The sequence below is a fragment of the Marmota flaviventris genome, chromosome 3 (assembly GCF_047511675.1).
Source record: "Marmota flaviventris isolate mMarFla1 chromosome 3, mMarFla1.hap1, whole genome shotgun sequence".
Taxonomy (NCBI): Eukaryota; Metazoa; Chordata; class Mammalia; order Rodentia; family Sciuridae; genus Marmota; species Marmota flaviventris.
The window spans coordinates 89,064,276-89,208,454 of record NC_092500.1 but is presented as its reverse complement, the minus strand read 5'-3'; the positions used below and the strand labels follow the sequence as shown (position 1 = coordinate 89,208,454).

The 144,179-nt window shown below is 34.9% G+C and overlaps 4 protein-coding genes, 2 non-coding genes and 1 pseudogene across 8 annotated transcripts; 5 read left to right on the top strand and 2 right to left on the bottom strand.

Moving 5' to 3' along the window:
* The first annotated feature begins 5,808 nt into the window (after window positions 1-5,808).
* Iapp (islet amyloid polypeptide) lies at window positions 5,809-11,126 on the top strand. The gene is made up of 2 exons (XM_027934074.1): window positions 5,809-5,888; window positions 10,928-11,126. Exons 1-2 carry the CDS (start codon window positions 5,809-5,811, stop codon window positions 11,124-11,126), a joined length of 279 nt encoding a protein of 92 aa, XP_027789875.1.
* Window positions 11,127-59,656: 48,530 nt separating this feature from the next.
* Window positions 59,657-89,754, top strand: Pyroxd1 (pyridine nucleotide-disulphide oxidoreductase domain 1). Of its 3 annotated transcripts, none has more exons than XM_071610104.1 (12): window positions 59,657-59,768; window positions 61,888-61,968; window positions 71,575-71,694; window positions 74,516-74,644; window positions 76,670-76,743; window positions 79,419-79,579; window positions 80,418-80,518; window positions 82,805-82,940; window positions 84,127-84,239; window positions 84,838-84,960; window positions 88,541-88,678; window positions 89,495-89,754. In XM_071610104.1, exons 1-12 carry the CDS (start codon window positions 59,748-59,750, stop codon window positions 89,741-89,743), a joined length of 1,446 nt encoding a protein of 481 aa, XP_071466205.1. In that variant the 5' UTR covers window positions 59,657-59,747; the 3' UTR covers window positions 89,744-89,754. The 3 variants fall into 3 exon arrangements, with proteins under 3 accessions (XP_071466205.1, XP_027789965.1, XP_071466206.1); XM_027934164.2 differs by having other exon boundaries at window positions 59,657-59,831; XM_071610105.1 differs by having other exon boundaries at window positions 59,681-59,782.
* Window positions 89,755-89,986: 232 nt separating this feature from the next.
* On the bottom strand, window positions 89,987-125,779 carry Recql (RecQ like helicase). The gene is made up of 15 exons (XM_027934154.2): window positions 125,692-125,779; window positions 123,630-123,677; window positions 112,144-112,341; window positions 110,860-111,039; window positions 108,905-109,011; window positions 104,422-104,620; window positions 97,880-98,046; window positions 97,091-97,172; window positions 95,895-96,043; window positions 95,696-95,813; window positions 95,099-95,237; window positions 93,377-93,468; window positions 92,036-92,255; window positions 91,555-91,684; window positions 89,987-90,966 (listed from the first exon to the last, which is right to left on the bottom strand). Exons 1-15 carry the CDS (start codon window positions 125,762-125,764, stop codon window positions 90,817-90,819), a joined length of 2,052 nt encoding a protein of 683 aa, XP_027789955.2. The 5' UTR covers window positions 125,765-125,779; the 3' UTR covers window positions 89,987-90,816.
* Window positions 93,541-93,638, top strand: LOC114091768 (small nucleolar RNA U13). The gene has a single exon (XR_003582549.1). It is a non-coding gene; the product is annotated as a small nucleolar RNA U13 (small nucleolar RNA).
* On the top strand, window positions 99,834-100,567 carry LOC114091749 (CMP-sialic acid transporter pseudogene; annotated as a pseudogene).
* Window positions 107,031-107,194, bottom strand: LOC114091765 (U1 spliceosomal RNA). The gene has a single exon (XR_003582546.1). It is a non-coding gene; the product is annotated as a U1 spliceosomal RNA (small nuclear RNA).
* A 128-nt stretch (window positions 125,780-125,907) lies between the features above and the next one.
* Golt1b (golgi transport 1B) lies at window positions 125,908-140,508 on the top strand. Its single transcript, XM_027934253.2, has 5 exons — window positions 125,908-126,054; window positions 131,176-131,267; window positions 132,592-132,770; window positions 135,231-135,312; window positions 137,976-140,508. Exons 1-5 carry the CDS (start codon window positions 126,030-126,032, stop codon window positions 138,012-138,014), a joined length of 417 nt encoding a protein of 138 aa, XP_027790054.1. The 5' UTR covers window positions 125,908-126,029; the 3' UTR covers window positions 138,015-140,508.
* Window positions 140,509-144,179: the final 3,671 nt, after the last annotated feature.

Below are 144,179 nucleotides of genomic sequence, written 5' to 3'. Positions count from 1 at the left end.
CTGCAAATTCTTTAAACTTTTGTTTATCGTGGAAGGTTTTAATTTCATCTTCCATCCTGAAGCTTAATTTCGCTGGATACACAATTCTTGGTTGGAACCCATTTTCTTTCAGTGTTTGAAATATGTTATTCCAGGATCTTCTAGTTTTCAGAGTCTGTGTTGAAAGATCAGCTGTTATCCTGATTGGCTTACCCCTAAATGTAATCTGCTTCCTTTCTCTTGTAGCTTTTAAAATTCTCTCCTTATTCTGTATGTTGGGCATCTTCATTATAATGTGTCTAGGTGTGGATCTCTTATGATTTTGCATATTTGGCGTCCTGTAAGCTTCTAGGATTTGGGATTCTGTCTCATTCTTCAAGTCTGGGAAGTTTTCTTGTATTATTTCATTGAATAGACTGCTCATTCCTTTGGTTTGGAGCTCTTTACCTTCCCGTATCCCAATGACTCTTAAGTTTGGTCTCTTAATGTTATCCCATATTTCTTGGATGTTCTGCTCATGGTTTCTTAACAGTCTTGCTGAGCTGTCTATGTTCTTTTCCAGTTGAAATACTTTGTCTTCATTGTCTGATGTTCTATCTTCTAAGTGTTCTACTCTGCTGGTAGTATTCTCTATTGAGTTTTTAAGTTGGTTTATTGCTTCCTGCATTTCTAGGATTTCTGATTGTTTGTTTTTTATAACCTCTATCTCCCTGTATAGTTGATCCTTTGCTTCCTGGATTTGTTTGCGTAATTCATTGTTGAGGTGATCTTTCATTGTCTGATTTTGCTGTTTAATGTCTTCCTTGATACTCCAGATCATCTGAAGCATGTATATCCTGAATTCTTTATCTGACATTCCATCTGCTGCAGCTGTTACCTCTTCTAAAGTTGCGTTGACCTGCATTGCTTGTGGTCCTTTCTTTCCTTGTCTTTTCATACTGCTTGCGTATCTTTCCTGCAGGTGCGGGCAGCGGCTCTGCTCTCTCCTTATTCCAATTGGGGTGTCGTGGCTACCACGCCGGCAGGTCACTGGGCCTGTTCTGGGAGCTGGTGGCGGCTCTGTTCTGCCCCTTCTCCAATTGGGGTGACGAGTGTACCACACCGGCAGGCCACCGGGCCTGATCCGCAGGTCGGTTGCAGGTTTGCCTACCCTGCAGGCGCGGGCGGCGGCTCTACTCTGCCCCTACTCCAAATGGGGTGACGTGTCTGTCGTACCGGCAGGCCACTGAGCCTGTCCCGCTGGTCGGTCGCAGATCTGCCCACCTTTCGGGCACGGGTAGCGGTTCCGCTCCGCCCCCACTCCAATTGGGGTCACGTGACCACCACACCGGCAGGGCCTGATCCAGGCGTGGGAGAAGGATCTGCTCTGCCCCTACTCCAGTTGGGGTGACGTGTGTACCACACTGGCAGGCCACTGGGCCTGACCCGCTAGGCTGTCACAGGTCTGTTTACCTTGCAAGCGCGAAGGGCGGCTCTGCCCTGCCCCTCCTACCACGCCCATGTACCACTGGGTCGCGGGTCTGCCCACCTTACGGGTGCGGGTGGTGGCTCCGCTCCGCCCCCTCTCCAATTGGGGTCACACGGTTACCACACTGGCGAGCCGCTGGGCCTGCTCCGGGCGCTGGCGGCGGCCCGGCTCCTCCCCTCTGGCTCGACGACAAATTGAGGAGACTCGGGTGACTGTGCCTCACCCCCCCTACCAGGAGACCAACTGCTTATGTCACTGCTGGTATTGATAAAGTTCTCTCCTCCGCCGCTTTCTGCTGACATCAGATCTCTGCCATGTTAATATCCTATGCGAATGGCAGCATTTTGTTCCCCTTGCCGGGCAACCAAAGCAACGGGTGAGTCCTGACCGGCCCTCAGCAGGACCCGGACCGAGAAGCAGTTTCCGCGGGCTCCTAGCCCCGGGCCAGGGAAGTTCCGGGAGCCGGAACTCGGCCACTCCATGCTCGGTGTAAGCTCCTATAAGTGTAAGCTCCAAGAAGCAGTCCCCGCTGGCTCAGTTCCGGGAGCCGGAATTCGGTTGCTTAGTGCTTGGTGTATGCTCTGATAGGAGCAGGGTCCAAGAAGCAGCCTCCGCAGGCTCAGCAGCCCTGGGCCAGGGCGGTTCCGGGACAGTTCCGGGAGCCGGAACTCGGCCACCCTGCGCTCGGTGTTCACTCCGATAAGATCAGGTTCTAAGAAGCACCCAGGCGCTGAACCCTAGCAATCTGTCTGCAAGCCGCAGGTGAATTGCAGCCTGAAATTACCTGTTCTATGGCTGAATGAGCTGCGGTCAGTCGAAAACAGGGGTGGTGACGTCAGTTTACCAACATGGTGGCTGCTGGCCTCCTCTGTGGTCTGACCGGTGTGGAGAACCGAGATGGACCGCTTCCTTCCCCTGTCTCGAACCCAGAATTCAGCCCTGAGTACGGTGCTTGCGCGGCTGGCAGAAACTGCAGCGCTGTAACCCTGCGTCTCTATCCCAGCGCGCGCTGCAGACTCTAGCCGCGGGGCGATTTGCTGAATAAGCAGTTTTACCCTCCGTGTGACAAACCTCTCGCGTTTGAGTCCCCGTAGCTGATCCTCGTGCGATGGAAATCCTTCCTCCAGGTTCCGGAGCACCCCACTATTGCTGGAAATTCCTAACAAGATATCCTTTAGCCGTCCTGACTTGTCATACTCCCACACAGTGAAGCAGCACACGGGGGCAATGCACTCCCCTTGCCGCCATCTTCCTTCCTTAAGGCCTTACACATGTTCTTTGCTGGTTCTGAACAATTTCCATTACTCTTTCTTTGATTGCTCTTTTGCTTTGAGAATTCAACTTAAATTCCACCATTTTTTTTCTCACACCACTATATTATTTCTTTTCATAGCACTTACATTTTAGTTGCATATCTACCTGTTCACTTGCTTACTCTATTTCTTCCACAGACTCTAAGCTACAAGAGCAGAAATTTGCTTGATTAACTGTCATATCTTTGTTACTTATAATAATCCCTGCCACAGAGTTAGTCCTCAACAAACATTTATTGAATCAATGTAATATATTACAGGACAGTTTTTCTCAATCTTAGTGTATATACTAAGGAAAGATGCACATTCTGATTCAGTGGGTCTGAGATGGGTCCTGAGTTTTGCATTTTTAAGAAGCTCCCATGGGAGGACAAAGCTGCCAAAACCTTTTCACACTCTAACTAGTAGACACAAGATGAGCAATGATGGTATTTGTTCTGTAGGAAGGAGCTCCTGATCCAGAAATGGAGATGCCAGGTTAAGAGGATTTAAATGACCACATAAACTAACTTCACTTCCATTAATATAGGAAGTATGTAAAAACTGGAAGCAATTTGATATTAGGATAGGCATTGATCTTCCTAAAAATTATACAAGATCAGCATAAGGCCACATCTGGCTATAACCAAATCACTCAAGGTGTTGTAATAAGATACCTAATTTAGAGAAAGCAATTGGCAATTCAGTATATGGGAATAGAGATCCTTTTTAACAAAGAGATAAACATCCTGGCATAGGTGATGAGAATTTGAACTTCACTCTGACCCTTCAGTAGCTGTGTAACCTTAAGCAAACCAATTATATTCTCTAATTTTCAGTTTTACTAGCTATAAATTGGAGCAAATTTTGCCTACCTTAGAGGTGTGAAGATGAAGGAGGTATCACATATCAATTAAATAACTATGCCTGACACATAGTAAAAATATCAGGTCCTTTGTAAAAATTTTTCTTATAATATTAACTTCCTAGGGAGTGAGGGAGAATTCATTTTTTAACATAACATTTGGCACTCTTAACATCTCAGAGTGAAAAAGGGCTATGAAAGTAAAATAAATAAATAGGTAGATTAGAGGCAGGGATCTAGGACTAAATGAATGCTCAACCATGAGAAAGAAAATCTGAGAATTGGTTCAGGATGTAGCATTAATTGGTTGTCTGACATTGGACAATATTTAATATGTCTAGGCCTCTATATCATTTCTAAACTACTATATATAACTGTTATATACATTATAAGAAATGATTTACATTCCAAAACCTTTATTTCATTTTCTTCCCTTTTGGAATATCAGTAAACTTCACAGAAATATTAAAATTGCAGAATCATCAAATATTAAAACAAGTATTAGAAACAAGTTACTCTCTTTCTCTTGAAATTTCTTCTAACACCCTCAAATGGTGTTACTAAGCTTTAAAGAAGTACATGAAATCAATAAGCTTACTATTTTTTTTTAACTTGGAGAACTTCCATCATTTTTAGATAACACAAACATACACCGTTTCACTGACAGTTTGAGTTTCCTTTAGTTGCCGTACATGGTAGACAGTAGAATGAATTGGACATAACTTTTCTATGTTCATATATGAATACACGACCAGTAAACTCCACATCATGTACAACTACAAAAATGGGAAGTTATACTCCATGTATATTAGATATGTCAAAATATATTCCACTGTCCTGTAAAATTAAAAAGAATCAAAAAAATTTTAAAAAGAAACACAAGAAAAAGGGAAGCACATTTGGTGAAAATAAAAAGAACAAATTATTTCAAAAGGCAAACTAGAGATATTCTGCTGAATCAAGTCATTCATAATTTTCTTAAGAAGGTAAAAGGGAAAAAATATCTTCCTTCAAAATAACTGTGATATTTCTGTATACTAACTAATGGGAAAAGTCCCTGAAAACTGAGAGAGAGAGAGAGAGAGAGAATGTGTGTGTATTTGTATATGTATATATTTGTGTGTGTATATATATATATATGTTTTTATGTATATGTATGTGTATATATATATGTGCATCTCTATTTAAATATTGACATATGAATTTGTAGATATAAAATCATTGTTTTATGCCTTAAATCTCCCCCACCTCACTGTAAATGACTTTTGTTTTTATATAATTTTTAAACAAAATAAACCTCACCCTTCTATTCAATATGTTTCTGAATGTCATGGGATTAAGCCACAGGGGTCATCTGGATTTAGTTATATCTCCTCATTGTCTCTGACTCTCCTCTGCATAAAAGCACATTTACTGTTATTCTTAATTATTTCTTTTTTTAAGTTCTTACTATGACATACATGTAATTCTTGAAAATCTGCTTACATTTTACAAAGATGACAAATTGAAACTTCTGCTGTATATTACACATCATTAACTGCACAGAGACACTCTGTATCTGCTGTGTTAATATTTACTGATGTATTAATGTAATAATACCCATCTGCTTCTGCTGTCTATGAGGAACTTTCTATGTAGGGATGGAAATTGATGACAAAGTCTCTCTGAGCTGCCTGATGTCAGAGCTGAGAAAGGTGTGAAGGGTATATAAGAGTTGGATTATTGATAAGCAAGTAGGGGGCAAATACTCTAGTGAATGCAAGTTTGGACTTGTTTTCATGCAGCTTTCTTGCTATCAAAGGCATTTTCTGATATTGCTGACACTGAAGCATTAAAAGGTAAGGAATTTCTTATTTCTGGGAAGTATTATTTAGTAAAGAAGATTTGAAGTTAAATATATGGTTTATTTCAAAGGAAAGCTAAAATTTGATTATTAAAATATAAATTATTAGATTGTTTAGAGAAGAAAATTGGGAAAATGAACATTTAAAAAATATTGGAAAACTGAAGAGTATTAAAGGATTTTACCAATAAGAATTATTAAGTTTTAAAATATTTTTATGTTTTAAATTATTTTTTTAAAATTATGTTTTAAAATATTTAATTTTAAAATTAGGCTATGATTTAAAATTACATCAATCTCAACTGTAAGAAATTTCCTGATTTCACTGCTAGATTATTCTTTTCAGAAAATTCAAGAAGCCATGTGTGTCCTAAAGCTACCAGTAGTGATCCTTGTGCTCTTTGTGGCATTAAACCATCTGAAAGCTACCCCCATTGAAAGGTTAGTAACTAACTTTAAAATCCTGTTTCTTTTGTAAAGTGTGGGAAAATTAGTATTTAACACTGCTATATAACTAACAGCCCTTGTGCCATCAGATTTCTGGTGAAATTATGCTACAAGAAGTACTTAAAGCCGTTCAGTTGTTCCTTGAATTCTGTGTTCTTTAAAGAATATTGTCAGTGACTGATAAATCTCTCTGCTGGAACTTCTAACAGACAGGAATGGATAGTTCCAGTTTTATCAAGAAATATGCTGTTGGAACTTAGAGGGGCAAAGCCAGAACATGAAGCAGGAAAAACTAAAAGGTAGTCATTTCTACTCTATTAATCTGATATTGAAACAAACTAGACATTAAGTAAAGCATGTATTTTATATCAAGTAGAATGTTGTGTATATTTACATAGACTTTTTTTCCTTAAAGGGCTTTGGAAATATCCGAACTTTTACATTTGCTTCTGGAAATTAAAGTGTATATAAATAATCAGGGGGCAAATTCAAGTTTTTCAGAAGTTAAACTTAAGAGGAATTAGTTAAAAAGCCATTTGCTATTTGGAGATTCATTCTATACTGCTGGCTATTCTGTTAATAAAACAATTATAAAATGTTAATCTTCTTGAGATTACTTCTAAGCTGCTATAAAGGTAGATTAATAATTCTTGAAATATTTTCATTATATAGCCTGTGCATCAAGATTTCCTAGGAAGGCTTACTATTTAAAGGTGTTATATCATCTAAAGGGTAGTTTTAAGGAAGTGTAAAAACTACATCAGGTGAAAAGATTAGCAGTAATTATAAGTTATGAATGGAAAACCCTTAAAACTTAGGTTTTCTTCCTTATATAAAAGATTCTGGAGTCCAAATTCATACATCTGACATAAATAATGTCATGAGGATTTGTTTGTGCCTAAATCAGTTTTGCCCATATAGTCTTGTAAGAATGAACATATACACACTTCAAGACCAAGGAGAATTCAAACTGTCTTTAAAAAGAATGTGCTTTAGTCATATTTGAACTTTTCTCATTAGAAACATTATCATCTTGTCTTTATTTTCTTTGAGATGTTTTCTGTTGGGTGGTGGTTCACTGCAATGTATAAAGGTTTCTACTGTACCTACTTATAATAAATAGTAGGAATCATCAAAGGATTTTCTTTGTCATTTCAGGGCTTATTTAGTTTACAGGATGTTCTCAGAACTGACTGTAATTTTCAAGGTTTTTCATGGATAAAAATTCAAGGTTTTTCACGGATAAAAATAACTTTAAAACTGACATGAAGTTTCTGATAATCAGAACAATTGAATGATGACAGGAAAATTAACAGTATTACTTAGTATTTGTGTTAATATCTTGATCTTTTCTTTCATTAGATACAGACATTTCCTAAGTACCTTTACAAATATGCCTTTATGAATATGTGCTTATTATGAGGTGAATTTCATTCAGAATTAGAATAATTCATAACATTACTTATTATCAAATTAAATCATGCTGGTCTCACAGTCTTTTACTTTGAATTAGGTATACTTATAAAGCATTCTTCAAATTGCTTTTTAATGTGTTTCCTGAAATCAGTATATTTGGTCATTTTTTAAAGGACGAATGATTAGTCATCCTGAGTAATATATAGCATCCTATAAATCTCATAAAAAGCTAAGAAAACCTTTGTAGAAATATCTCAAATTTTAAACTCCTTTTAAAAATGAAGCTAATATATATTTATTATTCACTGTAATTTGCTTCATCAAATTCAATCATCTCATTTGAGACTTTTGCAACATTTGTACAGGTATGAGATAGGATTAAGAAGCAATAAACTGACTTTACAAACCAGAAAATGGTTACTTTTATTTTTTGTACCAGGGATTGAACCCAGGGGTACTCAACCACTGAGCCATATCCTCAACCTTTTTGTTTTTTCATTTTGAGACAGAATCTCACTAAATTGTTTAGGGGCTCACTAAATTGCTAAGACTGGCTTTGAACTTGAGATCCTCCTGTCTCAGCCACCTGAGTTGCTTAGATTACAGGTGTGTGCCACAATGCCTGGCATTTCTTTACTTCTTACTCATGACTAAGGCAAAGGATCACACACTTTCCCTTTACATGTTATTGTAAGTATCTATCTGGCAAATAATCAGAGGGTAGTCAAAAATATAATTTCCCAGTGCTAAGCTATAGTCACTAGACTCTCCCAATAGAATCTCACAGATCCCCACAGATAAATGTTAATTTAAAAAAAAAACCTGAAACTGAAATGTCTTTAAACATACACAATTTAAGAGCTGTAGTTTAGCTTATTGCCATTGCTGTTTAAATTCTCTTGTGGTCAAGAATTTCTTGGTGTGTATGTGCCTATAAGTGGTCTGTAGTTTTAGTGTTTCAATAATTAGGTAGACAGACAAGTCATGTTTTCCCAAGTAGTCAATGAGAAAAAAATGCCTGAATGTGGAGGTGCAATGCCTTTTACTAACCATTTCAGCCATAATTTTCCAACCAAATGACTGTTTTGGGTAGAGTTTTGTTCATGCTGAACAGGATATTTGGAAAAAAAATTCACAGTTCTGAAGCAAACAAACATGAAAGTTCTTACTATTTGTTTTATGGAGAACAGTGGTCCTTCTAGGTAATTCAAATAAGATAACATTTTTCCTAGAATAATTTTAAATTCTACTACTGACCTTCCAACTGATTATCAAAGCCCAGCTCAGCATTTAGTGAACAGTATTTCATACTCCAAGCACTGGCTAAACACATCTTGGGATAGATAGCCCCTTTGAATTTCCTAATGTGACTGATAATTTCCCCTACAGCTTTACATCTATTAGTTGGAGGTATTAGGGCCAAATTCCAATTCCTGTTGTTTTTCAAGAAAAAAAAATCATTTAGAACTTAATGTCCAATGTATGAAAATAGCATTATAACTTTTTATAGCATTAAGCTATCCTTTTGAAATGCACATTGTTCAAAGTTATACCTTCAAAAAAATATTAGAATAGTGTGAATAAGATATAGACCAAAAAAACAGATCCCAGCCTGGATTTCCTTTGCCTGAATAATTGCTTTGTCTGCACACACTTAGAGTCAATAAATATTTAGTTCACCTGATTCTGTCTGAAGAATTTTCTACATTTGGAAAATAATAAGGTGGTAAAAAAATTTTAAATTCTTTTTTCACATGAAACTTTAAAAAATTTACACTTAAGCTATCTCCAGAGAGAGATAATGAAATATTCTCCCTCACAAAGTAAACACACTGAGATAAATCCACTGTATTTAACCCAAAATATGTATATTTATTCACATCTGAACATTGAGCTTTTGGCCTCGTAACTATTACTTATATATAAATTTTTAGCAACACTTTGGTTTCTATGGAGTTAAAAACTAAAATATTTCTATAATTTTCCTAAAGATTCCCAAATGAGTAAAGCAATCTTATTGTTCTGTATCCATTTAAAATTCCAATTTGAAACACTGGGATAAAGCTCAACATGTGCAAGTCCCTGGGTTCAATCTTCAGTACTACAATAAGTCAGTAAGTAAAATACCACTTTGAAAGCACACTGGTATATGGTCTGTATCTGGAACGTACCACCAAAGGCTCAAGTATAAAGACTTGGTCCTCAAGCCACAGTGCTATCATGAAGTGGCAGGCTCTTTTAAGAGGTTGGGCCAGGTAGGATTTTGTTTTTAACATTTACCATAGCCCTTTCATTAAAATCATTGAAAGCATAAAATCTAAGTGACCAGAAGATAGAAATGTTCAAGTATTTGTGCTAAGAATAGAACTCCCACAATGCAAAGAGTGCCTGAACAGGTGACCAATTGATTTCCCTTTATAACACGTAACTTTATAGTATCTGAAATTCTCCATTTTATTTTACTGTGGTAAAGACACTTAAATTTTTTAGTGGATAATGCATTATCTTTGACTGTAGACACACTGCTCTACAGCTTATTCATTTTTAAAAATATTTTTTAGTTGTGGATAGACTTTTATTTTATTTATTTATATGCCATGCTGAGAATCAAACCCAGTGCCTCACACGTCAGGCAAGTGTTCTACCGCTGAGCCACAGTCTCAGCCCCAGCTTAGTCCTCTTAATAGAGACTTCATGTCCATTGATTAGCAAAACTCTCTATTTCCCCATCCCGCAGTCTCTGGTAAACACAATTCCATTGTTTAAGTCTCAAATTTGAGTATTTTATTCTTTTTACTTGTTCTTTTTATTTATACATGACAGTAGTATATATTTTGATATGTTATTCATACATGGAGTACAACTTCCCATTCTGTCGAATTTGAGTATTTTAGATAGCTCATATATGTGCAATCATGCAGTATTTGTTTTTCTGTGACTGGTTTATTTCGCTTTAGCATAATATCATTAAAACTTATCCATCTTGTATATTGCAGAATTTCATTCTGATATTTTTTCTTGACATTCCTGATTCATTATTTCAAGGAACTTAACAAAAATTAGCTAATATTGCTTACTTCTTGTTGGAAAGATCTGAGAAATTAAAATTATACATATACAAAAATTATATAAATATAAAATGATATATATGTGTAAATATACACATATTTATTTTCATATATTTCAATTTTTATATATTCTGGGTTAGATATAAATTTTACATTATGAATACTTTTTATATGTCAGAAAATAAGTTTATCAACAAGATTTAGAAGAATATAATAGAAAGACTATTATTATTATCATTATTATCATCACTATATCATCATCATCATCATCATTCATCAGAAATGTATTCTGAATTTCCAAAGGAAGAATTATCCTGGAAAATGAAACATTGTCTACAGTGAAAGAGGCTGTATTATTTCCTAGTCAAAAATTGATTCTGTTGCATCTTCAAGGTATCAAAAGGATCTGTCATCCAGATGTTTGCAAACCAAAACACTGAGCTACTTCTGTGAAAATATTTCTTTTTCTTTTCATCTGTATGAGTATTTGGGGTCACATGGCTGTATCCAATCCCAATTCTAAGCCTCTAACCTTTCATATTTGTTCAGCATTACCAATCACCAGATGGACAAACGGAAATGCAACACTGCCACATGTGCAACACAACGCCTGGCAAATTTTTTAGTTCGTTCCAGCCACAACCTTGGTGCCATTCTCTCAACTACCAATGTGGGATCCAATACATATGGCAAGAGGAATGCAGCTGAGGTTTTAAACAGAGAACCATTGAATTACTTACGCCTTTAGAGGTCAGTGTACCTCAATGGTTCTCAATGTTTTATGTATAAACATTCTAGTGATTTCCTATAATAATTAAGAGTGCCTTTTTCATTTCTAGAGTGAACGTATGATTGTGCCCCTTGTTTGTTAGCAGTACAAGAAAACTGTTAAGAATTATCTTAAATTTACTACCAATTAAGTTTCCAGAATAAAAAGATGATGTCTTTAAAACTAGTACATTCTTGCTATACAGCTTTAGTTTTTAAAAGTCGTTTTAAAACAAAATTTTAAAGATCTGAGTTTAAGAACAAAGGAGAAAATGGTATTTTGAAACTTGGTAAATGGTAAACAGCTAGTAGTCAAGTTTTGATTATGAGCATTAGAATAACAGCCCGTTATAGGTATCCTTGTTAAGCAATCCCTTTTTGTACTAGATTTCTGAAATAAGATGCAGTTTTAAAAATAAGTGCAAAAGTACTGCTCCTGACTCAAAATATTTTTGAAAATTCTACAATCTGTTGTCCTTGGTAATACTAAAGGTTATTTTAAAGTATAAAAGCAATCTGTGTCCATGAAGGCTTTATTGTGTGTTATCAGGAGTAAGCTTTTATTAAATGTATATGTCCTTTGTTCTGTTTAAGTGGCTTTCAGCAAACTTCAGTCATATTTTTTATACCTTTATTTTATTTGTTTATTGTATGTGGTGCCAGGATTCGAACCCAGTGCCTCACACATACTAGGCAAGTGCTCTACCACTGAGCCACAGCTCCAGCCCCATTCAGTCATATTTTATGCAGGGTATTTCAAAAGCAAATTGTGTTCCATTAGTCATGTCTTCAATTAAAAGATCAGAGACTTCTGGAAACTATGTGTTGTATAGCAACTTATTTTGGGGGGTAATTGGATGCTTCTAGCAGGGTTTTAAGCATGTGATATACTTTTTTTTTGGTGGGAAATGCAGTATTGGACATGAATGAAATGCTTTGCTGTAAGTCAGATTCATACAGGCTGTCTGCTTTTCCCAGACTGTGAGTCAGGTATCTTTGGAAGAAATATTAATTCATATAAACTACTACCATACTGAATTATGCCATTTCTAAATGCACTTAGCTTATAGTTTTTAAAAAATATAAAAAATAGCATCTCAATCTTAGAATCTGACTTGTTAACTTGATTTCTATGTTAAAATTTTCCCTTATGAAGAAGTGTGCCTTAGATTACAAAATTATAGGTTTTTGTTGGTTTTTTCTAGCGAGTGTGTAGAAATAGGAAAAGATATTTATAGTGAATTTTATGTCATGAATTGCATATTGAAACAAATAAATGGGCATATAAATTCTTATTGTGATGTTCAACTGTTGGCTCTTCTTTCAAAGTGGACTCATGCTCAACATTTCAAATTAAATAAGGTTCAACTAAGTTATAATTTCTTAATTTTAATAAAGATTTTCCTATAATAGTATAAATAAAATCGTATTACTTATCACATCTCTACAAGGAATATTATCTATAATAAATACTTAGGCTTATGAATAATATATATTTATATGTTGTCATTTAGTTTTATATTTCAACACCCTAGTCATCTTTCAGGTTCAAGGACACTGCATATGGTAGTGCATGATTTCCAGTAATTAAAAACAAAGAATTTATACATAGCAACCTAACAACCTCATGTGCTAGAGATTAGAACATAGGAGTGACTGTATAACTTTTGATTCCAACTGAAACACTTTTGAGAAGATGACATTACATTGATATGGTAGATATTAATAGTAAATTGTTTCTAACATTTATTCATTCAGTTTCTTATCAAAGTAAACATTTAAAAGTGTTTAGCATTATTTCTCTAGTTAGATTGGTATTTGCAAATCAGCCAACAATCTAACAACACTGAGAATACTTTACTGCTATGGAGCTCAATGAATATTTCCCTGATTTTCCACAATTACTTTGTAAAAATGATGAGTATAACTTGATTGTCTTTGGAGGTACCAATGGTAAGATTTTGGTGACTAAATTTATTCCAAACTTTCTCATCATGAAATCACAGACTCCTGATTAACAGTGAGTTACACTTTCAAGTACTTTTACACAATTATATTTTTAAACACTTAGAAATACAAATAGTTTCTCTATGTTCCATGTTGCAATAGAATCAGAATAAAGAATTTGATAATACCACATATAAAACTTCTAAAATGTCACATGAGTGTTATAAGAGTACATTATGTTGTGAGCCTCTTGCAGCCCATATATCATCATCAGAAAAATTATACTCAGAGTATAATATTTAAGAGTAGAAAAGCCTAGTGAGTCCACAGTTCCTTTGGTTAATATGTCTCAGTGAAGAATGGGGAGTTTCACATAAAGTTAAGACAAAGCATTTTCCTCTTGCCCTTTAATTCTCCCTTTCATACATACACACACTACTCAGAGCTAAGGAAAGATTGATCCTACAGTCAATGCATCTATAAGGGGCATTATTATTGCTCACCAATATCCTATAAGAGATCATAATTCTCAGCCCCTTTGCACTCACATGGGGCTAAAGGCCAATGGATATGAACAGGAGTGATGTGTGTCACTTCTGGTCTGATTCAATTGGTAAAATGCCTATATATTTTTCAATCTTACTCTTTCCTCTGCTGCAGTAGTTCTGATGAGAAAGCTGGGTCCCCTGTGAGTAACTTCGTGGAGAGTATTCCTATTCATCTGTTTAAACATACAGTATGACTAAAAAATAAATCTTCATGGTTTCAATCTATAGCCCTACCCATAATATAAAAACCAAAATCAAACTTCTCACCTTGCCTTCCATACTTGCTTCTCCTGCCAACTATTCATTACATTTAAAAATAGTACAACCAGCCAGGCATGGTGGCTCACACCTGTAATCCTAGCAACTTGGGAGAATAAAACTTCTAAAATGTCACATGAGTGTTATAAGGAGGATCACAAATTCCAGGCTAGCCTCAACAACTTGGTGAGATCCTGTTTCAAGATAAACAATAATCAAAAGGCTGGGAATGTAGTTCAGTGATAAAGTGCCCGTAGGATCAAAACCCAGTTCAAACAAACATACAAACAAAAATAGCACAACCATTCTTCCTCTATACTGCAACCTTGAAATCTAGGAAATATCTCCAGTTGCTCTAATTCCTTGTTCCATGCATTCAAATCAAAACAACTTTAGCCCTCTTTACTGAACGCCAGGACCAATGAAATACCCTGTCAATCATTCTCTTACCTCCAGTTTTTTCTACAATATTTTACACAAATAGTGGGAAAAGTATCCAAATACACATTTCTCACTGTGTCAGTTTTCAACACAAAAGTTTCCAGAGGCTTATTCTTACCTATTGCAATTTGTGAGATTGTTTAGCTTGACATTAAAATCCCTCCAAAAATTAACTCAAGTCCTCTTTTCCAGCTTTATCTCACATCATTTTACTTCATATATTTATGAGAGTATTACATTGTTACTATTTAAAAATGCTATATATAATGTCATCCTATTGCTGTATTCTTGGTGTATTTGATGCACCATTCTTCAACATTGCTAGGTACCTAAAGCAGAGACTAGAACTTAATTATTTCTCCATTCTACAATTTTCCTGTAGTACAATCAAGAAATTTAATCTATGTACACATTCTGGAGGTTACTTGAGAAGTTTGCATCTTCAGTCCTGGATATTGTACTGGCATAGAGCTTAGTTATCTTCTGAAAATGACTAGACATTTATCACCAGCATGTTTTAGTTGACAGTGGATTAAGCAATTGTTCCATCTAAATACATTGCATTATGGAAGAAGCTAGCACCTAACATTTTATGGCAGATATTGTTTTCCATATAACCAAACATAATAGCTGAACTACAGAATCGATATATCTATATATTCTATATATACATAAAATGTATCATTATCTCAGAGCATATTAATTATGTTTTTTACATTGATTTGAATTACTAAACCCTTTATGGAATAAATCTCATCTCCCAATGAAATAAACATAGCATTACAAACTAAATATTTAAATTCCATAAATAATTATTGAAATAAAAACCTTACATTTCTATAAAAAGTATAATTAAATAAATTTCACTAAAAATGGGCTTTCTGGTGGAGTCGGGCAGGAGAAAATGGTCATGTTTCTCAATTTATTTGAGGAAAAAAAAATGTCCTTTCTTTTGAAGAATGATAATATAACTTAATAGACTTCCCTTTATTCTTATTATTGATTTATAATATACATTGAATTTATAAGTTTCACACGTAAAACTTAAATCTTTGCTTATTGCTTAAACTGTGAAACTGTTTAATTTTGTATCACTTTGGTGAAACTATACCTAGTTTACAAAAGTCATTCTTTTTCATGCAGTTCTTTGACTTGTGTTATTTGGAAATATGTATACTGATTGAAATGTCTTTGCTTTGAAACATTTATTAACAGAGTAATGAAATATTAAAAAGTATAGTGAGTCATAGTTCTGTGGCATTCTAACAGGAAAAACAAAAACACAAAAAAACTAGAAATTTATCCATGATACTCAGACATGACTTTGACAAACTGAATACTCCTGTCAATCATGAGAGAAATGGTTCCATAAACTTGTTAAAACCCAAATTTTAAGATGAAATTTTTACACAGATACAGCTAAATAACTTTTCAGTGGAGCTGGGATGTGGCTCAAGCGGTAATGCGCTCGCCTGGCATGCGTGGGGCTCTGGGTTCTATCTTCAGCACCACATAAAAATTTAAAAAAATTAAAATGTTGTGTCCACTGAAAAACTGAAAAATAAATATTAAAAAATTCTCTCTCTTCTCTCTTTCTCTCTCTAAAAAGAAAAAAGAAAAAAATAACTGTGCTGTGACAGTTACTCATATAGCAACTCATATTTTTCCTCTGTGAACTGAGAGAGATTTTCTGCATACTGATTGCTGTGCTCCACTATCCAAACACTTTCCATTAAAGTTCTGTAACAAGACCAAGTAATAACAAGAATACAAATATGCATTTTACAATTTACAAGTTAGATCACGAGATCTTTGTGATGGGCAGGACCGGATATCATTCTTCAGTTGAATAATGAAAAAAACATCTAAAAGTATAAGTTTAATAGTGAAAAGTCACAATACAGTTTTGGGGCAACACCAATATTTGGACATTTGACAAATGCTTCTGCTTAACTGATAATTATTTAATGAGGGTCTTTCATTATACATATGGAGGAAGCCTTTATAATGCAAGCCCCTTGGGCATCTACTAATAACAAGAAATACACTTATCTGGGTAGAAATCAAGTTACTATGAACCTCCTGTTTTCCCAGATGTGGCATGAAAAAAATAATAAATTACTGAGAGTTACTATGAAGCTTAAATGAGATCATCTCTGTGATGAAAATAGCTGGGATTCTGGCTGCAAATCTTCCCTGAAATAAATTCTGGTTCCTTCCCCTTTTCCTTGTGCAGGGTAAGGTTCCCTTTGTGTGCCTTACAAGGACCATCTTGCCACAGTAGAATGGCTTTGGGCCACACCTTTCTCGGAGGGGACCCATCCACTGCAGAGTTTATGAAGGTGATAAGGGAGAACAAAGTATTTTTTAATGAGAGAGACTCTATTCTATTCCTGAATGTCCCAACACAGCTCATACTTGGTACAATTGGTACCCATCACTCTCCTACTTACAGCTATATTTATGCTATGCTTATGTATATTTTGCAGAAGCTGTTCTAAATTCATCCACATGTACTCCTTAACTTAATCCTCATAAGTCTATGAAATAAGTATTATCCCTATTTGTAGAGATAATAAAGAATCTGAGGCAGAAGACAAAGTGATATGTACAAAGTCAAATGGCTAGCATGCAGTAGAGTCAACGTATTAACCCAAATATGCATTATTCCATGTTTGCTGAGCCAGATAGTATTTAAGTGCTTGAGATACATCAGTATACCAGATAGACAAAATCCCTCATTCTCATGGAAGCTATGTTCTAGCATTGGGTAAAGGTGGGTACCAGAGATATACTCTTAGTCTCTGTGTTTAACCATTTCCTCCAACCTAAGATATAATAAGGTGTGTGTGTGTGTGTGTAAAACTCTTGTCTTCTTCCTTCTTAGCTGAATAAACTAAATCACAAATATTTTAGCAAAACAAGAAATCATAACAATTAGAAGAAAATAGTTGCTATCTTCTAAGTACCATTTATATGAACTTTATATATATGTATATAAATATATATAATTGTTAGTGCTTACAATACCCTATCATACAATGAGCTGGACCATTCAGCTCATTTTTAGTCCTTAGTTTCTACCAGTAAATGTTACACAGTAAATAAGGATAGATCCAGGATTGAAACCCAGGTTTACCAGACGCTGGAGTCCAGACCATTTCTCTACATCATGTTCAAACAAAAGCATTTTTCTTCTACTTCCACAGTTCATTGTGGTTTATCCTATGTGGGGCCATGCCAAATCAGTTTGTCTTGGAACTGGACAAATAGGTCAGACAAAAGAATAATGGAACTAAAATATTTATTCAAAATGTGAAAAACTGTTTTAAATTGAGAATAACAACCATTTGGGGGAAGGAAGGGTACTGGCTTTGAATGTGCAAATCTCTTGCCTCAGCCTCCCAAGCCACCGGGATTATAGGCATGCACCACAGAGTCTGACAAAGAATAACAATCTTTACTTTACCCAGTATGAAAACAGTTTTACTTTGCTTTATTTTTTTTTTAAGTTTCAACTGGAGAAAGTTGGAGGAAGAAAAAATCTAACACACTTATTAAAATTTCCAGCACTGAAAGACTGCTGGTAATGCACTTTTTCCCTTTCAAAACCAAGTGGGATTTTTACATTCAGTTTGCTATTGAGACTTTGTTTTCTATTGATTCCTCTGTTCTGTTATACAACTAGGAAAACTTCAATGGAAACTGCTGAGTGGATCAGCCCACATCTTATACGCAGTCCCTCAAGGTCCTCCCATAGGTCTTCAATCTACATTTCCATCTGTCTCACTATTGATTCCCTTGTTTGTTAAACTATCAATTTCATACTCACATTTAATTACCTTCATGCCCTGGCTCATACAATTCGCTCATTTGAAAGATACTTTCCCAGGGGCTGGGTTTGTGGTTCAGTGATAGAGTGCTCACCTGGCATGTGTAAGGTTGGATACTCAGCACCACATAAAAATAAATACATAAAATAAAGGTATTGTGTCCATCTACAACTTAAAAATAAATAAAAATAAAAAATACAAATAGGGCTGAGTTCAATACCCAGTACCCCCCCAAAAAAGAAAAGAAAGATCTTTTCCCAGTGTAGTTTTACTCTGGTCAGAATAGCAATTATCAAGAATACAAGTAACAATAAATGTTGGCAAGGATGTTGGGGGAAAGATATACTCATACATTGCTGTTGGGAATGCAAATTGATTCAACCACTCTGGAAAACAGTATGGATATTCCTCAGAAAATTTGGAATGGAATCACATTTTTACTCAGTTATCCCACTCCTTTGTGGGACACCCAATGTACTTAAAATACTACAGCGATGCAACCACATCAATGTTTATAGCAGGTCAATTCATAATAGCTAAGGTATGTAATCAACCTAGGCACCCCTCAACAGATAAATTGATGAAGAAAATGTGGTACATATACATAATGGAATATTACTCAGCCATAAAGAAGAATGAAATGCTGGCATTTGCAGGTAAATGGATGAAACTGGAGACTATTATGCTAAATGAAATAAACCAAACAAAAAAAAACAAAGGTTGAATGTTCTCTTTGATATGTAGATGCTAACACACAACATTGGGATGGGGGAAGAATAGAAGTTCATTGGATTAGACAAAGAGGAATGAAGGGAAGGGAGAGGAGATGGGAATAGGAAAGACGGTAGAACGAATCAGACATAACTTTCCTATGTTCATACATGAATATACCACCAGTGAAACTCCACATCACATACGACCACAAGAACGGAATCCTAATTAGAATAAGTTATACTCTATGTATGTATAATATGTCAAAATATATTCTACTGAAATGTGTATTTAAAAAGAACAAATTTAAAAATTTTTTAAAAAGAAAAATCCTTTCCCCATCTCTGGGATCTATACCCCGTTTCCTCTCAAATGCTACATTCTCTGTGGAATGCATTCTGATCTGTTCAGCTCTCCTCTGAATTTATATGGACTTTTATCTGCATAACTGTTCTAATATCGTTTTTCTTCAAGCATTCACTCAGTCACTGATCAAATATCTATTTATCTTATTTTTTATATAATGTTAGTTTATCAGTTGCATTTTGAAGACTACCTCAGAGAAATTCATAGTTTCACCTTCTATTTTGGTTTTGTATGCCCAGATGTTATTTCCTCATCTGACCTGTAAACTACCCAAAATCAAGAATGTATGTGTTGTCTCTGTAATTCCCACAGCACTTAAGTTCATTATTTGCATATAATGTGTTTTCAGTACATATTGGTTGAATAAATGTATTCCATGAATATTGAACAAATAAATGAATAAGTGGACTTTAGTATAACTTAGTAATTTAATATAGTGCAATGAGGTTGATAGAGTATGGCACCTTGTGCTTTTTGTTACACAGGGATGGTAGAGTTTTATTAAAGAATAGAAATAAAATATGCAAAATGCCTGCCATACTTTTAGTGTTCCACCAGTGATAGAAATCTTAGCCATGATAACTACAACTTCATGAACAAAGGAATGGTGTGGTATTACTATGGGTCCTTTGTTATTAAATGGGAAGATTTACAAAGGGAGGAGGATAAAGGTAGGTAACATAAGTGCATACAAAATGTGAAGAAGTATTCAAAAATAAACAAATACAGAAATAGAATAATGACAGTAATCTACCCACATCCTAAATAGGATTTGTTCCCTGCTCCAATAACCAAATGATGCAAAGTCACTTGGACTGCACAATGGCATATAGAATTACAAAATTTTGACAGAACCATACAAGATACAGCCTCTAAAAATCCACCCTCTTCCCTGTGAAAACATTATTTTTGTTCTTTGGAACAAAGGTTGTGATCAGTAAGAGGCACACAAATCCTTAAAAGGAAATAGCAGACAAAACAGAAACAGCACATCTAGTTGAGTTTACCTGGCTTGTAAGTAGATTAAGAGAGTAGGAGGAAATTCTAAAATTCTAAAAGGATAGAATTTAAGTTGCCAGAAATCTTACCACACATATAACAAACAAAATATTAATCAACACTTTTAGAGTCGAAATCATGAACAGGCTTTACGAAAAGGAAAACTAAATCCATCAGAATTGTGAACACTTAGATTCAGAAACACTATTTATTCATCTTTATGGGCACAATTCCCTGATTATCCTATAAATACATGGATATGGGATTTCTGGAACTGACATACTGATTAATTAGTAGGAGATTGCCTGAAGAGTAAAAGCCTGGTCAGGACAGCTATAACCGTGACAAAATTGTGCTCTTATTTGTGATAATTAACTTCATTCTATTAAAAATGTGCCACTGGTTTTATAAATATAAATAATGTGATCAAGCAACAGGTCTTGAGCAGAAATCCTGTCCAGAATCGACTCCCACAACACTCCAGCATTTGAAATTCATTCTGGTGCATCATAAGGGCTTTTTAGTTTCAAGAGTCTCTAGCCAAAAGACAAATCTCTCTTGAGGGAGAAATTTTTATCAACTAATATTGAAGTCAGTTAACATCTATCTAAGAGCAAAGCTCTAAGGGAATGGGATAGGCACCTGGTAAAAGAAAAATGGTGGAAGAAAAGTAGAGGTGAGCTGTAAGGAAAAGCAAAGGGAAGGAGGAGAAGATAAATGCATAAAAGAGTCTTTTACCTTACAAGCCCTCTGGTCAGATTTTGGGCCCCACACATTTGCAATCAGTTTTTCAGATGACTAAGTATGATTGGGACTTAAAGGCCCTTTCCTATTCTGGTCATGAAGATCCTAAAATGTTAACCTGGGGATTGGGGAAGAGAAAGCTGAGGGTACAATACAGGGAAAGAAGCAAGACAATAGAAGCAAATTTGTTTCTCTGAAGCTTCCTCAGGCTTCCTCAGACTGATTCTGGGGAAATGCTTAGGAACCCTCTTTTTTTTTTTCCAGAACCCCTCCTCAAGAAATGCCACTGCAAAGTGAAAAAGGTTAGGAAACAGAAGCACACCCTTCGAGTCCTGGAAATCCAACCTAAGTTTTTAGAGCTTCATCTGATTTTGACTTTATAATTTGTATTTGTCTATACACAGATTGACTATCTAAATGTATTCAACTTGCATGATATTAAAGTAAAATCAGGATTTCCTGTCAAGATGTTGAAGAATAAACACTCAACAGGACACTGAAAAGTACTGTAAGTAAGGCCAGTGATACAGTGAGAAAAGACAGTGCTTTGGGAATCAGGTGGAACGTTTTAGGATCCTGACTATTGGCAAAACTTGGTATATATTTCTTAACTTCTCTTAGTTTCAATTCCCAAATTTACATATGGAAAAATATGTGACTTACAGAGATATAATGATAAGAAACAATGCAGGAAAAAGCACTAAGTATGTAAAAAAAACTGGCAATAAAACACTTTGTAAATTTTAGCTCTGATTATGATGAACTGAAATTCTAGGGTATTGTGGCATTGACCAAAACAATAAAATGATTAAAAAAAGAAAGAAAGTACGCACTCAACAACTTTTTCATTTGGCCCCACCTTGATTCTCATACTGCTCAGTAACAAATAAGAAAAAAGTAAACCCATGGGTCAAGGAGTGTGGGAGATTCCAATAGCTACAACTGGTGAAATGCTGCAGGACTAGGATTCTTCTTCTAGAGTACATTGAAATATGGACAAGACCCTCTTGTGCCTTCTCATTGTAAGCACCATAATACAACAATCCAATAAATGCTTAAAAATGGCTGTTCTAAGACATAATGTGCTGAGGCTCTTTAATATCTCACACATCTCTAGTACATGTTGCCCTTTCAGCAGATTTGAGTTTAGGAGCTGAATTGCTTCAAATGGATAATGTACTGCTCTACCACCAAAAATGAGTTTGGTCACTGTGACCAGTGATCTGAGATAAATGGTTTTTCTATCTGTAATACAGGAAGGTATCAGGAAGTAATGTTTACTAATCTAAAAAATAGTCATAATCATTATGGTTACATTTCACCATATGTTTTTATTTGAAATATCACCTCAGAAAAGTTCGGTATGATTATGACCTAAATAGTTTTTTTCTTTCTAGCCCTTTCTAGAAATACATCTTAAAACTTAAGGTAGCCTCTATAAACAACCACAAATGTCACCATAATTTTATGCAGGTAAGACTTATTAACAAGCTAGCATCCAAATTGGCTTAGAGATTAGCAAGTGATCAGTGTCCCACCAGGAGCACAGAAACTCAGAGACCAGTCTGACCTCTGAGCTCTTCCTGTTGTATATCAACAATTGATTCTTCACATAAATATAACAAAAGATATTATACCAAAATCAAAGATATGTTTATGAAAATATGTATTTCTGAAATTGTAGTTCACAGTGAAGTTAATATTATCTATCCATAACAATTAGCTTCATTTAGCATGAGTTTTAAATACCAAGATTTATAGTAAAAAGAATAGAAGCACATAAATCAGAAATGACATAAGTGCCACTAGAAATTATACACACACACACATACAGATGGAGATAAAAGAAAGAAAATGGATGGAACAAGAAGGAATCTGCTTTCTTCTTTAAAATCTCGATTGTATTTATGTTTCTTTGTTCAATTTTAAGTTCATTTAAATTTTTTTTAATTTTCAAAAAATTTTTATTTGTTCTTTTTAGTTATGCATGACAGTAAAATGTATTTTGACTATCATACATATATGGAACACAATTTCCCATTTTTGTGGTTGTACATGATATGGAGTTACACTAGTCATGTATTCATATATGAACATAGAAAAGTTATGTCCAATTCATTCTACTGTATTTCCTATTCCTATCCCCCCTTCCCTTCATTCCCTTTTGTCTAATCCAGTGAACTATTCTCCCAAATCCCACCCCCTTTTAGAGTTAGCATCCACATATCAGAGAAACCATTTGGCCCTTGGTTTTTTTGTTTGTTTGTTTTTCCAATTGTCTTATTTCACTTAGCATGATAGTCTCCAGTTCCATCAATTTATAGGCAAATGCCATAATTTCATTCTTCTGTATGGCTGAGTAATATTCCATTGCATATATGTACCATACTTTTTTTATCCATTCATCTGTTGAAGGGCACCTAAGTTGGTTGCATAGCTTAGCTATTGTAAATTGACCTGCTATAAACATTGATGTGGTCACATCACTATAGTATGCCGATTTTAGGTCCTTTGGGTATATACAGAGGAGTGGGAAAACTAGGTAAAATGGTGGTTCCATTCCACGTTTTCTGAGGAATCTCCACACTGCTTTCCAGAATGATTGCACCAATTTTCAGTCCCACCAGCAATGTATGGGTGTACCTTTTTCCCCACATCCTCACCATTTATTGTTACTTATATTCTTGATAAATGCCATTCTGACTAGAGTAAGATGAAATCTTGGTGTACTTTTAATTTGCATTTCTCTAATTGCTGGGGGTGTTGAATATTTTTTCATATATTTGTTGATCAATCTTATTTCTTCTGTGAAGGACCTGTTCAGTTCCTTTGTCCCAAATGAGGTCTTTCTATGGGTTTTTCATAGCATTTCTTCATACGCTATTTTTTCCATTTTAAAACACAAGTAAAACTTATCCTGTTGCAAATTGGATGCAACAGGATTATCATATTATATTCTTTAAAAAGTGGGTGAAATCACAGGCTGTTACTATAAAAAAAATTGTATAATGTGCAAGATGAAAAATATTGGTGAACTATGTGTAATATCAATGAATATTGGTGCACATATTACCAAACAATGTGTAATTAGAGTTTTATAAAAAAAATTTTTTTGAGAATTTTTAACTTTTATTTTTTAGTTTTCGGCAGACATAACATCTTTGTTTGTATGTGGTGCTGAGGATCGAGCCCGGGCCGTGCGCATGCCAGGCAAGCGCACTACCACTTGAGCCAAATCCCCAGCCCTTTATAGAAATTTTTAATCATGTAAAGAAATGTACAATATCAAGGGGCATGAAAAATTGACACAACATATGCCCAAATAACCTAAATATCCCTAATGCTTTAGGGATTGCTGAAAGAATTATCTAGGTAGATCTCCTTAGGTTCCTAGAACTGACCCAAACAAGAGGTATCTAAATCTCTTGTCAAATCTCCAAATTATTAAGTATTCAGGTGACAAGTAATTTTAAAAATTAGATAAATGATGTCAAGTGCTCCTCAGAGAATCTGGAATATTATAAGTTTTAATAATTGGCAGCTCCTTCTGCGAGGCAAAATAACTGAAAATTTTGTCAACTTGAGCTCTGTCTTGTCTTTGCTCTTTCTCTAAGTAGCTATAATAAGAAGTCCCAAAGACATTTTCCACTTTCTATCCTAATTTCAAATGTAGGACATATAATCCCATGTATTACCTGTATTACAATAAATAAATGACTTTTGAAAGATTTTGAGTATCATTATTATAAACAATAAGTTCTACTTTAAAAATATATAGTAGCCCAAATTTGACTCAAATGTTTTGCCTGTCCTTACCCATGGCTCTGAAACCAAGTCTATTCCCATGCTTCATTAAAAAGCCTTTAGGTGGAACTGCAAAATATTTACTTATAAGCTAGAAAACCAGAAATGGGATGCTGAAGTGAAGGGAGAATTGCAGGAAGGAAAAAACATAATCTCTAAAAGAGATGTGTTATTTAAAAATACTTTAAAGTTGAAATAATCCACTTTTGTGCTCCAAGCAGTATTTACGTTAGAAATGGATTGCAAATGCAACCACCTTGAACAAATGGGATTTATGTGGTGATATTAGAAAATAGCCTTATTCTTCTCCCCCCACTGCATATCAAATTCATTTTATAGGGCCAGTTCTTTTTCTAAAATGAAATAGAATCTCAGACATGCCACACTACTTTATGTTGACTTTCAAGAGAAAACAGCCCTGTGGTCACTTTCAGTACTCCAAAATTAGGCTCAATTCTGGATTAATGTATCTAGTTTACTTTGCACTTTATTGAAATTAAAGCTCCTTCTCTCTCCCTACAGTAGCTCCAAAGACTGCACTTGGCAACGAGGGTCAAGGTTGTTTCTTTATTCTCCATCCGATTTTTCTCATTTTTCGTCATGAGTTCCTCCCCCACACGGGAACAAAGCTGTTCTATCTCCTCCAGAGTTGCAACTTATGGGGGAGGGTTTAATGAAGCAGGAAATGTCATCATTGCCTAACTCAGCCAGGGAAGATTATTTAAATCAATCTCCTCTCTCTCTCTCTCTCTCTCTCTCTCTCTCTCTGTGTGTGTGTGTGTGCGTGTATGTGTGTGTCTTTCTCTTGTGGCTACTTGGGTGGATTCTTTGGAGATCTCACCCCTCATTCATCATCTGTCACCTGAAGAATCATGGATAATGCATCTCCTGACTGGTCCTATACAATTTCTCCCTGCAACTTTAGCTATGCAACATATACCTTTACACTCTTTTTACTAAGGTCTTATCACTGCTCCATATGGCCCACTGAGATCTAAGAAAATATTAAATTATTGCTGGTTAACCCAGCGTTCACTGAATATAGCTCCTTCTTAAAATATAGTCCTCCTTGGTTCACCTGACAGATGGAGTCAGCTAGTTTTGTTTATATTTCTTAAGCATGAATCAGACATTAGTCCCCTGTGTCCCTCAATCTGTGGAGGACAAATATAAAGCACTCAAAACAAACTACTTAAAGTCATGCTCATTAAGCTCAAGGTCAGGAGAAAATCCCCTACCTCTCCCTCATGGAGATGGAGTGGGACTCACAACACATCTCTCTCCAAAGATATTTCCCTTTTATTTCCAGAGGATCTCTCTACCAGTACAACTTATTAGACATGCTAACAATGAACATTTTCATAAAACTTGTTTTTACCCATCTTTTTTGCAAGTTCATGGTCTAGAACAGTGTTCTCCAAACCAAGGTAAGGAAATATTTTGGATGCATAAAATTTCCCAGTGAGTACATGGGCATGAATAAGATAATCTATTTTCTATTCTTTGTCACCCACATAGACTCTTGTAAAACTAATCTACCTGAAAATATATCTGCAGTTTAGGCATCATGCTAGTCTTTCTTTCCAACCACCTCTTGTATAATTTCCTTTTCTAACATTATATAAGAAAGGCTTACCTTTCACCTATCCTAAATGTCACTATTGTACATTTCATTCTCCCCTATTATCAAAGAATTTATTCTTTAGGAGAAGAATCTCAGGAGATCAGGCTTTCCATAATTTTCCTATGCACTAGTAGCCAAGTGCATACACGTGAAGAACAGAAAAATTCCAAAAGACAGTCTTAAAAAACAAGTTTCCTTTATTTAGAATAAATTGCTCCTATTCAGAGGATGATAGACTCATAAATTCTATTAAATGCATAATTAGAAACACAACCATTTTTAACCACAAGAAATTTCTATTGAATCTACATATAACATTTTCAAAAAGCTATTTTTCTGTCCACCTGTCAAGATCTTTTAAACCTTTTAGAGATCAGCCAAATTAAAAAATTAAAATTTAGCAAAAGATAATACATCTTTGTTCAGTTTATAGAAACAAGTCCTGTAACAGAAGATGTCCAGTTCAATGCTGTGTTTTATAGCTAGTGTCATCTAAGTGTAACCTCAAAAATGAGGTGTCAATAAGTAAAAGAGAAATAGGTATGATGTAATTCTTTTATAAGTCTATACAAAATTGATAGGGATTTTTTAGAAATTCACAAAGTGAATGATTCTAGTGACTAACAAATTCTGTAAGAATTTTGATGACTTTCAATGAACTTGAATGGAAAGCAAGTTGTAATAAACAGTAATTTTTGATTATTGTTGATTTTTCATTTGATTTTGATTATTATTTGATTTTTGACATACAACTAGGAAGAGTTCAAATAACCAAATAACATTACTATAATAAAACTCCTTCCCTCTACTACCTCTTCATGGTAACAGTATTTCTTAGTGCTTACATCTTTAAAATAAAAGTAACTGGGGCTGGGGTTGTGGCTCAGTGGTAGAGCACTCACCTAGCACCTGTGAGGCCCTGGGTTTGATCCTCAGCACTACATAAAAAAAATAAAATAAAATAAAGGTATTTTGTCCAACTATAACTATAACCAATTTATAACTATAAATTAAAAAGTTGAATTTAAAATAATAGTAACTGATAATGAAACTCATATCTATGAAGCAATAAATAGAACACAGCCATAGCTCAATAGTTGCTCTGTGATCATAGAAAAAGACAAATCTAGGGTTTCTATACGTGGGAGCCTCTCTCCAGATCAGTTGCTAGTCCATTTCAAGGGAGAAGCAGAGACTTCTGCATAAAACAATGCTTCAAAACTCAGTGAAGCAATCCTCAGGAGCTTGTGAAGCACTTCTGAGTGAGTCTACAGGAATTTTCCTTCCCTTTTTGATTAGTTTGTCTTAGTGGCTCAGTAAAAACACAAATAATTGTGACCTTCCTTCAGGGAGACAATCTACAACTATAGCAAGCTGTCCCTGAACACCTGAACACGGTGCTTTGGATACCTCTATAAGTTCAATTCTGAACAAAGGATAAAAAGTGCTTAGAACACTGTTCCTGGGGAACATTAAATTGTCCCAGCAAGAGGCATGTATAACACAATGTTTTTTTCTTAAGATATTTAGATATTTCTAATATCTGAAAGTGAGATATACATTCAAGCTCCTGATATTTACTGGCTGAGATTATTGGTTCACATCAAATAACAATTCCTCTACTAATATTCTAGAAATTACTCCCATCTTGGGAGGAAGATGATGGTGGTAACATAGCAGGGAATTTACTAAGCACCATAAATGTCCTGTGAAATAAGTAATCCAGTCCCATTAAAAACAGGAGCAAATAAAGGTTTGCCTGCCAATATAATTATTATGTAACACTGTTTTGGTATTTTCAGCTAATTTTAGGACAGGAAAATAAAAGAAATATGCATTATAAATTAAAAAACAAAATTTCTCTAAATGCAGATGATTACTCATATTTCAAAACACAAAACTATTTGTATATTATAGTTCAGAAAAGGATTTAACACAATGGCATGACACAAAATAAATATACAAAACTAAAGGTAGTATCATAAGGAAATTAAAATAAAATCCCATTCACAATAATCAAACTATAAAACATCTTGGAAAACTGAAAAAAAAGTACAATGATTATATAAAAAAGAATACAAAATTTTATATTGATGAACACTCTGAAAAAATTTTACATTTCCATGCTTAGGGTACCAAAAAAATACTAAAATCTTTATCTTTCTTAAATAAATATAAATAATGAGTATAATTTTAATGATAATTGGCTTTAATGTGGTGTTTCCTTTAAAATTAAATATCATTTTAAATTTTATATTAAAGAATGAATATGTAAATTTTTTAAAAACAATATGTAAAATTTTTACAAACATACTAAATTACCTAAAAAACTGAAAAAGATGTTAGGTACTACATACATAAAAGATATTAAAATTTCTGTGACACTAATCTAAATAAAACAAACAGCATGTTATGAGCACAAACAGACAAACAAGTTGTTGACACAAAACTAAGTCCATAACTGGGATCACTATAAATGAAAATATAATATATGATAAATAATAATAGTTCAGTAGGAAAAGTACAGCTTATTCAATAAATGATTTTAATATCATAACTTGATCTCCATCTAGCAAGGGAAAAAAATAGTGATATTCCTTCCTGGCACCATATTCAAAAACAGAAAGGGTAAGGGATTGAAGACTTTAATTTAAAGAATCTAAAAATATTTTTTAAAAATTAGAAAAATGGCACAATGAGTCTTTCAAAAGACTAAAACAGAAAAAAGAAAGTACAACCAATAAACTTGGTTTAGAGTCTACTGTATAGTAATATATGATACATAAAGGCAAAAAAACATAAATAGAATTTTACAAAGTCATGGAAAAATGCTTTCAATATATACGTTAAGACAATGTTTATAATTCTAATGTGAAAAGGCCTTAAAAATTGAAAAGCAAAAAAAAAAAAAAAACAACAACAAATATGACTAACATGTGGGCTTTGTAAAGGGGAAAAATGCAAATGAATGAAAATATTTTTATAAAAGATGTTAAATCTTATTAGTTGCCAAGCAAATGTAATTTTGAATTATCAAAATAACAGTGGAATCATGAATTGCAGCAGATAATGCTTCTGTGATTCTCCTTTTAGAAATATATTCTGCAGAAATGGGTGTTTTTCTCTAAGGACAAATTGACCAGGGATGATTTAGGTATACATATTGACCTAAAGAGATTTCCATAGGACAGAATTAAGTGAATGTAGCAACAAGACATGTAAATAATGATGATCCTATGACTGTGAATAAAAGTAGAGAAGAACATATGTGTACAACTACATATATTTGTTTCATATGTGTTTTGAAGGAGTATAGAAAAAAATATAAAAAGATATGCACCACATTTTTATGCCTTCATATTATCGGTTTTTTTAAAAAATAACTACGTTCTCATTTTTTAATTTTGAATGAAAACTCCAATGAAACGTGTATAAACATACAGAATAGATATTTAATGCATTAGGATTTCAAAGGGGAATGACAGGTGTGTGAAGAAAGTGCACTTGATCAGAGTTTGAAAGATAAATGAAGAAGTAAGGAACAAACAAAGGGGGTCTTTTAAAGCCAGTGACAAAGAAGGAAGACAACAATGTTATCCAGAATCATTTAGGCTCACTTCTAATACTCCAAACCAATTGTAACTACATATTTAAAAACTAAAAGTATCTATCTTTATATTTCTGTACTGACATTATTATTGTTATTATTGCATGAAGTAAATTCTGGATTAAATAGAGTTGCCATTGCTATCAGGAAAATATAGACAATATAATCAGAAAACCCAAAGAATCTTCAATTTTTAGCTATATATTAATCTACCTTACTTTTTCTAAGCAAAAGTGACAGGATTGCAACCCACAACAACCCAAGTAAATGAACAACTTTTACCTTAACATGCACCAGTACCTTCACTCACTGTTGCTTCTATTTTGTAAGGTCAGCAAATTCTTAAAAAATTACAGTGTAATCAGTACAAATAAAGCACTGCAAATATGTAAGCTGGAGCTTCTTGGTCTTGAGAGAAGCAGAAGCAGAGTTGTAAATAAAGGGATCTTTGTTTACATAAGTTTTAATCCTTTGGTAAAGTTTCTTTGGCTCCAAGAGTTGCGTAAAGCAGGTTATAATCTTGGAAACTGGTCCCAAGATCAGTCACTTGGAGCCAGAGGCTCCTCCTTACTGTTTCCTTTTTTTTGTTTTGTTTTTAAGTTAACTCTTATGTGGATTTTGTTCCAACTATTACTTGTTGAAAGCCTACTTAACTTTGCTGACTTCATTTTTTTAAATTTTGTGATTAAGAAGACTTTGACAACTCTCTTGAATTAAAAAAATGACTCTTTTAGCAAATTAAGATATGTGTATATTGAGAGAGATTGTTCAGTGTAGCTGAATAACCAGGAATGATAATATCAAAACAGGAATAAATACGGAAGCACAGAGTTGATATAGGCAGAACTCTTCATTTCCACAGGATAATATTGACATTTTTAAACAGTAGAATGATATGAGGAAAAAAAAAACAGTATTTACAGATTATTCCATCACCAATTTGCTAGCTGGATTTGGATGAGTGAAAGACTAGGGATGGTGTCAAGTAATGAGCTATTCATATCTGGGAGGAATTTAGGGTGCAATGAAAGTGACAGTTGGATTGATATCTTCAAAGGGAAATGTAATATGATGTTATGGGATATTTAAAAGCACTGGTTGAACCCAGCTCCAGCAGTGACTACTTGTGATCTTGGACAAGATAATTAGTCTCCGTTTTTAAATTTATACCAGGGGATATTTGTGACTCCTACCTGGAAGGTTTGGTAAGATTATTCATTCAACAAACACCAGTTGAGTGCCTATTCTGTGCCAAATACTTTTCTAGGTACTAGAGATATTATAATAACTAAAACAGTCTAGATTCCTTCTTATGAATTTTTTCTGTTCTGATTGAAGAAAGAAAGAAAATAAACAAGTCAACAAAAAAAATAATAAGATGTAATTATTTTACTTTGCTACATCTATTTAATGAATTCATTCAGATGCTATGGGAGTGGGGTATGTGTGTCTATTAATCAAATCAGAACATTTTCTACAGTCCTGTTTATTATTCCTCAGATGTTACTTCTTATCATCCCTAAAGAAAAAGGGACAGTAAAACACCATGTTCCTGAATGCCTCCTTTTCATTCCCAAAAACGTAGCCAAGTTAAGGGAACAACGTCCAGATACTTATTATCTTGAAGGACACCGGCTTTCTCTTTTTGCACACTGGGAACTAGGATAAACTAGTGTTATCTATGGAAAGCTATTTTCTTGCATACATTAAGAAAGTTGCTTCTCAGGATGCCGATCATGCAAGAAAACAAAGAAAGCTCATTCTAATGACATCACTGCTTTTGAAGTCTACCATATAAAACCCCTTCCTCGGAGGTGATAGAGGCGGATCTGTGGGCACTGTGTGGAAAGGACATGTTACTCATCCCGCCAGCTGCCACTGGATAAAACACGGTGAGGAGAGGAGGCGCTACTTGGCAAAAAACAGTGAGGGATGTCAGTGCTATCGGCCCATTGTCACTGATCTCTTCTTGAAGCAGTCACCGATTCTTGCAAGCTTTCCCCAATAAATCATATGTGTCACGTGCCGTCCCTGGATACTTTATTTTATTTTATTTATTTATTTTGCTTTTCTGTAACCTATACTACTGCCCTGGCACAATTGAGCAGTGGACATGACATACTTGCACCACTCCTCAGCAACTGCTGGTGAGGTTCTTTCATTGTTTCCAGAAGAAGAAACACAAAAATGACTGTCCATCATGAAGCTTTGTGAATAAAATTGGGAAATTGCTTCAAAAGTCCTTGATCCCTCCTATCACCTCATCCAGAGAAGAAATAGAAATTCCAACCTCCCACTTCTCTTAAGAGAAACTAAGGGTTAGCATTGCTTTCTATGCTCTGGTAATAATAGATATATGTGTTTGTCAGCTTTTCATTACTGTGACAAAAATACCTAAAGAGAACACCTTAAAGGAAGAAAAGTTTATTTGGGCTCAATTTCAGTGGTGTCAGTCCATGGTTGTCCAACTCCATCACTCAGGCCTGAGGTGAGGCAGGATGCTGTGGTAGAAGAAGGCAGCAGAGAAAACTGCTGTGCTGATGGTGGTTGGGAAAGTGGGGAGGGGTTGGATATAATACAAGACCCACTCTCTCAGCCACATCTACATGCCTACAGTTACCATTCAGTAGTCCATTCAAATTATTAAATCAACAAATGGATTAATCTACTAATAAAGTCAGAGCCCTAATCACTGTCTCAAAGCCCCACCTCTAATTTTGATGCATTGGAGATCATACCTTCTAAACAGGAGCTTTTAGGAGAAATTCCTAGATCTAAAGCATAATAGAAGATATTCATAAGTATTTTTTATGTGCCACAGGCCAATCCAGTAGCACAGGTATATTAACTACATATTTTCATTCCCCCCAAAATTTACAAATAGATGGCTACTTTTAATTATCCCACTTTTACAAATGAAGATACAGAAATACAGAGAGGTTTTAACAGCCCTAAGATCACATAGCTGGTAAGCAGAAGAGTAGGGGTTCAGTCCACCTTCATAACATTTGACTAAGGTAACTCTTTGTAGTTGACATTTAATCAGCAAACAAGTGGGAGTCTTAAAATAATTTAACAGAGAATTGTATGCCTCTTCCTTCCTTTTGTTGTAATTTTTATAAATTCTTAGAATATTCAAAGCCTTGGAGAACCACAGTCCTTTAAAAATATGGTATTAGATTATATAGCCCATCTTTTTATAAAATAAGACATATCACATTGTCTCTGTCCAGAAGTACCCCTGCCCCACACCTGACATCTCCATTGCTGCCTATCCCTTTCCCCATTTTACCTTCCCTCAGGGTCATTCAATTTAACAAAAATAACTTCAAGAAGGCAAAAGTACCCTAAAGAAAACCAAATGGAGTGATGGGAATCAAAGCAGCCAAGGGTCTATGTTTTGGGGAATGGTCTTGACAAGCTCTGAGGAGATAATGCTCAAATGGAAACTCAAAGTGTAACAAGGAGAAACTGTGTAAGTATCTAGAGACAAAGCCACCCAAGTTTAGAGAACAGCAAGTACAAAATCCCCAGGGCAGAAGAAAACTGGCATTACATATTTGTTAGTGTAGGTGCAGAAGGGTGAGCTCTACTCACTGAGGGGAAAGGGAACAAGTTGGAGCACTGAGCAGAGCCAGATACAACACAAAACTTAATCCAGTAAGGAGTTTAGACTGTTCTCTTATGGAAATGAGAAGCCCACAGACAGTGTGAAGCAGGAAAATGACTTGACCAAATTTGTTTGTACATGGTGCCAGGTAGAGAAAGGGCAGGTTAACAGAAGGAAGTATAAAGCCATAAAGCTACTGGAAAGGTCCAGGAAAGAAATTGTCAATGGCTTGGAAAAGGGTTGCGGCACTGGTGACAAAGAGATCTGCATGCATTCAGAATATATTTGGAAGATACCTCAAGGATTTATTGACAGAACTTTTTCAGAAGGCTTTCTGTTAGGGAAATGACTAGAAAATTCTGTGACAACTCCAAGGGTTCCCAGTAGTTAGGGCCCCAGATTATTTTTTCTAGTGCCTCAGTCATTCTGACAAGTATTTTCCCCTGACTACAATGGGCTTACCCAAAATGCACTGAAAACAACTTTTATTGTATAACAAATGGATTTAATAACCATCTTGAAATCATTTTAAAAACACTGACAATTGTCCATTGGTTATAAAAATGAGTTCTCCTGTTGCTTAGTTTCTATCAGCTACCACTTTTTTTTCTTAATCAGAAACAATGCTTCCTCTTTGAATAAATGTCTACCCAAGGTCATCATCCCTTCCTCAGGACAGTGTAACAAAGAATCCTTTAACATGTCACTGTTGACTCTTGCTCTGTTCCCAATATTTAATGTGATTTCTTACAATACTATCTTACCACATACAATGGCACACCCAAAGATGTGTGTATACATCTCTGTCAGTATCATATATGCATGTGAACCAAGGGAGCAGGCTACGAAGACTATTAGGCTACCCTTTAAAGAACATGTGCAGTCGTGTGTGTTTGTGTGTGTGCATGTGCGTGAGTGTGTATACACACGCATGCAAGTGTTTTTATAAACCAGAGTACAGTCACTGCAAAAGTGGGCTTGTTATTCATCCTAAAAAACAGAGTGAAGAAAGTCATGCTCAAAGACCACCAAAGGCCTCCAAAACTTACCTAAAAGAACTTCTGAGTGAATAACAGGTAAAATAAAGGCTATTACTGTTTTAAAACTGGTTAAAACTTATAGATACAAAAGCAGTGAAAATGTACACAGACAGGGTCTGTACACCACACTCAGAAATGTACCCTAGGTTCTAAAAGCACTCTTAAATCCCACTTCTCAAAGAAAACTGAGTCTCTTTCTTTCAAATCTTTTTATTGTTTATTTTCCCTCAAATCCTTATCTCAAATTTGCTCACAAGGAAGATAATATCACTTGATGATAATTCCATTGTGTGGATCACGGGGCTCTGTTTCTCACATTATTAGAAGATGGGACCACTTCTAAACCCCAGGGTTATGTGCTGAGGACCCTCGCACTATGCTGGCAAGTATGTTGTATTCTCGTCCTCCCAGTATAAGGTATAGAGAACAACTGTGGATGAATAGAATAAAACAGGAATCATGTCAATCGATGGATGGATAGTATAAAATAGAGCCAAATCTGGCCTGGCACCTGTTTTTGCAGTTAAAAGTTTTATTGAAACACAGCCACATTCAACCATTTAAATTTTGTTTATGGCTATTTCACAACTATACACAGAGTCGAACAGTTGGAAGAAGAAGGAGATCTGGGGCGGGGGGAGGAGGGAAAGGAGAAGTACTGGAGAATGAAATTGATCAAATTATGTTGCATGAATCCCGTTATATGCACCAATAAAAACTTCCTTAAAAAAGATTAAAATATTTACTATGTAGCCCTTTTCAGAAGAGTGTTTGCTGACCCCTGCTGTAGAACAATGCTTCTGGTAGCAGTAGTGGCCACTTGTGGTAGAATCTTAGAGGCTATATTAAAAACTGGGACTTATAAGTAAAAGATGAGCACCAATGTGAAGTACTGGCCTGAATTCATGTGTGGATCATGATACTATTACAGGTCTCATCCTTACAAACAACTTCTGAGATCACTACCACATCTGTGAGTTGTACAGTACACAAGCTTCCTTCAGAACCTGCACATACTGCTTATATCGCTGTAAACATCAAACACATTGTGTGTGTTCTCTTCATCCCATTACACAAGTTCTTTCCTCCTATTGAACACTGACTAGTCAGGTGAGGTCTCAAAATTTTTTTCATGTTCTATTTTTAAAATGTGGAAGATAATAGTTTTAGGAAATCCTCATTTGGAGAAGATATTATTTTGTGGATTTCAGGAACATAGAATTGGATTAATCATAATCCTTGGATCACAATTTGTACTCATTATAGTTCATGCATGGTATTTTATTTATAAGATTTAGAACTTGGTCAATAAATTACATCTAACCATTTGGTTTGTCCATCCTCTGTCTCCTCTAGTCAAGTAACCACCCACCTAATCTGTTTTCATCAGGTAACTTTAGGTCATCATTCCCTTTATTCCAGTTTTACATAGTTTGGGTTTGTATTTATGTACACTCAGAAAGAATGTAAGTGCATATATGAGTATATTTAACTGCTTTAAATTTTATAGAGTTCCAGGCTGTATATATTTGAGGAAACTTTAATTTTTTAAAATTTATTGCTATAATTGATCCACTTTACCACGTATCTTTATTATTAATTTGCTTATTAGTGCTATATAAAATTCCACTGGCTGAGTTGAGTCACCACAGTTTAATCATCCACTCTCTTTGATGAGCATTCAGGTTGTTTTGTTCAAGTGCAAACAACAAAACAAAAAAAAACTTTATTTGGGGAATAGACTTATACATGAATGATATATCAGAGAGTATGTAAAAGTTCAACTTGGGGATGTAAATCCAAACTGTTTTCTAGTAGCTAAACCAATTAGTAGCTAAACTCTCAGCAGCAATGCATAGAGGGTTTTTTTTTAATGCAATGGTATCTTCAGACTTTTTCTCAAAAATATGGACATAAAACAAAGTCACAATGTTTTAACTGTATTTCTGACTACAAAAGAGATTGCAATTTTCCTATGTTTATTTCATATATGTATTTGTTCTTTAGTATGTCTGCTCATTCCTCTTATCTATTTTTCTATTGGGTTACTTGTCTTCCTCTCATGAAAGGGATATTATTTTATATAATATTATTGATTATGTTGTGGATATTATAAATATTTTCTCCAACTTTGTTATTTGTCATTTGATTCTTCAGGTTGGCTTTTAATATAGCCCAAAGTGTTTCCTTTTACTATAGCAAAATTTTCAAGTTTTATAGCCAAAGCTTATCTGTGACTTGTTTAAGAAATTATACCTACTCAAAGACTTTTTAAAATAAAACCTCCATTTTATAAAAGATATTTTAAAATTTTGTTTGGATATGTAAATCTTTAATTCATCATTATTACTTCTTTCCACATGGAGATGCATTTTTTTCCATCTCCATTTATTGGACAATCTCTCTTTACCCCACTGCTATCTCACACCACCACAACTGTATACCAAAATCCCAATTCCATCATTCAGTTTATCTATCCTGCTCTTTTATCACACTGTGTTCATTATGTGTCACAATTAAAGCAGTATTGAAAAGTGACGTACCATAGATGTATAAACATGGGTACAACAAACACAGTAAATCATCTCCTCCCCAAAAATATTGTTTCAATTCACATTTCCATTATTTGTTCCCTCGGTAGAAATCATATTGGGATAGATACTTTTTTAGATTATAATTCCCCAAACCTGAGAACAGAGCCAGCTTCATGGGTATGCAACCTATGCAGTCACCAGCACCGTGGGTTCAGCAAGGTCCTCATGATTAGAAGGACCCTGTGCTTTTGTTTAATAGTATGCTATTCCTATCCAAAATTTGAACAAGGGATCCCACATTTTCAATATGCACTGGAAAGATTCATCACAGATATGAAAGAATAAACCAAAAAAATATGTCATTGGATTTGAGAAATAAGAGATCCAAATTGAGTGAAACTGTATAAATATCAAATACTGATTTAATCAAAATTATACTAGACATCATTGGAATACATCAAAAGAAGTTTCAAGTTTTTATGTGTACATGAAAATATGCAGAATGGACTATTTTAGAAAGTCACATCTTCCATAGAAGGAAGGAAATAAAAAAAAGAAGGCCATCTAATTTTGGAGGGTCTTTTTTTTGTTGTTGTTATATCAGCAGAAATTGTGAAAAATGTTGAAATAGTTGACTCATATGAAGAGGAATTTGGAAAGTGGAAACAGTGTTATTTTGGTTGTAAGTCTTATAAAATTATTTGATTATTTGTATGTGTATGATTTATAAAAAGTAAATTTAAAACAACAGAATAAATTAAAAAACCATATGGCATTAATATACTCAATGACAAAAAATATGTGGAAGAAGGATTCAGAGGATATCAAAAAGATAAATTATGCTACATTTCTTAAACTCTTTGAAAAGATGATGGAAACACTGACAAATTGTAGGCATTATTAGAAAAGTAGAATGAATATATGTATTAAAATATAAGGGTAATCAATCAACTTATAGAAGTAGAACACTGACCTTTTCTTCCAGCATTAGATCAGAGGAAAGCATGGTGAGAGCCTCTCCCACTAAAGAACACAGAGTTTCTGGAAAGAAAAAAAATGTTTTTAAGTTTGAGTCCATCCCATTTACTGATTCTTGGTTTTAATTCTTGTGCTATAGGAGTCTTACTAAGGAAGTTGGGGCCTAATCCCACATGATGAAGATTAGGGCCTATTTTTTCTTCTATTAGATGCGGAGTCTCTGGTTTAATTCCTAGGAAGAGAAATGCAAATCAAAACTACTCTAAATTATCATCTCACTCCAGTCAGAATGGCAGCTATTATGAAGTCAAACAAGAATAAGTGTTGGCGAGGATGTGGGGGAAAAGGTACACTAATGCATTGATGGTGGGACTGCAAATTTGTTGCAGCCAATATGGAAAGCAGTATGAAAATTCCTTGGAAAACTGGGAATGGAACTACCATTTGACCCAGCTTTCCCTCTCTTCGGCCTATACCCAATTAAAAACAGCATACTATAGGGACACAGCCACATCAATGTTTATAGCAGCACAATTCACAATAGCTAAACTGTGGAACCAACCTAGATGCCCTTCAATAGAGGAATGGATAAAAAATGTGGCATATATACACAATGAAATGTTACTCAGCAATAAAAGCAATAAATAAATGGAGTTGGGGAAGATAATGCTAAGTGAAGTTAGCCAATCCCAAAAAGATAAATGCAGAATGTTTTCTCTGATATAAGGTGTCTGACTCATAGTGGGGTAGGGAGGGGGAGCATGGGAGAAACAGATGAACTCTAGACAGGGCAGAGGGGTGGGAGGGGAAGAGACGGGGCAGGGGGTTAGCAATGATGGTGGAATGTGGTGGACATCATTATCCAAAATACATGTATGCAGTCTTGAATTAGTGTGAACATACTTTATATGCAAACAGAAATAGGAAAAATTGTGCTCTATATGTGTTATAAGAATTGTGATGCATTCCACTGTCATGTATTTAAAAAATAAAATCAATTTTAAAAAAAAGAAAAAAAATGTTTTTGAAACACAGCATGAGTCTCCACAGAGGGAGGGGATGTCTACAACTTGATGTTCCATTCCCATGCCCACACTGCACCTGGATTGCTTAAAAGATAAAATGAGAAATATTAGTATGTAGACACTATACCTTAAGCCAGAAACAGCAGAGGGAAGCTTACCTGAGACTTACATAGAGCCAAAACTTTAGAGGAAGTTTCCAAGTCAGTGGCCCTGAGTATCAACAGAAGCAGAAGGAATTCTTACCTGGAGAAAAATGTTCCTCAGTTCAGGTACATGATTAAGATAAGATGATTGGGGCTGGGGTTGTGGCTCAGCAGTAGAGTGCTCATCTAGCACATGCAAGATTCGATCCTCAGCACCACATAAAAATAAATAAAAGTATTGTGTCAAATTACAACGAAGAAATAGATATTTTAAAAAAATATCAAATGATTGGCTCCATGAACAATGGAAAGACAAATCCTTTGAGTGGGAATCAGAAAAAAATAACAAGCAGAAGCAGACTACTGAGAACTGTACATACTGGAAAATTAATACAAGGAACATACAACAGTCATGTATAAAAATCTGAAGAGATAAAAGGGTTTACACTACTATAATGATGATCTAGAGTAGGAAATTAGTAAAGTGTAGCCTGTGGGCCAAATTTGGCTCATGACCTGTTTTTGTGTGGCTTGTAAGCCAAGAGTATTTTTTTTTTATTTTTAAATGACTGGAAAAAATGTTTTAAGAATAATATTCAGTAGCACATAAAAATCACAGGAGATTTGATATGCTAAAGCTCTAGGAATTTAAGTAGATATACTTTTCCCAGTTCTTCCTATTAAGCATAACTAATAACCCAAGATATATAACAACAAAAAATACTGGAAGGTGGAGAAAAGAAAGTAGGCCAGCTATGGACTTTTGGACCCTAGCAATGACATGGTGGTTAATTTTCTAGTTTTCTTAGTTTTGTTTATTTGTCTTATATATCCAAGACTTTATGCGTACAAAGTCAGCAAATCAGAAGCAACAATGCGCACAGAACAGAGAGGGGCAGGATTGGGAGAGAGAGAGAACACCTTTGTTCTCTTTAGCTGAAGGATCCAGAAAGGGGCAGCCTAGCCAAACAGGAAACTTTTAGATAGTAACTGCTCTACTCCAGATAAATTCCAGAGAAAAAATTGTGGTCCTATACCCATTCATGCCAATAAAGGTAGAGTAAGGACCTAGACTTACACCATTGAGAGGCTATAATAAGGTGCCCCAACATCCTCACTGGGGTGATATCAAAGAGGATAAAGTTGGAACCAGGACTTTCAACCTTGCAAGCTTGTATGAACCCCCATGCAACCACCACGATATCAGTAGTGTCAGTAGATATTACATGGAAAATCTAAACATACTCCCAAACCAAGAATAATGAGGTGCCTCTTCCTTTCCCTACTAAGTAGTATCAAAAGAAACAGTCGAGAATCAGGACTTTCACCATCTCTCAGGAGTACGGAAACAATCTCCACTGAGGAAGCCATTTGGGGAACCAGAACACTCATCCTCTCCCAACAGTAAAGAGGAGTCCCCAGTTTCATTCCAGCTACCAGTGAAGGCCATGTGGTAAGCCTGGACTTCCACCTTCACCTGGCAGGCAAGATGTGGCACTATCTTTTCTTTTTCTGAAGAGACATCAAAGAAAACTGGCTAAAACAGGTTTAACAATCAATGCTCAATTGAATCTCCAGATCATATGCCAACTGAAAAGTTCAACTCCAAAAGGTTACTTGTTGTCTGATTACATTTATATAACATTCTTTAAAGGACAGAGTTACAGAAATGGAGAACAGATTAGTAGTTACCAGGGAGATTAGGAGGGGACAGGAGTGGGAAAGAAGTGGGTGTAGCTATAAAACAGAAACATGAGGAGTTCCTTATGATGGTTAAAATGTTCTGCACCTTGCAAGTAAGATGTCAATATTTTTTTGTGATATTTCACTGCAGTTTTTCAAGATGTTATCACGGAGGAAAACTGGGTAAATACTACATGGATTTTTCTATATTATTTCTTATAAATTCATGGGAATTTTTTTAATCATCTCAATATAGAAAGCTTAAAATCCAAAAAGCATGAAACAGTTATGTGAAATTCAAATTTCAAAATCCACAATAAAATTATTTCAGAACACAGCCATGCTAATTCATTTACTTATTGTCCATGGCTACTTTCATGCTTCAATGACAGAGTTGGATAATTATGAGAATTACAATATAGTCTTCAAAATAAAAAATATTTACTTTTAGGGTCTTAATAAGAAAAGTTTGCTTACCCTGAACTAGATAAAATAAGACCAAAATTCACACTTCAAGTGTAAAAAACACTAATCCACACAAAAGCATACACACTTACATATATACATACGTACACATATATTTAAGCATGAGCAATTTACTGCCTAAAATCCATCAGAAAACAAAGGAAATATAATTCTAGCATTCATTGTTTGTTTTTTGTCCAGAAGACACTTTCTAGGATAAACAATCACAAACCTGATTCATTTCTGTATATTGTAGATACAAAATCCTGACTAGAGTGAATTCAAGAAAAAAGAAGAAACATTTCTATAAAAGGGAACAAAATGTACTTTTAAAGGCCACTAGTGACTAGGGTGACCTTTTGTTGAGTTTTGCCCAGGATAGTTATGGCTTATGCCTATTGTCCTGACATCATATTTAATACCTCTATTTCTGTTTCAAAAAGGTCAAGAGTAGAAGATAAGTTAAATGGTCAACCTGGCAATGACTTCTCCATTACTAAATCCAGTAGACATGTCTCAGTTTTATCCTATTAGACTTATCAAGAGCATTTGACAGTCTATCATTCCCTTCCACTAGAAATTCTTCAATGCTGGGATTCCAAGATGTTGTATTCTCTTGTTTCTCTCCTACCTTACTGGTCACGTTTTTCAGAATCTTTTGGTAAACTCTTCTCTTTCACATGATTTTTTAACACTGGAAAACTGGTTTACTTCTTAGCCCTCTTCTCTACTCCATCTAAACTTACTGTCTTGGTGATTTCATTCAGTCTAATGATTTTTAAATAGCACCTATAGGTGGACGATACCCAAATAGATATATCAAGCCCAGACATTACTACTGAACTTCCGATATACACCTACTCAACACTTGCAATGGATCTCTAATGGACATATGAAACTTAACATAAAAAACAGAACTGATATCCCCCTTCTTTCATCTCCAAAGGAAGGAAAAGAGTAAGGAAGGAAGAAGGGAAAAAGGAGGGAGGGAGTAAGCAAGGGAAAAATGACAATAGGCCCTGTTACATCTTTAGGTTTCTCCATGTCAGTGAAAAGAATGGCATTCTTCTGGTTACACAAGCCAAAAACTTTGGAGCAATATTTCCTTTTGCTCTTGACATTTCTCTCTCATCATGCAATGCTGCTTTTGCCCAGAGGACATTTTTACCAAAGGTAAACAATTATAAGACATATCCATTTCCATGGCTTGTGGGGGAAAAGCCTGAATGGAATGGATTTAAGAGTATAGGAAAGTAAAAATTGTTATCCAAAAGGGAAAAAGACTCTTTTCAAGGTCACAAATGAATATTATCTTATGTACCATTTTTTTCCAGAATAGTTTTGGTTTATTTTGGCATAAGCTTGCCTTTTCAGTTTTAGAATTATCTAGTAAATAATAATTATATTGCCAGTCTCTTCAAATCCTATTGATTCTTCCTCCAAAACAGATTCAGAATTTAAATATTTGTCACTGGTGCAAGCCAACACGTCTTATCTGCTGCATTTTATCTCTGTTGACCTTGCCTTCAGAACATGTCTTTCTGCTCACAGCCCTCCAAAGACTCTGTTTTCACTAAATAAACGCCAAAGCTCTTACACAGTTTGAAAAGCTCTAGTTAATCTGTGCACCCTTCCCTGATCCTCTTTCACCTCTTATGGTACTTTGTTCCCCCTCATGTAGTCTGTTCCAACCAGACTGGCTTCCTCCATGCCACATGGTTTTTGGGCCTTCGCATTTTTGCCCATCAATCTGCTCAAGACCCACAGTCCATAAAGCTCTTATGGTTGAGATGTGAAATGAATCCCAAAAGCGCACATATGAGACAGCGCAGAAATATTCATAAGTCAAATGATCAGATTATGAGTGGTATAACCTGATCAGTGAATAATTTGAAAGTACTACTGTACTACTGGGTGGTAACTACTGGCAGGTGGAATATGTCTAGAGGAAATAGGTCACTGAGGGCATGCCTTTGGGATTTATAATTTGTCCCTAATGCCTCGATCTCTCTGTCTCTCTGCTTTCTGGCTGCCATGAGATGAACAGCATTCTCCACCACACCTTTTCACCATGATATTCTGTCTCACCTCAGGCCCACAGCAATAGAATTAGCTGATCATGGACTAAACCTCTGAAATTGTGAGCACAAAATACACTTTTCCTCCTCTAGGTTGTTCTGGTGGAGTGTTTTGGTCACAGAGATGAAAAGCGAACATAAAAACTCTGTATATATGTATGTATGTATTCTTTCCCTGCAACAGCAGAAATATCTGTTTTTTTCACAGCTATATCCCAAGTGGCCAGACCAATTTCTAGTGTATAACAAGTGCATATATTTGTTAAATGGATAAATAATAAAAGATAACAATTTAAAGACTTTCAAATGACTTTAGAATGATTATATTGACTTGCATTTGCATAACCCAAATATATTTATCTTAATTCATTCTATTCAATGTTTTCTTTACAGAAATAATATGTGCTTAATGAGCATATTTGCTTAATTTTGGTTAATACAAATTCCTAGGAAACTGAAGAAATATATCCAGACTAGGAAGTTTACCATATTAAACTTTAAATAGAAATCCATGCAATTGGTAATAAAACAATGCCATTGCCTTGGAAACTGTTACACTTACATAACTACTTGATATCTCAATCAGATATATACATCTAGATATAGATACACGTATAGATATACACAGGTATTAATTATAAGTTAGTCTGCACAGTGGCAGACTTCATGCTCACTATTAAAATTCTTAATACAGGAATGGTGGCAAATCTATGTCTAACAGAATATGTCATATTCTTCCACAATGCAAGCACACAAAAAGATTAATATGGACTGGATTTGTAGGAGCAATTAACATGAATTGATAGAAGCATGATCAGGTAATGGTGTAAGGAAATCAAATTGTCACCAAGGTTGCCAAACAGTAAATTGCATCATACTTACAGCAAAATTTGCAGATAAATCATACTGAAAATAGAAGAATAAATCATTAAACTCTTTTGAACTAAAAAAGCATTTTTTGGCTTTGCAAATAATGCAAATGTTATCTTCATTTTTTATATACTTTAAAATAGTACATGAAAGGAAAATCTGAGAGGAGCAATAGGAATAAATATGGCTTAATCAAATGAATATGTCCTTAGGGATGCTGTGTTAGTCAGCTTTTCATTGCTGTGACCAAAATATCCAACAATAAAAGGGACACTGTGTTAGTCAACTTTTTATTGCTGTGACCAAAATACCTGACAAGAACAACTTAGAGTAGGAAAAGTTTATTTTGGACTCATGGTTTCAGAGGTGTAGTCCATGGTTTGCCCACTCCATTGCTCTGAACTTGAGGTAAGGGCACAGCAGAGGAAATTTCCTCTTCTTGTAGTGTCTGTGAAGCAGAGAGAAGGGGCCATGGACAGATAAGGTTCAGGCCACATCTCCAGTGACCTAATTTCTCCATCCATGCCCCACCTGCCTACAGTTACCACACAGTAGTCCATTCAAATTAATCCACTAATGAGTTTACAGTTCTCATAATCTAACCATTTTATTGCTGAACATGCCTGCATTTCCTAACACGTGAGTTTGTCAGGGGACATTGCAGAACCAAACCATAACAGACACTACCTTATGTCCAGTGATAAGCAACAGAGAACTAATAGGGACTTAAAAACATACAAGATTCAATCCCTGGTACAAAAAAAAAAAAATTGTTTCAGGCAATGAGAGGTCTGACGGTAGTTAATTCAATGTTTTAAAAGTGGTTTAATTAAGCCTTTAGAAAAAGATCTTTCCATTCATCCCTTCCACATCATTATTATATGAGGCTTCATCTACCTACTTGTGATCTCAGATACACACACACACACACACACACACACAAGTATTAATTGTAAGTCATTCTACGCAGTGACACACTTCTTGCTCACTGCTGAGCAATCTCAATATAGAAATAGTGACAAATTGGAATCTATTTCTAACAAGATGCAAGATGTCTGCTCTACCCTAATCTCATATCCACATCCAGACAGGAAGAATGAAGAAGAAAAAAGATAAAGGTACTAGCAGTAACCATATCAAGAGATCAAAGACTCCCCAAATCCCTGGCTGACACCCACTAAACTCATTGAATGGAACTGTTTCACATGAACACCTCATCAAAAAAAAAAAAAAAAAAAAGTCTTGGCAGACAAGTGTTCTTAGGTGACACTTTGTCAAAGAAACTTGGGGTTCTATTGGTAAGGAAGTAGGTAAAACACATATTTAATAGGCAACTAAGAGCAGATATGCTGATGAAGTATAGAAAGAGAAGAGAAATTGGTAGAAAATAGAGCTTTGAGAAACAACAGCCTAGTCCCAGATAAGAAAGCTGCTGAGTGGTAGCTTCAACTATCACAAGATGTTTATCAGATCACACCTTGTTCCTGGAACCCAAGCTGACTGGATATAAAGAAGATGGATGCAAAATGAAGGCAGAGATGCTAAGTTTTTAATCTTGCTTTTAGCTACCCATGAGACATATGTTGGCAAAAGTGAAGAATATTAACTCCTTGTTACAATTCCCCCATCTTTTGTCCATTCCTCAATCTTGAGGGAACTAGCCTGTCAGCCAATCTGGCTCCGCAAATTTCTTGGTCCAGTAATAACTAGTCTTTGAGCAATCACTGAATATATATACAAAAAGAGACAGATTATTAAGCATAAAAGTAGAAATACCATCATAAATTATAAAGAAGAATATGAAAGTCAAAGTCTGAAGATATCCAACTAAATAAACTCTGTACAGGGTTGTCTCTCCTTCTAAATAGTTCTGTGAGTATATAATACTGAAAACTTGTATTTTGGGTCTGAAAAAATAGTTATTTCCTTGTTTTTATCTAAATAGAGGGTCCTTATCTAAGCTATGAATTCAATATTCTGTGTGGAGGTGCCTGGCCAAAGGGCTTTGGTATTAGCCAATCACACAAAAAGAACCTCTTCTCCATAGTTTTTGGGCTTTACTTACTTTTGATAGCACTGACACAAATGCACATTTCAAGTGATATTTGAAAGGGCCACTATCTTTCCCTTTAAATTGTCCATGCATGATTGCTCTTTGACTTTTCTTTTACTCTCATATTAGTACATTTGTCTTTGGTCATATTTCCCTGTTGGGTATTCAAGACCAATTAGGTAACATCTATGTTGGTCAAAATTAATCTCTTTATCCTACTGCTAAAATCAGTTGAGACTCCTCAGGGGTTATTTTGGAGAACTTGTGAGAAGCCACTGGCTCTTCAGTCTTTTTCTCTACTAGTTATGCCAGCTTCCAGATAGGCCAGGGTCTTGTTGGCCACAGGTGGCTTTCCTTAGCAATGTTAGGGACATTTGTCTCTTCAATGACCTCCTCTTTGCAGAATGTATACTGGTTGGACTTCCTATCTCTTGGGTTCTCACAATCTCCCAGAATTAGGAAGTCAGGTGACTCACTGGAGTTGCAGGGCCCTTACAGGGGTCACATAATTCCCTGGGGCCTGGCTGACCTTGAAAGGCAAGGGCAAAAATATTGGCTACTTTTTTAAGCTTTTTTATTTTCCTTGACCTTAGTTTCCAAATCTTGGAGAGCAAATTAGGAAGCCAATTCTACCAGTCTTGAAGTGAGAGTAATTAATTTTAATTTTTTACAACTATAGTTTTATAGGTACCCCTTCCATTTAACTGGAGTCAGTGTTAGTACTGGCAGTCAGTATCATATCCTATTTGTCCTAAAAGTGATAGTTTATTGCCCAAAATTAACTTAGGTTATTTTGTAAGAAATTGTACTTCTGCAAAACATGAAGAGGCAACAGTTATGAAGTTTAACAAGAAATATACAAAAAGAAATCTTACATTCAATTCATATAATAGCTCTGAACCATGAAACACAATTTTATAATAACACTATTGTATCTTTGATATCTACTTAGCTACTACAAAACCTATAATATATCAACTCAAACAAATTATAGGTTCTATTTTTTAAAGACCTTTTTACAATCTTTAAATACCTCTTATAAGTTACCCAAACCCTTACTTATTTTTGTATCATATTTCTTTCTATTTTTGGATCACAGTCATCTTTACAAAAAAAAAAAAAAAAAAAACTTTGTCCTTTTGAGCAGAACATTAAATGAGCTTAACTTTAGCTTACTTTGGGGCCATCCTAAAATGGAGCAGGGCAAAAAGGCAAAGCCTTACTCCATAAGTGTGGCTGGCCTTTTGACATTTGAAGCTAATCTTTGCTCCCTTTTAAAATAGTCTACGTACTAGTATAAGAAAAGAAAGTTCACACATTGTTTTCTGATTCTGTCTGAATATCAGTTAACATAATAGTACCACATCTGAAATGCGAATCAAACAGAAAGCCTAAGAGAGCTCTTAATTTCTTTCCCTATGGAAAAAGCTATAAAAGGTTTCCAAGTTCCACAATGCCAACCTTTAAAACAAATCAGGTTCTCCTTATTAAATTTCCAAAATTACAATTAAATTTCCACTCCAACATAAAGAGTAATATAATTCTTCATATGTAAATTATTGATAACAGGCTACTTTCATCCGGTTATGAAACATTAAGTAACATAAATAAATGCCCATCTAAATTTGATATTTTTATATAAGCCTGAAAAAGGCTACCACTACTAACAAATTTTAGTTTGGAGGACACCAGTTTGATAAAATACTCTCACAAACTTTACATTTTTAAAATGGTTGTACATTTGGAGAACATGAATATTTTAGCATACAAAGAAGCCAGTGATAATTAGCATCACAGTTACACAGATGTCCTTAGATTAACACAGCTCCAACTTTGAAAGTAAATTTCAGAATTCACGATTCCAAAAGATAACTGTAATGACTGGTTCACACAGTTAAAAGCAGTGATGAAAATAAAGATAGGCTTAGACCTCTTATACGTATTACTGTATGTTCAAGTGCATCTCATGTATAAAATAACAAATGTTTATTTAATCAAGGTAAATAGATGTAAATGCCAAAAGTTTCACTGACTATTTTATATGTTAAGGGTCCAGATAGACACATACCTTGTATAGAAGAGAGCATTCATTGATTGCCTTGCCCATATTAAACCTACAGAGGTTTAATTTTACAAACTTTTACATAACATTTAGACCAGACTCAGAAAAACGTATTTAGCCCACATAGGTAAACATATCTCTAGTCACATATATTTGGTGTGTCAAATATACTACCATAACCTAAAAATAACAATTTTTATTTAACCAGACATATAAAGCAATCATTTAAAAGACTTTCAGGCAGGTACTTAAATCAAAAATCTTTGAAGGCTTAGTTTCCTAAATAATGATCATCTAATTAGACACAAAACATTATCTTGATGAAACACAAAATTTTTATTTTTGTTCATTGTAAATGTTATAAGAGCGGATGAGTTTTTAAGAAAACTTTATGGTTTTAGGTACAAAGAAACAGATTTTGGTCTTATATCAGTACATTAACTTATTTATTTATTTATTTATTTATTTATGACAGCAGACTGCATTACATTTTTTTTTTTTTTTGGAGGAGGAGGAAAAGTTTATTTCAGGCTCATATTTTCAGAGGTCTCAGTTGATAGAAGGCCAACTTTGTTACTATGGGCCCAAGGTGAGACAACACATCATGGAGGAAGGACCAACAAAGCAAAGATGCTCTTGACTGGTCCAGGAAGCAGGGCTGAAGGCACATAGAAGATGCACCCTTCCAGGACATGCCCCCATTGCCCACCATCTCCAGCCAAGACACACCTACATACAGTTTCTACCCAATCATTCAAACTAGGGTGAACTGATTAGGTTACAGCTCTCACAAGCCAAACACTTTACCTCTGAACACTCCTTCATTAACACAAGAGCTTTGGGGGAAAAGCTCATATACTAACCAAAACACAAAGCAGGTGATAGAGGATGACCAGAAAAAATTCCTCATCTCTTCTTATCACGATGAGAACTAGAAGTGTGCAAAGATTCCCATCAATAGAAGAGGCATGTGTAAAGGCCCTGTGGCATGAAGGAAGTAGCCATTCTTTTGTGTTGATGTTTAAAGAATAGAAAGAAAGCCAATGCAGTTAGAGGGTAAACAAAGAGGAATGGTCAAGAAAGGTACAACTGCCAAATGCAGTGGTACATGCCTGTAATCCCAGCAGTTTGGGAGTCTAAGTGTGAGGATGGCCTTAGGCCTGAGCCTAAGCAACTCCATTTTAAAAACTCCAGTTTGAAACCTGCAGTCTCACCAGGTACACCCACAGAGCCCTCCAGTATGGCCTCAAACAAGATACTTGCCCTCACCCTGATAAACAGAGTGAAGCCCCTGGCAAACTGTCCTCACCTGATAAGAGGGAAAGGCCAGAAGATCAGGGTGGAGACCACCAGACCAGATGTTTCTGACCCCAGGGTAAATGATGTCACTGGGAAATCTGGTGGTAGCTGATAAAGATTGAAAGGGGGGCCAAAAGCCCCAAATTTTAGTATAAATAATACAGCAAATGAACAGGGATTCAGCCAGCATAAACAAGGATGCACTCGAGCTGGAGAGCCTGATGAGGAACTGACATCCCATCACTTTTCATTGTTCCTGATTCTCTGCATGATCCTCACCACTCTCAAACTCTACCGCCTTGTCTGGACCCTTGTGAGAGCCGCAACTTTCTCCCTACGACCCTCTCCTCAACTGGTCATCCACTCCATGCCAGGAAAAGCCTGCCTTGGTTCCGGACCTGATCACCAGGTCTGATTGAGTGTGCATCTGCTGGACATAAAGCCTAAGACTTTTGATCTGACATTTGAACTTAACATGCAAAGGAATGTCTGTTATTAGCCTGTCATAATTAAGTGTGTTTTTCAGTGCTTAGAATTAATCTAGTATTGTTTGCTGTGAGTTGATTATGTCTATTGCAGTGCCTACCATTAAGGATTGTCGTTTTCTTGATTAAGAACCTATAGAGTGAAACTGTATTGAGTAATTTGAGTGAATAAAGCATTGAAAGGGGCAGAAGCATGTGGACATTCTTTATTTCTCCCCTCGAATGCATATGTTGCAATTTTGCTCCCTCGTGACACTAAGTCAGGAGGATCATGAGTTCAAAGCCAGCCTCAACAACTCCCCAAGGCCCAAGGCAACTTAGCAAGACCCTGTTTCAAAATTAAAAATAAAAATGGCTAAGCAGTTAAGCACCCCTGGGCAAAATCCCTGGGTTAAATCTCATGCAAGTCATCCACACATGTGGTACAACTCTGTGGGCTCCCCTGGGTCTCCTGTCTCTTCCCAACATTCATTCAGTGAAGCCTTCCACAAACACCATCCACTCAGGAGATATTCTGGGACTTGTACCAGTTCATTATTTCAATCAGATACAATAATAAACTGGGTTGAAGTCTTTCTCTAAGTACCAGAGCTGAGATTTAAACAATAAAACTAATTCCTGACTCTCTAGAAATGACCATCATGTACAGGATTATTAGTAACAATTATAATAATCCTCAAAAATGAAACAAAACACACTGCTAGCAAAACATGTCATAGAGGAGTACTGAAGCCTCAAGAAGGGAACAGAAAGTGTGGAGAGCAGGCTGTGCCCTGCTCTGAGTGACTCCATGCTGCATGCAAGAGCAGTCCTCAGGCTGCCCAAACCTGGTCTACTCATCTTGTAAAGCAGGAGTTTGCCATAAGCTACTCCATTTTGGGTTTGACTATACACCTGGAGGTGGAATGACTCTATGCCTTGTTTGCACAATTAACAACCCCCAGCACAACCGTGAGGTACATACTGGTAAGTACATTAATCATGTCATTAAAAATGACCACCTGAGAACTTACTTACTCAGAAGCACATGGATGCATGAGCTTATTAGCCAGGGTTCTCTAGAGAAACAGAAGCAACAGGAAGTATAAGTATAAAAGGGGGACTTATTAGGTTGGTTTATGAGACCAGAAGCTGAATAGTTCACAATGGCCACCTGCAGGCTGGAGAGCTGAAAGAATCAGTAGCTCCACAATCCAAGAGGCTGAATTCCCTTCTGAGACTGAAGGCTTCTGGAGAATTTGCTTTGGAAGAGTGAAGAAGCAAGAGTACAATCTCCTCAGATAATTGCTTAGCAATCAGGAACCCATTCAAGAAGAACTGAGCTTGCATCTGCTGCTGCTTCCTTGTTCTTCCAATTTTTATTCCATCCAAGCCATTAGTCTATTGAGCAGTGCTGCCCATGCTTAGGGAGCATCTCCATTTCAGTTGGCTATCCCACATGCCAATCATTCCTAGACAAGGCTCATGGACATACCCATAATCCTCTCTTGGCATCTCTTAATTCAATCAAGTTGACATTCAAATTAAGGATTACAATGAGCATATCAAACTCAGAAAGACCAGGCCCACGAGCTGATCCAACACTCCAGACCCAACTGACACAGTGCATCCTGACTCCATCACATGGTGACACCTCAGAGCCTTGCTCAGGGAAATCAACACAATGATGAGTTCTTGAATCTCTGTCCTTGGGCTTTAATATTCAGGGTTATTATTGAGACATGATTTGTATTCCCAGCCATTTTTGTTTATTTTTGGTATTTAATGTGACTTGGTTTCTCCTTTGATTAGATTCTCCCTCTGCTGACTTTCATCATTGTTTTTCATTTCCTCCTCTTGGAATATTTTGCTGAGGATGTAAGCCTGTAGTACAGGTTTTCTAGTTGTAAATTCTTTTAACTTTTGTTTATCATGGAAAGTTTTTATTTCATCATCAAATCTAAAGTTTAGTTTTGCTGGATATAAGATTCTTGGTTGGCATCCATTTACTTTCAGAGCTTGGTATATGTTGTTCCATGATCTCCTGGCTTTGAGGGTCTGGGTTGAAAAATCTGCTGAGATATGAATTGGTCTCCCTTGATATGTGATCTGATTCCTCTCTCTTGCAGCTTTAAGCTTCTATCCTTATTCTGTATGATAGGCATTTTTATTATAACGTGCCTTGGTGTAGATCTGTTGTAATTTTGTACTATAAGCCTCTTGTATTTGGTTTTCCAATTTGTTCTTCATGCTTGGAAAATTTTCTGATATTATCTCATTGAAGAAATTGTGCATTCCTTTGGTTCAAAACTCTGTGCCTTCCTCTATCCCAATAACACTTATATTTGGTCTTTTGATGCTGTCCCATAATTCATGGTTTCTAACTATCTTTACTGTGTGATCGACTTTATTTTCCAGGTTGTATACTTTGTCTTCATTATCTGATGTTCTTTCTTCCAAGTGATATAGTCTGTTGGTTATGCTTTCTATTGAGTTTTTTAATTTGATTTATTATATCCTTCATTTCAAGGATTTTGACTGTTTTTTTTTTTTTTTTCAGAGTTTCTCTCTCTCTCTTGAAGTAATCTTTTGCTACTTGTATTTGCTCTCTTATCTCATTGTTGGAGTGATCAATTTTTACCTGTATTTGCTCATTTAGGTCACTCTTTAATTCACAGATCATTTTAATTATGAACCTTCTGAACTCCTTCTCTGACATTTCATCAATTTCACTATCCATGGGGTTCCGTTATTATAGTGTTTTGGTTTGTTTGGGGCACTTTCCTCCCTTATTTTTTCATGTTGTCTGTGTGTCTTCCTTTCTTGCAGTGTGGATCTGAGATTTTACAGTTTCTTCCCTATATTCTTGTAGTACCTGTGCAGATTGTCTGTACCTCACCTTGATGTTGGGCTTCCAGACCCTGCTGGTGTCCCTCAATGAATGCTACTGCATCCTGGATCTGGGTCCTGCGCAAGTTGGTGTGGGTGAATCTGGGCCACTGGGCTTGACCTCCCACTGGGCTTGACATCCTGCAGTAGTCTGCTGGTCAGAAGGAGCAATCCTGCACCAGAGGCTAGGCTCTGGCGGTTGTCTGCCCTGCCAGAGAAGAGGGGGCCTGGGTCTGTTGTGGGCCTGGGGCCTGCACAGGCCGGTGTGGGTAGATCTCAGTACATTAACTTTTGACCTTAGAAAAATCCTTAGCTAACCTTAACTATGTTAATTATAATCAACTTAATTTTATGTATAAATTTCCTAAGATTTATATTTCACAAACCCTCTGCAACTTACTTAGACACTGAACAACCTGTTTCCATTCTAGATTTGTTCTGTCTCTCCTTTTTTCATCTTGGACTTTAGGACAAGTATCCTTTTTGATTCCAAAAACATTTTCTTTCACTTTCCTTACAAAAATATATCTCCATACCTATAACTTTTTATAGCTATTTTTCCTACTTGCTGGTTTTTCTCCCTTAACCTTTTGAAACAATCTTTACAAAATTCCTTCTTTTCTCCCCAATAAGATGAAATACATTATTCTAACTATATTTTTAATTAAAATTCCATTAAATGTTCTGTATTTTTGCATATAGAATTTTATCTGTTAATTAGAATTTTAGCTCTTAGTAATCTTGCTTTTTAGTGAAGACCCACAAAAATCAAAGTTTTTTTTCCATATGCCGACAATTTATAAAAATCTATTTTTTTAATTACTCCAATCTATATTTTTTTCTTATAGAATTTTAAAGGCCAAGAGTACTGGTATTTACATTTAGCAATTGATTTTTCAGTATTTTAACTTAAAAATGATACAGATGTGTTCTTCTAACACATATGTAAATGTTTATTCCATTTATATCAAATATAATTTATCCTTTTTTAACAACTACTTTTAGGTTACCCACAAACACCAAGATATCAGACAAGCATAGCTAATATTTTAAGCCATTTTTTCCTGCTCAAAAGCAATAAACATTTTACTATAAACATCTTAACAGAGACAAATTCAATCCCAATTACCTAGTAACCTAGGCCAAAATTGTGTTAATAATTTTAAAGGTATCTTTACTTTTGTCTTACTAACAAATTTAAATTAGCTCAATTAGTGAAAATTTATTCAAATCACATGAACTAAGTTGTGTATTTATATCCTTTAAGTATCTGAGTGTTCATTTATTTATTAGCCAATTTAAATCATGTGGAGAGAACACACAATATACACATATATACAAACATACATAAAATAGAAAACAAAGATTTTATCAACATACTCTAAAAACAAAACTAACAGACAAAAGAACACATGAAACAATCACATTAAATCAGACTGTACTTTCATGTAAAAAGGGCATGGTATAGGGCTGGGTATAGGGCTCAGTAATGGTAGGCCAACTCCATTACTCCAGGCCTGAGGTGAGGCAGGTGAATGTGCAAGGTGGAAGAAAGCTGCTCAGCTCACAGCATCCATTAAGCAGAGGGTGGGGTAAGGGTACCAGGGAACAATATAGTTCCCAAGGGCACACCCCCAAAGGAGTCACTTCATTCAAATTGGCCCTGCTTCCTACCATGGCCACCGCCTCTCCATACTCCAATTAGCTATGAGTCCATCAATGGGTCAACTCTCTGGTGATGTCAGAGCTGTCATGATCCAATCACTTCCCCAACGCTCCTCTGAACCTTTCTACCCTGTGTCCCCCAGGAATCTTTGGGGGACATTCCAAATCCAAACTTTAGTGATTAATCCCTGAACCCCACATTGTAGTGTGGGAGCATATTCAGGATTCCAAAAGTAGTCAGCTTTGAAGTGCCAGGTTGATACTAAAAATATTTGGTGGGAAAAAAAATTGATGAATAGAACAAAAAGGGTAAAAGAATACAGACAGGTGGAAGAAAGATGTAAGAATGATGGGGAAAAGGAAAGAAGTGTAAAGTAAGCTGCATCTGTATACACATATGGTTGAAACTGGAGTTAGATTAGAAATTACTCAGAGGCTAATTAGTGCTAATTAGATGCTAATTAGTGGTAGAGCACTTGCCTAGCAAGTGTGAGGTACTAGGTTCAATCCCCAGCACCACCTAAAAAAACTAAACAAAATAAAGGTATTAAAAAACAAGATCATGGTATGCCATAATAATTAATTATCTTTTTATCATGTATTTATAGCTATCAAAAAACAGACAGACAAAATTATCCATATAGGACACAAACACAGAATTAGCACTTTTCATTTTTATGCCAATCACAACAGAGATCTCCCCAAACTAACCAGGTTTGTATGTGTACCTTTCAATAGGCATGGCAAAGTTAGATTCCAAACTTCCCGGTCAGACAAAAGGCATAAGCCCAAATTGGTTCAAAACAACCCAAATTTTCTCAAAAGAGCCCCTTCTTCCCAAATTGGCTCAAAATAAACCAAATTGCTCAAAATATCCCAAAGGACAAGGAAAAAGAAGGACAAGACCCAATGTACACTGTCAGGGAGAACTTACCAGAGGTCAGACTTCAGGGCCCATAGAGTTCAAAAGTTCATTTCTCTGCTTCACCAAGTAAAAAGCATCCATCCTAAGTGGGAAGAAATGGAGAGACCCCCCCCCCCCCCGCAATGAATGTAATTTTAGTAGCTGCACTGATCCCTCTTTTTCTGTTCTCTTCATTCCAGGGCTGTTAGCTCCAAGTGGCTAATGAACAAACTGCATGCTTTCTCCTGGCTGGGCTCACCAAAGCTGCTACTACAGTCCTAGGCCAGGGGCCTCACTCTGGGGATCTAGTAAATCAGGTCTGGTCACTTGCTCCCAAAACCAACAGAAATGGTCATTACCATTGTAAAGGTACAAAAGGAATTTTATTCAGTGTTACTACTCAGGGAAGGCAATGGGACCCTATGGATCAAGAACTCTGAAGGGTTCAGCTACGTTGTAAAGTTCCCTTTGTGTTTTTCACTATTACCTCTTCTGTTTAGTTTTTAGGGTGCGTGGTTGAACCTGATTTACTGGATTCCCAAAGTCAGGTTTCTGGCCTATGACTTTGGTGGCAAGAAAAGCTTTGAAATGAAAGTGAAGAGAAATAAACCTTCCCTCTTTGTAGTTAGGTAAAGTTTAAATTGCCTGAGAGTCTGGGTTTTGAGAATAGGTAGCACGGGACTTTTTAATTATGAGAGAATGATGGAAAAGCTCTAGATCCTAATAAACTCAAATGGGGCAACTCACTGAATGGTCATATAACACAGAACACCTGGAGTCTGATTGGAACCCAGGTCATACATCTCAAAAGCTGTAAATCCTTAACTATAAATCATTAACAACTTTATGAAATTTCATAGTTCTTTTTCAATTTTCAATCAACTAGCTGAATAAGTTAAATACTCTTAAACATTTCTAAAACCAACTTAGAAAAGAATGGGAAGTTAGGTTTTGATCTAATACTTTCAAAGGTAGGGATAACTATCAGGAGAAGATGTGAGGCTATATCTAAGCAAATTAAGGAAGATAACAGAAGAAGTAAAATAGCTTTCTTTCCCTCAGTTTTCCCAGATGAATTCTGAACTCCCTAACTCTCTTACTAACTTCTACCATCTCCTGTATTTCCCATGCTCATTTCCACCAGCAAGCCTTTGGTCCTTGAGATTTCTTATCTGGTTTGCCACACTGTTCTTATGGTATCCAATTGCTACTGGGCCTTTGAGGTTTGGAGTAAGTTCCACCTATTCTATGAAGCTTTCCTTGTCAACTCCTCCCACTATTCTTTTCCACCACTAATTATACACCATAATTCTCAGCAACACATTGGTCTTATTTGACTCCTCAGAAACAGTCACCAGTTCATGTGTCCTTCACTCCTAAGCTTCCATCCAGGAGTTAAAAGGAAGCTGATGTTCCATCTTTTCTGCTCCTCTGATGCTTCTCAGCACTGTCTCTCATATTTCTTGGAACCCAGTTTTCTCTGTGTTCACCCCTTGCCCTACCCCTCAAAGACCCCTATTGCTGCCCTCCCTGAAGATTTCATGTTTCAAAGCTATGTAAATCTCACTTTTAACCCATTCCCACATTCAACCTACCTTTACAATGAAATGAACACTAAGGTGAGACACACTACGAGCCTTTTCTTAAGGCTCTTCCCTAAAGTTTGTAGCAGAAATTTCTAAAAGTTAAGGCCAATTTGGGAGGCATATTTTATCACTACACCTTTCTAAGGCAGGCCAGTCATCAAAATGGAAAGAGGAAAAGAGAGTGTGGGCTCACCTTCCATTTGCCTTTGTGAGAAGAGTTTCCTACTGCTTTGCTTCCTTCTCATCTTCACCTATCTCCCTCCATTTACTCTGGAAGCTTGGATTCCAGGGTCTGAACTCCATAAAAGGGGAAAGCTATAATATACAGGAGGATCTTATCCCTGGATAATGAATTTTAAAGTCTTCAGGAGGACTTCAGGGCAGTCTTATGCTCCATCCACTTCCTAATTCATTCATCACATTCTTGTTCAACACCATACTAACTGAACAAGGGGGAGGGGGACTGATCCCTGAGATTAAGGAGTTTATGGTGGTGGGGGGGTTGGGTAGTAGATAGTTAAAATGTAAGTCTAGATGAGGGGAATGACAAAGTGCTATTGGAATACATAGAGAGGACAACTAGTTCAATCTTGAGGATATTAAATACAACTACTTAGAGAAAGTGATGGCATGATTGAAGGGAAAGTGAGAAACAAGAAACAGGTACATGAGAAATTAAGGATGGAGAAAAGGCAGATATATACAGGAGAGTTTATCAGAGTTGACAAATAAAAGCCATCTCTGCATAGGAGAGAGAGGCCCCGAGATGTTTGGGTATTCAGCTTTTGTGGGGTAGGGGTTTAGAGTTGTAGTTATGGTGCTATGGGATAGGCTTGGTGGTTCTTGTGTCAGAGGTAGGCAGGTGGAGAATAACATGGGATTGGCTTAGGTCTATGGCACCAAGGGGCTTTCCAGAGCAAAGGGGTCGTGTCCTTCTGGGATTGGCTTAGGGTTATCATGGGGTAGGTCACTAATGAAGTGGGGGGAATTGGGGTAAGAGGAATTACAGGAAAGCGAAACTTTCCTCATAAGATGGCAGTTAACATTTTAAGATGGGGGTTTGAACGTTAAATCAATGCCCTATAATGATGAAACCAAAGTCAATGAGGAATTAGCTAGGGGAAAGTAGTTGAGGAAAGCGTACAAGCAAACTCTTCCTGAAGAAAGAAAATGGCTTATCTTGGAAAATGAAAATGTAGTTCAATCTAAAGGGAACACAGAATCTCATGTGAAAATAAGCTGGAGAAGTGAGACTCAATGTAAATGGGCTTAAAATACTATTTCCTTCTGAAAATGCTTTGATTAAACAAGAAATAAAAACTGGAATCACATATCCAACTGGTTACTATTTAACTTAGTAAACTGAAGCACAGTGACTATTATGGGTATCAGTAAATATCTGTAATTATAGATAGTAGGTTTTCCTGATATATAAAATGGTTATTCTTAATAGTTTAAAGAATTAAAGGGCATCAGTTTTACAATTAGCCATTTGAGAAATAGTATCTTAATGATACAACATAACTTATCTGGTAATATTACACAAGACTAGACAGGTAATAAATAAATAGTAGTGAATAAAGTAAATACTGTATGGTAAAAGTAGTTTAACAGCCATTTCTCCAAAGGAAAACCACAAAAATGGTGTTAATGGTAAAAACAAGATATTATTACTTTCAGCACTCACACATTCTATTATGTATTGGGAACCTGAAAGAAACGTTCATTTTTGGACCAGATAACAAACAATACTATATATTACTGGAATTTTTAACTGCACTAAAAATTGAAAATGGAAATGCTAACGTCTTAGAGAACAGTTCAATAGTATTGCATTGCCTTGTCATGAAGAATGTTTGTGCTTCCACAAAAAAACCTTCGGTTGTTAGGTGATGGGTGGCACCCAAGGTTTCCTCAAATGCTTCAGTTTCTTCATCTACAAAATGTGAGCTGTGGGCTAGCATGTGGATAGGACGCAAAGGCGCCTCCTATCACTGAGTTTAAAATGGGAGGCTCTATCAGTTCTTGAGAAAAAAAAAATAATGACAACTTCAAAGCAATTCATCTTTCCGTAACAGAAACCAATCTTCTTTCTTTTTTAATCTTCTCTTTATCGAACCTTTGTGGAAAAACTAAATTCAGGAGTAGTAAAAGTAACACTAAACTCTGGAAACCATGTGATGTCTTGTTGCGTGTAAAGCGCGACCAGCGGAAGATACGCACAAAGAGCAAGTATGAACTTCCAGGCACCCGTAGGTCAGAGTATCCAGATCAGGGGCCGGAAGTGAGTGCCGACAGAGGCTTCCTTTCCGGGAACGCGAATTCCCAAGTTCCCTTACTACCTTCAGGAAATCCTTGAGAGTTCGAGGACATGGAGGCAGCGTGCCCTCCCGTGAGGACTGGCAAGTTCGTAGTGGTGGGCGGCGGCATAGCGGGCGTCACGTGTGCCGAGCAGGTGCGGCGGGTGCGCGGGCGGCTCCGCCTCTTCCCCCCCACCCCCTCTCTCTCGCGACCCCTCCCTGGTGATTCTATGAGTCCCGCTTTCGCCCCGCCCTTTACCCCCGGCGTCTTCTGGGTTCCCAGAAGTTAAACTCTGCGTGGTAACTTCCACAGAAAATCCTGAGTACCTCGCAAGCGTCGTCTCGAGGCCAGGGATGAGTGGGAAGCAAATTATTAGCCGAGAATCCAAACCTAGCTGAACCAGTCTCTGGTCCCCGTTATGCCGGGAAAAGAGGGTTTTGTATTTGGACAGAAAATTTCAGCCTGCTTTTTAAATTGTCTTAGCTGGTTACATTTAATTGCTAGACAGGTGCCAACTCCTTAGTATATTGTAACTAATGGATAAAGAAACCCTTTAATAAATATCTTGAACTTTGAATTCCCCAAATAGGAGCGATTTCATCTCCGGTGATGTTTTGTAAAACAACCAGCAGGGATTAAATACAACTAGAGAATTATTTTCTGATTATAATGAATAACTGAACCATATATATTTATATACCTGTGTGTATTTCAAAAAAAGATGATTTTGATGATACAAAGTAATCACTGAAATAAAATCACTCCATTGTGTTCACTGTTAAATCTTAGGAACGCTTCTGGAGTTGATAGGGAGTGAATTAAAAGAAGAGGTATATTTTTTTCAAAGATGGCTTTTTAGCTCAGTATCAAAGAATGAGTGAAAGTCATCAGATGATATTCCAAAGGAAGGCAACGTTATAATCTGCTTTGGAAAAGCATGACTCCATTTGGAAGCAGCAAAGCTCAGTGCACATGATGCTTTGGGGTGTTGGCCAGAGATTAAAGCATGAAGTTTGGCAAAGACCGGATCATAAAGGATCTTATAAATCATGCTAAGAATTTAGAGAAAAGCTGGTGGCGGTGGCGCAGGCCTGTAATCCCAGCGGCTGCAGGGGCAGAGGCAGGAGGATCCCAAGTTCAAAGCTAGTCTCAGCAATGGGGAGATAATAAGCAACTCAGTGAGACCCTGTCTCTAAATAAAATACAAGAAAGGGCTGGGGATGTGCCTCAGTGGTGGAGTGCCCCTGGTTCAATTCCCAGTACTCCCCTCCCCACCCCACCCCTCAAAAATTTAGAATTTACAAGTAGTCAGGTGATGGTAAGCAGTGGAGTACAGTGATCAAAGAAAAGATCTTGAAAGATGATTTAGTTATAGTGTATTTGGGGTAGTGGCAACTGATTAATACTTTTTTTTTTCAGTAGTATAAAGAAGCCGTGGGTATCTGATGTAGCAATGTAAATAGAGAGGAGATGAATTACAGAATATACACAAGGAAGAAAGATGGAGAGAGTTTTGTCAAATACAATAGAGAATTCAAATAAGGAGAAACTAAGGATCCCATAGATTTTAAGGATTATATATTAGTGGAGTTGAGGAAATAGATTTTGACATATAAATGGTTTAAGTTCAAAGTGAGGAAAAGAGCTTGTAGCTAAAGGAAAATAATTGAACAATAGCAAGTTAAGTCTAAATTTTGTTAAAGCTAATATTAAAATAACTGTGTCTTCTCAGAATATGAACTGGTCAAAATGAGGAAATAGAAGTTCCAAAGCACTTAGGAAAGATGCTAAGTAATATTGACAGTTCAATTTTTTCCCCATAGAAGATGAATGAAAATATTTTAAAATAAATGGGAGTTAATTTTACTCTTAGTCAGGTTTATTGTCATCTATATAGCTTTAAAATGGTATACAAAATAGTTTAAAGGATACTTCTTTATATTTTCTTGCTCAGGAATTCTTTGTTAATGTTTAATGTAAATGATACTCATTTTATCAATGTAAGAGTTTAACATTCCTTATTCACTGACTTATAAATATGTACAGGACCCAGAATAACAAAAACCTTTAGATGAGAAATAATTCAGTTTTTAATTTCACTAGTTAATAACATTATTAAAACTGTATTATCCCACCCCCACACACACATACATCATTTTTATAGCAAGACCTAAAGTTATTTATCATGTTTCTCTTTTTCCAAAAATAAGTTGGCGATTAACTTTCCATCAGAAGATATTCTCCTGGTAACAGCTTCTCCTGTTATTAAAGCAGTTACAAATTTCAAGCAGGTGAGAAATTTGTATAACTTTTTTAGTATTAATTTGAAAAAAAACTAAAGTAATATGTGTAGTAGTTAGAATTGGTTTTTCTTTTTTAAAATTGATGAGAAATAATTGTACATATATGTCTTTTTAATATATATACATATATATATATGTATGTATGTATATGTATATATATATATATGTGTATATATATATATATATATATATATATATATATATATATATATATTTAGTTGTTGATAGACCTTTATTTTATGTATTTATATGTGGTGCTAAGAATTGAACCCAGTGTTTCACACATGCCAGGCAAGCGCTCTACCCCTGAGCCCCAGCCCCAGCCTCACCATGATGTTTTGATGAATGTATACACAGTGTGGGATGACTAAATCAAATTATTTAACTCACTATCATTTTTTTATGATGAGAACAGTTAAAATATATCTTTAGCAAATTCCAAATGTGCAATATATTATTATTATTAATTTTACTGATCAGGATGTGCAACAGATCTCTTGAAATTATTCTTCCTAACTGAAGTTTTGTTTCCTTGATCAAGATCACCATAATGCCTCTACTCCCCAGTCTTCAGTAAACACAATTAGTTTCCACATATAAGTGAGATCATATGGTATGGCTTTCTATTATGCTTATTTCACTAGCATAATGTCCTCCAGGCTAATCCATATTGTCATCTGACAGGATTTCTTCCTTTTTAAAAGCTGAATAGTATTTCATTGTGCGTAAGTAGCACATTGCCTGTACCTGCTTACCCAATGATGAACACTTAGGTTGCTTTCATACTTTGATTGTTGTGAATAATGCTGCAGTGAACATAGAAGGACAAATATCACTAGGAGGTGCTGATTTAATTTCTTTTGTAGATATACTTTCTAGTGGATTGCTATATCATATGTCACTTCTATTTTTTAATTTTTTGAAGAACCTTATTATTTTCCATCAGGCTATACTAATTTACACTTCTGCCAGCATTGTATCAGGGTTTCCTTTTCTCCATATCCTCACCAACACTTTTTATCTTTTGGATAGAAGCCATCCTAACAGGTGTGAAGTAATAATCTCATTTGGGTTTTGATTTTCATTTCCTAAATTAGTGATTTTGAGTACTTTTTTATATATGTTATCTATTTTTATGTCTTCTTTGGAGAAATGGCTGTTCAGGTCTTTTGACCATTTTTAAAATCAGGTTATTAGTTTTCTTACTATGAGTTATTTGGATTCCTGATATATTTTATTTATTAATGCCTTATCACATACATATGGTTTGAAGATATTTTTGACACTCTATAGATTATCTCTTCATCCTGTTGTTTTCTTTTCTGTGCAGAAACTTTTTAGTTTGATATAATTCCATTTGTTTATTTGTAATTTTTTGCCTATGCTTTGAGATCATACCCCAAAATTCCTTCCCCAGATTATATCATGGAGATTTTTCCCCCTATTATTTCTTCTCTTAGTTGTATAGTTTCAATGTTTACCCTAAAGGCTTTGATCTATTTTGACTCAGTTTTTGTGTATGGTGTGAAGTGAGGGTATAATTTTATTTTCTGCATGGGATGTCAGTTTGCCCAATATCGTTTATTGAAAAAAAAATTGTCCTTTCCTCATTTTGTGTTCTTAGCACATTTGTTGAAAATCAGTTAATCATAAGTGTGTGGATTTATTTCTGGGCTCTTGTGTTCCATTGATCTATTTATCTGTTTTTATACCAGTATGATGCTATTTTGATTACTGCACTTTTATGATATAACTTCAGATCAGATAGTTTGATGACTTCAGCTTTATTCTTTCTTGCTCAAGATTCCTCAAGCTGTTTTGGGTCTTTTCTTGTCCTACATGAATTTTAGGATTGTGTTTCTATTTCTATAAAAATGTCAATCAAATTTTGGTAGCGATTGTTGAATTCATAGATGGCTTTGGGTAGTATAGACATTTTTAACAACACTAATTCTGCCATTCCATGAACATGAAATATTTTTTGTTTATGTAAGGTTTTTCAGTTTCTTTCATCAATTTCATGGTTTTTAATATACGTGTGTGTGTATGTGTATATATCTTTGACTTTGTTAAGTTTATTACTAAAGTTGTTTTTAATTTTAAAGTTATTGTAAATGGGATTGTTTTCTTGATTTTTTTCCAGATAGTTTATCATTAGTGTAAAGAAATAGTACTATTTTTATATAATGATTTTCATATGTTGCAACTTTAATGAATATTCTTGTTTCAGTTTTTTGGTGGATTATTTAAGATGTTCTCTGTGTATGATCATTTCATTTGCAAACAGTCAGTTTAGCATCTTTCCAAATTTAAGATGCCTTTTATTTCCCTTGCCTAATTTTTGTGGCTAGGACTAATAGTACCATGGTGAATTGAAACAGTGAAAGTGAGTATTCTTGTCTTGTTTCTCATCTTTCTCCATTGACATCAGTTGTGGGCTTGTCACATATGTATGTTGTGTTTTGTGTATTTCTGTACCTAATTTGTTGATAGTTTTCATCATCAAAGGATGTTGAATTTTGTCAAATGCTTTTTTGTATCTATGAGGTAATCATATGGATTTTTGTCCTTCATTCTGTTAATGTATTATATCATACAGTGTATGTTGAAACATTCTTACATTCCAAGAATAAATTTCATCTGATCATAGTAAAGAATACTTTTAATGTACTGTTGAATTTTATTTGCTAGGATTTTCTGGAGGATTTTTCTATTGATGTGCATCAGGATATTGGCCTATAATTTTCTGTTCTTGTAACTGTCCTTGTCTGGCTTTCGTATTGGATAATGTTGATCTTGCAAAATGAGTTTGGAAGTTTTCTGTCCAAGTTTTTGGAAGAATTACAGACATGTTGATTTTTAGTCCTTAAAATATTTGTAGAATTCAGCAAAGAAGCCGTTAGGTCCCCTGCACTTTTCTTTGATGGGAGATTTTTCATTGCTGATTCAATCATTTTCTATTTCTTCATGATTTTTTCTTAGTAGGTTGTATGTGTCTAAAAATATTTATCTACTCCTAGGTTGTCCAGTTTGTTGGTGGGTCAATTATTTATATAATACTGTCTTTTGATCCTCTGTATTTACAGGTATCAGTTATAAGGCCTCCTATTTTATTTTATATTTTTTATTTGAGCCTTCTCTCTCTTCTTAGTCTAGCTAAAGGTTTGTCAATTCTGCACATATTTTATAATTAAAAGCCAACTTTTAGTTTTGTTGATCTTTTTCATTATTCTCCTAGTCTCTGTTTATTTTTTTTTCTTTTTCTTTTTTCTGCTCTGATTCTTATTAGTTCCTGAAATCTCCCAATTTCAGGCTTAGTTTGTTCTTGTTTTTCTCTTTCCTTTTTTAATTTTATTTTTAAATTTTTGTTAATTCTAATTAGTTATACATGACAGCAAAATGCATTTCAACTCATTGTACACAAATGGAGCACAACTTTTCATTTCTCTGGTTGTACATAATGTAGAGTCATACCATTTGTGCAATCATACATGTTCCTAGGGTAATGATGTCCTTCTTATTCCACCGTCTTTCCTACCCCCATAACCCCTTCCCTCTCCTCATTCCCCTCTGCCCAAACCAAAGTTCCTCCATTCTTCCCATGCCCTCCCCACCCCCATTTTGGATCAGCATCTACTTATCAGAGAAAACATTTGGCCTTTGGTTTTTTGAGATTGGCTACTTACTTAGAATGATATTCTCCAGTTCCATCCATTTACCAGCAAATGCCATCATTTCATTTTTCTTTAAGGTTCAGTAATATTCCATTGTGCATATATAAATAACACAGTTTCTTTATCCATTCATCTACTGCAGGGCATCTAGATTGGTTCCACAGTTTAGCTATTGTGAATTGAGCTGCTATAAACATTAATGTGGCTGTGTCACTGTAATATTCTGATTTTAAGTCCTTTGGTTATAATCTCTAGGATATAAAAAGAACTCAAAAAATTTAACACAAAAAAAAAAACCCAAATAACCCAGTCTGTAAATGGGCTAAGGAAGTGAACAGATGCTTCTCAGAAGAAGATATACAATCGATCGACAAATATATGAAAAAACTTTCAACATCTTTAGTAATTATATAAATGCAAATAAAAATTATTCTTAAAATTTAATCTCACTCCAGTCAGAATGGCAGTTATCAAGAATACAAGCAACAGTAAGTGTTGGTGAGGATGTGAGGGAAAAGGTACACTCATACATTGCTCGTGGGACTGCAAATTGGTGCAGCCATTCTGGAAAGCAGAATGGAGATACCTTACAAAACTTGCAATGAAACCACCATTTGACCCAGCTATCCACTTCTCCATCTATACCCAAAGGACTTTCTCTTTTCTTTGGGTATTACATTGATTTATTGGGGAATTTTTTTTTTATATGTAGGTATTTATTGCTGTTAACTTGCTGTTAGCAATGCTTTTGCTGTATCCCATAAAGTTTGATAAGTTGTGTTTCCATTTTCATTTGTCCCAAGATATTTTTTAATTTTCCCTTAAATTTCTTCTCTGACCTTGTGTTTCTTTAAGAGCATGCTAATTTTTCAAAATTCCTTCTGTTACTGATTTTTAGTTTCTTACTGTTGTAGTTGGAAAAGATGCTTGATAAAATTGTAGTCTTTCTATTTTGTGCCTATCTTTTGATCTGTCCTGTAGAATGTTCTGCATGCATTTGAGAATGTGTACTGTTTTGCTGTTGGATAAAATGTTCTGTATATGTCAATTAGATCCATTTGATGTAGTTCACTTCAGTATTTTCTTATTGATTTCTATCTAAGTAATCTATCTGCTACTGTGAAAGTGATGTTGAAGAGGCCTACTATTTTTGTATTGCAGTCTCTTTCTTCAGCCCTCAATATCTGCAATGAAATGGTGCCAGGATCTTCCACGTATTCTGAAGTTCCTTATATAATAAAATGGTATAATAGTTTCATGTAACCGATGTATACTCTCCTATATACTTTATATCATCTCTAGATTATTTATAATACCTAATAACAATGTAAATGGTTGTTTCAGTGTATTTCTTCAGGAATAATGAGAAGAAAAAGTCTTTATATGTACATAAGAGAGTTTTTTAAAAAAATATTTTCTGTCGGCAATCAGTTAGACCCACATATGTGGAACCTGTGGATACAGAGGGCCAACTATATTTGCTTTATAAATTTAAGTGCTCCAGTTGGGGAAAAACACACACACACACACACACACACACACAAAATATATTGTTATAGTCTGGTGAATTGACTACTTTATTATTAAATAATTACTTTTGTCTTGTTTTTGGTTTTTGACTTAAAGTTTATTTTATCTAAGTATAGCTCCTCCTATCCTATCTCTTGCTTGCCATTTGCTTGAAATCTTTTTTTATCCTTTCACTTTAAATCTATGTGTCCTTATAGGTGCAGTGATTCTCTTATAGGCAGCATATATTTGGGTCTTTGTTTAAACTAAAGCCACTCAAAAAAAATTTTTTTTCAGAGTTTAGCCTATTTTATTTTCAAGTTAATATCGACAAATAAGGATTTACTGTTGCCATTTTGATAATTGTTTTCTGGCTGTTTTATAGATCTTCTTCCTTTCTTTTTGTCGTCCTTTGTGATTAGATGATTTTTTTCTAATGACATGATATAATTGAACTATAGTATTGTTCAAATTACCAGTGCATGATGTTACAAGAACCATTCAAAATGCAGGCGAGGCCAGTGGATTTCAGAATAAGAGAGTGTGAAAAATAATATGATATGGTTTCAAATTCTACATTGCAGCTTTTCATCAAAAAACCATCACTTGATGCTTTTGTGTAACATCATAAAAGAATATATTATCTGAAAATGCAACATATTTGTATAAAGCCTAATTATCTTTATGTATGTCAACTCTGGTTTGAACTTTGGCAATTTATTACAACAGTCTGAGTTAGAGGAAGAATGTAGACAGCAGTTTGAATACAGAAGCAGAAGAGAAGCCATCTTCTATTAAGCCAGACATTAATGAGATTTTCAAAAAAACAGTGTATTTTTCTCAATTTGTTTTGGAAAATATGGTCATTTTTCATTTAAAAATATATCATTTTAACAAGTATTAGATTTATTATGCTTGCTTTTACATGAATTAAGAAATACTTAGAAATTTTTTCAGCTTTAATTTCTAATGTGGCAAATATTGATCTGTGTAATTCATACAATCTGGAACAAGATAGGGATGCCCTCTATCACCACTTCTATTCAATATACTTCTCGAAACACTGGCCAGAGCAATTAGACGAAAGAAATTAAAGGCATAAAAATAGGAAAAGAAAAATTATCACTATTTGCAGATGACATGATTCTATACCTAGAAGACCCAAAAGGGTCTACAAAGAGACTGCTAGAACTAATAAATGAATTCAGCAAAGTGGCAGGATATAAAATCAACACGCACAAATCAAAGGCATTTCTGTATATCAGCGACAAAACTTCTGAAATGGAAATGAGGAAAAACACCCCATTCACAGTATCCTCAAAAAAAATAAAATACTTGGGAATCAACCTAACAAAAGAGGTGAAAGATTTATACAATGAAAACTACAGAACCCTAAAGAGAGAAATAGAAAAAGATCTTAGAAGATGGAAAAATATACCCTGTTCATGGATAGGCAGAACTAACATCATCAAAATGGCGATATTACCAAAAGTTCTCTATAGGTTCAATGCAATGCCAATCAAAATCCCAATGGCATTTCTTGTAGAAATAGATAAAGCAATCATGAAATGCATATGGAAAAATAAAAGACCCAGAATAGCAAAAGCAACTCTAAGCAGGAAGTGTGAATCAGGCGGCATAGCGATACCAGATTTCAAACTATACTACAGAGCAATAGTAACAAAAACAGCATGGTACTGGTACCAAAACAGGCGGGTGGACCAATGGTACAGAATAGAGGACACAGAGACTAATCCACAAAGTTACAACTATCTTATATTTGATAAAGGGGCTAAAAGCATGCAATGGAGGAAGGATAGCATCTTCAACAAATGGTGCTGGGAAAACTGGAAATCCATATGCAACAAAATGAAACAATCCCCTTCTCTCACCATGCACAAAAGTTAACTCAAAATGGATCAAGGAGCTTGATATCAAATCACAGACTCTGCATCTGATAGAAGAAAAAGTTGGCTCCGATCTACATATTGTGGGGTTGGGCTCCAAATTCCTTAATAGGACACCCATAGCACAAGAGTTAATTACAAGAATCAACAAATGGGACTTACTTAAACTAAAAAGTTTTTTCTCAACAAGAGAAACAATAAGAGAGGTAAATAGGGAGCCTACATCCTGGGAACAAATTTTTACTCCTCACACTTCAGATAGAGCCCTAATATCCAGAGTATACAAAGAACTCAAAAAATTAAACAATAAGATAACAAACGCAATCAACAAATGGGCCAAGGACCTGAACAGACACTTCTCAGAGGAGGACATACAATCAATCAACAAGTACATGAAAAAATGCTCACCATCTCTAGCAGTCAGAGAAATGCAAATCAAAACCACCCTAAGATACCATCTCACTCCAGTAAGATTGGCAGCCATTATGAAGTCAAACAACAACAAGTGCTGGCGAGGATGTGGGGAAAAGGGTACACTTGTACATTGCTGGTGGGGCTGCAAATTGGTGCGGCCAATTTGGAAAGCAGTATGGAGATTCCTTGGAAAGCTGGGAATGGAACCACCATTTGACCCAGCTATTCCCCTTCTTGGACTATTCCCTAAAGACCTTAAAAGAGCATACTATAGGGATACTGCTACAATGATGTTCATAGCAGCACAATTTACCATAGCTAGACTGTGGAACCAACCTAGATGCCCTTCAATAGATGAATGGATAAAAAAAAAAAAAATGTGGCATTTATACACAATGGAGTATTATTATGCACTAAAAAATGACAAAAATCATGGAATTTGCAGGGAAATGGATGGCACTAGAGCAGATTATGCCAAGTGAAGCTAGCCAATCCCCAAAAAACAAATGCCAAATGTCATCTTTGATATAAGGAGAGCAACTAAGAACAGAATAGGGAGGAAGAGCATGAGAAGAAGATCACCATTAAACAGGGACCAGAGGGGGGAGGGAAAGAGAGAGAGAAGGGAAATTGCATGGTAAAGGAAGGAGACCCTCATTGTTATACAAAATTACATATAAGAGGAAGTGAGGGGAAAGGGGAAAAAAACAAGGGACAGAAATGAATTACAGTAGATGGGGTAGAGAGAGAAGATGGGAGGGGAGGGGAGGGGAGGGGAGATAGTAGAGGATAGGAAAGGCAGCAGAATACAACAGACACTAGTATGGCAGTATGTAAAAAAGTGGATGTGTAACCAATGTGAATCTGCAATATGTATTCGGGGTAAAAATGGGAGTTCATAATATGCTTGAATCAAATGTATGAAATATGATATGTCAAGAGCTTTGTAATGTTTTGAACAACTAATAATAAAAAATAAATACTCAAAAATTCTTTGAGGTTCTCAATAATTTGTAAGTATTTAAAGAAAATAAAAATATTTTTTGAGACCAAAAAGTGTAAGAATACACAGGCCATATAGTGTAGGATTTCCAGGCATTGTTTAAAGAGCAGCTGAGGTCAAATTCCAATCCTCAAGATTGTTTTGTTCCTGCACAGCAAACTAGGTAAGAACTAGAAAAACTAGGTAGTTTAATTTATGATGGGTTTTCAGGATAATTAATGGTTAAGGATAAAATAGCAAAGAAGTAAAGGGTTAGGACAAAAGATGAAATGATCCACTTTAGAATCTTAGCTGGATAGGAAAAATAGTGAGTTTGAGAGAATGTTGATGATCTTCAAGAACAGGAAAGAAGAATACAAAGAATATGTCACAATAAGTTTAGCTGGTAAGTAGAATATAAAAGCTAGAAGAATAAAGAAATAGATAAGATGCTGGTTTAAACTATGGAAAAGTATATACTGTTAGCTGTCTTTTTATAAGCCAAGAAACTAACACTCAGAAGTGTCAGAACTGATGTTTGAGTTCAAGTCTTAAAATACAGAGAGAGCCTCATCCTCTTTTCACTGTTTATAATGCATGTATTAATCAGTTTTTCCATTACTGTGACAAATACCTGAGATAATCAACTTAAAAAGTAAGAAATATTTGTTTTGTCTCAGTTTCAGATGTCTCAGTCCATTGCCAGTGTTTCTAGGCCTGTGGTAAACTAGAATATCATGGTGGAAAGCATGTGCTGAAGCACAGCTCTTCACTTCATGGAAGCTGGGAAGCAAAGAAAAGGGGATAGAATCTAAATATCCTCTTCAAGGCATGCCCCTGATTATCTGACTTCCTTCCACTAGGCTCCACCTCCTAAAAGTTCCACCACCTCCCTGTTATGCCGGAGGCTGGGACCAAACCTTTAGCATGTGGGCCTTTGGGAGACATGTAAGATCCAAACCATAACAATGCAGTTGGCCAACTTTCTTGTTTTAAGAACATGAAGTAATTGTGTATTTTAAAAATGAAAGTATTTTATTAATATTCTTAAAACATCTTTTTAAAAATATACTTTTTTTTTTTCTTTTTACCTTTCAATCTAATAAAGGTTTCTAAAATTTTGGAAGAATTTGATGTTGAAGAACAACCAAGTACCATGTTAGAAAATCGTTTCCCCAACATTAAGGTTTTAGAATCTGGAGTAAAGCAACTAAAGAGTGAAGAACATGTAAGATACTTTCATTAAAAGTTATTTTTCTACTGTTAAATCTTGGTGAGGTTTTGACTGTCTTCTTTTTACCCCACTTCCATTGCACCATCATTTAAATCCCTAAAATGTAAAGTTTAGAGGTATTTATTTCCATTATTAAAAAATTTACACTTTTGGCCAGGTGTGGTGGCACACGCCTGGATTTCCAGTTACTCAGAAGGCTAAGGCAGGACAATTGCAAGTTCAAAAGAGCCATGTGGGCAACTTAGTGAGACCCTGACTCAAAAAGTAAAAAGAGCTGGGAATGTAGCTCAGCGGTAAAGCACCCAAGGGTTTGATCTCATGTACTGCAAAGATTAAATTTAAAAAAGAAAGAAAAGTAACACTTTTAAAAATTTTGTTGTAATTATATAGTGAGTGTGTCGTTTCAGTTTCTACATTTCAAATTTCATTACTGTTTATAAAATGTTTTTGAAGTACTGCATTAGATACAAGGATATACTAGGAATAATACAAGCTTAGCTCCTCTAAGCTGTCAGTATCATAGAGAATATAGACATACCTACTATGTATCATATACAATATAGACATGCCTATTATGTATGTAAAAAAAACAATCCTAAAAATACTATTGAAGCTCTGATACTAAGTTTTAGGAAAACTTCACAGAGGGAGTAATATATTTGAGCTAGGTTTTAAAAGATGGGTGAGGGTTTTTCAGGTAGAAAAGGGCATTCTAGGAAGAGTAAATCAATGTTCAAAGAGCCAAAAGAAGGAAAAAGAGGCTAAGAAATAGTGTGGATGTTAAAGGACTTAGGATATGAGTAAATAAAAGAAAATGGCAATCAAGGCTGGATTGTGAAGAGCTTTTTATATCATGGCAAGAAGTTGAATTTATTTTATATTCAGTCAAAATTGTAAAAGTAGAAAAACTTTAAATAATTTTTAGTAAGACATATCTACAATAATGTCCAAGATGAACTGAGGTGGAGCCAAGACTGGTAGCCAACAACCATATTAATAGGCAATTGCACTCATACAAAATGATGTAAGTCCTGAGTTAAGACAGGGACAAGGTAGCTAGAAAATATGTCCCAAATTTAAGAGATATTTCTACTATATATTCAGCAGGACTCAGTAACCCCTTGCACATGAGAATAAGTAAGGCAGTCTCAAGAAAGGATATTGTCAGATGATTGAAAATATCCTCAGATGAACTTTAGGCAAATAGTAAATGGGGTTTGTAACTATTTCAGCTATAAAATGGGTGAAATGCAAATAATTCCATATAAAGAAAGTTAGGAATACTGAGTTTTAGGAGAAAAAAAATTTAAAATACGAATTCTAAAACTGAAGTAAGTTTCTAATACATTTAATGGTAGTACATATTCCAGATAACATCCATGTCAAGTTGTTTTGCAAACTGAGTGGATTCTCAAAAACAAGAATTTATATATTAGTGCCTCCCACTACTATTTGAAAAGTATGATACGTGTGATACATATCTGCATTCTTATCCATCATCCTGTTCCTTCCTTAGTGAATTAGAAATAGTGTTTTATTTTCATGTCTACTTCCAAAAATTTAGCAGTAGCTAATGAAAAATGTTTTTGTGATGTTTGTCTTTATAGTAGCTAAATTAATTTTTCAAGTTTGATCGGTGGCTACAATATAATATTATATTTTATTATTTTTAAAATTTTGAGACAGGGTCTCACTCAATTGCTTAGGGCCTCGCCAAGTTGCTGAGGCTGGCCTTGAACTTGGGATCCTCCTATCTCAGCCTCCCAGTATAAATTCTATTTCTGTCAGATAAAACTCTAACCAGATTATCTGAAGGAAGACTTGTATAATATTTCCATATGGATTATATTTGGTTGGATTGTGGTTTTATGTGTTTTTATGCAGATGAAGAGTTAAATTGTGTAATAAATATCTTTATGGGTAATAAATATTTGAATGATTTGCTAAGTTTTATAAATTAAATGTATAGCACAAATGAAAACCTCCAAAGTCAAGCATTTCTCGTAATAGTATGCACTTATGTCTGCTTTCTAACCTCCTAGAATTACATTTTCATTCAGTACTAAGGAACAAAATAGTGAATCTTTAATACGTATTTTTAGACTCACTGATATTATGAAAAATTAATATAAAAAACTTCAAAGCCAATGCCTGCAAAATTGAGGTTAACATGTTTTTCAATTGTATTAAAATGTAATCTCTCAAAACATTTAGTTTGCTAAAAGTTGTTATTATTGTATTTAAGCAATTTTTTAGCACATCTCATATTTTTAGATTAAAAAGACACATTATAACCTCCTATACCACATACTCCTTCCCTGAACCCATATCAGATATTAAGGTATGATAGGATTAGAATCACTAGATATTACAGTAACTTCCACTGGGAATAAAAGAATTTTCACCATGACCTATTCCCATGATAAAAAACTGATCAAAATGCTCAGTTTTAAAGTTCTTTATCAAGTTTAGTTTTTAATCTGAGGTTAACCTACCTTTCCAGACATTATGAGAGTCCCTGAAATTTTATTGCAGAACTTGTGTGGATGTACTTTTTTAAAAAGTCCAGAGGCAAGAGAATGATTTTCATCAGATCTTCAAAATGATTTATGACACTAAACTAATTAGAAATCACTTAATTAGAGAATATAGGCTTATGCTTAGTTTTGTAATTGCTATAACTAAGAATTGAGTGCCACCAAGAGGCAACCATATTATGTTATTTTGCTTTTGTCTTATTAAAGTTTTAATTTTTAAGTGAAACTGTACTCATGTATGTTTCTCTTCTTCCTTTCATTGCTGTGTGTACTTACAGTGCATATTCACAGAAGATGGCAGTCAGCATGTGTACAAAAAACTCTGTCTGTGTGCTGGAGCTAAACCAAAATTGATATGTGAAGGAAATCCTTATGTATTAGGAATTCGTGATACAGACAGTGCTCAGGTAATATTTTAAGGTTGGGTCATAGGAAGGGAACTTGAAGTTTCCTTAGACTTTTCAACATCTGAACCATAGTGTTCCATGCATAATGTTAAATTTTAAACTCAGAAGGAAGATTTCTCATAAACCAGAATGATTATAATGTTTTATTATTGCCAACTTTAGTTTGTTTTTTGTTGATAATTTATCTTATGTTTTAGTTCAGTCGAACGTCCTATATTTGTTTGGCTATCACATAGTTTAGATATAGTGCCTGTGCTGAATGGTATAGCTTACATTGCACACATATCAATTACTCCAGTTTGGGAACATTTGATTTGCAACCTAAACAATATTTAACAATCTTTTTCCAAAAAGGTATTGCATATCTTAAATTTGTGATCTTATTGCTCAGCAAAGAAATTAATATTCATAATTTCTTTGGTATGAAATCATGGAACTGATAAAGGTTTATGGCTTGGTTGGTTTATTGCTATTCCCCCGAACAAGGATAAACCATCCAAGAACGTGAAATGTTTATATGTGCAACTTTTTTTGGTAATTTATTTATTGTTACCAAGAAGCTCTTCCTGGTTTCATGCCAATACTTTGTAATTCCCAAGATTACTGCTCCTGTTATGATTTTGCACTTACGTAACATTTTAACTTCATTAAAATTGCTGTTTTCTTTCAACCTACTTTTAATTAGGAATTTAGGAAAAAAACATTATCTATGATTATCCTCTCATAAATAGTTTAGGTTCATACTATCAGAATTTGAGCTTGGAACTGTTTTAGGTAGGTCTTCAACATACATGAACATACGTATACATCACAGATATTGAACAGCACACATGAACATACATTGAATTCTCATGAAAATCTTGATATTCAGGAAAGCCTTTGTTTCAAAGGTAGCTTGGGATGAAAGACAAAGGAAAGCATTTATAATATCAGGAGGGAACTACCTGGCAGAGTGGTTTACAAATAGAACACTTGAGATTTTTACTTTAGAACAGATAAAAAGTAGAAGTACAACATCTGTTATACTTCAGGTTTAACATACGTATAGTTTAAACTCATGCCTTTCATCTCTATGTCTAGTGCTCTTTATAAACCTTTCTTAAATTGCAATATCCTCAATGAAGAACAAACTAAACTTAGCTTCTGTTTTTTTCTACAGTATAATTTTTAAAAAGTAATTTTTAGTGAACACTAAATTTGGGGGCCAATTTAATAACAATGGTAAGTTAGATAATAGGAAGAGAAATTTTTTTTGCTCAGATGTGATTCTGAAGCAATAAGACAAGTCTGTACTTTTGAAAAGTCCAGAGGAACGGCCACTGACTTCTCCAAGCTGAACATAAGTCTCTTTTTTTTGGAGGGGGGGTCAAGTAGTTCTCCTATAATGGTAAATACATTTTTCAATAATTGTTAGACACTATTACATGTCTGCTACTCCTAATAGCTTTATCACGTCATATAAACAGTCCTTCAGAAATATTAAGGGATATAATCACTTATTTCCATTTAGAGTTGAGAAACCTAAGGCATAGTGGTTAAGCATTTTACCCCAGGTCATCCAGTTAGGAACTGCTAAAGCCAGTGACTCTACAGCCTGTTCTCTTAACCACTATGTTGTTATGCTTCTCATTCCTGAAAATTTTAATGTTGAGAGACTCTAAGGAAACAGGTCCACTGAGAGGCTAGATAAAAAGAATAAAAATTGATTTGGTCAAACAGTTGGAAATGTGGTAACCTAGACAATACCTCTTGCTGAAATTCTGAAGTACTTCACATACAGTGACATAAAAGGCAAGAAAAATCAGGATAGGCCTTGCTACAAAGGCAGCTTGGAATGAAACAAAGGGGAACGTTGTAATAATTGAGAGGATAATATTCTGGTAGTATAGGGAAGTGAGATTTATTTTATTGTTCCTTTATAAATTTGATAAAACACATTTTTTAGAATATTATCAGTAAAGCCTCTTGCTTCAGGTATTGTCCACTATTTCAAAACGCTGTCTTATTATTTTCTTTTTTATATAGGAATTTCAGAAACAGCTTACTAAAGCTAAAAGAATAATGATCATAGGAAACGGTGGTATTGCACTTGAGTTAGTGTAAGTATGTTTTTAAATATTATTTAAGAATTGCTCTGTGGTTCATATGATTATTAGCAGAAAGCATACCCTGAAAATCAAAGATAAACATAACTATTTTTCAGTGTTTTCAAGGAAAAAAAATAGTTCTTATGGAACCCATCTCTGCAGAAATTTCCTCACAAAACATAAAAGGTTTGGGAATGTTTTTGGTCTGAAGGGCTCATAAACTGGTGGCTGGGAAGTTTTGATGCATAGATGTGCTTTATAACTACGTCCTGCGTATAAAAATAATTTACATGTATACACCTAAGAAATTTCATGGCCTATACACTTTTTATTGCTTATACCCACCCTCCTTCACTCATTTAATTTGTTACCTGTCTGGCCAGTGAAACCCAATAACAGTAGTAGTGACTACTATTATAAGACATGGTACTCCCAGAGCTAGGGATATAGCTCAGTTGATAGAGTGCTTGCCTTGCATATGCAAAGCCCTGGGTTCAGTCACCACCACCACCCCAACAACAAAGATGTGGTCCTCCCAATTCTTAGTTTTGTTTGTTTGTTGGGGGGGGGCAGGTAATATTTTCATTTTAAGATGATATTTCAAGTTCAAAAAAAAATGTTGAGAAATAGCCTATTGTGAACTGCAGAACACTGGTTCACTTTCCTTGTGATTTTTATTTTTCAGTAGGTGGCTAACATACATAGTCTAGATCTCTTTTGGGCCAGAAAGTTGGGTCAAACCACAAAAGGAAAAACTTGAATAAAAATAAGGAATATGCCAAGCCTGCCTTCGCTTATGCATCCACTCCAACTCTTAGAATAGTTTTTGCCCTTGTCTTTTTAGGATGGTCAATCCCATTGGAAGCCTATAAGAGTTCAGCAATAACTTAAGTATTAGAGGTAGCAATCATTATTATGGTAGGAAGTTTCTGTCATTGTATAGAAAAAATGCAGAGAAAATTCTAGAGTAGTAACCAAAATTCAAGCCATGTGGGGAGAGGCACAGATGTAGAAGGGGCTTCAAATTGTTTGTACAAGTGACAGATAATCTTCATCAGCTGTCACCAAAAGTATCATATAATAATTATTATAATTTACATTTAAAAGCTTTTTTATGTTCCAAAATGTTTATAGTCTCCAACATTTAATCTTTTATCATTTTCTTTATGTTGAAGAATGAAGACTATAAACATGGATAAAACATAATTTTACACACAGTAAGCTATTTGACAGCTTAAGAATGGTCACAAGTATTGCTATTCTGTGTTTAGATCCATTGAATGATTAGTTCTCTGTCTCTCAGGATGAAAAATGACATATGTAAACCCTTTCTACTCTTTAATACCATCTGTGTCCACAGAGGCTAACACTAATTTTGTCATCAGTATCCCCTTATTATCTGTTTCTTCTTTCCAAGTACAGATTAATTCTTTTCAAACAGTTTTTCACAATTTTACTAAACTGTGATACCACGCTATTGTCTATTTTTTGAGTGGTTTTAAAAATAAAAGTATTTCATCTATGTGTGATACTTTCAAGCTTGTATATCTTGATGAGACCTCAATTTGGGTTAGGAGAAGATTAGAGGCTGAGGAAGAGCAAGTTCAGGACTACTTTGTGGTGATTACTTAAAATAACTGTGGCCTGCAAGTCAATCATAAGTATATTAAACTACGCTGATGTTTTTATACTGCTATATTAAGGTATGAAAAACTATAAATTTCTCATTTATAAAAAGGAAAACATTTCATGATAACTATATGACTATATGTAAATTGAGCAAAATTATCAAATAGGTATGTATTCCATTTTCTGCTAATGAGCAATGTCTGACCTAAGCAACATAAAATAGAATTTTCTCCCAGTAATCTAAAATTTAGTGACTAAATGTTGGCATTGGAGAGTAGGAAAAATAAAGTAACACTGGATAAGGCAAAGGGCTTCTTTCCAGTATGTCAAAAAAAAACATGAATAGCATGTGACCAGGAGTATGATGTACTAAAAATATCTTGTCTTTTCTATTACATGGTTATTATTAGTCTTGAAAAGTCACATAACCTGTGTTACATTATACCAGTCTAAGAGATTAAAATGGCATTTTGTTTGAACCATTAAAAATGTTTCCAAAGAAGTCAACTATTCCCAATACTGTAGCTATTTACCATCTATCCATTATTGATTGCACTATAACCAGATGAACAAAACCTTGTGTACATCTGGAGGACAGTTGCATAAAACTTGAACACTCTGAAATGATATTCATTGTAATAAAATTTTTCTTAATGTTAAGTACATATATTTAGTATTCTTTTGTTTTGCTTTTGGATTGAACCCAGGGGCACTTTACCACAGAGCTACATCTCCTACCCTTTTTATTTTTATTTTGAGACAAGGTCTTGCTGAGTTTCTTAGGGCATTGCCAGATTGCTGAGACTAGTCTCAAATTTGCAATTCTCCTGCCTCAGTTTTCAGTCACTGGGATTTCAGGAATATACCACCGTATGCAACTATTTATAGTATTTTTATTATCCTTAAAGTGTATTATGTTACTCTTTATAATCAGTCTTTCCAAATTTGTCTAAAAATGTTTGTTACTTTTGCTTTAAAAGATAATTGTTATTTGCAGATACAGAGATTTCTCCTTGGATCTTTGAAATTATGTCAGATAACCTTAATATTTGTTTCAGATATGAAATTGAAGGCTGTGAAGTTATTTGGGCCATTAAAGATAAAGCTATTGGGAATACTTTCTTTGATGTAGGAGCTGCAGAATTTTTGACTTCCAAACTCATTTCTGAAAAACCAGAGACTAAAATTGCACATAAAAGAACTAGATATACAACTGAAGGTATGTATGCCATCTAGTTCATTAATTCTCATATGGAATTTTTTTAACTATACACAAAAGGGCTATAAAATTTTAGCAACATATATTTGGTATATAAGACTATGGATATTTATTCCTGTATCTTTACATGAAGTTTTCAGATTTTCTAAAACATATATACAATTGAGAAATTTAGAATGAATTAAATAAACCAGCCCATTTGCCTCTTTGCAAACAGATGCTATAGGGCAGTACCCAAGGTAATTTTCTAAAAATACCACAGGTACAAACCTCACAATTTTTGTTGTTATTGCTGTTGTTTAATAGCTTTTAAAAAAAATTCTGGGCTGGGGATGTGGCTCAAGCGGTAGCGCGCTCGCCTGGCATGCGTGCGGCCCGGGTTCGATCCTCAACACCACATACAAACAAAGATGTTGTGTCCGCCGGAAAAAAAATAAAATAAAATAAAAAATAAATATTTAAAAAATTCTCTCTCTCTCTCTCTCTCTCAAAAAAAAAAAAAGGAAAAAAAATTCTGACATAAAATTCAAAACAAAAAATTTGTACGTTTTGGAGTTCTTAAAAGTTCATAAAATTTGAAAATCTGACAACTAATTTTCTTACCCTTCAAATTATTTGGTATGTAATATCCAAAAAAATACATCAAGTGTTATTTATACACAATACTTAATGGAAGGATTATCCATTTTATAGGTATAAACCAAACAATATTAAAAAGAATTAAATGATTAATGCTTAGTTTAGTCACGAATGAGAATCATACACTGCCTAAAGTTTCAGAACACAGGCATAATTTTCTGCCTGGCAATTTGTAAATCATCTGAGTTCATTTTTTCAGGAAAGAAAAAAGAAGCAAGAACCAAAGTTAATGCCGATAATGTAGGCAGTGCCTTGGGACCAGACTGGCATGAAGGGTTGAGTCTTAAAGGAACAAAAGAGGTATGTGTCATACACTGGCTAAATATATTTAAATTCAATGTTAGATTTGTGAGCCATTTGTTAACGTTAGCCAAAGAATTGGTAGGTCACTTTACTTTATAAATCCATAGTGCTAGGAAAGGACTCAAAGCCATTTGGCCTAGATGCCCACCAAAGATAGGTGAATATGAAATTTATCCAACTCTCAGTCTTCCTCTTAACTCTGAAGGGATAGAAATTTCCAAACCCTGATTACACTGAACACACCTGTCCTCTTTTAATCTTTTCTTCAAGATCACTTCAGATACTTCTAGTACACTTATAAAGTTTGTTAGATAACCCTATCTCTCACCATCCACAAAACTCAACTCAAAATGCTTCAAGGACTTAGAAATAAAACCAGAGACCCTGCGTCTAATAGAAGAAAAAGTAGGCCCTAATCTCCATCATATGGGATTAGGCCCCAACTTCCTTAATAAGACTCCTATAGCACAAGAATTAAAACCAAGAATCAATAAATGGAATAGACTCAAACTAAGAAGTTTCTTCTCAGCAAAAAAAAATAAAAATAAAAACAATCTGTGAGGTGAATAACTATCCTACATCTTGGGAGCAAATTTTTACCCCTCACACATCAAATAGAGCACTAATCTCTAGGTTATACAAAGAACTCAAAAAGTTAAAACACTGAAAAAATAAATAACCCAATCAATAAATGGGCCAGGAACCTGAACAGACACTTCTCAGATGATGATATACAATCAGTCAACAAATATGTGAAAAAAATGTTCATCATCACTAGCATTAGAGAAATGCAAATCAAAACCACTCTAAGATTTCATCTCACTCCAGTCAGAATGGCAGCTATTATGAATACAATCAACAGTAAGTGTTGGCAAGGATGTGGGGAAAAAGGTACACTCATACACTGCTGGTGGGACTACAAACTGGTGCAGCCAATATGGAAAGCAGTATAGAGATTTCTTGGAAAACTGGGAATGAAACCACCATTTGACCCAGCTATCCCTCTCGTGGGTCTATACCCAAAGGACTTAAAAACAGCATACTGCAAGGACACAGCCACATCAATGTTTATAGCAGAACAATTCACAATAGCTAAACTGTGGAACCAACCTAGATGCCCTTCATTAGATGAATGAATAAAAAAAATGTGGCATATATACACAATGGAATATTACTCTGCAATAAAAGAGAATAAAATCATGGCATTTGCAGGTAAATGGATGGAGTTAGAGAAGATAATGCTAAGTGAGGTTAGCCAATCCCAAAAAAACAAATGCCGAATGTTTTCTTTGATATAAGGATGCTGATTCTTAGTGGCAAAGGGAGGGGGAGCATGGGAGGAATAGAGGAACTCTACGTAGGGCAGAGGTGTTAGAGGGGAAGGAAGGAGCCATGGGGTCAGAAATAATGGTAGAACATGATGATCATTATCCAAAGTGCATGTATGAAGACACGAATTGGTGTGAATATACTTTGTATACAATCAGAAAAATTGTGCTCTATATGTGTAATAAGAATTGTAATGCATTCTGCTGTCATATATAAATAAAAATAATTTTTAAAAAAGAGTAGAAAACTCGAAAAAGAAGTTTGTTAGATAGGTTCAAACACATTCACTTATTATCCTAATTGGATAAGCAGATTACTTGCTATTTTTCATTAACTATTTTAAATGTTTGACAGTTGTTAAAAAGCTGTCATATTTTAAAAGGAGTATGCATAGAGTTCTTAATAACTCTCTGATTTCTTTAAAGCAATTTTTTCAGCTTTGGATAAGTAAGAGGGTCTGGCTACATGGTATACTTAATTTGGAGGATGGGATTATACAGAATCATTTCTTTCTGTACTCTTAGATCCTACGATTGTTTTTTTAACACAATAATACAGTTCAATAAACTTCTACTGAATATCTACTATTTACCTAGGACTAGTAAAGTGCTAGGTTCTGGAATTTTTCTGAAGAAGTTTTTATAGTCTGTTACTATTCTAATTTTTAAACTATGCATGTGTAATTATCCGGCTTAGAATGAAAAGCATCCCCTCCATTCTATTTGCCAGTGCAAATGCTAGGTCTCTTTAAAGTACTGAATGCATTTCTGCTCATTCCTCTTATGCACAAAAATGGAGAGGTTTTTTAGGGGTATCCAGAGTAATTCATATCTAAGTATTGTTTTTCCCCTCTATGTTTCTGCAAGTGTATTATAGTTATTTTCTTCGTCTTCAGTAACACAAGTTATTTTCTTGAAGTATTAGAGTAACCTTTTTTTTTCTTTTTACTTCTAGTTTTCTCGTAAAATTCATATTGAAACTATGTGTGAAGTAAAGAAAATCTATCTTCAGGAAGAATTTAGAATTCTAAAGAAAAAGTCCTGTACTTTCCCAAGAGACCATCATAATGAATCAATTAAAAGTGATAAAGGTAAAATATATAACCACTTATTTTAAAGGAATACAGTCTTGCTGTCTTATATTTTAAAACTTGAGATTTCCATATAAAATTTAAGTAAAAAATAAAGCCATAATTGAATAACATTAAGTCATTTCATTTCACTACTTATTCTTTAAAATTTCTAATAAATTATATAAGGCTTTAAATTTTACACAGTGCTTGGACTGTCTCAGCTCAACGAGTTAATCAATATATTACAGCTCAAAACAAATCATATTACAAATAAATTTTTTTTAAAATCCTAAAGTTAGTTGAGGTAAAGTGACTTCCCTTAATCGGATTGAAAATTTCTGTATTTAGGAATAGGATATAGATTTTCTATGTCCTATTCCACATTCCCATGAAAACTACTATTCTACACTCTTGTGCATTATTTGAAGAAATATATGATTATATAAATCTCCTGCTCCAAATTCTTTTCAGTTTTTCCATAGGAAAAGGTAATGTTCAAGATGAACTATGTACTATGAAGAAAAACACTGAAGAATAAACTAGTTGGGGGGCTGGGGATGTGGCTCAAGTGGTAGCGCGCTCGCCTGGCATGCGTGCGGCCCGGGTTCGATCCTCAGCACCACATACAAAGATGTTATGTCCGCCGAAAAAAACTAAAAAAAAAATAAATATTAAAAAAATAAACTACTTGGATCAAACAGTATAAAATATTTATGAAAATTTTCAAGGAAATAATTTATAAAGTGATTATCAGTTAAATTTACTTTGTTAAAATGTATATGTCGTCTACGGCCATACCACCCTGAACGCACCCGATCTCGTCTGATCTCGGAAGCTAAAATGTGTATGTCCAAGTTTGAAGGAAAACATGTAGAATGCCATGTTTTTTGTAATTATACCCCAAAAAAGATGACGTACCTTATAAAAAAATACCTTATAAAAATTATTCAAGGTGTTATTCTAAACTCATTTCCCTCTTTTTTTTTTCCTTTTCCATTTTTTGTTGTAGAGGACACAATATCTTTATTTTTATGTGGTGCTGAAGATCAAACCCAGTATCTCACATGTGCTAGGCAAGCACTCTACCACCAAGCTACAACCCCAGCCCTCTTTCTTCTTCATTTCTAGTTGTTATATTCATGTAATGCTGTGAATAATTGCTGGTGATTATATCTGAGAATAAAGTTGTTTTTTTGTTTTAAAGAGATGTGGCCTGTGTATGTGGAATTGACCAATGAAAAGATATACGGCTGTGACTTCATTGTCAGTGCTACAGGAGTTACACCAAATATAGAACCTTTTCTCAGTGGTAACAATGTAAGATTAAATTTTTGGTTCAACTATGATTATTTTTAAAGTATTAACTTTTATGAAGACTTCCTCTCAAGCATGAAAAATTGTTTTAGTATTAACATATAACTTCAGATGGCTGAAAACAGTTTGGTTTATAGCCAAGCTTTGATTTACAGTATTCTTTATTGTTTAAAATACTTAGTAGCAGCATAATGTCATCAAGGTACATAACATACAATTTATCTAAACGTCAGTAAGAGACTAACATCTCCTATGAATTCTCAAATGTGAATTTTATAGACTCTTTTTTAATTATTTACTGATTGCTATGCAGCAAAAGCTTATAAAAACAGGAATGTTTCTGTAATTATGGGTGGTATAGTCATATGATTATTAAATATTTTTGATGTTGAAATTCTGAGAATTTTTTTCTGATTCTGTATTTAGTAGGAATTTGATCCCTGGAAATTCAGCTTAGGTGTCTAAATTTGGCAGCTGTTTTTCACTTTCTCATTAAAGATCAGCACACCAAGGAGTAAAAATTTCACTTGGTCTTTTACTTTAGAATGAAAAACTTGTTTCATTTTTCTCAACACTTATTGCTTATAAGGAACGTTTTTAGTTTGAACTAGGAGAAGATGGTGGCCTGAAAGTGAATGACCATATGCACACATCCCTTCCTGATATCTATGCTGCAGGTGACATCTGCACTGCCTCTTGGCAACCTAGCCCAGTCTGGCAGCAGGTAAGCTTGCATTTATGGTCATTTGTTTTTGTTAGATAATGCACTTGAAAATAAATCAGTTGCTATCAACAAGTCCAACTTTTTAATTTTCCAGCTTTTCTACTTTAAGGAGGACTCTTATATCACAGTCATTTTCTGATGTTAAAAAAATAATACTAGATTTTTCCCCCTTTTTGGTAAGTTATACAATAGTAGATTGAGATATCTATTTTCTTTTCCTTTTACATAGTTTTATTGAACAACTGTTGTTTCACCACTTTATTCTCACATCAAGCCTCACACAGTTCAGTGTAGCAGATGTTTCCATCTCCATTCACTCCTGGGATATCTACTAAGAAGGGGTATGAAGTTGAGAATATCAGTAGAGTGAGCCAGAGTCAGCCTTAGAATCCAGGTCTGACTTCAAAGCTCAAGCTCAGATATTTTTTAATTTAAAAGAAATTATGGGCTAGTATTTTTTTCATTTTCATATGCCTATCAGTTCTGTCCAATAGTACTTTCTGTGATGGAAATTCTATAATTCTGTTCAATAATTCTGTACTGTCTAATCTGACAGCCCCTAGAAGCACATGTCACATGAGTACTTTTAAGTATAGCTGATATGACTGAGGAACTTAACTTTTTGGTTTTATTTACTCTTAATTATATTTAAAAGCTACATGTGGCTAGTCACAACCATATAGTCACAACCATAGCAGAGCTTTTAATTTAAACAATGAAAATGACTCAGATCATAGATTACATAAAGCCTCCTATTCCTGGTAACTCTATTATGGTAATCATTACTATGAATTTTCTTATAGTGAATTGCTTTCCTCCACCTAACAACTCCCAACTGGCTCTGCACTTCCTCCTTTCCTCACACCCTAGCCTATTTCCTTCTAATGGGAGAATAATAATACTAGAGGAAGATAATTAAAAACACAAGGAGGTTATGTTAGAAGGGGTAAAGATAAGAGACATATTACAGATAAAAGAACCTTAGTTAAAAAGACAAGTTCTTGGTTAGAGCTATTATTCATTCAGATTAACTATAGGGTGTAATGTAGTGGGAAAGCACTGCATATTTGAAGAGGCAGTGTCATTTTTTTATTTAATGTAGAATAGAGACATCAGTACTGGTGTCAGTCTTCTTGTTTTCAACATAGCTTCTTTTCAGTTTTCTCCATCATCCTTTGTCATTTTTTGTGGTATAACTGTTACAATTTTTTTTTGGCGGGGGGTGGTACTGAGGATTAAAATTGACCACTGAGCCACAACTCCAGCCCTATTTCTATTTTATTTTAGAGATAGGGTCTCAGTCAGTTAGGTACTGCTTTTGCTGAGGCTATCTTTGAACTCACAGTCCTCCTGCCTCAAGCCTCTAGAGATGCTAGGATTACAGGTGTGCACCACCACACCTGGCAGTTGTCAAAAATTTTTAATTAGGAGTTTGTGAGATTTTTAACAAACATTTTAAACCCACTAAGATGAATTATTTCTTTAATATGCTATAATTTTATACAGGGAAAATATTCAAAAATAAACAGACATCTCTTATTTTGAGTAAATCTAATAGATTCCATTTCTTAATTTGCAGAAGCAATAAAATATTAATTTTATATAGCCCAAGATGCAAACTCAAGGAATATTGAGGCTGGATTACACTAGGTAATGGCCCAGCAACATGTGGGCCATTCTTACAGCCATTGTCCAGCTATTACTGTGCTTAGTTTACTCTGATTTCTTACAATATTCTACCTTTTTACTTCATTAAACCTACCTTGTTTATAAAGATTTTTTTAAGTCAGTGCAGGCCACTTCTTATAGCCATTGTCCAGCTATTACTGTGCTCAGTTTACTCTGATTTCTTACAATATTCTACCTTTTTACTTCATTAAACCTACCTTGTTTATAAAGATTTTTTTAAGTCACTTCTAGAAATGCTCAAAGTTCATGCCTGTATTGTATTGTTTTTGCACACAAAAGTCAGTATTAAGGTACATATGCACACACAGAGGTGTAGAAGGAAACAAATTGCCTATTATAGGCCAACCTGTTCTCCCTGGAGAACAGCCATGTAGTAGGTGGTGGTGGTTATGCTTCAGGTGAAGAAACTGAGGCTCGAAAAGATAAATAAATGTGTAGAAGAATGGAATTCACATTTACTGTTACTCCCAAAGCCAGTGTTTTCTGTTATACCAGGGAATTCCAAAATTTATAGAAATATAATAAAAATACAATAGAGGGGAAATTAGTTCTGTCAAAGAGATGACATTGCATGACTTTCCAGAATCGACTGCTGAAATCTGATATGATACCTTAGGGCTGGCACCAGCTGACAAATATCTGTATGTGGCTGACCATAGGTTAACTGTACAGTAGGACTTTAACCATCTGATGCCTAAATCTAAAGGTTACTAGACTATGGACCAAATTTTTCAGAGATTGGTATCTCTCTCAATGCTGAAGACAAACTTTGATGTGGGGACTGGTTAATTAAAATTTCATTTTCAGTGTACCTGAAATATTTTCATAATATTTAGTAGAAATTTTATTAAAATATATGTGTAATTGGTGTCATACTATATTACCTGTAATGGGCCAGGGGTCACGTTGTGTCTCTCAGCTTTTGTATTCTTGTAGAAGAAAATGTGAAGCAAGCAGGACATAAAATGTAGTGGAAGTATACATAGCAAAGTTTATTGGAGGAACAGGGAAAGACCCTCAAAGAAGCCGGTGGAACATCTCAAAGAAGAGAGAGATGTGGCACTCCTTTTTCCCTAGTTTTATTGGGAGGTCTTAAGGAATTTTCTAAAGAGACCTGTCCTACGGACTCTCAATTCTTAACTGACATTAGGATTACATCAAATTTTTAAATCCCTACCATGTATGGTCTTACCCACAGGTAACCAAATGAAATCCCTGGAACAGGGTGGGAATTTTACCATTATAATTACATGCTAAAAATTGAATGGCAACTCTTGGTCATCTTGGCCTGTGCTGACTAGTTCTAATTGAAACTTGTATTTTGCAGATTTTATGGTCAGTGGGCTTTGCTTTTTAATAAGCCTATCTTCTCGAGTCTTGGAATTTTGGTCTGTATGAAAGTCATAAAAGTCCCCCCTCAGGGTAACTTGTGTTCATCTCAGCAGTGAGGAATCTTACAATCAAGAGTCTTAAAAGAGCAGCTCCACATATAACAGGTTGTTTGCTGAGGAATGTAATATGTCCTATGGACTTAAGCCAGAGCGGAGCCACAATGTCCTCAGGTCATTTGCTTTTTAAGAGAAAGCATGTGGCGGACCAGCACATAGTCCTATCTATAGAATTATCTCTTTAGTTTCGTGTTCCTGCCACTCATTGTTGTCTTCTATTTACCAGTATCTTAATTTTTGAGGCAGTAAATTGATTAAATTAACAGTTACCTAAGTCAATTTAATTGGTGTACACAGGTAACTGCTTCAGTAAGATGATAACTGCCAGAACCAACTGATCTGAAAAACTATCAAACATTGTACCCTCTTTAAAGGAATGTACAGGTTAAAATGATAACATTTTCAAAAATGTTAAAATGTATAACATTTTTTCATTGTCTCAGATGAGGTTGTGGACCCAGGCCAGACAGATGGGATGGTATGCTGCAAAATGCATGGCTGCAGCTAGTTTGGGAGACTCTATTGACATGGATTTCAGCTTTGAACTGTTTGCTCATGTAACAAAATTTTTTAACTATAAGGTAAGATAATTAAGGAAATCATTGCCTTTTCTGTTAATCTAGTACATAAATATGATTGATCATCTCATTTTCTTACTCAAAAATTTACCTGGTTTCAGTCATTTTTACAAAAATGACATTTTCTCTTTCTTGCCAGTCAGTGTCTGGAATTGCTTTTAATTCCTAATCTTAATTATTACCGTGTTACTATACTGTTTTACAGTTAAGATGGGAAAAAAAAAAAACTCTCCAGATTTATGTCCTATTGTACATTTCTAAGTTTTATTTGAGATTCACCTGTTAGCTGTCATACTCAATAATGAACCAGTTTCTTTCCTGTACGTTTTAGTTCTCTTTGCATCACTCCAAAGCAGGTCTTTACCTTCCTAATTTATATATAAGGAAAAATACATTTGTAAGGCTCAGAGAGATTAAATAATTTGTCCATGAAAGCTCTCAGTTTTTTCAATCTTTAAACAATGACTCCAGTCGAATATAGTTCACATATCATGTATTTCTTCACTAGACATTTTTAATATTCATGTAGATTATAAAGTACATCCCCTTATATTCTCTAGACACTTTTAATGTTAATACTATACATTAACATATTCACTGATACTTTTAATATTAGTGCAGATTATGTGGTAGTGTTATATGTAGAATAAATGCAGGACATTAGAATGTTTTCTTTGGGATCCTCCCCAATGATATTTTCAGCTAAAATTTTGTTGAACAGTTTTTCTGCTGGCTATTCTAGCTTGACCCAAAGTAACTGCACAATTTTATATTTCCTATTAGGTACTCACAAGAAACTTTTTTTATCCCCATATACAGGTTGTATTGTTGGGAAAATACAATGCACAGGGCTTAGGTTCAGATCATGAATTAATGCTGAGGTGTACCAAAGGACAAGAATACGTCAAAGTCGTCATGCAAAATGGGCGAATGATGGGAGCTGTCTTAATTGGTGAAACTGATTTAGAGGAAACATTTGAAAATTTAATTCTAAACCAAATGGATCTTTCATCATATGGAGAAGATCTTCTAGATCCAAATATTGATATAGAAGATTATTTTGACTAAAATGGAAATTTCTTCAAGAACCATATAAAGGTCCAAATGAGGAAAACTGGAAGTCAGTAAAGTGAATCATTGCAATAATCTAATGATGGCCACACTGAAGTTATATATAGAAGTTATAATGATGTTAGTGGGAAAAGTATTAAATACAATTCTAAAGATGAAATCAGTTCAAATAATTTATTTATAGATATATTTCTAACACAAAATTGGCCCCTTATTATATAAGAAATCTTAAGTTACACATTTTTATATTTTGAACTTAAACATTTTACTTATGATTTAGCTTGGGAGCATATTTAACCAAGTTCTTATTTATTTAGCCAAAATGTATTCTAATAGACCAGATCCATTTTTGACTGTAAAATGTCAAAGTAGGGATATAGTTTAAAAAAGCTTACAGTTTCATTTCCCTGAAATAGAGATGTAGCTGTAACTTACTTGCTAATATTATTTATATTGATGCCTTATTCTTTTTGAATTATAGATATTTTTATAACCTGATGAAATCATTTACATTATTCAGCTTAAAATATCACTCACTTGTAGTGATGAGCCTGTGTCAGTTTAATAGTGCCATCAAAAAGTTACATCAAAAGTAAAAAATATACTTAAGTATACCAATGCATAAAGACTGTAAGAAAGCCAGATGAATTTATTGTCAGTTATTTTGTATTTGTAAAATTTTGCATAAAAATTATTTGTATTTCTTGTTTTATATTGTAAAATTATAATTCTTTTAAAATATTTTTTAGTTATACATGGGTATAATATCTTTATTTTGTTTATTTATTTTTATGTGGTGCTGAGGATTGAACCCAGTGCCTCAAATGTGCGAGGCAAGCACTCTACTAATGAGCCACAACCCCAGCCCCAGTAAAATTATATAATTCTTGATTCCTAATTATTGAAAGGTCTCAAATTCTCAAATCTTCACAAAGATAAGCTCTAAAAATAGTTTTCTCTATCATATAAAGTATCAGTGAAATTGTTGTTAAAATAAACTATTAACTACAAAAATAATGATGTGTACATGCATAAACAGTTATTGTTGTGGAAAATTCGTAATAGTTATTTCAGGCGTCATCAATTTTTCTTTTCTTAGCCCCTGTATTCTTAGAACCAGACTGTTGAAGCATGTTTGTGGACTTCTGGAAGTTACCTGAAGTTTTTCCTTTCCCCTTTTTATCAGCTTGTTCAGAATGATAAGCTTCAGATGTCTCAACCTACAAAAAATAACAAAGCAAGCACCCTGGTAAAAATTCAGCTTTTCAGTTTCTCATGAGATTAATAATCTCAAAATATTCTTTATGTATCCGTTAGCTTATTCTTCATCCAGGAGTCTAGTTTTCACCTCCAAAATTCTCCTCAATCTGAGCCTAATCTAAAGAGGCCATGTTGTCTGAAAACAAACCTGAAGAAAACTGGTGGTGTCCTGAGACATGGTGGTTCCTGGCATGCTTTTGCAGGCTTGACAGTATTGGGTTTGTAACTCTGGAGTAGCATAGACAGATTTCTTAACCATTGCTGATCACAACCAGTATCAGGAGGGAAGTGGGCCTCCAAAATTAGACTTCAAAATGGAATTCACATTCCAAAGGTTGGAAACTCCTAATCTATGTTGGGTAATCTAAATTATTCTACTTAATATCTCCACAGAAAATAAAGTTACACTCTCTCTCTTCCAAACTCAGAATCTAAGAAAAAAATGATTTTTCTCTTCTTGTGTTCACCAGAACCCAGGAGAGAAATGCAGAAAAACATCCCATAAGCTTTCATATATTTTTAAGCACATAAAGTAGCCAGTCAGTTACCTTGAAATCGCTCTGTGTGCGCTTCTTTACTTGCATAGTAATAACATGTGCTTCACTGTTCAGAAGATTAGCTTTAGGTCCTATTTTCAAGTACGATATGGTAGCATAAGCTGTAAAACTATAGTCTTCTCTGCAGAAGATAAAGGCCAATAATCAGAAAATTTCACAGGAATCACAAACTGAAATTTTTTAAAGAAATAACTACAATTTTAAATAACTATGAAATAATAAAAATACTTCTAATACTTATAAAAATACAGTAGCACAATTATACTATATGAGCACAAATATAATCTTTATAAAAAACAGTTTTGCACTTTTTTGACTTACACTGTCAATCAAGGTTTGAGTTTGTTCATTAGGTAAATTGTTTTCTATAGCATTTTAAAGTTGACATGAATAACTACAAAGCCATTTATTCTATTATAATTAAAAAAACATAAAGATAACATGAAAGGACAAGAAATGGGTGTGTATATACTTAAGATACTGCTGTAGAAGAAAGTGTGCAATGATTTTCTCCAGGTCTTCACGAGGAAGTACAGGAGCAACCACACCCGCTACTCTCAGTTTTGATGCACCCTTTCCCATCCAAGAATCAATCAGTTTAAGTGGAGTGAGTTTTTCATTCAGTTCTTCTGCCTGTTTCAGGATCTTAATTAGATCTCTACAGTACTCTGTTATATTCTTTTTTTCAAATGCTACAATGAAAGAGACATGGTTATAGCTAATTGGAATTTCAAAACGAGAGCAAGGATAGGCTATCATAAGTGGTTAAACTGGTTTAAAATTAGTTATCAATGTGAGCCACTCTTAAACATTATTATTATTATTATTGTTTACTGTGTTCTAAATTAAGATGAGGCTGTTCCTCAAGTCTCTATTACTAGACCAACATATTGTAGGATTTATAGTAATGTAAAGAAAATACCCTGGTTATCAGCAGGCTAGCGGTACTCTAGAAAGCATAAAGTGTCCACCAGACAGTTATTAAAAGGTATATGTTATAGGAAAGTCTGATCCTCATACTTACTTATCTGATTCGTGTTCATTAAGCCAAATTCTAAAAACTAATATGGGTTCCTATGCCAAAAATGTCCTGGACAAATATTCCCAACTGTTAAGAGGCTGGCACTCTAAAATATCATATTTTTGTTAACTTGGTCAGTTTAAGATAATCTAATAAACTCATAAATAACTTTCTTTAGCTGCAAAGTTAAAAGTGCAGTGACTTCCACCCAAGGCATCAGAACTAAATGAGGCTCTGTATGAAGAACTAATTAGTTTAGCTTTTCAAGAACAACATATACATACATACACAATGAAAAAAGACACCACTAAGTTAGTGTCTTACTGAGTAGTTCATCATTTTGCTAAAATCTGTTTGCACTATATTTTCTTCCCAGTGACTACAAAATGTTAGAGATTATCATAGGGTTAGCTCATTCTTTTTTTTTTTTTAAGTGTGTGTGTGTGTGTGTGTGTGTGTGTGTGTGTGTTGCTGGGGATTGAACCCAGAGCCTTGTACAAGCAAGGCAGGCCCTCTTATCAACTGACCTATGTCCCCAGCCCATACCTCTTTCAAATATACAGTATTTCTATTTAGAAGAATCAAATTTTACCTTATTTTTAAAAAATTTCACGTCCTATACTTATATTGCTATATTGTGCATATTTACCTACTTCAAGACATTATTTTTGAATCTGGAAAATTCTAGTCATAACTTGTTTTATCTTTTTAATCCATTGGGGGTCTAATACTTTCCTTACTTAATCCTAGCTGTATACATTAGCCTACAAAGGTTTAAAAATACACACTTACAAATGTCTTTACAGCAGTTATCACACATTTTATTACATGCTTCTGAATTCCACACTTCATCGAAATGTTGAGCTATCAATACACGGCGACATCTGCAAACAAATTCAGAGGTATAGATTATTAAATGATCTAATAATAAAGTTTTTAAAAATTACTATTTCAGGATCCTTTTTGGTTCATAAGCATGGTGACTAAGTGTCTGCACTGTCCTGAGATGTGCCTCCCTTTAAAACTGTGACACTGGTACAGTACCTTTCTTACATTAAAAAAAAAAGAGAGAGAGAAATCACTACACTTCAGAGTATAGTTACCTATTCTATTATTCTTGCATTTCTACAAATTAGAAATCTATCACGGGTCTCACTGGGTCAAATTGAAAGTGTCAACAGAGCTGCATTTCTTCTGGAAGCTCTAGGTGAAAACTTATACCCTTGCTTTTCCAGTTTCTAGAGGCTGCCTGGCCCCTTCCTCCATCTTCAAAGCCAGCAATAGTGGGTTGAATCCTTCTCATATCACATCAATCTGACCTCTCTGCTTAACTCTTCCACTTTGAAGGCCCTTTGTGGTTACACTAGACCTACCCATATGATCTAAACTAATCCCTATTCCCCTTTGTCATGTAAGGGAAGACATGAGTTGTAGCGATTAGGACAAGGCCATCGATGGGGGACCACTTTGCCTACTACATATTTTATGCTTTTTTTCATTATGTTCTTGAACATAATGTTTAAGAAGTTATCTGTTTGGTTTTGAGATCAGTATTTTAGGACTATTGGGAAAATGTTCTTGACAGAAAAGTAGTTACTTATATTTTAAATTATCGATGTTTTAGTCTAAACCTCAAAATACGTCATGAAAGTCTGAGAAATCTTCATTTTCTTATTTCTCTTAATTAGATTACTATAGCGTACATTTGAGAGAAAATGCTATATTCTATCACCGTTGGGTTACTATTCTCCATTTCAACATTTTTGAGCCCTTCTGTGTGCAGTAAAAGTACAAAGAGGATAAAGATCTAGAGGCCATCAGGAAACTATATGGTCTAACTAAATTTACCCTAAATAGATTTATATTTATTTCATAATGTGAAACATGACCTTGTCCTCAATTATTTCCTTTGCACATTGGGTGGTAGAATGGCCCACGTTACTGAGTTTCGCTCTCAAAATACCAGTCATACATCTGTTTTTTTTTTCTTTCTTTCTTCCCCCACCCCAGGGGGGATAGGTACCAGGGATTGAACCCAGGGGTGTTTACTGGTGAGCCACATCACAGTCCTTTTTTATTTTTTTATTTTGAGACAGGGTCACGCTAAATTGCTTAGAGCCCTGCTAAATTGCTGAGGCTGGCTTTGAACCTTCAACCCTACTACTGTAACCTGCTGACCACTGGGATTACAGGCATGTACCACCATGCCTGGCCAATACACCTTTTCAAAATTATTACAGCATGTAGCTGTTACACCACACTGCCAAAGGAAAAAGGCTTCAATTCATTGTCAATGTGTATCAAAATCTTCAGTTAAACAATTAATTTAGATAGAGCATCTTTCTTGAATTAATAAAAATCATTAGAAGTTTGATACACTGGTTCCTGCCTCCAAATATCTGCTTCTACAGATTTGGGTATTAATACCAATTTACTTAGTAAGTATTCAAATAATATTGTACAATTTAATATCATGCTTTTCTTTAATAGTTTTAAAACAGACATGTAACTTACTTGCTTATGTTTTGGCAGTATGACACCATCTCATAAAGCTTCTGTTGTCCCACATTTTCCATGACCACCATTGAACTTACTCTGAATATATCTCCAAAGCCATAATACAAAATGCAGTCTGCTCTCATGTCATCTCGACCTGTAGTTTGAGAAATCCGTGAGATTGCATGATTACTTATTTTAAAAACACACATGAAAAAATGATAAATATGTAAAATAGGCTGGCAAAGTTTTAAACTACATCTAGAGATTTTAGAGATGTAAAAATTATTTTTAACAGCTACTCTCAAGTTTTTTTAAAAAAATCACTAAAAAGACTTAACAACAATCATATTAAGTTAAAAATGTGCCCTTAAATGACCTAGTTGAGTCAAGAGGAAATGATGAGTATCAGATTATCTTGGTACACACAAGAAACGATTCTTAACACCCCAATAGGATATAAGTAACATGTTCCCTATGAAAATAAATCTGCTAAAAAGACTGTTCTAAAAGTATTACCTGATAAAGATTAAAAATACAGAATCATTAAATGTGTATGATGTGTCTTCTAGAAAAGTATTCTAAAAATAACTTCTAGTTGTAAGTTCTACATACCTGCACGTCCACTCTCTTGGTAATAATTTTCCATGGATTTGCTCATTGAATGATGAATAACAAACCTCACATCTGGTTTATCAATTCCCATTCCAAATGCAACTGTTGCCACTACTACCTAAAATGTTTTAACATGTCTATCAGTTAAGTCAAGTTTAAATATTTTAAATTAGGCTTCTATTGAAAATATAATCTTAACCTGAAGTTCATTGGCTGACCATCTTGTGTGAACCTTGGTCTTATCTTCTGGTTCCATATTGGCATGGTAAGAACCTGCATGAATTCCCAAATTCTGCAAACTAACCGTTACCTGTTCAGAGTCTTTCTGAGAAAAACAGTATATGATTCCTACAACAAAATATAAAATATGATCATGTATTAGACATACATAAATAGTACCTTCCTCAGAGACCATTTTCAAAACACACACAAGCCACTAATTAATACAATACACAGGTGGAAAAAATTCCAAGGCCCTAAGAATATATTTATTGACTTTTGTGTATAATGCAAGATTTGATCACCAGCCTTCTCTAAAGCAGAAATGAGCCCTGAGCTAGAGCTACCAGTTTTAGTTACCATTACCTGTTTTCTCTCTCCACCCGTATCTCCTACTACATAATATTTCTCACACTGATGCCCCACAGTTCCATAAAATGTTAGTAAGTATCTGGGGGTCTGGGTGTGGGGGTGGGGGATTCACATGATTTTGAGGAACAATGCATTCCACAAAGTTAAATAGGCTCTCTACCTTCAGGGCTGGTCAGAGCTTCCAGTGTGCTGACATAACCCCCTATTAACCCTCCAAGAAGGATAAATAACCACAGCCTTTCTCTAACTTACTTGACCCTGGAACTCCTTTTACCCAGGACACACATTACCATCTCCTGAAAATCTAGACAACAGTTTTAAAATGCTCCTTTTAAACAAACTCTTTGCTTCAATATCATTTGCCTAGTCATCAATTCTGGAATGCATATACACATACTCTCAATTTCATCTCTGCCTAAACTATTAAATATGTACTATTTATTTCTTTAATGTGTTCTTTAGACACATTATTTTGTAACTCTTTAGACATCAACACTTAACCCTTTATTTTGTATGTAGTACTTATTATCTAAAGTCTATGCCACTGAATTAATATTGTCATTAGGTGCATTCTAAAGCAATTAAGTATTAATAACCATAATAATTCAGGCAGTTCTGACTGATAATCTGTGACATACACAAAGGTCTTAGCATGTTTCCAGAGTCACCAAGTGAATTAATTTTATCACAACAGTTTCAAGTATCTTCTGCCACATGCTAATATATTTAGTAATTAATCAGTATAATTACCAGGATACTATTACTTTTTGAAAGTCCCCAAAGTTTTACTTGCTTTTATATTACCTGATTGTCCTTTGTATCTCCCATTGATGAGCTTTACAATATCCTCAATAAAATCTTCAGTGTTTGAAGGCTTTTGCCGAACCTAGAAAAAAATTATCTTATTAAAAAGTTAAAGAGAAGTACCATCCAAGTAGCCATTTACTCACAACTTTTGAAGTCCAATTCTTTCATGAGCATAGTAGTTTTTTTCCATTACTCTTTTACTTGTTTCATAAGCCATATGACTTATTTCTGCCACCTCCCAGACTCTCTTGATTCTAACTATTTAATTTGCTAGAGATGAGGAGACCTTTTTATTTTCTAATGCTATTTTTATGAAAACATACACCACAAATAAATAACTATTCAGTTAAAACAGAAGAAAGATTGTATCTGTTCCTAAAAGGGTTAGAAAGAAAGGAAGGACAGCAACTGGGTTATTTTATTTTCAGTATGTAGTAAATAAACTCTAAATGGGGGTACTGGCAAATCTCTAATATTTCTATTGTTTAGTAATTAATTTCCATAAAGATGTCAGGTCCATGATCTCATTTCTCTCTCCATCCTTGTACAAGAAAAAATGTAAACAACTTGAACAAATACATGACTTCTTATTTAAAAGATTATACAGCACCAGAGATATGTGAATAAGATACCAATTAATGAATCTGCTTCTAATTATCTACTGATGTTAAACCTTTTTGTATTTTTAAACTGTTGCTCATGTAAATAAAAACAGACACAATGAAAAAGCATAATTTCTCTGCTATAATTCTTCACAAAAGTAATAAATTGACAAAAGTCACATACCTCATAGTAAAGATTTGGACGATTAAAAGAAGCTGTAAAAGTAAAACACTTTTCAACACACAAAATTTTCTGAGCATCTTTCAAAACATGATTTGTTGCAGTTGCAGTCAGCCCAATTAGTGATGTATTAGGAAACTGTCGCTTCAAGATACCAAGTGCCTTATAATCTGAAAAAGATAAATAAAGTGCCCTTCTTTCTATCCTCAAAGGATTAGAGTAAATTATACCCTCAACTTTATGTAGATAATCAATGACTCATATAATTTTATTTCATAGCTATCTATAACATTAAATTTGCTATTGCCTACTATTCTTCTTTTATAGGTAGATTTTTTTACACTTTTCTTCAGAAACACTGTTGTTGGACATAGGCAGAACTCCACTGAAGAGAAAGAAACCAAACATTCCATCAACTATGCATTGATCTACAACTGCTGAACAAAAGACTCATGAGATAGTGGAAATAGCCATAGTATTTGGTTCTGTTACTATCAACAAAAGATAAAAGAAACCACTGGTCAAAACTTTTCTACCATCTACTTCATCCAAAAGTGGCAAAAAAAAGTGGTGAAGGCACTGCTTGCAACAGAACCTATTTCAGGGAAACCATTCTGGACTCATACTTATCATACATATCTAAATCCCTACGTAAGAGATCCTTCATTTCCCTCAGTACTCAAAATATGTGGTAACTGCTAAGATAGACGGTAACTATGAACACATGGAGGAGGAAACAACTTCTTGTGATGTTGTGCAGATTTCAAGGAGATAACATTTGAGTTGGGTCATGAAGAACAGACAGAAGTTTGCTTAACAGGGAAGAACAACAGCAAGCAGAGGACACAGCACGTATAATGTAAATGCATTGGCATGAAGTCACTCAGCATGTTCAGAAAACAGCAAGCATTTCAGTGGGGCTACACCACAGGGTGTTGTGCTGGATGATTTGCCCAATCCATTAGGTAGGGATTCTGTGTTCCAGAATTCCTTCTATGTAGCGTTCTAAATTAGAGCTGACCTAAAAGAGGAACTTGTGTAAGACTTGGGAAGCGAAGTGAACTAGTTGCCATTACTCTTTGAAGGTCTTTCCACGCAGAGAGGACCATGGATAGATGCAGAAGTGCCCAAAGAGCATAAATAAGACTTAAATTTCAGAATTATTCTTTAGTGGCAATGCCAAGGATAGGCTAGAGCAGAAAAGACTTAAGAGAGGGAAACCAGTTAAAAAATGACAGTAATAGGCAAGAAAACAAATAATAGAGAATATGAAATAAGCCATGACACTATAGATAAATCAGAAAGAAAAAAACATAAGGGAAATATATCAACTCAACCCTCACAGATCCTTGTGACTATTAGGACATGGAGGGGGCAGAAGTTGGGGAAGGACAGGGGATGAGTCCTGTTAATCAATTCATCAACAGATAAAAGTTGGCCAGTAAATCTCTAAGCACTAGAAATAAAGTGGTAAGCAAGACATACAGTTATAATCCAAGGGAAAAACCCACACAATATAAGGAATAAAGCACAAAATATGCTATTATCAGAGTGATATCTACCCATAGTGATAAGCCCAATAGAGTTGAAGCTGAAAGAGTGAGAGAGGAAAACTAGCAAATCAGGTAGACATATAGGAAATAAATCATATATTGCCTAACAGGCCCAAATAAAGAACTCTGAATTTTATTCTAAGTACAGAAAAGTTGCTGAGCAGTTTAGGTGCAAATTAACATGATTTGATATATATCTGGGAAAGATCAAAATTTGGTTGCTATATAGAAAACAAACTATACAAGGGTTTAGTTTAAAATCAGAGTATCTCATTGGGCTATTGGAGTACCGAGGTTGCCCCTGAGAAACTGGTGGTCTGGGTAGATTAAAGGCATCTTTAAGTGAAAACGTCTTAGGGACCCTCAAGGAACTGATGAAGTTAAGTGTGCCATCATTAATGAATGCTGTTCAAAACAACATGGCTTCCCTAGCTCTCAGCAATCTGGATGTAGCACTATTCCAGTTGACCTACCACTTAAAGATTCCCTGTACTACTGTATGTACTGTTTTAATGTGAAAGTGGATAATCAGCAAATGATAGTGGATTTCAGTGTCTATGCTGTGTGGTGGAGTCACACTTGTATAGTGGAAACCAGCCCAAGCTACAAAAGTTGTGGTGGAACAGAATCCATTATTAGGGTTTGGTGCTATAGCAATTGCTATATTGTGATTAGGATTTGCAGGAGTGTATTTTGAAAAAGTCTTGAAGACTTCAGACACTTCCCTTTGAGTGAGAAACATTCAAATGTATGTATTTATCAGGAATTGCTATGACATTACTTGGTGGCAACTTGTAAAATGCAGCTAAAATTTTTAAAAAAAGGATTTTCTTTCTATGGTTACACATATTATGTCTGGTTTGTCATCTTTCTGGCAAGTGTTGGAGGTCTCTATACTTCTGCTGTGGTCAAGTACAAAGACATCATGAAAGGCTTTTCTGCAGCAGCCTCCATTGACAATTTCTACCACTGCTTCAGTCACACAGCTTGGGTTACAGATTACCTTTGCTCTGGGTATGCTCTGAAGGGGTATACCCTTCTTGTGTGTGTTTCCATCTATCTCTATGGACTACCTAGCAAGACACGACACATCCAACAAGGAGAAACAGCTTCAAAAGACAGAATCATTGAAGTGTGATTTGAGCCTCAAGAGAGATTTATACTATGACTAAATCATTTGCATTAAACTAGAGCCTTAAGTCAATCTTGGATGGTAGCTTAAATAGAAAACAAAATGAATAATATAGCACAAGAATCAAGAAGAAAGTTATGAGTGAACTAATATAAAGACTTAATTTGGGCCTTTCTGGGGTTGAGCTGTATTGTTTTAGAATAAAGGAATTTTATTACTGTACATATAAATCGTGTATATAAAAAGTATGGAGATGGCATGGTATTAAAATCATGTGAAGCTACAATATTCAAGTAACAAGTTGTGGGACAATGTTTGAGGGTTAAAGTGCCAAAGCCATTCCTATACTAATCATTCTCTTGTTGAGGTACCAGGGGAGAAGAATGGCCCTTCCTTGTTCTCCAAATCATATACCATATCATGTTCTAGCAGTAGTAAAGACCTAACTCTTTTCTTATAAAAGAGGCAGAAACCACACTGGCTGGTTCAGAAACAAACCGAATGTGTAACTTCTCAAATAGAATCTATTTCATAACTCACACAATGATTTCTGAGTGGTGACTAAGTACTCCTTAATGCTGCATTTGTGCCATCCATTGACTGGTTCATATTTCTTTGCTCTTAGATGATGTACTTTTTTTTCAAAAAAAAAAAAGACTTCTAATATATAAAGTATGGCTAAATGTTGGGCTCTCAAAAAAAAAAAACCTGAAAACAAAGCCTAGTTAAGAGAGTTATTACAATAAACCAGTGGAAAGAAACCTACTTGGACTTAAAAGATAACAACACAAACAAAGAGAAATAGATACATTTGAAACTCACTTTAGAGGTAGAGCTACCAGGACATGGTGGGTTAATCTGCAGAGGTAAGATAAGACAAAGATGATGTGTCACCATGAAGTTATTTTTCTCAGCTCCAACCCTAACCTTCCATACCCTTCCTTTTGATGCAGGGGTAGGAACTACACATTACATGCCAGCTTTGTCAGGTGGTCTGACAGGACAGACCACCAGCTGTTTGCTTCCTGTGGGCTTGCTCGTGTTCCCATAAATGTCACTGCAGGAGCACTGTCTGTCCTCAGAAGCAGCTGAATACAGTTGGCAGTATTTCCAACCTTTAATGAAGCATCTTTATGAATCCACTGCACTTCTGCCACTGCCAAAATTCCAGCACCAAGGAACTATTCCTCCTTAGAGGTCCAAGGGCCAATTCCACAAGGCCCCTCCTCTAAGTTTCTAAATTCTATTACTTATATTACTTTTATTCCTATTCTCTAGTCCTATGGATGGTAGTTGTTTCTTTCAGTTTTTATTTCTATGATATCAAGTTCTTTATTTTTTGAGTTATCTATTTAATCACCTTTTACATAGTTAACAATTCTTCATATAAAATTCTCTGTGTTCAAATAACAATGGTTCCTGTCTCCTGGTTGGACCCTGAATGATATGCACAGTCAGCCCTCTGTATCAGTGAATTCTATATCCAAACTAACTGTAGTTCAAAAACATTTGAAAAAACGTTTGTATCTGTATTGAACAAACACAGACTTTTTTTATCATTATTCCCTGAACAATACAGTATAACAATTATTTATATAGCATTTACATGCTATTAGGTATTATAAATAGAGATGATCTAAAGTATACAGGATGATGTATATAGTTTATGTACAAAGACCATACCACTTTTTATTCAAGGGACTTGAGTATGTGTGGATTTTGAAATCTGTGAGAATCCTGAAACCTCTATAACTGCTAAAATTTTGCTTGAACTAATATGTGTTTGAATGAGTTTTTGGAAATGAAAGACTGAAAGGGAAATTATATAAGAAGAAGAGTTGGAAGGAGCAAAGGCAGCCCAGAGAGGAGAGGAGAAAAAAAATCAAAAGTTCTTGGTGAGGACATCTAGAAGAACAAATACTGATTCCCAGTTGCAAAATAGAAGGAAAATGAGCAGTTCTTTGAAGTGGAATTTAGTGTTGGTCCTCTAATTAACATTCACATTTCCAACAAACAACTAGGAATATAAATTTGAAATTTAAAAGTAAGATAATTAGATGTGGGAATAATTGATTATAGCATGGCAGCCAGTCTGTGAGACAATATTAGTCATGATAATACAAATGCAATGGTAAAAATCCTTAAGTGCTCAGACTGCTCAGGTTGAAAACATAGAACAAGAGTAATAGATCAGATACCTTCAGTGGCTGTCAGATAAGAAATGTGTGGAGTAATATGGTTAAGATAGAAGGGTTCTTAGTAAAATAAAGAGTATATATCCTGCCTATGGTATTTAAATCAATGTTTTAAAAAAAAACAATGCCCAAAATAATCCATAAACTAGACAAGTCTTCAATCCACGAGTTCACTATCCCTGGAGAAATGTAAAAAAACAGTAAAGATTCCTAGGGAACACTAATGTTTAAGGAAGGAACAAAGAAAGAACAAAAGGAATAAAAACAGGAAGAAATTCAAGGGTGTAACATTACAGAAACAAGGGAGGAGAAAGCAGCAAGGCGAGAGGTGAAGACAGTGAATAGTAGTGAACTTAAGTGGGAAGAGGAATGAAGACCAGACTGCCAGATTAAGCCACTGGAAGCAGAGTCTGCTGACCTGATTCAGTACAGTGGTGGTGGCACTGTATTCCTTTAAAAAGGAATAAAGGTGAGAAATGGAGATGGTGAGTGATGGGGAAGGAAATGCAGAAATAGAATACATAAGTGTTGATATCTTAGAAAGGTCAGCAGGGTGTTTGAGCTTCTGTTTTTGTTTTCAGGATGGGATCAGTGAGACTGCAAGTGCAGGAGTGAGGAAATTGATAGAAAACAATCTTCAGAAGGCAGGAAAGGATGAAGTGGGAGTGTCCACAGTTACTTCATAAAAGAACTCGTCTTTTTTTTTTTTTTTTTTTTTTTGCCTAAAAGAGGAAAAGAAATAAATACCAATGTTTGGAAGGAGAAGAAAGAGATGTTCATATTTGACGGCACCTATTTTCTGGGAAGTAGGAGGCATCTACTGGGTATGGGTCAGGCCTAAAGGGAAAGTTAGTGATAGGAAAAACTTGCTGGATGCAATGTATAAAGGAGCTGAAATAGGGACAAGTAAAAGGATAGCTAAGCATGATAAAAGGCTGAACTGGAGTGGAAATTAATGCAGCTATTTAATTTTTTTTTTCTTCTGATAATGTTTAGCATCAAACAGCAGGAATAGGGAAAGCAGAGTCTGCCAAGCCATCTCCATCTGGCATGGGCCTGAGTAGGCTGGTAAAATGGCCAAGCAATTCAGGAAAAATACAAAAGGCAAGTGGCAACAGGAATCTGAATGGGGGAAAGTGTGATCATGCAGGGATGGATGGAAGCCATGAACAAATAAGTAGGAATTAAAAGAAACCTGGGAGGTCCCTCTGAGTATGAAAAGCCTAGAGAGATGATTTATAGATTCAATTGGTGGAGTGAAGATAAGAGTTACTAAATATATACTAAAATATCTCATCAGACTTTGGCAGTGAAAAGTTAGGTAGGATGTTAAAGACACCCAAATGATAACAAAAGAAGACAACTTTGAAGTGGATTTAAATTCCTCATCAAATGTGAGGGAGTACTAGGAGATCATAAATTCCACAGAGATATATAATATTGACTAATAAAAACATGTTTCAAAAGATAATTGGACTAAATATTGCAGTGATAAATAAGGAGATTAAAGACTCTGCCTCTTGGCCTCCTCACATTAATGCAAGGACAAATGGGTAATAACTACCCGACAGGATAATGTTAATGGAAGAAGAGATTTTCACCATGTCAAGCTAAGTTAGAATATGGTCCATAATATCAAGGGGTTTCAAGGTAAAACCTACATACCAGGTCTGAAATCATGTCCCCATTGACTACAGCAGTGAACTTCATCCACAGCGATTCGAGTAAATCTCCTTGCTTCATAGGCTTTCTCTAGTCTTGACATAAACATTTTGCTTTTTGCAATTTTCTCCGGAGTCACATAAATTAGCTTTAACTTGGAGTTTTTATTTACCATTTCAGCATGAACCCATTTCACATGCTCCTATTAAAAGGTAAAATAACCACAATTATAGTAGAATTAAGTTAACAGACTGCAATACCAACTGGAAAATTAAGACATTCATCACTCAAAAGCAACAGCCTGGGGCTTTTCTAGGAGCAGATGTTTGGTTCATTAAAATTGAAACCACATCACTATACTAAATCATGGCAGCTGTGCAAACAGCATTTTAGTGATTTACTTACATCCACATTGTTGATGGTAAAAGAATAACCTCACTTGGCCAAAAAAAAAAAAAGAATGAAAATACATGAAAAGATTCTGCAATAAAGAACATTTATTCTATAATCCAAGTTACTCCAGAGGTTGAGGCAGGAGGATCACAAGCTTGGTGCCACCCTGGGTGATTTAGCAAGATCCTGTCTCAAAATAAAAAGGGCTGGCTGGGTATACAGCTCAGTGATATAGTGCTTACCTAGCATAAATTGAGGCCCTGGGTTTAATACCCAGTATTTGGGGAATAGAGGGTGGGCCAGCATTTATTATATGAAGGTATAATTCTAAATTGTTCATAATATATCCTGAAATGTGAGTCAAATGCCACAGCTGCAATTAAAACATGTGTTTTGTTAATCTTAACATCATATTAATAATCACTTTATATATCTGTGAACAAAGTTTATTGATTAACTATTCTGGGGATGCTATTAAACCTTTGAGCTCTTTATTTAAACATATAGACCGCTAGGTTTTACACAGTATTAATCATTAAATTATTGTTTTCTAAAATAAAATTATAAATAATAAAACAAAATTAAAAGGTAACAGTTATTAGTACCTTAGTGTTGATATTATTTTACACACTATTTAGCACTTTAGAGTTTATTTTTTCCTTCTAACCTAATGAGAACCAATAAAATAATTATTAAAAGATGATGGCAAATGGGAAAGGAAGAGACAGTCAAAACTGCTTTCATTGTCTGAGCAAAGAAGCAGTTTGTTAAATCCTGCAGTTATTCTAGGATGTGTCCTCTTTTTTTTTTAATTACTCCAACTTTTCAAGCAATATCGATATGGCATGACTTTATAATTTTCTGCAACTTTCTAAGCTACTTTCTATTACTAATACTTTTTTTTTCAGTTTAAAGGAAGTATAATATTAAAGACAATTTCACCCAGATTCATTCTGCTGAAAGAGAAAACAGAATAAGAGCTTAAATAGAGCAAAAAATGGAAAAACTAAGGGAACACAGTTTTTGGAGATACTGATGATTACAGGTCTGGGCAGGAAACAAACAAAATGAAAATGAATTATCTTACTGTGAAAGAAATCAAGGATTTCATGGGGTCAAATAAAAAGATCCAGGAGCCATCTTAAATGGCTCTCACTGGCCAAAGACAAGACTACTTCAGCGTAAAGAGATAATAGGCCAGGTGTGCTGATGCACGCCTGTAAATCCTGTGGCCCAGGAGGCTGAGGCAGGAGGATCAAGAGTTCAAAGCCAGCCTCAGCAACTTAGAAAAGCCCTAAGAAACTCAGTGAGACCCTGTCTCTGAATTAAATACAAAAAAGGCTGGGAATGTGTCTCAGTGGTTAAGTGTAATCCTTGGTACCAAAAAAAAAGATAATAACTATGGATTGAAATACATTAAATACATAAAAAATTCATAATATACTTGGGGAGGAAAAATGAAAAAAAAACTTGTTAATAAGCTGTGGAGCATGCTAGAAAATAAAAATCTTAACTGCAAAGTGGCAAAGAAAGGAAAAGAATCAAGCATTTTAATGTGCAAAGAGTTAATGAGTAAAAAGTTCTTGTTTATACAAAAATTCCAGTTAATGTATGAACAAGAAATGGTAAAATTAAAATATCACCATTGTGTCACTCCTTAATGAAATAAGCACTCTCGCCTTGCTGCTTTTGGTTCCTTGGGTAAATTATTTAGGTAGTTGAAAAATCAGGTTAATTTGCCATCATCAGTGGCTGCCAAAATCATTAGATGAAAGCTAAAAATGACAGATCAGGAAGATATACCTGAACCTACTGATCAAGCTTAGCATCCCTAAAGATAACCAGGTATTATGGGTACCTCCTGAGTGATACTACAGGCAGGCATATGCTTCCAAAAACAAGTTCAAATATAATCAAGCTAATCATGCTTTTAGATCTAACTAAAAGAAACAAGTTAAACAACATCACAAGAATGCAATCAGGAAAATCCAGAATGTAGAAAACTACAGGCAAATTAACCTGATTTTTCAACTACCTAAATAATTTACCCAAGGAACCAAAAAAGAGATAAGGTAAATCTTATATGTCAACCAAATATAATACAATACAATACAAGAATGTTATCTGGGCCATAACTTTTTTAAAAAAATGAAATATAATGAGACAATTGACTATTTTTAGTTGATGATTTTTAAGGAACTGATAGCATTTTTCCCCACTTGGGGAAAGCAAGAACACAGTCTTCCACTAGCACAAATTATGCAGTCATGTTTCCCACATTTGGGGAAATCACAGGAGTCGGCACATCCAGAGTACAATGGATAGGCCTCAACCTGGGAAAATCACCTTAATGACCAGGCTATCTCCCCTGCCAGGTAAATATCCTCAGGCCTTTTTATTTTAAGACAGAGTCTCTCTAAATTGATTAGGACCTGGCAAAGTTGCTGAGGCTGGCTTTGAACTTGCAACCCTCCTGCCTCAGCCTTCCCAGCCACTGGGATTATAGGCATCACCAAGCCCAGCTCAGATTTTTTAGATATGAAGGTAGCATTGCACTTACACATCTTTTTGAAGTTAGAGATACATATTGAAGATTTTACATTAAAATATGAGGCCTGGTAGGAATGGAACCACCATATAACCCAGCTATACCATACTCCTCAGTATTTTTCCAAAAGAATTAAAGTCATCATACTTTAATATATGATTCATGCATACCCACATTTATAGGCAGCACAATTCACAATAGCCAAACTATGGAATAAGCCTAGGTGTTCAGCAACTGAAGAATGAATACAGAAAATATATACATACATAAAGACAAATTATGGCATTTTCAGGAAAACTAATAGAACTAGAGATCATTGTTAAGTGAAACAAGTCAAACTCAGAAGGTTAAGGGTCATATGTTTGCTCTCATATGTGGAAGCTAGAGAGGAAAAAGGGGGGAAAAAGATGAGAGTAAATCTCATGAAAAATCAAAGGGAGATCAGTACAGGAAAGACACAAGGGTGGAAGGTAGGGAGAGAGAGAGAGAGGGAGGGGGAAGTGCTAAAGGAGTGATATTTGCCAAATTATATTGTTATATTGAGTGCTGTATGCAAATACAAATAAATATGTAAAAACAAATCCCATCAATATGTACAACTATAATGCACCAATTTTAAAAAATGTGGGAAAAAAATAATATAAGGCCTAGGATTTGTTTCAGATAAATAAACTAAGGGAAATAGCATAGGGAAAACTGGGGAGATACCCATAAAAGCAGATTGGACATACATTGATAAATATTAATGGTAATAATGGATACATGGCCATTTTTATACTATTACCCTATTTTGGTATAGTTTTGAAGATATCAATAATATGCTTTTAAAAGAATAACAGGGAACTGGAATCTAACACTTCCATGCCTTAGGCACATAATAAAAAATTATTCCTGTATTTAAAAAAATAATGTTGGGAAACACTCTCTTCTACAGATGAGGATACATTCCCAAACCAAAAAAAATTCCATAGGTAGTCCATGTCTTTTTAGTAACTTATTTTTTTGTATTTAACTGATTATATAATTAAACATTTTTCCTATTTTAAAATAAACATGTCAGTAAATGTTTCCTATAAAGTACCAGATAGTAAATATTATATTTTAAGGGCTATATGGTCTCTACTAGTATTCAACTCTGCCATTATAGTGTGAAAGCATCCATACATAATATGAAAATGGTTGTGCTCCAATAAAACTTTATTATGAATGCTGAAATGTGAATTTTAAATATTTTTTATAATTCACATTTCACAAAATATTGTTCTTTTTTGATGTTGTTTTTAACCATTTAAAAATATAAAAACATGCAAGGCCCTAGCTTCCATCCCCAGTACTGGGGGGAAAAAATGTATGTATATATCATTCTTAGCTCATCGGACATACAAAGATAGGCTGTGGGCCAGAACTGACCCATGAGATGTTCTTTGTATCTCCTGATTTAAACAGTTAACATTTTACAATTTTATAGGCAATTCAACTATAGCCAAGACTCCTACTTCACTGAAGAATTAAAAAAAAAAAAAAAAAAAACCACAGAATTCATACCTTAGAACTAGAAGCATTTAACATGGTAGCAGAAATTCCTAAATGTTTTAAAACCATTAATTGGTCTTCCATAAGAGAGATCAATGGGCAAATCACAAGTGTAAATCCTAAAAGAGGAAGGAGGGACAAAAAAAAAAAAAAAAACTTTAAATTTTACACCATCACCAAAATGACCTGTAACCATTCACTTTCTTTTCTTTACTATAACTTGTGGGCCTACCCATCCTCTGAATAGAGGATCTTCGATGCAGTTTTATCAATATACTGCCTATTTCTTACCCAAAAATAGATATGAGTAAATGACCAAACAAGGTGAGGATAAGGCAAATAAGCAAATATAAGACAGAAACTTCTACACTTATTCAGTCCTACAAAAATAGATTTTAACATTTTGAATGTTTAATTTACTTTCATTTTAAACAGTTTTAGTAAACTCAATAATATAATATGAATCAGGTCAAATTCTAAACAGTTATATTAGGGAAAAATTATTCCACAGCATTCCAAATGAAAACAGCAATCTACATAATTAAGAAGGAGATTTGCGTGAGTATTCTACTTTTTGCTCCAGATTAATTTATTCTGAGTAGGAATCAGTGAATAGAGTATTGACTGAACGAAGTTCTAATAATACCCTCCCTCTCGCCTATAAATGAAATTGTTTACAAGAGCAATTCTACATTTTGTTGAAATTATATGACTTAATATTTCTGCAACTTATTTGCTATAATAACCTCTGGCAGAGTGTACATACATTTAAAAATACAAACTTAAATTATAAAGTTTATCAGGGATTTTGCTTTCTCAATTATTTTCTATACTTCTCCCTCATTACTGGCATCTATTCATTGCATTTAACCATGGTCAAGTCTCTCTCATTTTCCCAAAAGCAAGACACCTGCTAGGGTCTGAATGTTGGTGTCCTCCCAACATTCTTATGTCAGAACCTAACACCCAGTATGACAGTAATAAAAGGCAATGTCTTTTCGAAGTCATTAAATAATGAAGGCACAATGGGATTAGTGTCATTATAGAAGAGGATAAAGGACATGTCTCTGCCCCTTTCTGTCATGTGAAAATGCAGCAAGGAAGGTGCCATCTGTGAGGAACAGGCACTCACTTGACACCAAATCTGCTGGTACCTTAATCTTAGACTCCCCAGTCTCCAGAACATATTATTTGTAAGTTATCCTTTCTCTTCTTTCTTTAATAGACATTCTTTTCCAAAAGGTATTCCACACTCACCAGTCCTACCTCCACAACTCCTACTTATTTCCAAGCCATTGTTTTTTTGTTTCCACTGAACCTTCTGACTGAAATTGCTCTAGCTAAGGTAAAAAATGAGTCCCTTGTCACTATATCAAGAGGAATTTTTAAGTCCTTATTTTATTTGACCAATAGACATCACTATTGCCGACAGACATCGCTAATGACTCTCCCTCTTTCTAACACTCCCTTCCCAAGGCTTCTAATGATACTACACTCTCTGGATTATCCTCCTACGCTTTGTTCATCCTTCTCAGCCGTTCCCCGCAACCCTCTTCTTCTCCATTAACCCCTCAACTCTTAGCACTCAGATGTCTGTTCCAAGGCCCTCTTCTCATGTTGCCCTGAATTACTCCTGTGGCTCCAATGGCCATCTCTACATTAACAGCCTCCAACTAATCTAACTCAGATCTCCCACTCAAGCTTTAGACCCAAAATCCTACCACACAGGTATCTTAAAGGTATCTTAAATTCAACATGTCCCAAATTGAATTCATTATATTTTCTCTCCATTTCTAATAAGTTATTTCTCTAGTATAACCTATTTCAGTGAACAATCTCTACTAATAAAAAGAAAAACAAAAACACTTGGTTTTTACATGTGTTTGATCAGAAATTAATGTTTTAAAGAATTAAAATACACTCAGAGAAACAATTTCAACTTAAAATTCATTCTTATTAACACGTACCCTCTGAACATAATGCTGGTAACTGGTAGCATAAACTTTTCCCACCTCCTGTAGGCATAACAAGAAATACCTCCTTTCCAGCCATTGTTACATTAATAGTTTCAAGTTGAAGTGGTCTGAACTTCTGTAGTTTAAAGACATTTTGCAGAGCATCTTTGACTTTACCAGACCATGGAAAATCTAGAAAGAGAAAAATAAGCTAAAATACTAGAACTATTAGGTTTATAAATGAGACAAAAATGTAAATGGCTGCTTTTATATAAGAATCAGATAAATATACATAAGACTTTTAATACTTATGAACCATTAAACTTTTATAATAACAATTTTGGAATTACTATAACTCAGTAATCTAAGCAAAGCAAAAACAAATTAAATAAGAAGCAGTACATCAGAAAAAAAACATAAACATGTACCAAGTGAGAATAAAACCACATAGAACGGGAAGTCTTCAACCAGGTATTTAAAAAAATCTTCTGAATGTTGCTCAAGAAATTTACAGCATAAAAACTCAAATACAGTGAACAAACTTAACAATTATCTGGAAAATTATCTGGAGTTTTTGGTGTAAATATCTTGTGTTTAGAAGTCAATCAGTAGAAAACAATCTCTACAAAAGTGCTGCAATTCCTTCTAGAGTTATTCTACTATAAGTAACAATAAACATGATGCTTCATTCAAGATTTTGAATCAATGGTTTCTTCACCATAGCAGGAAGAAAGACTAAACTTTGGCAAGTGGTATGAGTAACTATTTATTTATTTTCTCTCTCTCTCTCCTTCTCTCTCCCTTTTAGTTAAAACTTAGAAAATTTGGCTGCAGGGGTACAGGTCTATAATCCCAACTACTCCAGAAGTTGAAGCAGGAGGATACCAAGTTTGAGACCAGCCTGGGCAACTTAACAAGACCCTGTATAAAAATAAGAAAAGAAAAAAAAAAAAACAGGAGATGTAGCTCAGTAGGAAAACATCCTAACCAATGCCCAGAACCTCCAAAAAAAAAAAAAATACTAGAAAATTTAGTTGAAGTAAATATCTATTTTTCAAGCACTGGACAATGTTACTTACATGCACCTCAATTTCCATATGTGAAAAAAAACTGATAAAGTCAGAATAATAAGAGTTTAATTTAGAAAGATTAAGAACATGGGTTAGAATGGTTCCTTTTCACCAAATGAAGAGCTAGTCTCACCTCTCAAACTACTACTGGAAAGCACTGACCCACACGGAATGACTTAATTCTACAGAAATGAGAAAAAACAATACTAGCAAAGAAAAAGTAGACCTTCTTTATTCCAAGCGGCAGGTGAAGAATCACACTCGTTGCTTGTCCCAGCATCAGAATCCTCTAAACACTGATTTATTTTCTTTGTTAGGACAGATTTTTTCTGAAGGAGCTCTTGTTGCCTTTCCATGAGTTCTTGAATTTGAATGTCTACTGCATGTAGCTCACTGGTTACAGAATCCAATTCCTCGGTTAGTGCTATGAGGAAGGGAGGAGAAACAATGACCAGACAGTTAATTTCAATTTCCCTTTCCTATTGGCTTCTGGATGTTCCTCATCATCTATATTATGGACAAACTTAAACCAGTATAGCAGAGCAGTCAAGATGACATGTTTCAAAGTCAGAGAGACCTGGGTTCAAAGTCAGGTCTTCATCTTACCTGAGTAATCTTGGACAAGATACTTACGTGCACCTCAATTTCCTCTTCTATAAAATGTGGGCCATACCTAACTTTCACAGTATTGTTAAAAAGAATTAAGAGAAATTTGAAATTTGAAATATTGAAATTTCTTAACACAGTACCTAAATATTGTTAAATATTTAACAATTGATAGTTACTGTCGTTATTATTACTGTACAGAGAAGGTAGTCCAAAAATCTCCTAAATCATCTAAAGAAAGTGACTAGCTGGGCACAGTGGTGCAGTGATGCACATCTATAATCCCAGCTACTCAGGAGGCTGAAGATTAAAAGTTTGAGGCTAGGATAAGCAACTTCATAAGCCCCTGTCTCAAAACAATAAATACAAAGGACTGGGGATGTAACTCAATGGTAAAGCAGGAAAGCACCTCTGAGATCAATCCCCTGTACCAAAAAAAAAGAAGAAGAAGAAGAAAAGAAAGTGACCAGATAATGTTCACATTTTGGCTGATATGATGAAAAGATAAGGAGTTATTAATTATAAACGAGATGCAAGCAACAAAAATAAAAATCAGTGGTACTATTGTAAGGCTGAGGTTGTGGCTCAGTGGTAGAATGCTTGCCTAGCATGTGTGAGGCACTGGGGTGAATTCTTAGCAACACATATAAATTAAATAATAAAGGTCCATCAACAACTAAAAAAAAAATACTATTGGGATTGGCATTACAATTCCATTGTAACTAATTTATAATTACATATTATGGTTTTAGTCAATGTGTGATTTTTTACCAGTCCAAGTATTAAGGTCAAAGTCAGATTCTTTTTGAAACCTCCCAACAGAAGCCAGACACATTTTAAAGATTGTTTTCCAAAATATCTGCCTGAAGGGTTTTAATGCCTCCTTGTAAGATGAAATCAGAGAGTTCTGACTGAAAATAGGATATTAGGGTAGGAACTGCAAGAACTCCCTTCCCTGCATGATTTGTGCGTTAGGTCTAGCCACAAGTGAACTCTGCAGATCTGAAAGGTGGAAGTCAAACAGCAGGCAAGTCTACACTAGGATGACTGGCACACAGTCAGGAGCTACTGCAGCTCATTCTTGTCAGGGATCTGCTTGCTGGCTTACCTTGTTGCCATGCGGCAGAAGCCAGTTCCTCCAGCTCTTGCTAAATCTCCCTGTTGCAGCAAGTTGGCCTGCAGCTTCTTTGGCTTCTCTGAATGTTTGGTTATGTTTGCAACTTTCTGTGGCAAAGTGCACTCTTCAGCAGGATACCTGCTCCCTGTAAGTCAGAACCCTGGGAGTGATGACACACTGACACAAGTCCCAATGAGAGACAAATGGGCTCCCCACTGTCCTCATGAGTTTCTGCTCATCCTTACTGTCCCATATTTCACACCCATCTTCCTTCTTTACTGCCGGCACTGCTGACCAGGGACAGGGGCTTAACCAGCTTCCCTGTCAGGACTAAAGCCTCTAATAAAGTTCATCACTACTCATAATGGGTCAGATTATCTGACTGAACCCTAACTAATATAGAATTTGGATCCAGAGGGATAGAAACTTAATGGATTCTCTAGCCCCACAGTCCATAAGTGAGAGCTATTATGGGTAGGAAAGGTCAAGAGGAAGCCAGCAAAACTGCCTTTAGTCAAAGTAGCAGGTTACAAAATCAACATACAAGAATCTTTTACACCAACAAGGAATCTGCTGAGAAAGAAATCAGGAAAATAATTCCATTCACAATAGCCTCAAATAAATAAATAAGCTCTAACCCAGGACATGAATGACTGTGACAATGAAAACCATAGAACACCAAAGAAAGAAATTGAAGATCTCAGAAGATGTCCTTGGATATAGTTAAAATGGCCATACTGCCAAAAGCAATATATAGATTCAATGCAATTCCCATCAAAATACCAAAGGCATTCTTCAGAGAACTAGAAAAAAAGAGTCCTAAAATTCATTTGGAAGAATAAAAGAACCAGAATAGCTAAAGCAATTCTAAGCCAAAAAAGCAATGCTAGAGGCATCCCAATACATGACTTCAAATTATACTATAGAGCTATAGTAACAAAAAATGCATGGTACTGTCATAAAAACAGACATACAGACCAACTGTACAAAATAGAAGACACAGAGACAAACCCAAACACCTATAGTCATCTTAATTTTGATAAAGGTGTCAAAAAATATATATTGGAGGAAAGACAGCTTTTTAACAAATGGTGCAGGGAAAACTGGTTATCCATATGTAGAAGAATGAAATTAGACCCTTATCTCATACCCTGCAAAATATCAACTCAAAATGGATTAAAGACATAGGAACTATACGACTCTTAGAAGAAAACATAGGGTCAACACTCCAGCATATAGGCACAGGCAGTGACTTTCTCAATACAACCCCTAAAGCTCAGGAAATAAAGCCAAGAGTTAATATATGGGATAACTTCAAATTAAAAAGCTTCTGCACAGCAAAGGAAACAATTATAAATGTGAATAAACAACCTACAGAATTGGGAAAAAAAAAAAAAAGACTTTTCTAGCTATTGTCCTGAAAGAGGATTAATACCTTAATACCTAGAATATGTGTAAAAAAAAAAAAAATTAAAACCCTTAACACCAAAAATCAAATAGCCCAGTTAATAAATGGGCAAATGAATTAAGAAGATACTTATCAAAAGAAATACAAATGGCCAAAAAATACATGAAAAAATGTTCAACATCATTAGCAATTAGGAAAATAAAAATCAAAACCACACCAAGATTTCATCTCACACCTAGTCAGTCTCTACCCTAATACTGGAGAAGATGTAGAGAAAAAGGAACACTCTAACACTGTTGATGGGATTGTAAGTTAGTACAACCACTATGGAAATCAGTATGGTAGTTCCTCAAAAGACTAGGCATGGAACTACCATGTGACCCCGCTATACCAGTCCTCAGTATTTATCCTGAAGAATTAAAGTTATCATGCTATAGTGATACATGCATACCCATGTTTACAGCAGCACAATTCACAATAGCCAACCTATGGAACAAGGCTAGGTGCCCCCTCAATGGATGAAAGGATAAAGAAAATGTGATACACACACACACACACACACACACACACACACACACACACACCAATAATGGAGTTTCATTCAGCCATAAAGCAAAATGAAATGTGCAAGAAAAATGGATGGAACAGGAGATCATTATGTTAAGAAAAATAATCAAAACTCAGAAGGTCAAGGATCACATGTTTTCTCTCATATGTGGAAGCTAGGGGCAGGGGAAAGGAAAGGGAAAGGAAAGGAAAGGTGAGGATGGTGAGGAGCTCATGAAAATGAAAGGGAGAGGAAAGGGACCAGAGGGGGGAAGTGTTGGGGAGTGATATTGGTCAAATTATATTGCTATATTATGTATATGTATAAATATGTAACAACAAATTCTACTATTATCTATAACTATAATGCACCAATATTTAAAAAATGTAGAAAGAGGAAAAAAACTGTCTTTACCTAACTATATAGTAAACCAAAAGCTTTACCGCATACCTATAGGGTCTGCAAAAATTGTTGCCTACATGGGCTAGGGTAATGATTCCTACCACATCCCTAATCAACTTACCTACGTGGCCTGTGCAGAAGACAAGTGAATCCCAGAAACTAACAATACTTAAAGGAAAAATTATAAAGCTGTGGGTCCAATAGCAACTGCTATTTCATATATGACTTTACTGATGGAGCAAAACACATCCCTGGCACCTGGTATACAGCTATTTATTTGCTGAATATTTATTCTCTTTATCTTTTTACCTTTTAGCAAAGGCCATCAGAAGCAGTTTGAAGGGCTAGCAACATATCTTCACTATCCCATCTCAGAGAAGTATCAACAACACTGGAGCCCTATATCACAATTTAATCTTCAGAGACTTTGATGGCTTCTCCATTCCACTACACATCATACTGGCTCATTACATTGATGATATCATGCCTATTCAACCTGTTGAACAAGAAACAGCAACAGTAGCTGCTCTAGAAACTATTCTATAAACTATTAAGACAGATACATTCCAGAGATGGAAAATACATCCCACAAAAATTTGAGCCCATCAACTTGGTGAAATTTCTATAAGTCAAAGGGTCTGGGGGATGTTGAGATATTCCTTACAAGATAAAGGGCTAAGTGTAATGGCTTAGATATTAGGTGTCCCCAAAAAGCTCATGTGTGACACAATGCAAAAAAAGCTTAGAGATAAAAATGATTGAATTATAAGAGGTTTGATCTAATCACTGCATTAATCCTCTAATAGGGATTACCTTGGTGGTAACCCTATGCAGGTAGGGTGTGGCTAGAGGAGGTGGGGCCCTGGAGGTGTGCTTTGGTGTTTTATATTTTGTTCTTTTTAAGCAGAGCACTTCCCCTGCCCCACCCCCTTCCTGGTGCCATGTTCCCAGCTGCTGTCCTCTGCCACATACTTTTGTCAATATGTTTTTCCTCACCTCAGGTCCAGAGCAATGGAGTCAGCCATCTGTGTACTGGGACCTCCATGAGCCCTCATATAAACTTTACTTCCTATAACATTGTTCTTGTCATGTGTTTTGGTCATAGCAGTGAAAAAGCTGATTAAAACAGCAAGCTTGGATATATGGACCCCCCCCCTTTTTTTTTTTTAAAGAGAGAGAGAGAGAGAGAGAGAGAGAATTTTTTAATGTTTATTTTTTAGTTTTCGGCGGATACAACATCTTTGTTTGTATGTGGTGCTGAGGATCTAACCCGGGTCGCACGCATGCTAAGTGAGCACACTACTGCTTGAGCCACATCCCCAGCCCATGAACCCCTTATTGTTAACAGAGGGCACAAAGCCCCATGGGACTACTTGGATTTGGGAAGCAACATGTACTTCATTTACAAAGTAACCCAAGAAGCTGTCTGTTCTGAATAGGACCCTAAACAAGAGACAATACTGCCATACAATCTTGTCTTAACATTGACCCAACAAACTTGCCAATATTTCAAGTCTGTCTTGAACAGTGATGCTATATGGCATCTCTGCTGTACCTATGAGACACAACATAGGCCATCGTGATTGGTGTAGTAAAGCTATATCATTCTCTACAGATAACTATTATCCTCTTTTTGGAAATATATTCTGGCTTGCTCCTGGGTCTTACAAGAGATTAAGTTGCCTGCACTGCCTATCATCAGTCAGGTATCATCTGACCCAGCAATTCATAAGGCAGACTTCCATCATCACAATAGAAGTGGTATAAGCAAAACTGAGCCCAAGCAGGTTCTAAGTGAAGTCACGAGCAAGTGAACCATGCTGCTATCTAGACTCCTCCTCATCAACCTGCCGGAGTTCCCTGTGACTAGTTCCTTATTACTGGACTGAAAAACACACAGAACTAATTTACGAAAGACTGCATGGTATATTGGAACTATCCAAAAATGAACTACTAAAGCACTCAGTGCTTCTCCAAAGGGTCCCTGAAGAACAATGGGAAGGGAAAAATCTCCCAAGCAGCACATCTTCAAGCAGTGTACAGGATTTTTCACCCTGCCTGAGGTACAGATACATACTAGTACACTAGAGTGGCTTTATGAATTGGCAAGATGGTTAGGAAATTGTTGGCAAGGTCTGAGGAAAAGGCACAGAATATGGAGATATTTGTGTCCCATATGAATAATCACTAAAAGTAACCTTCACAAAGATAGATCCTAATTACTCAGGTAGACAATATGATGTGGACATCAGTCAGACACATTGTTAGCCAAGCCTGTCTTTGTACAATGAGGTCAAGAACAAAGTACCCATGTTGAAGCAATATAAACTTTCACCAGCAAAGGCCAATATCTATCTCTATCTCTCTCTCTATACACACACACACACACACACACACACACACACACACAGCTGTCTATAACATAGCTCAGTGCCCAAATTGCAAACAGCTCATACCAACTCTGAGTCTCAACTGTGGCACCATTCTCTGGGAGACAGCCAGATGTTTAATCTAAAACTGATTACATTGGAACATTCTATGATAAAAAAGGCAACATTCTGTTCCACTGGTATAGACATTTACCCTGCATATGGCTTTACCTTCCCTGCCAGCAATGCTCCTGCTAAATCTATCATCTGTGAATTTACAAAATGCCTTATGGATTGTCTTTATATTCCACACCAAACTGCTTCTGACCAAAGAAGCAATTTCATTTCGTAGCAAATGAAGTACAACAGAAGGCTGGCACTCAAGGAATCACTGGTCTCATCATGTTCCTCAACCTCTGAAGCAGCTGGCCTGAGAGAATGGAGTGGCATTTCAAATATTCAATTAGATGACAGCTGGGTGGCAACACTTTAAATGAGAGAATAGCATCCTCTATGTTAAGTTGTACACCAAAGAATCCTGTTTTTCCCCCAAGTCTTCAATTCACTGGCCTGGGAAGCAGAGATACAAATGGGAGTGACTCCTCTCACTATTACTGCAAGTGATCAGCTAGTTAACTTTGGACTGCTGGTCTTGAAGTTCTGGTTAACAAGGAAGCAGTGCTTCTACCAAGGGAAAAAGCAAGTGTTCCACTAAACTGGAAGTTGACTGCCACTTGGCCACTTTGAATTTCTCATGTCAACAGACAAACAAGGGGGCTAATGTAATGGTTGGGCTAAGTGAGCCTGACTATAAGAGGAAATAGACTGTTACTGTACACAGAAGGAGTATGGAATGTCAGCAATCCTCTAGGGTACATCTTAACAGTACCACGTCCTGTGATTAATACTATTAAAAAAATTACAGTAAACAAATATAAGCAAGCTGCTAAAGGAAGTCTTCACCTAGCAAGAACCCATGACCAGCTGAGGTGCTTGTTGAGGGCAAAGGGTACAGAATGGGGAGCTGAAGAAGGCAGCTAAGACCATACCAGCTATGACCATAAGACCAGTTGAGAAACAAGAACCACAGTAGCTTTAAGACTTTTTTTCTGATTTTATTTGTAAATAAACTAAGTTTGTGTTTTTTGTTTGGTCCCTCTCCTATTCCCTGAACATCTAATATAAAACATGTTCATAGTAGTTAACCTCATAAATTGGGATTTAAGTTTCAAGATTATCAGGAAGGATGTGACTCATAAAATGTGTTCATAGCCTGGTGCAGTGGTGCATGCCTGTAATCCCAGCAGCTTGAAGGGCTGAAGCAGACGGATCTCAAGTTCAAAGCCAGAACTGAGGGAGATCCTAAGCAACTTAGTAAAACCCTGTCTCAAAACAACAACAAACGGACTAGAGATGTTGCTCAGTAGTTAAGCACACCAGGGTTCAATCCCTGATACCCCAAACAAACCAAAACAAAGCAAAAAAAAAAAACATGTTCATGGTAGTTAATCTCACGTGTCAGGATTTAAGTTTCAAGATTATGAGGGAGAATGTGATTCAGTAAAAAGAAGAATAAGCATCATTCAAAAATGAATAAAGAGAATTTGTACCCTCTTTTGGGGAGAGAGTCAGCATGTACTTGATTGATACTTACATTATTTTAGGCAGAAGCATGGTTGTGCTATTGCTTGGAAGTTAAATACGATTAAAAATGAATGTACATATTCTCATAGGCAAGAGGTAAAATCTAGTGGTTCTGTGCTGTAATAACTAAGTTAGGTTAGAACAACATTTCATAGAATTCCCTTGCCTGCATAGTTCTGGGGTAGGTCTGCATAAGAGAACTCTGCTAGTCATTTAGAAGGTAGAAGTGAACAGTAACTATATTTTCCATATTTAAGAAGGTCAGGGTAAGTCCAGGGCAGGTGGCCTTGTTGGCATGGGGCAGCAGCAGGGCTCACAACTCCAGCTGCCGCTTGCAGCTCCTCCAGGGCCTCTTGGCTGGCCTCTTTCAGCTACTCTGAAACCTCAATCAGGTTGCGCACAATTCCATGATGAAGCACACCAATTTTCTAACAGATATCCTGCATCTCAAAATTGGATAAGTGGCAATGAGACTAATACATGTTCTGGTGAGAAACAGAAGTACATCTTTTTAAGTAGTAGTTTGTCTTTGCTTTTCTCACTTCACATCCATCATTTCTTCCCACTTGCTGGCTCTGCCAACTTTATACTCAGTGCCAGACACACTGTCAACAGAGACAGACTTCCATATTCACATAAGGACAAACCCTTATGATAAATCCTTTATAACACGAGAGTACTTCTGCTTCTCTAATCAATGATACAAATGTTAATGTCAATGCATGCAACAAAGTCAACATCATCATATCTTAGACAAAACCACAATGGATTAAAAATAAAGTACAACTAGTTGTAATAAATCAGACTATTTTACATTGTTCAGAATTATGCCATTTCTAATTCTGGCCTAACAACAGCACAAGTTACTATAGAAAATGAGATTAAAACGTCAAGTGAATGATTTCACCAATCCATAATAGAGAGGGGCTGCAAATGTATAGGGCTTATGTTACTATCTCATCTCAAGAGCATAGTAAATTAAGCACTCCAGTGTTCCTAAGTTTACATCTGATGCAGGGGAACTATCATTCTTCAGAAATAGAATATTTCTGAAATATACTATACATATTAAATAAATAAATATATTTATTTATTTATATATATATATATATATATATATATATATATATATATATATATATATATCTTTCTAGTCTGAAAAGAACCCAGTGTTGTTACTCCATGAGTAGAGATAGTATGTAGCAAAGACCATATTCACTATACCATATAAAAGACTGAAACATGCTCACAGTAGAAGTTCCTTGCCTCTGACAACCATCCTAACCAAATAGTAGCAAGATCTTATCTATAAGCACAACAAAAGCTGATCAAGTTTGTGAAATAATGGATGGAAATACATCAAAATGCTACAAGTGCTTGTCTGAAAGGTAGAATAATGCATGTTTTTCTTTTTTGCACTTTAAAAAAAAAAAAAAGCTTCAAACAACTCTATTTCTAAGAACTTATCTTAAGGAAATACTCAGAAAAATACACAGATTTAGATTTGAATATGTTCAATTTACATTTTAAAAAGACAAACAAATAATGTCATTTAGAAAAAGCAAAACAGTGAGGTATTAAAAAATAAATACATACACAATTATTTAACAATATATCTATATTCTATATTTACATTATATTTCTAAAATCATACTACAAAACAATATGTTCAAACTAATGTTAACAGTATTAATTTGAGTAGCAGGGTTATAAGTGATTTATTTTCTTCTTCATGTTCTTAGGTTCTTAGAAGCCTATCAAAAACATCATTCCTTGCAATCCTTGTGCATTACTAATGGTAATATAAAGTTGTATAACCACTTTAGAAAACAGTATAGCAGTTCTTCAAAAAGTTAAATATAGAATTATCTTATGATCAAGCAATTCCAATTCTAGGTACATACACTAAAGAATTAAAATGAGCAATCTGAGCAAAAAAATGAGGGTGTGTAGTATGATTCACATGCCCTTATAATTATTGGCTGATGTTTATTAATTATTATATAATTTTGTCTAGCCCAGAAGTAGTAATGAAAGTTTGATTGGGCAAAGAGGAGGGAAGGGAGGGCAGGGAGCATGGTGTCAGGAAACATGGTGAAATGAGATAGACATTATTACCTTGGTACATGTATGACTGCACATATGGTACAATGGTACATTGTGTACAATCAGAAATGAAAAGTGCTGCAATTTTGTGCAAGGAATCCAAATCCATTCTGATGTCATACATACACAATTAAAATAAATTTTATTGATCATATGATCTTGTTTTAGCTAGAGTTTTCATATTAGTTTTGCAAAATATGCACTTTTAGTGTTCTTTTTTATTCAGTTCACTTTAAAAGTTCACTTTTTTAAACTTTCTGTTATATTTTATCTTCGCCTGGTATAGTTTTCTTTTAGAAATGCTGTATTGAGCATAAATAGACATTGAAAATAATTTTGTCCTTTGGATGACTGTTTTCTTTAAATTACTTTCTTTGTAGAATGTTTATTTTAGATTTTTCGTATGTTAGGGTTAATTGCTATTGACAGTTTTTATCCATTTCTAATGAAAAAGAGAATAACATGGTATTAAAGGCTGGTGGCAAGATTATGCACATGGAATTGATTTCAATGTCAGGCAAAATCTTCTCAGAGTGAATTACTGAAGCAACAGTGAGTATTATTATCACCAGTTATTATGTTATGGCTGCAAATAGCTATTTTACTTCTTGACCTTTGGGTGACTGTGAGTTACAATATATTACATTGCCCTAGGAAGAAAATGGAGTTTTATTCATTGAAATCTTTGCAATCTCCTGATGAATGACCTCATCGTAGTTACTGTTCATTGAAGGATTTTAACTTGGTAACTCTCCCCTTTTGGGACATTTCTTTTTTTTCCCTTTTAGACTTAAAATGATTTACAAAGATAAAGATTTGATCTTCTAAAATGTTTATGTCTGTTAGTGTATGTAAAGCTAGATATCAAATTGGTAAAATGTAATAAATTGGCTGTTTAAATAAATTTATTAAAATACCTAAAAAAAAAAAAAAAAGAATTAAAATGAGGAACTTAGACATTTCTGCACCAATGTTCACAGTAGCATTATTCATTATAGTCAAAAGGCAAAAAAACAACAACCAAATGCTCATCAACAGAGGAGTGGATAAACAAAATGCAGCATATACATACCATGGAATATTATTAGCTTTAAAAAAAAAAGAATGAAATTCTGATGCATGTTACAAAATGGATGAACTTTGAAGACATTACGCTACATGAAATAAGCCAGGCACAAAAGACTTCACCACATGAAGTTCTGAAAATAGTCAAATTCATAGAAAGGAAACACAGTAACAAGTTAATGAGTTTTAATGGTTACAAAGTTTCAGTGGGATGATGAAAAGGTTGTGATGGTTGCACAACCCTGTGAAGGTATTTAATGCCAATGAACTGTTCACTTAGTAATAATTAAATGGGAAACATTGTGTATCTTTTACCATGATTTTTTAGAAAGCTGAAAAAGCCATCATTTCTATAATTAGAAGTTTTAAAACATATTAAAAACAAACATTTATCAAGGAGCTTACAATTCAATATAGAACAAAGTGAATTATAATCATTTTCACTAACCTGAAATAGATGCCATTCTAAAATCGAGTTGGAAATCCAAATTTCTTTCTAAAAATGAAAAGCAAACACAACAACCATTTTTTTTTAAACAAACAGTACTAATTGGGCCAGGGATGTGGCTCATTGAAACAGTGCCTGTTTAGCATGCATGGAGCCCTGGTTTGATCTCCCATTACCACAAAAAAAAAAAAAAAAAAAAAAAGGAAGGAATACTATTGACCTTTCAAAGAGGACTGCATGTTTCTTCCACAATGTTTTTGTTGTAACTGTTGTTTTTAGAAAACCCTCTAGATTTTAGAGAGGTATCCAAAGTCACATAAACATACATGGGATAATTACAATGTCAATAACATTTATCAAACTCCAACAAAAGTGATGTAGAAAAAAGTAAAAATATTAAACAATTCTGCCACTAAATAATTGTGTGACCTTCCCAAAATTACACACCTTCTTCCTCTAAGCCTTCTTCCCTGCATGCAACATTGAAATGATAAAATCTATCATAAATAACAAGTTGGATAGATCCAAATGTCCCAGATTAAGCAAAATACGTCAAAATAAATTAATCATTCAACACTTTATTGAGCACTTGCTTCAAAGAAATATAATTTAATTTATATTTAATATAATTTAATTTATATTTATATTTTAATATTAATATTAAAGGAGAAATTGGTATTCTATTATATAAATTAAATTATATAAAATATAATTTAATTTATATTTATATTTTAATATTAATATTAAAGGAGAAATTGGTGTTCTATTCTATTGGGTTAGATTTCAGGAGGAGAAAATAGGACAGGTTAGTGATGGGGAGAAAACATGGTTTGTGTTGTTTTAATGACTAAAATCTAAGCATACATATATGAACGAGTGGAAAATAAAGTTTGAGAGAAGGAATTTTAAATTCCCCATAATCCTATGAAAACCTCCCCCAACTCTCTCATATGACAATTAACATTTTCTAAAACTATGTTAGTGCTCTGCAAAGATAGCTTCAGCAGCATCCTAGCCTTACTAAGACTATTTCCTATATAGAACAATTCTTTCTACGTAGAATTCTGAAGCCACCAAAAGGCTGGAAAGACATGCAAGGGTTTACATGCTAAAAATATGGAATGGGCACATCATTGAAAGACAGTTAAGAAATGGTGATAGCCAAGGACTTCTAATTATTTACGTAACTATCTCTTCACTTCCTCCTGGAAATAGGACATTCCACCCATAAACTATAAGGTCCTCTAGCTGAGCAGGGTTTGAGTCTCTTCACCTTTACATCCACATCGCCTAGCAAACTATCTACATCTACCCTTTTGAAAGGGTAGGATCTATATCCAGTTTTTCCCTACTGTTTTAAATGACTCCTTTGATTATGCTATTAAGACTGATCCTTCCCCAAATAACGTGATTTGATAGCAAAATATCTCAACATAAAATGAATTCAAAAATTAATAAGATACAGCAAGTCTTCCAGTCAGAAGTCGACTAGGCATCCACAGGAAAGTTTTTACGCAGTGACAACCGTCATCAATATTTGAAGGAAATGCCGCTGAGGTCCAACAGTCTAAACCAGATAAACATCCCTCCACTACACTTCACCTGCAACTCGCAGCCATCAGGTACTGATAATTCCCTCTCTTATGTCACTGTGAAGCAGAGGGTAGAAGAAGCGTCCTTAGTGTAATTTCAAAATAAATGATGGCTGTTAGTAAAGGGGTTTGGGGAGCAAAGCTTCCTGAGTGAAAGTCTGGAGAGATTAAGAAAAAACAAAAACAAAAATGGTCCATAAGCGAACTTGCCACTCAAAAGCCTGAGCTGAAGGAAAGCAGGGCAGTGATTAACGCCCTGATTTCTCCTCCGCTAAAGTGTGAATGGAAGGAAGTGATCCTGGATGGATTGGTTCGCCCTCTTAAGAAAATGATCAAAGGAGCGTCCTCTTGTCCCTTCAAAGCTTTAACAAGAGTTACCCCACAACCTCTGTCCATGAGGGTGAGAGAAGCCGCCTTCTACACCCGGGTCCCCAAGCCCAAATAGCCAGGGCCTGGAAACCGCTACCCACCTGTAGGTCCTGCTCTGCAATAAAATCTTCCCGCCACCCAGCCGGGAGAATCCACCCTTCCGGGTCGACACATTCAACCAATCGCAAATAATAACCTTCTCTAATTGAGCAAGGGGCGTGGCCAGCATGCGCATCATGGAACAAGACCACGGGTTATTGGTTGATTTTGTGAGCAGGTTTAGCCAATGGAAAGCTGTCTTGAAGTTGAGGTGTGGGTGGCTGCGTGTTTCCGGAAGACGTGGCGGCTCTCCGGGGCTGCTCCCCGGCTTTTCTCCCTACTCAGCTTTCCACCCTGGGCATTCTGAGGTGCTGCCTCCGCTGCCCTCACCACTGCAACCATGATCTCCTTAACGGACACCCAGAGTAAGCGCCTGTCCCCGGGGTCCCCGCCTCGATCCCCGCTCACCCCTCGCTCGGGCTCGTTTCGCCCGTGGGTCGCTCAGGCTGGGTCAATGAATGAAGCTCTGCGTTGGGGCGGTGGCCTGCGAGATTGGGAAAGGGCTGCCGGGACCTGAGGACTGACTGGAGCGGACCGGGGCTGGACTTGCAGTAGCCGACCTGGCCTGGGAGAAGAGTCGATGGGGCTGGGTGGAGCGCTCAAGCTGGGGAAGGGGAGCTTTACTTGAGAGTGTCTCGCGACGGGGTCGCGCTGCTCTCCTCACCCGGGTGAGATGGGCTCTTTGTTCCGCCGGACCGCCACGAGAGAAAGTTTGGTGCGCGGCCCGCGCAGTGGGGTCGGTTCTGCACATGAAATACTTGGAGTCCTTTACAAGTCACTGACTGGTTAATTTTGGGGAGGTGGTATTTTGAATGTCACCTGCTGTGGGTTGTTTTTCAAATCGTGCTTAAATATTTTGAATATTTTCCTTTCGCCACCACTGGAAGCTGCCTTCCAAAAATCCCTTATAATTTCCCTTTTCTGCCTGCCAAAGTTTCAGCAGCATTAAAAAACCACATTATGTTCAGTTAAAACATTTCTTTCATTAGTATTGTATAGTATGCTTTATGACTTGTTTTACTATTTTGGCATCACTTTCTGCCTGCCAGAATTCTCCAAGCCCATGTCATCTGTACGGTTCCATGTTTCCTTTTCTTGAAAGATAACATTTCCAATTTTCTATTCCTTCTTGTGAATCTTAATAATTTATTTTTTATTTACAAACTGCTTAAACTCTTTGCTTCCTTACCTTTTAATGATCATGATAGTCTCTTTTTGCACATTTTCTTTTGTCTTCCATGCCTTCCGTTTGGGTGAGTACGCTTACTCAAATTTTCAAAATTATAAGAATTAACAATCCTCTGAAGTTAAAGTAGAACTTCATTTAAAATGCTCTATTTCAAAATGGAGTCTTAAGGTTTAGATTCAAGTCATGGCAGACTTGAACTTAACAGATCTTTTAAAGTCTTCTCCGCACACTGCCACCCCAGTCAGGCTCTTTTTTTCCCAGTACAAACTGGACCTGGGGTCTGGACCTTGGGGCCACTTGCTCTGGCCCAGGAAACTTACCAATTTTGGTACGTTTTGTTCCATCAGCCTCACTCTGATGAGAAAAGAGAAAATATGTAAGTGTAGACCTTTAGATCTACTATAATTATATATTTTCTTCCGATTTATCATGTGTATAAATCATGTTAATTCTTATATGAGCCATGTAAAGCAGAGAGAAGCATGCCCCTTCATAAATTAATTGAGGCACAAAAGAAATTCATAAGAAAAATAGCAGAAATAAGACTTGATCCTAGTTCTGCTGGCTCAAAAACTTTTTGTTCTTTTCAGTGTACTCCACTAGCATCTAAAAAAAAACTTTGAGTTCCTAGAATGATCTGAGTCTGTAATATATATGTATATATTAAAATATGACTTATCCTATGCATAGAGATTCTCTTCTATTGAAGATTTATTATAGGAATGAGTGCCTAGTCTACCTTTCCAAACACCAAAACAAGGGGTTTTATCAGACTTCATTATATTTGTGAGAAAGATGTAATTTTACTCTTTTTTTAACTTACCAGATGTTTTAGGTGAGAGAATAGATTGAAACATAAAATAATTAGTTTCAAATTGTGTTTGTGTTTAACTGCAAAAGATTGGCCATCATTCAAGTGATTTGCCAGAATTATTCTAGGATTTCAATTCTAGGAGAGGGTGACCAAACACTAATCAGAGTAGAATAAAAATAGCAATTCATGATTGTCTTAGGGGATTCTATAATAGCACTCTCTCCACTCCATAAAAACAAAAAGATTTATTAAGGAAGATGAGATAGAGCCAGTTCATGTTGTATCTAATTTGTCACTTCATCTTCTCACATTGCATAAAATTCTATCATAATATTCAATTGATATCCAGTTGAATTATTTTTGTGACTTTTTTTAAGAGTATAGTAAGACAGTGCTGCTTTTAATCAATTATGAATAAGTTCTAAAATGCTAGCAGTGATTGCCATTGGATTACACATATTGTTCCTTATAAAATTTCCATAATAGGTTTTTTAATGTTAAATAAATTCACTTTTTAGTTTGCTTTCATTAATCTGTTAACTTTTTTTTTTTTAATTTGAGGGTAGGAGTATGAAGATACAATACAAAAGGAAGATAAATTTATTTTACTATTATTCTAGTAGAAAGAAGGCAGCTCTATGTAGGGCTTTTAATAGCCTTACAGGGCTTCTGAATGGGTAATGATGGGGAGGAAAGGAATTCTGGAAATGAGAAAGGGTAATGAGACCATTTTGAGTCTTTGGGCCTATGTAGATCTGACAATACTTGGGAACATCATGCCAGGGCTAGTTTTGGCTAAGGTGTTACAAACAGCTGTTCCCTTCTGACTTATACTGAATAAAGCAGTAGGAATGTTTTGGTTCCTGTGTTGTAGTTGTAGGACCATTGGCTAGAAAGTGAGAAGACCAGACTTGCATTCTAAGTTGACTCCATACCAGTATCACACACAAAGATATTTCTGCTGATTGTATGTTCCAGGACAAATCATTTAATCTCTCTGAGTCCTTGGTTGTCCATATGAAACAAGGGGCCATTGCACTGTTTACCTCACAATTTTATTAAAGGAATTACCATATACTGTATAAACAACTCTTAACCAATAAGCCATTTATCAGATGTGGTCCTCTTTCACTGCAGTCAGTTTTTAATAGATCTAGTGTATAAAGTAATATCAAATTTTAATCACCTAAGTGTGTTTTTCCCGAAGTTCAGTGTACTCCAATATCCTTGAGTTTCATTTTACCAAATGTATTTAAACTGAGAATATACATACACACACACACACACACACACACACACACACACTCCCATCCATCCTGTGGGTAGAAGTATTTATAATAGTTAATAATAGTTAATCATATGGGCTTTGAGTTCAGATAGACCTGGCTAAAACATTTAACCAAAAGTGTGACTTTGGGCAACTTAAGTCACCTTTCTGAATTTCAGTTTCCTCTGTCTCTAACATGATTTCATTATCTCTACATTCTAGTAGTGTTGGGATGATTAATTTATATAAGCTGTGTAAAAAACCATATAGTGCCTAATTTATGGTAAATTCTCAATACATAGTATATTTCTATATCATTTCCTTTCTGATTAGCCAGAATCTTAAAATGTTTATGTAATCATTAAGATAATTTGTGAAAAGATAGAAATTAGTCATTTAATAACAGCTGTAATAATTAAATGCCAGCTACTAAATAGTTGTACGATGGAATTTTACTTGCTCTTTTACCCATATTTTCCTATAGGAAATTTTATCTAATATCTAAATAGTTATTTTTGTTAATTCATTTAAGATATTTAAGCATGAAATATTAGCCTCAATTTTTTATTGAAATTTTATACTGGTGGAATGCATTTAAACTTTTCTGTATTTATAGGCAGGTACCTGAATTCTTTCAGACTGACATTGGGAGCAAAAGGTGGCTAGAAGAGAAGATAATAGCTATCAGGAAATTTAGGAGGTCAGAAATAAAGAAAAAGATAAAGTTGATATAAATTTTCCAATTATCAGAACATTTTATGTGGCTTAAGAATTTTTGAAGTAACTGTGACCTAGATTTTAGTTTTCTGGAGCTGAGGCAAAAAGGTTAAGTAACAGATTAGAAATCACTAAGAGTGGGCTGGGGATGTGGAGTGGTAGTGCGTCCACCTAGCATATGTGAGGCACTGGGTTTGATTCTCAGCACCATGTAAAAATAAAATAAAGATATTGTGTCCACCTAAAACTAAAAAATAAATATTTTTTTTAAAAATAAATCATTAAGAGTATATTTAATATTGTGTTTCCAAAAACAGCTTCTCCTCTGACTCATTGTCTGTATGCTGATAGTGCTTTTAGATAAAATAATGGCTGTTTTCTCTAAAAACCAAACTAAAATGATCAAAGAGGTAGCTTAGTAGATTGTGTTTTGTAGCTTAAACAGAAGAGTGTGTCTGTCACCTTAGAAAGTTAAGACCTTTCAAACTAAAAAGATAACACCTAAGAATATAAACTAAATAAAACTACTAATTTTATATGCAAGATGAACCTAGATGTCAAACCTTATACTTTGTCCACTATTGTATATTCAGTATGTGAAACAGTTCCTGGCCTCTTAATAGTTGATCTTTGTTGTTTAATGATAAAGTAAAAATTTAGAATACTAATATTAGGTTAAACAGTATTTGAAATTTTGGAGAGTTGATTTTAGGACTCTAAACTTAAATAGATGAATGGATTCGTAGTACAGATAAATTGATAGATGATAAATTCATAATAAGCCATCAAGAAGTTGAAAGTGAGCTAGGCATGGCACACACCTGTAATCCTGGCTACATGGAAGGCAAAGCAGGCAGAGCACTGGAGCCCATGGAGTTCAGATCAACCTGGGTAACATAGACCATGTCTTAACAAAAAGTGAAAAGTAATGCCTGACCTTCTGAAAATTAACTTTTTGAAACAACAGCTACCATAATCTCAAAATATTTCTTGTTGTCACCGTGAGAAGCAACGTATAATTGAATGAAGTAGATTGTGTTGACCTACTATAACATTTAGAATAGGTGGAGGAAGGAATTAATTTTAAGAAGTACAGATATTGTACATATAAGTAATAATTATAGAATATGAAAAGCAATAAATAAAGGAAATTTTTATGTTTATGTCTAATGCCAGAGAGGTTTTGAGAGGGAAAAAATACAATCAAAGATTTAACATCTGATTTATCTTTTCTATTATGGGTGTAAGAAATTCTGTCTCCTTACATGAGGATTAGGCATTCCCATTCATAGTTTTAAATTCTGAGGTAATTTGCTGATGTCAGTTTAATTTGTTTGAGATCTGAATGAATGTCATTATGAAGTTAACCTGCAATATTGGACAGCGATTTCTTTATATTAACCAAAAGAAAAAGTAGAAAATTATTCTTGTTTAGTTTACAGGGATATTAATGTGACTTTAATTTTTCTCTACCCTTAACCATATAACTTTTATTGCAGAAATTGGAATGGGATTAACAGGATTTGGAGTGTTTTTCCTGTTCTTTGGAATGATTCTCTTTTTTGACAAAGCACTACTGGCTATTGGAAATGTGAGTTTTGGAATATATTTTAACTGAATTCATAAAGAATTTTTAACTATAAATGAATTATTACCTGCTGTCAGATTTGGGAGATATAATTTATTCCTGTGTAATTACTATTATATACTGTATTTCCATCAGGAATGCAACCTGTCAGCTTTCTGTTTAAATAAAAGATGAACACTTAATGAGGTGTTCTAATTCCAAAACTGTTTTGTTAAGTTACACCAAATTAAGTAAAGGTTGTCTTTAAATGGCCATTCAAAATAGATGCCTTGATAGTCTTAGTAAATGTATTAAAATGTTTTGACTATAAACATCTGAGGCTTTACATTTGATTGAGCTGCATGAAATAAACAGATTTTAAATAACCTTTTAAACCTTTTAAAATATACCACTGTGTTATTAATTGACTTGCTTAGAAAGGTTATGTGCTATTTGGAATGTGTAGTGCACTGTCCACGTGTGGGGGTTGTATAAGAGCTCCAGAAGTAATAACCCTCCTAAGAAGGCAATAAAGTTACTGAATAATGATTACATTTCTTTTGAAGTACATTTAAAGGACACCATAATTGGTCTTTTAATAAATGATAATATAAACAGCATTTGTACGCAAGAATATGAAGCTGAACTGTTAGGCTTAATATACATCTGTGTGAAGTAGTTTTCACTAATGAAGAACAATGGGAAAGGGAAGTATTTCAAAATAAAACACAGGAAAAGGAAGGCTCTTAATAGATCACCACTACTTGTTCATGAACAGAACATACAAAATATATGTATATTTTTAAAAACCTGGTTGTATTTTTATTTCTGATGCCAAGCAGATATTTTAGAAGTAATAAAACTGGAATATCCTTCCTAGCTTTGCATTGTGTGTTCTGTTCCTACTGTGTTCTAGTCATGTCAATATTTCTCCCATCCATAGAAACTCTTTTGGCCCATGTGAATATTTTGGAACCAGGAGGAATACCTTTGAGTGACGTGTCTATAGGCAGCTTCTCTGTCTGAGCCTTGCCAGCTTATCACTCCACTAAGCTATCCTCATCCAGCCACACTAAGGAAACTACTGTAAACACAGATGCCCCTTTGTAACATCTTTGTTTGTTTCTCTTTTTCTCCTTTTAATCAAATAGAAAAGGAATGAGATGAGTGGAATACAGCTACAATTTTAACATGCTTAAACCCACTCCTTGGTTTTCTTTCTTGGTTGTTCTCTTGGCCAGTTGCCCATGTTAAAAGTCAAATGTCCTTCTTTTTATTATATTTAGCATTGACCTAAATTTATGCTTGGTTAACTACTTTTCCTGTGTTGCATTTTCTTCTCTTCTAGGTTTTATTTGTGGCTGGCTTGGCTTTTGTAATTGGTTTAGAAAGAACATTCAGATTCTTCTTCCAAAAACATAAAATGAAAGCTACAGGATTTTTCCTAGGTGGTGTATTTGTAGTCCTTATTGGTTGGCCTTTGATAGGCATGATCTTCGAAATTTATGGATTCTTTCTCTTGTTCAGGTAAGGCAATGATTTTATTTTCTCTTTCAATAAACTGGCATATCAGATAATTATTTTAAAATCTCAGGTACATATATCAGTGTCAGTAATATGATCATTTCCTTTAATGAATTGTGGTTTAGGTTGAATCTTTTATTTTGGTTTTAGATCGACTAACTATAAAAATGCTTACCAAATGTACATGATTGCCTAAATAAGTATAAATTATCTTGTAAATTACTTTCAATGCAGTAAGATTCATTTTAGTGTCATTTTAAAACAATATCTTTGTGTTTGATATTTTTATCAACTAAATAAACAGTGATAGCTAGATAGACACATCTAGAATTTTAACATATAAAAACTGATACTTCATAGTTCAAGTGACAGTCCACTTAACTGTAATTTGTTTATTAGTGCATATTCATATTAGCAAATCCTGTACCAAAGGAACTATGGGCGATTTGGATCAATGAATATTTTACAAATGGCAGTTAGCAAGTAAATCAACGAAAGCATGCATGTGAGAAAATACCTTTATTAAGGTTGGCATTAATTATTTGTTTAAACAATGCATATCCTTTGTCTTTTGTCTACTGGGCACTTTATTACAAGAGCCATAAAAACAACTTAAGGGCCAAACCTGCTTTAGGAAATCTCTCATTTCTAATATGGAAAGAAGACCATAAAGATACGAGGCAGATATAGTCATAATATTATATATATAGTCATAATATTATTTTATATATATATGCATGTATAATTAAGGAATTAATCCAAGCAGAGGTAAGAAATATTAACAAATAAACTGTACCTTAAAGAATGAGTTAGAATTCATCCCATAAATGAGAAAATGAAGGGCAGTTGACTGAGAGAAGTAGCAGACAGGGTCTTGAAAGTCACAGCTTGTTCTAAAAATAATCGTCTGGCAGAAAAAGAACATGTGATAAATGGAAGAAAATGGTTGGCAATGAGGGGGAAAAGGAAGTTTGGGGTCAGGTTGCAAACTTTCTTTGAATGACTTGTTACTTTATTCTCTTACCAAATTTGTGCTAGGGACAAGTATTTGGGGAAGAGAGGGGTACAAAGATTTTTAAGCATAAATGGATACAGCCTGGTAAGTGTTCTAGAAAAATTGTTCTAACCTCAGGATAAATCATCTATTGAAAAGAGAAGACTGAGAAGCTAGTTAAGAGGCTCTTGATACAGCACAGAGTATAGAATGATAGTATTGGAATCTTAGAACCCCTTGACATTTTAGGGAAGAGAAAGAAACACTGGAAAAGATCAGAGAAGAACTAGAAGTAAGGATCATAGTGGCCAAGAAAGGAGAGGGTGAGGAAGAGCAGTTCATCATAGCAGATTATGTTCCAGCAGAAGATGAGTACCTTAATTAAGGACCATGGGGGGAAATCATTAACTTTCTTCATTCAATAGGAATTTTAGTAGTAAAAGTTAAATGCTAAAGTGATCTTTGAGATGAATAAAGGATGAGAAGTCAGCATCATTGGTAACTTGGAATGATATATTGGCTCCATGGTTTAGGGAAGCTTTTTTGTTGTTGGGTTTTATATTTTGAGGTGTTCTTAGTTTGAGATATAGTGCCAAAGATCTTTGACATTCTTTCTCCAGATATTTGTAATCCTAAATGGTAGCCTTTGAAATCACACATTTTTATATTTAAAAATTATTTTAAAACAAAATAAAATGATCCTTTTGGATTTAATACTGCTAGAAAACAATTATAATTGTCTTTGAAATATGTACAGTGCACCATCAATAAAAGAACTATTTCTCTAATTTAAAAGCTACTGCTTTCTGTTTAATCCTTTTAGTCCATATATGTTGCAGATTCATTATTGCTCATTTCTGAATTCTGTCCACTGTAATATTTTCATCCCTATATGCCTAACTTTAGGACCCAGAGAAAGTTTATTCCTTGTACATTTTTTAAATAAACTATTTCCCTCTTCCTATACAGTGGTAGTTTAACTGATCAAGAATTAAACTAGTTAGAAGCTATGTAACTTCTGTGGGCTTGTATTTCTACCCAAAAATGTGACACAATATGAGGATTACCATCTGACAGGTAGTCTGTCATTGTTCGTTAAATGTTGGCACTTATTATTTATTCAGTAAATGATAGCAATTATTATTTTCATGGTTCTATACATATGGTCTCTACAGCTCCTTTCTTTTGATCAGTTTTACCTCGTACAACTCACTATGGTTGAGGAAATCTTTAGCAGTTGAACCAAGATAATACAGAATCTGAGTGTACAACACAGCTAAGCTTCATTATGCTGTTTCTTAGGTTTTTAACCAGTAGTCAAAAGTTTTTACATTACATTTGTAGTTATTCATGATTCTCTAAAACATTCACATTTTTAATGGCATCATTTCTTTTTAGTTAGTTATTCATGCTTGATCTTGGTAATAGAAATATGTAAGTTTTAAGAACCTTTTTTCTGTGTCTCCCAGGGGCTTCTTTCCTGTGGTTGTTGGCTTTATTAGAAGAGTGCCAGTGCTTGGATCCCTCTTAAATTTACCTGGAATTAGATCAGTAAGTAATCATGTATTTAGCAATGTGTTTTTAGACCACCAAAATGAATACATTTTGATGCTTCTTACCTTTAGAAATTTGAGTAATTGGTACATGATTAATTGATAAGTTTTTCATTATGATATAAATGACTATTTCACATAAATCTTGGTTACCAAGTTTACCAGAAAATAAACATTGCTAAGCCTGTAAAACCTAGTTTTGTTTCACCATGTCCATTTTTACTATTCTCTATTTTTTAGTGTTACTCAGATTGATAATGCTATGCTTCCTTTCTCTTTGAGAGTTCAAGGTTTTTTCCATTGACTTTTATATAATCTCTAATTTTAGAAGCAATTACATAAAAAAGAAACCATTATGTCTAGCACTTATTTTATTTCTCAGATTGTAATACCAATTTGAATGGATTAAGAAAGTTAGATAAAGGACTCTTACACTGGAAATCAGTTGACAAGATTCTTTTCCCAGCCCTGTCCAAAGTTTGAACAATCTTGTCATGTCTTTTTCCCCTGGTAGACCTTGACTTTCATCTTGATAAAATAAAGGAGTCAAATCAAATAAGAAGTAAAAGTTAAAGAAAACATTTTAAAAATTGACAAGAGAATTTTCTTCCCTTTATTTAAGGTTCTTTCAGTAAATGTTTGATACTAAGTCATCCCACCTATTAGTGGGGCTCAGAAGGCCTTATAGGATTCAACTTCTTATTTCTTCCTTAGAAAAATCTTTCCTGACATGCTGTTGCTGGCATGGGGTTTGATTCTGTAGCATCCCTGTGCACGCCCCTATCATAGCATTATCTTTGTTTTGATTGTCAAGAGAAAGGCTTGTCTTCAGGGACAGAGATGACTTTTATTTTTAATCATTCTTCTATTCCAGTGCCCAGCTAACAGCTGGCATATAATAGAAACTCAAAACATTTTTGCTAAATGAATGCACTGGGTGTGTAACCTAGTAATAAAGCACTTGCCTAGTGTACACAAGGCCCTGTATCCCCAGCACCACATAAAATAAAATAAAAAATAAATGAAGGATGATCTTTTGTTGCCCTGAGGGAATTTGGTCTATCTCAAGACAGTTCTGGATAACTGTTTTTTAGTCAGCCTCCATAAATTTTAAAACTAAATGAGATCCTTAAATCCTAAAAGAATCTGGAGTTGATCTGCATTAGGAACAATCCTTTTGGCTCTGGATATGATCCATGTCAGAAGTAACTCTATTGCCTAACCTTCTTCCTCCTTTGGAGAAATTTCATAGTTCCAAGTCTATCCTGAACAACCAGGACAAATGGGCATTAAAGCAAATTTTAGGAATCTCAAGTTCTGGTTATGTCTTGGGAAGTCTATCAGTTTCCTAAAGTCATGTACATATTTTTTTATAGGTGTTTCTAAAGAGAAAGTCCATAGCATTGATTGAATTCTCAAAGAGCTAAAGGATGGCTTGTCCACAGGAAAATAAATACCACTATAAGCCTAATCACATTTCTATCCATGGGTTAATTTTAGAATTGGAATCTTTCCTTTAGAGAGACAATGTTGTACTTTTTTGGCTCTGAAATTTACTTTAAAATTCTAGCAAATTCATGAGTACTTTCCAAGCAAGTTTTAGCTTTGGTGTGTTGATTACCTACCTGTAATAATACAAAATGTTGAAACCTAGGCTTATAGGGGTATATCCTGATTTCATTTTCATTTATCTTCAAACTCATATAGTAATAATGTTTATATTTAGAATGACTTTTGAATTTACTGAAATTTCTTAAAGAGTTGTACTCAATATTTGTGTCCTTAATTTAAGAATTCTGCAATATTTGCATAAATGGACACCTGACAGAATAATGCTTCCTGCCATTAGTACTTAGTTATAATAAATATTTAAATACAACTATGAAGTGTGAAGTGAAAGAAATAGATGATTGCTAGAATTTGATAAGATTATAAGCACTGGGGTGATATAACTTTTAGTATCTCCACTAATTACATACTTTGTTTCAATCTTTACCATCTGGAATGCTGAAGAAAGCCAAACTACTTTTTATTTGGGGTGGAGTAACCAAAGTAAATAACCATTTACATAATGTGTGTTAAAGTTTATATTTAATAATTATAAATTTTTGCATCATTAAATCTGTTTGTAATGCCATTGCCACTTTCAGTCTGAAGTCCAGAATACACATTTAAAGTATTTTTAGTCAATAGCTGTTGTTAATTATTGAACTTAATGGAGTTAAATCTGTTTGTTCAAAGACGACATAGGCCCCGAAGAGATCCACAATAATGGTCAGTTGAAATATCTTATTGGGTTCATTAATGCATGAGTGGCTGACATTTCAATTTTGTTTTTTTGTTTTTGTTTTGTTTTGTTAAGCTAGCAGTGTTAACATCATTTTATACAATTTTTTTTATTCATTGTGTTGCATTTTTCATGTTGCACCCTTAATTCATATGTACAACATGTCATACAAAAACAACTTTGAAAAAATATATATCTTTATGTGTCAGAAAATGGTGGTGAGTAATACTGGATTAATCATTGTCGATCATACTTTAAATTTCCACAAATTTTCTTGTAAAGCTGGATTTATTTAATGAAGATTTAAAATGTTGATATAGTGTTATATAATGCTGTAGACTCTCTTTAATTATCTGCTTTTCTTTTCCTTACAGTTTGTAGATAAAGTTGGAGAAAGCAACAATATGGTATAACAACAAGAGAATTTGAAGACTCATTTACAATATTGTATTATTTATAAAATTCTTTGAAGAATATTCAGCACAAAATTAAATTACATGAAATAGCTTGTAATGTTCTTTACAGAAGTTTAAAAGGTGTAGCCTACAAAGTACCAACAGCAATTAGTAAAGAAGCAATGAAAACAGGCTTCTAATCAAGTGATCTAAGAAGTCAGCAAGAGCAAACTGAGGGAGATGAAATCCATGTTACGAGGCATATTGAAACTCTAGAAGGCTATTTTTATTATCTTTCCACAATGTGCAGAACACAGCCATTCTTAGAGAACTGTGGTGTCTGTTACTTTTCTTTTTACTATTATTATTATTATTATTATTTTGAAGGCTCAGGAACACCCACAGGCATTTGCTTTTTAGAAATGTCCACTGTGATGGCAAAAATATTTCCAGTTGCACTGTGTTTCTGAAAGTGATGCATGAGTAGGATTGGATTATGTCATTTTAATGTATTAAACCCGGTGAAAACCCAGTTTTCATGTATGAATCACTTTTTTTGTAAACATGGGGTTAAAATAAAACTTTTGTGGTTTTTCCAAAGCTTAGTATTTTAAAGCCAGGTGAAAATCTGAACTAGTGATTCTTTGTTGGAATATGCAGAGGTCATTCTTCACTATCTTTTAGTTCTTAAATTATAGCTCACAAAGCATTGTTTTGGTCAGTAACGCACTTTGAAAATACTCATACTTCTTGGGAGTCTGACTACATAAGTACCTGTTTGTATCATTCATCACATATACACATCTAATAAAAAGCATTCTTGACCATGAAATAGTATGTTACAAAGCTGGTTTCATTGAGTAGTCTTTTAAGATACTCAATGATGCAAACCAAATAGATTTTTCCCATGTCATGATGTGGTTTTTCTTCATTTTTTCTTTTATTTTTTAAAATTCAGCTGTGATTTATTACTTTCTTTTTCATAAATTAACTAACTTTTGGTAATGTTTACTTTAAAAATGTAACATGTAAAAATTTAAACCTGTAACTGTGTTTTAAGGGCTGTTCATGTAATCTGAGCTAATTTTTAGCTTTTTCACAAACGTACAAATATTGGTATATGTGACGTATGCTTCGTGCTCAGTCTTCACCCTGAGAGGGTGAAGCAAGTTCACATGCTGAAGATGTTTTACTGTAATTAAACTGGCTATGATTTCTTGAAAACCTGACACTAAAAAAATAGTGGATTTTTCCCCCTTCCATTGCTGATGGTCAGACAGTAAAAAACAGCAAATGTTTCCCTAGTTTTCCAAGGTGGCAGCTTTTGTGATAGATGTAGGAACACATTTCAAAAAGCCACAGTCCTATTTGTGTTACCACTAATGATTGCACTATTTATTCTTTAACAGTTGCAAAAATACATAAAATCACAATTGAAATTTGTGGTATTTATTTATATACATGTCTACAAAATATTACAACATTTGTTATTTTTAATTAAGTTTCTTGATGCACAGAGAACTCCCAAACTTGCTCATCTGCAGAAGGAAAGACTTGGTATATAGTGTAATGGTTCAGTCTTGTGGATTACTGTCATTTTTGGTACTTGCATTTGACTTTATTATATAATCTGTGAAAGTGAGATAAATGGAGACTCCTACCTCAATAGTTCATGGAATAATAAAAGACCTAGTGTTGTGTCTAATGTTCTTCAAAAAATTAATATCCTCACTTGGAGAGTGTCAAATATATACATATATATATACTTTGAGAACTGACTTATATAAGGTGCCCTGTAGGACTCTTAATACATATTTTTGACTGACCCATATTATTTGCAATTGCTAGATATTTCTCCCTTTTTAGAGCAAGAACAGTAAATGTTAATGTAAGGAGCATCTGTATCATTTAACTTCTTTGTAGACATGAATTTCTATCAAAATGTTCTTTGCACTGTAACAGAAATCCTTTTTTCAACAATCTTATTTCAGAAAGCATTATTGGACTTCAAAGGACTTGATAATCTCCTAGTCCTTGATATGGTTGCAGGGGCTAGAGCAGTTTCCATCTTCAAATGAGTCTGCAGTCAGTATCGAATGTGAGTTTGGACTGCTTGGCAGCATTGTATATTTCTTATACAGAACCTTGATGAGCTCTATTTTTAAACATACTAGCCTTCTGACAGAAACCCTATCCTATTGTTTCTCTCCCTCACACACACATACACAAAATCAGCCTTCTGTCTTTGTGACAAAAATGTACTTTGATTATTCCCATAGAGATGGAGGAAAAGGTCTAATACTACTTAGCCTTAAGTGTTTCTGTCATTGTTCAAATGTATTTTCTGTAACAGAAACATATTTGGAATGTTTTTCTTTTCCCCTTATAAATTGTAATCCCTAGAATACTGCTGCTTTAAAAAGTCTCACAGTCAGATTATTATATAATCTAACAATTGACTATTGTAAATACACTTGTCTTACCTATCAATAAAAGGGTACTTTTCTATTAATTAGTGGTCAAGTGTATCTTTATTTTGAAATTCTTAAGTTTAATTTAGCACTACAAAGTAACTCACCTAATTTTTTAAATTAGCCATATGTATAGTTTTCTTGTCTATCAGATGGTTTTGAATCTGTTGTTTTCAAATTGTTTAAATGTAATCACAAATACAAGTAGACTTAAGACTTCACATTCTTAATTTTGAAAACTAATTTAAAATTTTTTAAAAAAATGTCACTTGCCTCTGGCAGTTTGCTATTTTTACAAATCAGACTCTAAGGTCTGCTAAGCATTTCCTTATTCAACAGACATTTTCTGAGTATCTGCTGAGAACTAAAAATCCTGTACTGAATGCAGGAGACCCAGAAGGGTAAGATGTGGCATCTGTCCAAGTAGAGTTTGTAACTTAAATTCTTAGCCTCATTTCCAATAAATCATCCTGCAAACAAATGGTGGTAGAAAAATTTGTGGTCTAGCCATCTTAACCTCTTATTTTCTCACAGTCAAGAGTTATTAGGACTGTTGAGCCTTTCAGCAGTGTGATTGATTGCTGTTTTCAGAAGGTGTTTTAACTCTGGGAGTTTTCTCAAGATGTTTTTTTTTTTTTTTTTTTTTTTTTTTTTTTAACTATGTATTCAACTTGTAGGTTTTTATTTTCACTTTTGAAGAAAACTTTTAAAAAATATGTAAACCTGGGGATTTAAAACTGTCATTGCATTGCTATTTGTGTGTCTAGAAGCCTGCTATAGAATTTCTTTGCTACAGAAGGAACAGTTTACAGAAAGCTGATATGATTGCCACCATTAATTTAAAAATTGAACAATGAACTTATAAACTAGTGGAAAATACTTAAATATTTTCTGCAAATGGAAGGAATATAACATACTTAAATATCTGTACCTAAATAAAACATCTTCCCATCTACAGTGTTTTAATCATAAATTTTGTTAAAGGCCAAGCCCACAATTAAAGTACCTAATAAAAATTTGTTGAATCCAGTAATTACACACTTAAGTCTTGACAATTGTCAGTTGAATGGAACTCTTGAATCTGTTATTAAATACCTAGATTATCTCTAATCTTATCTTGGGCTAAAAGGTTCCAACCTCTAGCCTTCTACCTGTATCGATGTGGGAGATGGGGTACAGAAGTAGCATGCCCCAAACTTACCAACTGGCATGCTTTTCCATGACCATACCTTTCCTCAGGTCTCCAGGTCTAATTAAAATGCCACTTCTATCTTTCCTATCCACTAGGCCAAGACAGGTCACCTTTCCTTATCCTCACACAGAATTTTATTTGTTTTGTATTAGAGTATGGAAAATATTCTTGAAGTTTAAGTACTCTTATATTTGTATCTCCAGTTCCTGGCATTTAGTAAGTGCCCAGTAAATGTTGGAATAAATGAAAGTTAATTCTTCCAGCTCTTCTGTCATTGTCCCCACTAATCACCTCTTCTGTGTTGAACTCAGCCTCATGGAAGCAGGTTTCTATCAGCCATAAAGTTGAATCAAATGATCTGACCCTGCAGAAGTCTATGGTTCAGCTGCACATTTCTTATAACTTGAAAAATACATGATGTAACCAAGCAGCTTGTCCATAGAGAGAAGGAATCATAAAGACTATGCCTACAGATTGGCACCTTTCTTCTCTAGTAAAGGGGGTCTTCTGGAGATACCCAGAAACTGCTACAATTTTGAGGCTGGTGTGAATTGCTGGTTCTCAGTTTCTTTGCCTTTGTTTCAGTATGAAATAAAAGAGATTCTTGTTCTCTTTCAAGATGGTGTCTTTGTAGTGGGAATTCTTATTACGAAGTAGAACAATCCCAAGGAGAAAATTATGAAGTGAATCTATTCCCCAAGCAAAGAAAGAGAAAAAATATCCCACATCAAGAAGGGTCACTTGAGGGGGCTGGGGTTGTGGCTCAGTGGTAGAGTGCTTGTCTAGCATGTGTGACATACTGGGTTCGATTCTCAGCACCACATACAAATAAATTTTTTTTTAAAATTCATCAACAAATAATAAAAATATTTTTTAAAAAAAGAAGAAGAAGGGTCACTTGAGCTGGGCACAGTGGCACACGCCTCTACTCCCAGTGGCTTGGAAGGGAGGAAAATTATGAGTTCAAAGCCAGCCTCAGCAATGGCAAGGCGCTAAGCAACTCAGTGAGACCCTGTCTCTAAATAAAATACAAATTAGGGCTGGGGGTGTGGCTCAGTGGTCAAGTGCCCCTGAGTTCAATGCCTGCTACCCTCCCCCCCCCCCAATAAAAAGAGTTACTGGTATGGCAATTTCTCACATGTATAAAACAGTGCTAATAATGATGGGTAATTGGATCCTTGAAAAAGAGCTTTCTGGTCTGATGTTTGTGATCTTATGAGGTAGCTGGGAGTTCTGAAGCAGCATAAGCACTGGATTTGACACTAACGACCACTTAACATCCTGATGATTCAAATTCTAAGTCTGCTCATAAGTGAGACTCAGTATCTAGTAAACAATTTTAATGGAGTTTTTAAAAAATGGACGTAATAGAGCTTTGTCAAAGTGTTATGAAAATATTAGGTGTTAATGTCCTGAGAGTATTTGCAGCCCAAGGACCTAAATGAAGACCACTGGGAACACTGCCTGCCCCACCTTCCTATTTGATGGTCATACCGGGTTATGACTAATGCTCAACCTAATCCATATTACATAAATATTGTCTCCTGTATGTTTCTGAAGCTCAGTGTTTACAAAGAACTATCAATAGTAGTATTTTGATGCTTGCATCTTGATCCACAGCCTTTTTGCTATATCTTTGTGCTGCTTTTACATGACATATACTATACAATCATTAGCAACTATGTACTATTGGTTATCTTAGAGTAATGGTGACTGTACATTAATTCACATACTGTGCTCAGTCATTTTAAAAGAGTGTTAAAATCTGCTAGTGAAAAACAGGTAAATTTTAGCACTTTTCTTTATCTACCCCCAAATCCCTAGGTTCTATTGACTCTCAAAAAACTAGTATCTTCAAATTCTCTCCTCCCTTCCCCTATGTATAGTGCTGGAGAAAGCATCTGGAAGGATTTGTAACCAGAAAACAATTGGATTATCTATCCCAAGGTGTTAGTTCATTTGGGAATCAAAACCTTAACTAAAGGAAGGTTGGGTAAAGACACTGATTGATAAATAGGAAGTTTTATTTTGGATAGCAAGCCTTTTATTTTGAATAGCCGACATTATTGCCCCTAAAGCCCCTCGTAAAATTGGTAGCCCTTGGGGAAATGATTTCTTCTACCTGTCAGTTAAGACAACTGACTTAAGGAACAGACAGGCCCTGGCAGAGAATGAAGCCAAAATAGAAGATGGAATCCATATCCTAATTCATATAATGCCAACCAAAATTTATTCTGTCATTCAAAAAGTAATTTGGAGAGTTGGGGATGTAACTCAGAGGCCCTGGATTCTATCCCCCACCCAAAAAAAAAAAAAATGTAGAAGAAGAAAAAGTAATTTGAACATTCTGGTACGACAATAGCTAGATTGTCCGTGAACTTTTTCCAAGATAGCAGCTGTTTTGTACATGAACATAATAAACACTGACTTGAAAGAATGTCTTCAGAACAGTGACAGGTGATTATTGTTTAAATAGGAACTGGGCCCCCTCAGCAAATTGTAAGAATCCAGTGAGGAAGG

Excerpts from the sequence above, each read along its gene's own strand:
- Iapp (XM_027934074.1), top strand. The coding sequence starts at position 5,809 with ATGTGTGTCCTAAAGCTACCAGTAGTGATCCTTGTGCTCTTTGTGGCA. Across the intron at positions 5,889-10,927 it reads AAAGCTACCCCCATTGAAAG|CATTACCAATCACCAGATGG; the intron begins GTTAGTAACTAA and ends ATATTTGTTCAG.
- Pyroxd1 (XM_027934164.2), top strand. The coding sequence starts at position 59,748 with ATGGAGGCAGCGTGCCCTCCCGTGAGGACTGGCAAGTTCGTAGTGGTG. Across the intron at positions 82,941-84,126 it reads ATCAATTAAAAGTGATAAAG|AGATGTGGCCTGTGTATGTG; the intron begins GTAAAATATATA and ends TTTGTTTTAAAG. Across the intron at positions 84,240-84,837 it reads CTTTTCTCAGTGGTAACAAT|TTTGAACTAGGAGAAGATGG; the intron begins GTAAGATTAAAT and ends GAACGTTTTTAG.
- Recql (XM_027934154.2), bottom strand. The coding sequence starts at position 125,764 with ATGTGTCGACCCGGAAGGGTGGATTCTCCCGGCTGGGTGGCGGGAAGA. Across the intron at positions 98,047-104,421 it reads GGGACATGATTTCAGACCTG|ATTATAAGGCACTTGGTATC; the intron begins GTATGTAGGTTT and ends TATCTTTTTCAG. Across the intron at positions 97,173-97,879 it reads GTCCAAATCTTTACTATGAG|GTTCGGCAAAAGCCTTCAAA; the intron begins GTATGTGACTTT and ends ATTTTTTTCTAG.
- Golt1b (XM_027934253.2), top strand. The coding sequence starts at position 126,030 with ATGATCTCCTTAACGGACACCCAGA. Across the intron at positions 132,771-135,230 it reads GGATTCTTTCTCTTGTTCAG|GGGCTTCTTTCCTGTGGTTG; the intron begins GTAAGGCAATGA and ends TGTGTCTCCCAG. Across the intron at positions 135,313-137,975 it reads ATTTACCTGGAATTAGATCA|TTTGTAGATAAAGTTGGAGA; the intron begins GTAAGTAATCAT and ends TTTTCCTTACAG.